The following is a 144,179-nucleotide window of genomic DNA, read 5'->3' as shown; positions in this document are numbered from 1 at the left end:
CCTGCTGCGGCAGACTATTTTTTTTTTTTTAAACCAATGTTTGGATAACCTTTAAGAGAATATTGACTTCCTTTAATTTTTCGGCTAATCTGAAAATATGCTCTATTTTTTTTTCCAAAAGCCCTATCATAAACAAGAACCCCCGAGAGATGAAGGGCTTTGATAAAACAAACATGGCTATCAATTCCATGAATAGATTCAGGAAACTGCCTTAATATTATGTGATCTTCCCTTTGCAGTTAACAACAACTGCAAAAAATCGGTGCTAACTGCAAAAGGCGTCACATGAAAACTGGCTCCGATTCACCAAAGCAAGAGAGCGTGGCTCTCCTGGGTGGGAGGGAAAGAAACCGAGGCAAAAGGTTTCGATTTGTGAAATCGACAAATGCTTTTTCTCGTTGCGATTGTATCGGGAACGTGATACTGCACCTTTCTGATTTTTCCGCAGTCTGAACACATTGTTAAAAAGAGCTAATTCGATTCTTCCTCACTTTTGTCCATAATTTCTTAAATGTTTTTAGGTAGGGACACTACACAAATCCCTGGTGAAAGCAGACAACTTGGACTTAAGTGACCAGTGTCGTGAAGTGAGTGGCTTAACACCAGAGGGATTGGGCAAAGCTGAACCACTGGACCGGGTTCTTCAACAGGTGAGGTGCTGCTCTTGGGAGCAGGGGCTATTCAGGGTGAAGCCTGGGGACAAGATTCAAAAGATTTCATAAAAGAAATAGACTTTAATTTTGTCTTTCACTTTGAAATCACTAGCAAGTTTTTGTGCTTATTTTAAAGCTAACCCAAAAGAGACCTGAACCATTTGAAATGGGAACCCCATAATGTTGAAACAGTTACGTACAATACCAGAGTATTTGAGCCGATGCTCTAGTCCTTGGAAGATCTGGCCTCTGATTATTTTGATGGGTCTACTTTTATTCCAAATTTCTCTTACTCAAGCCTTGAAAGAGTAGGCTGATAAGAGCACTACTTAATTTAGCAGTGCTAATCAAACTTTCAAAATTCAGGTGGTATGTTTTAATCTACAGGTTCACTGCTATAATGTGTATTAAAAAACTTGACCTTTTCTCATTTGTTATTCTTAAAGTTAGTTGAAATCTTCAAAACTATACTTTCATAAAACATCAGCTGTTCTTGTTGTGTATCACTCTTTTCCAGGTGAGCTTAATTAGTTTAGTGGATTATAAAGTGGTTGGGTTTTTTCCCTATGATTTCTATATTTTGCTTTTTGGCTCAGTATCACACTAAGACAGTAAATCTGTAAATTTGTATGATCCTTGTAGTTCAAGAGGCGCTAAGTTATCTAAAAAATTTTAATGCAAGTAGTGTATACATATGCAGTTCCTGAAAGTTTGCTTGCTTTCACAGTCTTTTCTATATATGAAATGTGCTTGAATGGAAAAATACAATAGTGCATTTTTGTGTAACACATAAAACTGGCTTTCCACACCTTGTCTGAATCATTCGTAGGTGTGTTTCAGCAAGAAACTTGCTTAGGCAGTAGAACAGGTTCATGTTGCTGTAACTTCTGGTGACACAGATAACTTGGCAGACTAGATCCTAACCCTCTTTGATACTGAATGGTTAACACTTCTCTGGAGTGAGTATCCTTGAACATAGAAATGTGTAACTTTTATGTGTCCTAAAATCTGTCAATATTAGCTGCAGATGGCGTTTATTCTACTTGCACTAGTTTTGCTAGAGTCCAAGACCAAGAGGTGATTTTTTTTTTTTTTTTTTTTTTTTAAAGCTTCAAAATCACCCCTGAGAAAATGTGCAGCTGCAGGTTTGATCTTGTCCCAGATCTTGCACTAAAGACATCTGGAACAGCTTAGCCTAGTACACTCTGTTTACCTTTATAACAGACACACTTTAATTATGCTCAATACTTTATGAGAGATTGTATCTTATTGCCGTAAATTGCACTGTAGGTGGGTCTGCTTTAGCAAATAAAAGGAAATACTACCTTTGTGTGTAGGTGGGTAGAGACTCTTGAAAAACAACAATTTTTTTTTCCTTTTTGTTTGGCATATCTATGCAACTAAATAATGGTTTTGCTGTTAATTGTTGGATGCCAGTTGTGATGTGGCCAGTTCCGTCATAGGTATTCTGGAACACACTTTACCTAAGGTCGTCTCCCTTCCCCTCCATGTATCCTGACTCCATGGGAGTTAGTAGAGAATTAATTCATCCTCCCACTTGCAATGGTGGCAAAAAGCAAAATTCCATATTCTTTAATAGTAGATCCTTTTCTGCATTTTTGAAGATAAGTCCATTCAATATTTTAATTGCAGATTTTTTTTTCTCAGTTAAGTGTTTTGATTAGCAAAAGCACAGGTGGGTGAAGTGGTTATTTGAAAAGGAGGAGGAAAAGGAAGTAGACTTGTACCTTGATTTGAGATAATGTTATAGAGTATGTGAAATTAGCTTTCCACACCCTGCTTGGATTGTGGTAGAAAATTTGATGATACAGCTGAAAATCACTCACTTTAGCACACATCTCAATCACGTAAATGAAAGTTTCAGTGCCTGCTTCTGGCTTTTGCCTTGGGTTCCCAGTGTCTACACGTAGAGGGAAGTGAGAATCATTAAGCAGAAATCCATTGTAACTTTTATCCGTGTTTCAGAGGTGTTTCCCAACCTCAACCATTCTGTGATTCTGATTCTGTGATTTGTAACTGGTAAACAGTAGATCAGCTACTGCGGGTCTGGAGTTTTTCCACTGACCACAGAAAGCCTCCTTCTATTACTATTTAGTTCACTTTCCAGCAATGCTAGGGCCTACCAAAAGCCTGTAATATGTGGTTAAGTCTTTACTCTGCTTGTAACAAGGCACTTCAACAAATGATGCGTCATTTCAATTTTACTTCATATTCTTACAGTGTTACATTTCACACGACTTACTACTTGGGTTTGTCTTAAGAAATATTCTAAAATAGGGTTCCCCACTGATATATTTTTGCTGTGTAATTTTACAAAATGAGGTTCTGAAGCACAGTGCCCCCAAATAACCGAGCTGGTTGCTGCAGTGTATGTTCTATACGTTTTACTGCAAGCTTTTAAATACTGTCCTTGTCCAGGGTAGCAAGCGTTTGATTCCACAGATGCTAGTTCATTTGTGGGATCCAGCTGTATTTTCTGATAGATGATGTGCAATGTTTTGATAGCTATGCTTTGGGTGGGGAGGGGAGATCCTGGCAATGTACAAATATTAGGGAAATAGTTACCTGAAGTCATAAAATATGTGCCCTTTGGAAGCAGTCTGCTTGATGTATTTAGTTCAAAATGGCATTAATAACTTATCTTTGTTGTTCGACCAATAATGGTGAACTATAGCTGCTGACTGAGATGTGTTGTTGTAGTTACAGAGTGCTACTGAGTAGAAAAAGGTGAGGATTTTTTTTTAACAAAGTAGGAGATCTCTTGTTCAAGTGTGTATTTGGAACTGTCTTGAGCCTGTGATATAAGCCTCTAAACATGCATTACCTACACTACTTACTAAAGGGAATAGCGTCCTACGTTTCTTCCTGCATTACTGGGACATTCTTGCTAGGTTTCATTGTTCAGATCCTCAAATCACGGGACTGGCTTATTTAGCGTGTTATTTATATTTTTCTGAATAACTGCTGGAGCTTTATGGTTTCCCAGTTTCCAAGCTTTTAAGGGAGAAAGTTATTTTCAGGTTGCTCTCTGAAACCTTGCAGGAATGGAAGCTTACTTTTAAAGAGCAAAACCAAAATGAACTTTGCCTTTCTCTCAGCCCCATTACTCTGTCATCAAAAAGCTGACATCTGATTCTAGCCATGGGGGTTCTAAGTTAAAGATCGAATACTAAGTTGAAAGTGTTGTGGATTTCTTAATCCTTCCCATACAGAAAACCTGGCTGAATCAGCATGACTTGCCTTAAGACATGTTACTTTCCTTTTGCAAGGCAATATTTGCATGTCTCCCTGACAAAGTATAAGTCTAAGAAGAGCTAATAATTTTGGAGAGCTGTCTGCAGTATTTAGCTGTAATTACCATCTTACTTTGAATGATATACATAAAAAGGGAGAGGTTCTCATGAGAGTTGGGTCTGCTTTTGGACCTATTGAAAGCATCCAAATTTCATCCGTGGATTGACATTTAAGTATTAAAAAATTATTTGAAAGACTGTCCTAGTCTTGCTGATCTTTCATCTCATTGTACATTGAACCCAATACATCGATGATAGATTCGATTCATATTCTTAAACATAGTAAGACAAAGCTGGGCCTTTTTTCCCCCACTCTCCTAAGCTATGCACAAATTGAAAATATTGAGGGGGTGCCACTTCATCAGGTGATAGCAAATTACCAGTTCTCTAAAGCATGTTTGGATGCCTATTGATCACCCAGCTGAGCTACAGGTGCAATTTATTTTCTCACATATCAACAAATTCAGCAAGAAACAAGCTGGTTAGATGAGCGTTTGGAAACAAATGGGATGGGGGGAAAGGCGGAAGAACCAGTGAATTCCTCTAACCTGATAAACCGGTTACAATTTTTTTTTTTTTTTTTAAGAGAAACTTGTTCTGCAGCCTCTTCTTCACAAAGTGCTAGCAGAAAGCTTTCTTGACTTGCTTGCCAGCTGTCACACCTTCATTTTGGATAAATGATTTTTTGAATATTTTTTTAATACACCTCTGAACCTTCAGACTGCAGAAAAAAGCCTGAAAATGCAGGAAGGTGGTGGGGTTTTGGGGGTTTGTTTTTTTTTTTGAGTCTTGCAGTTGGTCTTCCAACTTCAGATTATTTGGTGATTGCATCACCTCAATAAAACTCCTAACAGAGTCTGTATTTTGGAATATTTGCTGGGTCTGAGTTCTGAAGTTTTGGAGCAGGTGTTTGGCAAACCTTTGGCAAGTGTTACTGAGCAGGCTGTTCTCTCCACAACAAATGCTTAGGATGTAGTTTCACAAGATTTGGCTTCAGCAGCGAAGCCAGCTTCTTTCTTGCCCCTGCACCATACTTTACCATCTTTTTGTTGTGTCAGTAAAACTCTTTGTGAAGCTGTGCTGTAAACAGGATCACTGAAATGAGCAGGTAGGGTGGGAACTTCTAAGCTGCTTTGCTGTCCAAGCTCACGTCCCATGAAACTACACCCTCTGGTTGCATTTTCATGATCCAACATGTTTGATGGCGATACCAGCTTAAGGTATTTCTGCCCCCGCATCATGTTCTCAAGCTGCAGTTGTATGAAAACTTTTTAGTGGCACCTTTCACTTAGGTAGGTGCTGCTACATGGACCTCCCTCACCTGCATTCTGCCAATACAAAAGTTTTTGGGACTGCATATTAAACTGGAGCAGGGCGCTGTTCTGAGTTAAAAACAGTTCTGGTTTGGAGCAGTTCTGTCTGATGTACAGTGTGGCAGAGTAGGTAGTTTTTCTGAGGGCATCTATAGCACCAAGGTGTGGACAAGCGGTGTGGGTGAAAGGAGAGAAACATTTTAAAACAGGTTGGCCACCAAGCAGTTTGTATTGTGAAACTGTGCCCTTGGTTTGGTATCAGCAGTGAGTGATGAGGATTTCCTCACAGACACAAGGTGGCCTTCAGGTTGTCAGGGCAGGTAAGTGATAAACTCCTGCTCTTACAGGAGGGCTGAGTGTAGTGTATGCATGTAGCCTTATGCAGGGTTCTTGCTATATATTAGCATCTAATAGCTCCCTATTTCCATTGATAAACTTAGATGAGCATTGGTTAAATGATGTTTGATACCTAATATTGGAATATCATCAGTCTTTATTGTGGGGAAGTAAGGATGTACTAATGCTTCCTGTAGCTGCAGGCTGTTACAGCATGGAATTTTTTTTCTTTAGCAATGAAAATGGATGGCTAACTCTTGTTTCAGAACCCTAGTTGTAATTCTGTTGTTGATGGTATAGGTTTTTTCCCTTTACAAATCCTCTGTGCTACCCAGCTGCCACTACGTTATTATTGAAACACTCAAATCCATTCTCTCAAAACCAGAGAAGAGTTAATAGCAGAAACAGTTCCTCTGTTACGTATAGAATATATATATATACATGAATATACATATATAGATCATGTGAATGCATTTGTTATTGGCAGCATTTATGTTCTGTTAGGTTTTTTGGAAAAGCAATAACCTTAGCTTCTCTGAAGGCTGCAACACTTTCATCTGAATTCCAAACCTTGCTTTGTTCCTATATTTAGGTGCATTTCACTTCAGAATGAGCAGAGAGTTAGATGAAGGAATTTGTCTAAAGCTGCATATTCTTTTCTTTGCAAGCATAAAAATGCGGTAGTCTTGGCTAGCTGGGCTATCTTCTTCTCCTAAAATTAGAAGTGCCAGTATTCATTGGAAGTGAATAATTTGGCCCAGTGGTTTGAGGATGAGCCTGAGTAGACTTTTTATGATAGCAGATGCTGCTGCTTGTTCTGGTGAAGTTAAACAGTAGCATTAAATCTCTTACCAAGTCTGGGTGGATTAGCATATATAGAAAAATGAACTTTACTATGACCGATCCAGAATAGCTGGAAACGCCTGTCTTCACACAGTGTGATGTTGTGCAGTGTTTGAAAACTGTGTCACTAGCACATTTGGATGTTCTCGCAGCTATAATATTATATCTGAATACTTGAATTTCTCTTGAAATTGTACTTGCAGCTTTTTTTTAAAGTCATTGGAAGACAGTAAAACACAGGGTAGAAGCCTTTTAATACAAAGATTGCTGGATTACACGGTCCTCAAAAACTTTGAACTTCTTTCCTCTAAGTTGCTGTAAGTAGCTACTGAAAAAGTCACTGGAAATGTGTTAATGAACTATTATCAGGATTTTCAAAATTGGCTGAGGAATAATAAATGAGGAATAAAGGATTTGTATTCTACCATGTTGACAATAAGTATACATGCAGTGCTTCTACCAGTTCTTACATGTTAACATGGAAGCAGCTTAGAAAACTTTGTGTGGATACTCTGGATTGTCTGCAAACCTCCACTGTTTCCCTCTTCCTCTGGTAGCATTTTATCTGGTTCTTGTCACAGCTTTTGAAAGGGTTGCGCAGTTCTTGCATCTGTGTGTTGGTTTACTTGGATTTTTTTTTCTTTAAAAAAAAAACCAAAACAAAAACACCCTTAAGTTATATGCAGAAGGTCTTGGATAGCTAAGTGCTGCCAAACGAGGGCAACATCTCTGTCAACGTGTTGCAGCACTTCTTTGCTGAACAGTTAGGTTTAAGAGTGACGCATAGATGCTGGAATTGATATTGCTAGCAAAGCAGTGTTGTGGCCAAAACTAAAAATGCTGATTGGAGGTTAATTTTTTTTTTTTAAAAACATAATGTCAGCTCTGTTTTATTTTATAATTTCTATGGTTAAAATTGGAAATTTTACATCTCTTAATTAGAAACATAAACAGTAATGCTCCCTCTTCCTCACATTCGTGTCTTTGCCATCTCCTGTCTGCTCTGGAAAAGCTTTTTTTTCTTCATAATAGTTGCTGCTTTGCATAAAAACTGCAGAGATACCATGTTGTTTTCCTTCATGATCAATTTCTGTTAGCTACAACCTTATTTCAAGAAAGGAGGAAAATATTGATACTCAGGCAACTTCATGTGTGTCCTAAGAAGGTACTGAATCAGAAGTCATGTTTGCTCTACAAACCATTTTTTAGTGCTTTGCTCTAATAAATCTTTGTTGATGTTCTTTAAACTGTTCACAACTTACTCCAGTATACTTCTATACAATAGCCTCTGTTCTTGCTTTGTTTATAAACAGCTGCTTTACTAATCTGTTCCTCATTCATTAAATCCACATGCTGTGAAGGTAGATGTGAGTTACAAGATAAATATTATGCAAAAGGTGTTGGGAATTGAAATTTAAATGCTCACCACTTGTGATGAGTGACAAAACAAAAAAACCAATCATGCCACTTCTCCCAAACTTCCATTTAAAAATATTTTAGTTTTTCTTTCCCCCTGCTATCTTTCTTTGTAGAGCTGCAGTGGGCTGAAAGGGGGAAAAAGTGTTGAGAAATGGATATTGTGTTAGCACTAAAATATTGGAAAGAAACTTAATTTTAAGATTAAGAAACAGTTATATTCTCTTTCACAAAAACTTGGCTCCTGTGATGATTTTGGACACCTGTTAGCTTAAAAGAAAAGGTTCTATTACTAGAGCTCTAGGGCAGTCTCTGAATTGTGTTATCATTCTTACTGAATTGAAATCAAAACTTAATTAGTGGTGTTTCCATTCTCTGGCTCTAGTTCTAGAGAAATTTAAGCATGTATTTTAACATTATAATGAATTGTGTAGACGTTGGCAGTGTGTGGAATTAAATGTCTTTACAGAAATTATGGCAGAATTACTTTCCTGATAAGTGATTCTGTTGCAGTGAATTGTACTAAGAGTAAAGTGGAGCTGTAGTATGCAACTTGGAAAATAAAAGTGCAAAAACCACTGTGGAGGTTTGGCTTTGTAAGTGGATCTTATTGTAGCTGTGTACCTGAAAGCCTGAAAGTTAATTTTGGAGTCCTTTGCAGCTGAAGAGAGACACAAAACAGTGTATAACACATCAAACTTCTTGAATCAAATAACTATTGGATTGGAGGGGGGTGCATGAGATTGAGAACTGGAAAATACATAGCAGCCACAAGATTATGATTATGACAGAGTTTTGGGGTTTGCTTGATTGATGACACTCGAGTGTATTAGCCAATATTTCTTACAGCAGAATTAAACTGTTACAGGATGAACTCTTGCTTATTGTAAAGCATGTGAAATGGCACCACGTAAATATGAAGTGCAGCAGAAGAAAACTGCTGCTCTTGTGATATGCTTAAAGAAACAAAAGAAAATATATATCAACCCCCTCTTTCTATAAACCTCAGACACTGAGGATTGATCACAAGAAGCTGTGTGACTCGCTTCATATTCCAGACAACTCATATCAAGTCTTTTCAGTCATAACAAACTCACTTTGGAAACAAGAAGGTACCTGAAAGAGAGGATCTAGTTCTGTAAGAGGAAGCAACATCTAAATAATGTCACCATTAATGTCCTTGTTCTGTATTGGGCAAGTCTGAATCCCTTGGAAGGCCAAGTGTGAATTCTGATCTTACTCAGTTATGAACTGCTAAAATCTTAGAGATAATAATTTCTTACTCTCATTTTTCCTTTTATCAAACATAATCAATTCCTGATGCATGGGGTTGCTGCCCTAATCTGTGACTTTAAAATTTCAGACATTAAAGGCAAGCAGACTTAGAGATCTACTTCCACTTCTCCTTTATGTTTTTGTGAAAGCATGTTGAACAAGAAAGGGAAAACTCCCTGTTTCTGAAGCAGAGTAGAGCCAGTTTATAAAAGTTTGATTTCCCCCCCCCCCCCCCGATATTTGTAAGGGTTTGAGCAAGAATCACTTGGACTCTTATATAAGCAAAGATACTTCATGGATCTCAAGGCTGTTATTCAGGAAAGCGCATGCCTATGATATTCTTACAGTATAAGTTTAAAGGAGAGGCAGGAGTATGAGTGAATCTTGAAGGAAACTCAATTGTAGATAATAGGTATGTCTTCTTTTTCTGTCTCCTTTTTGCTTTCCCTGGATATTACTACAAAAACAACCTGAAAAACAACCCAATAGAAAAAAATGCTCTAATTTTGCAGGTATTGGCTATTCTCCTACAACTGGTTAAGCTTGCACTACAAACAATGAGGTAGTGTTGAGTAAATAGAGCAGTACCATGCATTACAGTCAATAGAGCCAGTGCTAAAGATCACATTGCTAATGAAAGTTTGTCCTTGAAACAGAGGTAAGTGGGAGTGGGGGAGGTATAGAACACTGTGAGAGAGAGCTTGTGCTTAAATCAAGACTTGCGGAAATATAACAGTCACGGCAGTAATTAAAACCTAGAGTTTGGAAAGTATGTTCAACCTTGTCTTTCAGGCTGTAATGACTTGCTCTGTGAGTTGAGCTGATAGCAAGCAGCCTGTGAGGAGTGTGAGGCACCATTGTAATCCTGCTTGAAATGTAGGTAAAAGGTTGACAGAGTATGGATTTTTTGCATTACTAATATTCAGAGTTTCTTTTTGCTTAAAGACAGACTCATGAATAATCTATGCTAACAAATGCTAAGGTGTTCTGCAAGATATGCATCTTTTTTGCATTATTTTGTTGTTTTTGATAGCTAGTGGCTAACCTCTTTCATAAAGGTTAATTTAAAGGTGAAAACTTATTTTATCTCAATAAGCGTTTCCTTATTTAGCAGTTTCCTGACACATAAAATAGTAGTAAAGTAAGTCCAGAAACTGTGAAATTCTTATGTTGCTGGACTGGGGTGCTTTATCTTACACAAGGCTAACTTCAGGTAGGTTATTTGTGGAGTACTCTCCATATTTCAACACTCTCTTATTAAAACAGATTGTGCTTTTGAAGATAAAAGCGGTGACCTGATTGCTGTGACATTTAGATGGCCTGAACCATGGTCTTGCCTTTTATGCTTAATGCATTACCTGAATTAGATGCTGTAGATACCATAGCTGGAAAGCATGCAAATAATCTGGTGTTGCAAGCTAAGAAATAATTAATGAAAAAATGGTCATAAAATGCTCAAGTGGCATGGCTTGGACAGATCTTTGTCTTGGCAGAAGGTTAGATTTTTGCATTCTTTCCTAGGAAGAATTAAAACTTCTAGTTAGCTATTGTTTCCTTTGTCGCACAAAGACCCAGGCCCAATTAAAATGAGCCAAAGAAAGAAAGAATGTGGAAGTTTCACCCTGAAGACAGTTTATCACAGTCCTGAGTCACAATGGTCTGTTTTCTATGCTCTACAAACTGTCACTGGACAGACAAAGCATGACAATTGTTGCTCCATTTCTGTATTTCATATTCTCCCCGTTGCTGAACCATGCTAAACAAACCTATTTTTATGCAGAAAATTGGCTGTAGGCTACCCTCACCTAAGCTTAAAATTTCCTGTCCCTCTGTGTAATTCTGAAGGAGTATGATGAATTTTAAAGTACTTCTCTATGTTTTGTTGAATGGAAGGATGTGATAAACTTGAAGAGTACCTTCCATTTTTCTCCCTTGAACTCTTGGAGTCATTATAAGGTGTATATGTAGGCTATGTGCCTTCCTGACTTGAGAACTCTGTGGTGACCTGTGTGATGATAATGAGGAGGAGGACAGGGTGGTATTACTTCCTGGAACTTCAGCTTCCCAACAAAGTAAAAGATAAAGGTGGATATCTTAAATAGCTTTAAAAATATAATTCTGGGGGTTTTTTAACTACTTCTTCTTTTGAAGATTTGTGATATTTGGAATTTTATGACAGAACCCCAAGCATAGAATAGTTGAGACCTTAACCCTGTTACCTTTGTTATCTCATGCCATGAGTGGAAAAGAATTAGTTTCTTTCTATGAGAAAGGCAACAATATGAGTTTACGTCTATATAGACACCCAGTGTAGATGAAACTGTTTTGGAACAGCAGCAGAATGTGTGGTACCTGGTTTGCTGTCGTTGGACCTCTATTCAGAAAAGAATGCAAAATGACAGCAAGATTAGTAGGTAGTAAGAAGCAACATAATATACTTGAGGAGAAGACAGTCTACAGTGCTTGAAGCTCAGTGCCACATCCTGCATCTCCTTGAGACTGAGGAGAGCAAACCTGCTCTTACACTTGCAAATTCCAAAGTTGGATGGAAACTCTGACTGGTTTTGGGTAATGTGTACGTATCTCTCTCTCTTGACTACATTTATGGTGGCCATTGTGACTGATTACTCATTCAGTTATTTAATACAGTTTATAGTACCTCAGGAGACATAAGGTGATGTGTAACTTGACTGCTCATATTGAGCAGTTATATTGTCTGTGGCATGCTGGAAATGGAAACCATGCTTTTGTCCAGGCTAGTCTTCAGTCACTAAATAATCTCGGGCATTAGTGTTCAGTAGAGCAAAAAATTGCTTTCCTCTTAATAGGAGAAATCAAACTGGCAATATTGGTTTTGAACATTTCTAGTGAGTGGACCTGGGCTGCCTCTGTCATCTTCTGCAAGTTTCCCCTGCAAAGAAATAAAACTAAGGGGCAATTTCTTTTTCATGTTTGTGTTTGAATGGTATCTAAATACAGTAATTTTTCCTATTTTGCTAGAAGGGGAAAAAAAGTTTGCTGCAGCTTGTGGCTGCACTGTGGCTTACACTTTTTTTTTTTCCTTTTTTCCATACAGCGATTTCAGTACAAGGTCACCATGTATCCATTATCAGCCATGTGGAATAGCAGTTAACAGATGAACAAAGGCAAGGGCTTACTATAGGATTCTCTGTTTAAAAAGTTACCTAGCACAATAAAGGGTTATCATACTTGTAAATACTGCTGAAATGCAGTCTGTGCACCTCCCAGTAGTATTGACATGCTTTAAATTCCTCCATTGCATGGATAAGGCTGACATTATCACCAAGATTTGCAGAGTGAAGGAGCAGAAAACTGCCCATGGAGAGTATTGTAAATAAATGTGAAACCCTCATGCGTGTAGGGTCTGAGGCACAAAGTCCAAGTGAAATATTTCCCAAGTTGACGTGTCATGGTACCTTGTGTGTGTTCAAGCTTTGTATACCAAACCCATGGCTTGTTACTCTTGAGATTTCTCATGCCCTATTAGACCCTTTAAGTCTTCAGGGTTGCTAGATGTTTGTTTTTCAGTGGTGCTCCGATCTTGCTTATGTTTTGGTGGCAGAAAAGTTCTGTTAATCAAATTTGGCTGCATCTCACCTCTTGATTTCCTCCCCTTCCCCCTCACCCCAGACGACGCGTCTTTCCCCAAACACACGCACCCCCTGACATGTATACGCTATGGTGGCATTGATGTAATGCTCTTTAGTGTAGCTGCAGAGTAGGCAAAACAGAGAGAGTCCAAAGAGACCAGAGAATCTCGCAATAGCTGAGGTTGGAAGGGACCTGTAGATGTCGTCTGGTCCAACCCCTGAAAGCAGGGTCAGCTAGAGCAGGCTGCCAAGGACCATGTCCAGTTGGGTCTTGAATATCTCCAAGGACTGGAGACTCTGCAGCTTCTCTGGGCAGCCTGTTTCAGTGTTCAACTACTGGAGATCTCCTTTCAGGAACCGCACTTGCAACTATATAATTGGTTTTGGGTGTTCTCTGGCAATAAATTGTAGAGAACTTTGGGTAAAATCAGGCTTTGAGGCAAAAACTGCAATATCTTTGCCTGTTGAAGCAGAACTTGGAGTAGAGACTCTTCAGAGGCACCTTTTTGGAGATTGTAATTTGTTTTCCATGCTTCTCTTACCTGAAAGAAGGCAGATCATTGTTATATGCGCTATGCTACAAGCAAAGAATGGCCCACACCAAAGGCCTAAAAGACAGTCTAAAGCTCTAATGTAGTGAATTACAGTAATGTCTAATAAGTAATGTTTGTTTGTTGTTTTTTTTTTAACACAAGTAAGACTGGATATCATACGTGGTTATAAACAGTATGGCTTTAGTCAAAGCACATGTGATGTTTGTTGCAAAGTGGTAGTATAGATGATGTTAATATGTGAAGTATGTGGTCTCATTGCTAGGAAAGCTGCAATTAGACAAGTTTAAAATTCACATATGGTGAAGTGTGAGAGTATGCATGAGAGTGAACTCTGATATTTCTGGATTGAAAAAGAAGTGCTTTATGTGCTTGCTACTTAAGTTGTTTCTACAACATAAAACACTGCTATATATGCGTGAGTCTGTATCGACCTTATAGTATTATTGATTTGTTTTGGTAAATTCTATTTGATAATCTGTCTGACAGGCTACGAGCTGTAGTTCTCAAACTTCATTATGCTAATAAAATGTAACAAATTTCAGGACTTAAAATGTTGAGAAATATAGTGAATTGAAATTTAGAAGTAATTTTATAAATTTAGAAAGTCTGAATTGTTAGATGTGCAAACATGAAAGTTCAGCTGATCTGATGAGATTTTTAATATTATAATTTGTGTCACATATGCAATGACAATATGTAAACTTATGCATGTGTACACAGAGATACATATATCTGTATGTTAGAGCTGCCTGCGTGTAATGGTTTCTATGCTGCCCTCCACCTTTTGTAATAATTCCATTACTGGAGGAAGTCTCTTATGTAGGTAAAATAATTTGCAAACGACATCCAAAATGGATCTCTAGCTTCTGCTTTGCATGGAGATATGTGCTGGTCAGAGTGGAAACTTATTCTTGATTTCTTAAAATGAACATGGAAAGAAAAGGACACATGTAGCTAATTTTCCTTTTGAGCAAAAGAGATGTCAGCAGTTCACGTTTATGTGCCTCAGATAAAACTTTTTTCGTCTCAAACTATATTTTACAGATCTGTGGAGTATATTTTCACTTTCTCTAGGATAGTTACATATTAGTACTATGAGTTCTTTAGGCTCAAGGGAATATATTGGAATATATGTGCCTAGGTTAGCCGAAATAACTTTTTTTCGAAGTTAGTCCTGAAAGTTTTCCTTTTAATAATGACCAAAAGATGTCACTCCTGAATAAGTTGGGGGTTTTTTTTGCAAAAGACTGATCTAGAATGCTAAGCCTGTTCAAATTCTTTTGACAGGCTTTATCCCAAATCAAGTATCATCTGTCTGTCTTGCGTCTTAATTTTTGGCTGGACCAGGTATGATTTGTCCTCCCACCTAAGTCTGAAGGTGGCATAGAAGTCAAAATGAGCACTTTTTGATATGCTAATTTGGCAGAAACTCGATCATGTATTCATGTGTAATCACCAAATTGTTATCTCTGGGCAATTTAGTAACATGCTTGTCGATACCACTGATTTGAAACCAGGTCCCCACACTATGAGGACCGTCCTTTGTGCAAAGAATATTGATAAATCTAATAATTCGTCTTTCTACTTGGGAATAGATGCATGTCTAACTTAAGCACGGACTACAAGCTAAGCTTCTTTCTGGATTTTTATGTTATGCTTTAGCATAACATTCCAGACCTGGTTAAATTGCAAGGATGCCTTTAATTCTGAAGTTTTGCGAATAATTTTGTCTTGTCTGGTGCTGTTAGCTGTGATGGGTCAGTAGGGCTAAAAGAAGCAAAACAGAGGAACTTTTTGCACTGCCAAAGGAAAGGATCCCATTTTGAAGACGCACTAGGAGCTGCTGGAGGTCTGATGAGTAAGAAGCAGCCTAATTTTCTGTTATTTCTCAGAGGTGAATTAAAGAGAGAATCCCTCAGAGTATCTTGGTGTTTTAGAAATGGTTCAGTTGACAGCATGGATGCATTCTGCAACTGAATTATCTCAGTATTTCATTACCAGGCCAGGCACAGATACAGTGCAGATGCAGTGGCCTTTCTCAAGGATGAGAACTATTTTTAGTTAGGGAAATGGGAATATCCAAATAGCCAGAGGTTTATTTTAGTGCTTTGTGCATCATAACTATAGCAAGAGCTTAATGAGGAATCTTCTTGTTTCTCTAAGATCCACAGCTTTGTTCAGTTATAGTTAAGGCAACACGAAGGGGCCTGTGTCGTTTCAGCCACTTGGGATTCATTTGCAGAAAACACAGCAGTTTGTGCTGGCTTTCATCCAGCTTTGCTGCTGGCAAACATGTCTCTTCGCTCTCTTTGTACTCTCAGCTACATGACCAAAATCCTGTTTAGCCAGTTTTTCAAACTGGTGCTCAAACTCTGTCCTTCCTTCTCACCACCTTTTCTTTAAGAACTGTTTTAGGTTTCGTGGAGGTAAATGTACAGAGCAGCTTGTTTGATTCTTCCTCTTCTCTCTGTTCGGTTTTTAATCTCAGTATTGAATTATTTAACATATTCCTTTAAATATGGAATGATTCATCAGAGCTCTACTAGAGAGACTGATCTGGTGGAATAAGCAATAAAGGGTGGAGGGTGATGCCAATACACTGTGGTTCTTGCAGTCAAAATGAGGGCTGGTTGCAAGATGCAAACAGTGGTAATTAACACTCTGTATAACTCTGTTGCTATGAAATGAGTAGATTAACAGGGGAGACACAGGGTGTGTGAGCTTGGTGGAGGAAGTCTTAAGGTGGGGCAGCTTTGCATGCTGAAGTGGAGGAGTGCCATGGAGGGCAGCATGAAGATGAATGACAGGAGGTAAATAGCTGAGATGGTTTTTATTAGTGGAGTGAAGGAGATGCGGATGGAATTTACGAAATGACAGAGTTGTGGACAGGTTGTTCAACATGTGAGACAGAAAAATGTAATGTAAATCTGGCACTGGTCTTAACTTGTCCTTAGCTTGCTGCATTTGAGTGTATGCCGGTTCAAGGTTGTTTTTTTGAGATGCTGCCTGAAATTCGTAGAGCAAAAAAGGAGGCTGAAGATGGCTATTCCGCAGGAACACTGAATTGCTTAACTTATACTTCAATATGGCTTTATAAACACATCTGCACTGGTTGCTTTAACTCCTTTTGATATATGTGATAGGCTGTATCTATTGCCTGAAAGATTTAAGGGTCCAATGTAATCTATAGTAATGAGAGCTGGTTCACAGCTATGCTTTTCATACTTAACCTTTCCAGAATTTGGAGACATCTCATGTAGATGAAGGAAGCCAGTTCAGGCTAATATTAAATATCTGTCGTTCCTCTGTGGCAGTGTTATGCTTGCTATTTTGCCCCATGCTGTTCTTCTAGGTGAATCTTTCCATTCACACTCTGCTACCCCATTCCTCTCCTCAGTTAACCCATGCAATAGCTAAGCTGTTTTGGATAGGAAGGATTGCTTATGTCTCCTGACTATTGTTCCCACACTCCTTTTGCCCTCTTCTGGAGCAGTACACCCCAAAGTTTGAAAAAGGCTGGTTTTAAAATAGAAGTTTCTAAATAAGCACTCAGCAAGGCCTGCCAACCTTGTAGCATTTTATGTAAGGCACTTTAAGCTGCTAGCCTCTAGTAAGAAAAGTAGAGAATTGTTTTGACATGTTGATTGTCCCATTGGAAAGGAGTTTGCAGTGTTGAATGTTATCACTGACATCTAATAAATATGCAGTGCAAATACTGAGGCTCAGATAAAAATAAAAACAAATGCTGCCTCTCATGCCTTCTTTAAACCTTAGTACACTTGGAGTATTGGGCTTATCGGTGTCCTTATGCAATATTTCACTGTTCTTGATGTCTTCTCACCAGAGGCTTCTGAAAATAGTGGTGTTGTGTATCTGTCTTTTCAGCTGTACGTTGTGTGGGAAACACCATCTGAAAAAAATGTGAATATTTCAGTGCAACAGTCTTGATTTTTACCAACTTGACTTACGCCATTTGGCCTGAGCATTTCCTCCCTTGTCGAAACGTTTTTCTCCTTTTGTTTTCTAACTTGGTGAAGACTTTCTGAACTACAGTTCTTATGTTTTATTTGTAAAGCAGGAAGCTGCATACATTTGCTGCTTCCCTCAAATTGTGTGTGTTGGATTTCTTGTATCTGATCAAAATAGCTCCCTAATTGCACTCTTTATATGGGCTCTTATGCATCTTCAGAAGCACAGGGTACAAAGTTGAAGGTTTGGGGAGTGTTTTATTACTGTTCATCAGTAAGACTCTGCTTCCTTTTGGCAAGAATCCCTGTACACCTTCTGGAGGCTAATTCCTATCACCATTTCCAATCCCTTTTTACAAATATTTGCTCTTTACTGTGCCCAGAAGTTAAAACAGAAAGTAATAAGGTGCTGCATTTAGTAAGAAGGCAATTCTGCTCATGTCTGTTATTGTGGTGAGAATATTTGTTGTTGGTCTGTGACTGTGGCAGTCCCCAGAACTGCATTTCTGAAGTGGTTCCTTTTGAGTCTTCTGGAATTTTCTTCTTTTTCTGGTGTTTACACATCAGCTGAGGTATTTTGAGCACTCTCAGATCTCAATTTTCTGACTTTAAATCATCCTTAAACAATGGCTTGCTTTATAGCCTCAGGTTCTTCAAGACTTCAACTTGTGGTAGGAACACAACCTGAACCAGCAATCAGGAGGAAACTGGCTTTCTGAATCTCCAAGAGTTTGAGTTGGTTGTTTGATTTTTTTTTTTTTTTTTTTTTTCTTTTGAGGGGGGGTCATGGTGTTGTTTTTGTGTGTGTTGGTAGTGTGCAAAGAATTGCATTGTAAAGGGTTTGGGGGAGAGGATATTTCACCCTTCTTAAAGTTTCAAATATCTTCTGTTTGATATTAAATAACTTCATTTTGTAGATATATTTATATCTATATCTGCAGATTAAGCAATTTACACAAGATGCTGATGTAAATGCCTCTCCTTACCCAGCTCTGCCCCTCAGTTCTCTGTCTTGATATGTAGTAGCCACTACTACAGCATTTCTGAACTCAAAATGGTAGTGGAACGCTAGTTAGCTGTCCAAGACTAGAAAAAGGCCTGAATTGGATTTGAGCAGTTATTTTGAAATAAAGCCTGGGTAATCATGTCTATGCTCCTACTAAATCATGTTCAATACATGATTTCTCCCTTGTGGAGCCTTACCTTTGGGTTGCAGATGCTGCAACATTTGTTCACACAGGGAATACTGTGTAGCTGTGGGATTAGATCATTAGGACATCATCTTTCCTGAGCAGAGACTGTAACTATGTAAAGTGTCACATGTGTTGATGGTAAAACAAACCCCTCTCTTCCCCCCCCCCCCCATACACAGGTTAAAAGACAGCATAAAGATATTGTCTGAGTTTCAAGTCAACTTGTAATTTGCTTTTGGGGGGGGGTGTTTTGGAGTTGTAAGCTATTGCTGAGAGCAATGGGTGGCTACTGCATCATGATGTTAATTATTGCTTTGTTTGTGAGGTGATCCTTTCCTGGGAGCGAGTAACATCAAGAGGGAAGCTTAGCATAATTATATTTGTCCCCTTGAAAGTTAGCTACCAAGCTGCTATTTACTGATTTGATACATGTAGGTACTATAATACATTAGTTGACTATTATGAGCAAGGAATTTAACACTGGTATGGAGTAATAAAAGGCTAGAAACTGTTGTATAAGGATGGAAAATAACATTGAACAAGACAGATGGAGCCCTTTCCTCTTGAGAGTTAACCTGGTGGGGATTATCCATCCTACAGATAGGGAATAATTTTGCTTTATCTAGTGTTTGTCACACTGTATCTCTACCAAGAACTTTCATTGGCTTGGATCTGACTTGATTATAATTTCATTTTTGAAGGTATTAGACCACAATTTGTTTGGCTTTTCTTAGCATATAACTTTTGAAACATTAGTAAATCCTGATGGGTAGCTTTTTTTCTTTTTGAAGTTCAAACTAAAAGAAGTAAAAAAAAAAAAAAAAATTAAGGACATAACTGAAGTCAAAGGTGCCATAGGTAAAGAAAGGCTATTGCAAAATCAGTATTGTGATTGATCTTGAAAGGTTTTTTTTCTTTCAAATATTTCATAGCTTTTATTATAGTTAGTTCAGATTTTGAACATTACCATTATAATACCATGACCTTTCATATGAACTCATAATTCTGCCATATTGTCCTAATTGTTCTTTTTACCATACTGCTGGTGTTCTTATTTTCTATTCTGCAAATGCATATAGTTTATTTGCCTACCTTTATCAGGTAGGTAGTCTGTTCTCCATCATGTCTTTTCAAAAACTATGACAAAGTGCTGAATTATTTTATCTTCTTTAAAAAAAAAAAAGTTGTAATAATGGTGAGTGCTTGTTTTATGGAATTATCTGTATCAGTCAGTCCAATGAAATTTATCACTTTATATTTCAGTTTAGTCAGCTGGTATCCAGTGATTTGAAAGTACTTGGAAGGAGCTCTTACACACTCTGCAGTGATGGCCAGTTACTCATTCGACAAGTTCTCCACCCAGAAACATCTAAGAAGGTATGAGATCAGAACTGATGCAGAAGGGCAGTACTGTGTTTTTAAGGACATCAAAGAAAATAGCTTATGTGAGTTTGAGATGAGCAACACAATTCAACCCTGGGAACTATAGTGTTCCAAGAATATTTAAGGTGATCCCCTCCCTGTCTCAACCCTGAGTAGCAGAGAAGTAGTTCTTGGCACTTGCTCTTGGAAGTCAGCTACAGTACTTGAGGACTCCCAGATGAGCGTAATGAAGAGGAAAATTAGGAAAGACAGGATAGAGACAGGAACAATGTAAGTACTTTGAATTCTGTGTCTCAAGAAATGGAAGCAAAGGTACAGGTCTACCCTCAGCAGAGGTGATGGAGAACTATTGCTTTGTTTAGGCTTGAGTTAAACCACAGGTTCTGTGTGGAGCCATGGGTTTCTACCAAGATCTGAAATTGGTAGGAGCCATGTGTCAATGTCCTGTAGAGAGTAAATACACAGGCAGTGACTTGCCCCGGAGAATGGCAGTGGTTCCCCACCTGCATTTATTCAGCGGGAAGTAGTGCTACAGCTTATTTGCTACTCCCACACGAAGCAGTAGTTTCCACTCCAAGTTCCTGCAAGGGTTTACAGCAGGCTGTCTTGCAGAGGGAGAAGAATCTTGCCTTTGTGCAGGGTGGTGGCTCTTGAGTTAGCCTGCCTGGCAGGGCCTGCAGGAACCCCACAGGAATGGGAGCTGCTGACAAGGAAGGAGTTGACTGATCAGTTGTATTTTTTTCTCTATATAAGGGTATTGGCTCATGCCGAGTTTCTACAAATATTCGTTTGGCATTTGTGTTATATTAAAACATAACACTGCGACTTTTTATGAAAAGCACATGTTTATGCAGGGATGAAGCAAGGAAAGAAACAGGAATGATATTTAACATTCAAACATGATAGTACTTTTTTTTTGTGGGGGTAATTCTTTGTACTTCCCTCTTGAAACAAATGGATAAAACAAAACAAGCACTGTAAAGTTGTGAAAGAAATAATTGTCCATACAGATCAAGGAATGGATCTGATCAAGTGTTGAATCTCTTAATACTGCATTTCTTTCTCTTTTTTCTTTTTTTTCTCCTTCAATACTTTTTCATTTGGGAAAGTTTATTTCTCCCTGCACATTAAATGTTAGTAAGCCTCAGACCTTAGCTCTTGCTATTCCTACCATTCTAAGAAACATTACCTTGTGATTTTTCTTAATTCTTTATTTACAACGGTGGGTGCTGTTTGGCTAGACCGAAGTCAAACTTCTATATAGTAAAACAGTTGGAGAGTGTGAGAGAGAAAGTAATCAATTAGACCAGAATTATTTGTTTTATTCCTTGAAAAAATAAGCTAATATCTGAGTGAAGGGCTGCTTAAATGTTTAATAACGTTATATAATTAAAGTGCTTATCCAATATACAACAGTAATGAATAAATGTCTTTAAGTTGCTGGAAGATATTTTGCACACTGTAACAGTATTTATTTAAACTTTGTTGTCATGTTTTGGTACAATATTGCTTTTCAGTGTAGCCACAAAAGAGAAAATACAGTGTCCTAAATGAGAGTATTTATAAAACAGCAAAACCTAGATTTTTTTGTTGTTGTTGTTATTGTTTCCTTCCCCAGCCGTCTTCTCTAGCTGTTTTGCACAGGTCTGCCTCGCAGAAGCTATTTGGGTTTGCTCATCTAGAGATCTAATTCTGTTAGGCTATGGAATTTGAACTGTGTTACAAAGGAACTAAACTGGTCTATCATAGACAAGCTGATGACATGCAACTATGTGATTTTTGAGACTGCCTCGTTCGGTCCAAAAATATTAATCGGAATTTAAAGGAATGGTGTGTACAAAACAAACTTTTTGCCTTCCTTGTAGAACTTCCTGCTGTCAGACTGCTTCTATTCCTTTTATGATCTGCGCAAAGAATTTCATACTTGCTACCCTAGTTCAGCCGCCGTGAAAGATCAGACTATCAAGACCATGGCAGAATGTATCCTTTTGCTGCAGCTTTTACACCAGAATCAGTTATGCTTCCTTAGGTTTTATCTCTGTGATCGTTACAGGTTTTATTCTTCTAAACTAGGATGTGGGTTTTAAAAACTCACAGGTAAAATGGAAGGAATGTTTGCTTAAGTGTGTGTTGGGGTGAGCGGCTCTGCTTGTAATTTTTTTTTTCCAATTTGAGTCTTAACACTGAGTTCTAAACCATATTTAGTAAATCCACTAAAGAAAAACATCACTTGCATTGATACTTGATCTTAAAGGCAAGACTTAGCTATCAGTGGGCCTTTTCAGCACCAGTTGGCCTGCAAGCTTCTACTGTTTGTAGATAGTAATAGTTCTCTTGCGTGATCCTGACTGAACTGAGTTTAAAGCAACAACAACAACAAAAACCAACAAAAAAACCCCCCAACACCCTGCATCTAAATTTTTGGAGGATTGTTGTGGCCCAGCTGAAAGTGGTTAAAGTTCAGTTATGTTTGAAGTGATAACAACTTATTCAGCTTTCTTTTTTTACTGTTAACACTGAAATGATGTAAGCTATCAATAGTTTTCAAACTGTTGACTGTTAAAGTGAATATTAACCAGTTTATGAGCAGAATAACAAATGTCTAATGGTCATGTGTCCCCGCTAAGACCAGCAAATTTGATTACCAGTTCTGTGTTAATATCAGGAAAGCCTTATGACTTGTTTACAAATGATTGTGCAAGTCTGTTATTTTCTATAATCACCTGTTTAGATCTAGGCTTAGGGACAGATGAAACAGAGGAGGACTTTGGCGTGTGGCAAGTGAAAACCATGGTGGCTATCATTTTCAGCATGCTCTCTGAAAGTTGTAGTAAGTGAACTATTTATAAAGAATGCTGAAATCGTTCTTTTCTGTAAGAATTGGCAGTGGAACTGTCATTCTTAAGTAATCTCTGACCCTGGTTATATTTAAACTTCCTGTTTTGTTGCAGATCACGTATTTACTGAGCCTGAAACTGTGAAATACAAGTACGAAACAGGTCCTTGGTAAGTGCCCTTGTCACGGTTGTTTTCAACCAAAGATGAGTCTTGTCTACAGCAAGAAAAGCTTGTGGATATTTCCCCACGGTCACTGTGAAAGTAGATTGGTTACTGAGAACAGTAATATTGTATTCAGTAGTCTAGTGTAGACAGACTGTAGCTGGTATGTTGAATGCTGTACTTTAGTCCGTCTCTTTAAAGTCACTGCAAGTTAAATGCTCTTTGTTCTCTAGCTTCTGTTTTGCATGGCAGCGAGGCCAACTTATCTTACCCAGTGGTGAAGAAATATTTGTGAACTTTCCCTAAGTCAACAGGGGTAATGGCTAGTGCACCCTATATGCAGCTGAACTACATGGTGCTTCTGAAGAGTGGTCTAATATGCTGTATTGTGTATTGGGTTTAGGGAGAGAAGAAACAGAACAGTTCTTTTTTTTCAAATACATTGCAGTAACTGGAGAATGAAACATCTTAAGCATGAGTGATATGTAATAAGTAATATTTAGGACTGCCTTGTAATCATCTATGTTGGATTGTTACATCTTTCAAATAAAATTAATCCAGTTCCTTATTACTTCACTTTGAGACAGTCTTCCTATTTTTTTTTTTTTTAAGGAACTGCAATGTGGTGACAACATAGTGCATCTTAGGCATTTGTATATGTAAAAGGGTTATCCCAGTTATCTTTCCTTTCTTTATTGAAATGAGTAATGGAACTAGAAGAGTCTCAACAGCAAATATGCTCCTGATTTACAAGTTAAATTAGTTGCAGACTGAAATTTGGTAAGATAATGGAAAACCTAGATTAAAGCTGCTTTTTTTTTTTTTTTTTCTTCTGTGCAGTAGTAAATCTGAAACAGTGGACAGTGAGACAGTAATACGTGCCAGAGGTTTGCCATGGCAGTCTTCAGACCAAGATATTGCTCGGTTTTTCAAAGGACTCAACATTGCCAAGTAAGATAATAAGAATTTGTCTTGCTTTATCACTTTGACTTTAATAGCCAGTTCTTTTAATATTTTATATTATGTTTAACACACATCCCCCACACCCCCCACTAGAGTCCTGGCTTCTACTGTCTTTCCCCATCCAGGCCCCTTCCCACCCCATGGTCATGATAACTGAACAGGTTTACCAGCCTTAGGCGTGCAAGAAGGAGTTTTGAAGTGTGTGAAGAAGAAAAGAGACTTATCAATTGAAACCCAGCATATGTTCGTTTATTACTAGTACCTGAAGGGAGAAACTCCTACTGCATTAATCAAGGCAGAGTCCAAGATATAACAGAAGCTTTAATTTTGTGCCAGTGCTTCAGTATTCTGCTATATGTCCTAAACAGGCCAGATTCAGGAACCTCCAAGTGCTGTTTGGAAGAAATTTTCATATGACTAATGTGTGTACACCTCTGTATGTATATGTGTGTCTATAGAGAGAGAGTTTAATTTAGCATACCTGTCACTTAATATATATTCGAGATTCTCAACGCTGAGAAAATATGGGGTTTTTTATTTAGAGGTGTGAGAAAATTCAAATCTGCGTCTCTGAGATGATAGGAAGGGCTTGCAAATTTACATCTGCATGGAAGTTGAGAAAGTGGTGAACAGCATGAGATCCAAGATCTCACTGAAGTGGATTCTGCAGTATAATTGTGTTACCTTAAAAATGAAATGAAATTGTGGATAGTAGCAATTTCTTTTTCAATCTGTAAACTCCATGTTAGTCTGATTTCTCTACTATTCTTACACAATTATTTATTAAATGTATTAAAGATTCAAACTAAGTTCATTTTTGTTGGCTTTACCTTCCAGAGGTGGTGTGGCTCTTTGTCTGAACGCTCAAGGAAGAAGAAATGGGGAGGCATTAGTTCGGTTTGTCAATTCTGAACAGAGAGATCTTGCACTGGAAAGACATAAACATCACATGGGTAGCAGATACATTGAGGTAAAAAGCAGTGGCTTGAAACAAATCTTTGGAGACCAACCTGAATATTTTAGACTACAGTTTTAAATGAGAATAAACTGCACTTCTGTTTTGCTCAAAGTACCAAAATACAATTCTCTCACATGTGGAAGGGTGTGTGTGTTTTAGAGTTGAATGTTGTAATTTTCATGTGTGGGTTTTTTTTCTTCTTTTTAAGGTTTACAAAGCAACTGGGGAAGAATTCTTAAAAATTGCAGGAGGTAAGTGATGCTGGAGTTCAGTGTGATTACTTAAGTAACACTCATAGGAGTGTTGTTCCAGTTCTGATTTTTTTTTTTCTTGACTGAGGACACAAATGGGTAATGAAGTAGCTTTTCCTGTTTTGCCTTCCAAGAATACTTGACCCTGTCAAGTTCTGGTTTCATGTGGCTGAATTTGAGCTGTGAGCATTTGGGCTGTGATGTTCACAGACAGGTCTTGCTGTTTCGGAGGAACATGAGCCTTTGCAGTGGAAGCATCTGTGTACCTTGTATAAGTTCACACTAATCTCGTCTTTGTTCCAATTTCATTAAAATATGAAACACTTTCAGGGTAAGGGATTTGCACTTCAAAATAGATTACTGGGGTTAGTAGTGTCTCAGGTCTTCTGTGGGTTTGTTGCTAGTTACTTACCTCCTATATTGCTCCTTAATGCTTTGCCGCTCCAGTGTCCTATGGAATTGACTGACCAGCATGACCATGTGTTGTTGGCTGACCATATGCTGTTATCTTTCTACTAGGCACCTCTAATGAAGTGGCCCAGTTCTTATCTAAGGAGAATCAAGTTATCATCCGGATGAGAGGCCTTCCATTCACGGCTACTCAGGAGGATGTCTTGGGGTTCCTGGGGCCAGAGTGCCCAGTCACAGGAGGGAAAGAGGGACTTCTCTTTGTCAAGTACCCAGATGGCAGGCCCACAGGAGATGCATTTGTGTTATTTTCCTGTGAAGAATATGCACAGAATGCACTTAAAAAGCACAAAGAAATACTTGGAAAACGTTACATTGAACTCTTCAGGAGCACAGCAGCAGAAGTCCAACAGGTTGTAACTATTGGCTGTGAGACTCGAAACTTAACAGTCAAAACATTTCTTCTAACACTTACACGCAAATATGTTGTAGACAACCACGAAAGTCTATTATATTAAAGATGTCAAGTTCTAGAAAGGGCAATATGTGGTTCCTGATTGGCACGGAAAATTGTATAGCATTGTTTTTTGGTTTTTTAGTGCCGCTGTTTGGTTTTTTTTAACATCCCTCAGATTGTAAAGTAAAAATCATTGGATGATTCTCTTCTACTTCTTAAAGGTTGACTGAAATCACAAAAATAATTCTAAAAATATACTAGATTGATAGTATTGTAGTAATGCTTCTTGAAAATCTGCAGTATAGTCTTTAAATTCTGGTCTCCATGTACAGAATTTCTAACATGAAATCCAAATCTGGATGCATTAAATCAGCTGTAGGAAAACAACTGCTTTGTTGGAAACTAAGAATTACCAGGATGTATCTGATTTTTGATGAAAGGAAGTGAAATATTTGTTTTCCTAAGATAATGTTTCACTTTTTCCCCATCCTTCACCAGTTCCTATAATCACCTTCTTAAACTGGTAAAACCATTTTATTTCGGCATTAACAACTCGAGCCTGTGAAAAACATCACGTATTGCATTTTTCTGCCTGACACAGAGTATTCCTAGACTGATAATGCCAAAGGTAATCATTATGAGATTTGATCTGGTCTTTGCGTAACCACTGGCTATAAAAACTTAATACAGTTACTGTTTCAACCTATGTGACATGAGAAGTCTTTTTAATAGAAGGGATGGGGCAAGGGAAAGAATATCCACACTTGTAGACCTGCCATTTACCCTTAGTACTGTGATATGGAGATTAGAACAGCCAAGAATCTGATGTGTGTTGTAAAGACTAAGTGAAATGGCATGGAGAAATTTTATTCACACACCACACACCCCCCCCCCCCCCCCCCCCCGAGAGAGTGATGCTAATTCCTCTAAGGAACAAAAACACTCTGTCACAGTGACCAAGTCTTTGCTCTCACTTTTGTTAGGGAGACCTGGATAAAACTTATATTCTACCAATATGTCATTACTTCTTCCTCTATGACAACTGTCTAGGGTGACACCCTAATTTTTTTTGCTGCTTGAGCAAGAGGTGATTTTTTTTTTTTTTTTAGGGAATTACAGGCTGCTTGTTTGAGTAATTACAAGAGGTAAAACCAGCTCTCATCTACTTAGATGTTAATACAAAGTAATTGCAATATTCTATACGCAACTGAGGGAGAAGATTTCTGGCCTGAAATGTGCTACAAGTAGATTCTTGAAAAAAGTCTTCTGTTGAGACAAACTCCCTAGGCTGAATCATTATCGAGAAAAATAAATATAATCTATAAATAATAAAAAAGCAAGCACCCTCACTTAACCGATCAAGTTTTATGAACGAATTACAGCTAGTGTTTTTACTTATTAGTTATTTCAGGTCTCAGTTCTTTTAAAATGACTTTTTAATTTACTCTGAGTAAGAACTGTATGTGACAATACTGGTTTATTAGCACAAATGTGGTTTTCAGATGTTCCTTTTTGGGATATTCTAAAATGAACTGTAATCTGGTTTTAACTTTTTTATAATGAGATTAGAAAGGTCTGTTATTGGGGTCTAGCAAATTAAATTTGTTAGACTTCCTCTCTCCCCTTCTGAGTTTGAAAGTTTCAAATGCCCAAGAGGAAACTATCCGCAATAATTTGGTTTAAGAAGGTTGTGGTTTTTTTTTTTTTCTCTGATGTTGGAAGTGGATTTATTTAAATGTGTGAAACACATTATTGTGAGAATTGATTTGTGCTCAGCCAGATGATGTGTAAATTTCTATCAATATGCTTTTTTGCCAACAGGTACTTAATCGATATCTGTCAACACCTCTTATTCCCACTCTCCCAACTCCCATCATTCCTGTCATACCCCCACCATATACCATTGCCACGGGTAGCATACGTGACTGTGTCCGGCTCAGAGGCCTTCCTTACACTGCTGGCATTGATGACATCCTGGAATTTATGGGAGATGCCACAGCTGATATCAAGCCCCATGGAGTTCACATGGTCCTTAATCAACAGGTAACAGCATTTTGCATGGGAGGGCTAACTTTCCAGTCATTGAACAGGGTTAGAAGTCAGGGTGGCTTACCTGTTCTTGGCTGTGCTTTAGGTCTTCTGTAACCTTGAGAAAATACGATGTTCTGTTTGTCTGTCTCTTCCTCATTTCTCTTCCCCTTTTACATACAAACTTGCTTTTCTTTCTCTATATGTATGCATAAGACTGGGGAGGATGAAGCTTGTTCTTTTAATGATAGCTTTGTCCTGGAGGCTGTCTTAAATAGTCCCTTGTGTTTCAGTCAAGTGCTGGAAATACACAAGACAGAAATGTCTCATGTTGGATGGCATAGCTGCTCTGTCAGCTTCAGGGTTTCTGCTCAAGGGTAGCTGTGTTGTTTGAGTGGTATTTGTGGAAAAATGAGGTTTTCCTAACGTGGCTAGAGACTTTTCAGGCTTTAAAGGAAGTTGAAATTAAAAATTGTGTTTTGGATATATTTTAATTACATCATAGGGATATTTTTCCCGGTTGTCTTATGTTAAAAATAAACTCTATTAGCCACAGAAATATTGAGGTATTAAAAGAAAACAAATGAGAGAGATCTACTATATTTGTTTCACTTTTTTGTTAAGGAAGTTTTTAGTCTTTTATACATATAGCAATGTCTGTCAGGTTGCAGAAAATCAGACCTGGAAATCAATTTCCAATGTAGCTATGGACTTTACTAAAGCATGTCTGGAGCTTTATACTGTTGTACTACTACCTAAAAAGTAGTCACAGGGAAGGCAAAGCCAGACTCTTCCTAGAGCTTCAACAGCAAAAGAATAAGAGACAGTGTTAATAAACTACATTAAGGAAAATTCCAATTGGGTAGAAAGGAAAAAAAAAAAAATCACAATGAGAAATTAGTTACATACCCGAACAGGTTCCCAGAGATGCTGTGGAATCTCCACCCCTGGAGGTGCTCAGATTTCAAGTGGAGAAGGCCATGAGTGGCCTGATGTAACTTGAAAGTTAGCCCTGCTTTGAACAGTGTTCGGATTAGAGGCCTCCAAACTTTGTTTCCATGCTAAATTATTCTCGATTTCTTTCTGCAGAAGACGGAAGTAGTGTTGTGTTAACTGGGTGCTGGTTACATGAGTCTTGCCTTTCTGCTCCTAAAAATAATTGTTATTAGTCATTGGGGCCAGATGAGGAAGAACAATACAGACCTTCAGTAGACATTTGATTTTAGTACTTTCTGCATTTCTTGTGCTCTGGGTGTTTTAATAACAGATTGACTTATGATTATTTCCTCCCCTCCCCTAGGGACGACCATCAGGTGATGCTTTTATTCAAATGAAATCTGCTGACAAAGCCTTTATGGTGGCTCAAAAATGTCACAAAAAAATGATGAAGGACCGTTATGTGGAAGTATTTCAGTGTTCAGGAGAGGAGATGAACTTTGTTTTAATGGGTGGCACTTTAAATCGTAGTGGCTTATCCCCACCGCCATGTAAGTTACCATGTAAGTCTCCAATTCTTCTGCTCTCTGCTGCTAAAGGCTGATATGTGGTAGGTGCTGAAGCTTTGTGGCCTTTCACCTTTTGACTTGGGTTTTGCCATGATCAATAATCATCCATCTGTATACGTGCTGAGATTGGAATTGTTCCCTTTGGGCAATAATGGGACTGATCAGACGCATTTTTATTGTATTTTCGGTGGTGAGTAGAGGGCAGCAAGGCCTTGCCAGTGAAATTGTTGCACACTTCGCTTTTTATGGGTGTACTGTTCTTCTGAGCTCTGCGGTAGACTTGCCTGTAGTGAAACCTACTTGGAATTAGAGGGATTTTTAAAAGGCGGAGAAATTCTATATTCTAGCTGCCGATGAGTGCTCTTGCTATCTTGCCTTAGAGCATTGAGAAGGTACTCTATGGGCTTATTTTTGAAGGAAAACACCCACTGGGATGATACGCTAACAGACCATAGAGTGGTGAAGTTGGATGGATTTTTATTTTTTTAATTTTATTTAAGATTACAGTGAACCTTATTGTGGAACTATAATGGAACTTTACTGTACCGTTCTAATTAGTCTCACTATCAAATCACAAAGCAGATACTGATGTGTATTTGCAAAATAGTAAAAAGCTGCCAAATATAGTATATAAAAACAATTTGACTGCACACCAAGCTAAGCTTAATGTTCCTATACAAATCAGGTACTTGTTCATCAAAATGCATCAGACTAGTGATCTAGTGGAGTATTCTTTTTTCCATTTGCTACATCCTAAAAATACTTTTTGAAGTTGCAGGAGACTTATGCATGAAGACTCATGGTCAGCAGTTGTGGATGCCCATGTGTAGCTAATATTATGGTACTTTTGTCCCACAGAGTACAACTTCTGTTAGAAAGAACAGAGGGTGTGTTGGTGTGCACGCCTGCTTTCTCTATGCACATGGCTTTATGCTTTCTTTGAATAACTCTGAAGTTCCCTACTTTCCATTTACATATGAACAAGGCTGCTCAGCTCTAGGAGTTGTGAACTCTTAGGAATTGCTCATTTCGAATGCCCAAGTTGTCATTCATGGTGATGTAGCAGGGGTCTCCAGGGGAGAGGCTAGAGAGCAGTCTTTGCACGAGTGTTCATTAATCGTGCCCAGATGGTATTAGTCACTTTGGGATGAATAATTCCTTTCCTATAGCAGAGATCTCCATTCTGATTGTTTTTTGTTGGTGTGTCCTGGTTTGTTTTTAGGTCTTTCTCCACCAGCTTATGCTGCTTTCCAAACAGCAGCTGTGATCCCAGCAGAGGCAGCGCTTTACCAGCCACAAGCCCTCTTGCCAACTACCAGGACTCCCCAGGCCTCCGCGGCTGCTCCTCCAACTGTTACCTACTACCCAGCTCAGGCTGCTCAGCTCTATATGAATTACACAGCTTACTATCCCAGGTAACCCCTAGACTTAGCTGCTTCTCTTGATATTTCATCTCAGTGGAGCAGGCAACTATGTGGTCACCTGTGAACAGCTCTTAAATTTGTACTTCTGGTGTAGATAATCCTGGGAACTTGATGTTCATCAGCAGAGGTGGCAGCCATTTTAACTGATTCTCTGTGGCCTTGTAATGAAGTTCAGCTTTTCTGTAGGTTCTGTTTGAATCTCATGATAATGTTAGTCTAATATTTAACAGTGTTTTTGGCACCGGGGCAATGTCATCAAGGCGGTTCTATTTCTTGGCCCAATGAGACGCTGTGTCAATATATGCCTCTACCCTCATCCCTTAGTTTGTTCTTGTACTTACAGTACTGTTTCCATACTGAAAGACTCATCATAGGTGTGTACTAGGTTTGATTTCTTATATCAGTGAGACCAAAGAACACTTTACATGTGTAAGCAGAGCAGAAGATCTCCACCTTTTCCCTTCCCACAGATGGTATCAACATGGCTCACTGAAGTCTGGTCCTTGGGTCCACGGGGAAATAGCTTGTTCATGAATAGTTCCTAGGCTTGTGGCACTTACCAGCCTGAGTATCTGGTAATTTGCCAGATGCGCCCTGACCAGATATGCTGCTTTACTCACTGTTTTGTGGCTCAGAAGTACCAGATTTGGGCCCTTGCCTGCTTTTCATATTATGATTCCCCCACACCCCTTTTTTTCTTTATGGTTTTATTAACAATCTTAGAACAAGTCATCTGCAGCTACTATTTTTCTCCTCCCCTGTGAAATAACAAATGCCACTCTGTATGTCTTCAACTACAAATGTTAGCTGTTTTCCTTTCCCTCACTTCTCTAAATATAAATTATCAGATGCTGAAGAGAAATTAAGAAAGTTCACAAAGCAGTCCACATCAGGGCCGCTTGTTTTTCTGTGGTTTTTGGGCTTACTCTCAAATTTAAATTTTCAGTTTCATCTTTGCCTATTCCGAGTGCTAAAGCCAGTTATTGGTTTTCGTAACAATTTTGCCCCTCTTTCTCTTTCAGTCCTCCAGTATCCCCTACCACGGTGGGGTATATTGCAGCTCCTCCAGGAGCTGTAGCTGCTGCTGCAACTGCCACCCACACTCCGATTCTGCCCCAGCCTGGAGCGTTAGTCCGTATGCAGGGCTTGCCATATAATACAGGAATGAAGGAGATACTCAGTTTCTTCCAGGGATACCAGGTTAGTAGGCAGTCCCTCTCCTTGATATTGTATTTGGACCTCCGAGTAATGATCAGTGGGGATCAAACTGAGCAAGTGAGTGTTTTTGAAAATTGCTGAACAAGTGTGCAAGCTCAATGTTGTATATTTAACTGGCAGACCAAAGTGTAATATACAATTTGCCTTATTTCTTAGATAATAAACATATCCTAATTTGAAAGCAGTGATTTAGTGTCTAGGGTTAGGGTTTGAGTTTGGAGAGGGAGAAGGCACAGAGCCCCAGTGTGAGTGGGGCTGTGAAGGGGCTGACAGAGGAAGGTGAAGGCAGCCAAAAGCTTTCAGTCCTGGCCACTTTTTGCTGGGAGCCCTAGGTAGGGTCAGTGTTTGACCTTCCAGACTTAAGTGTTAAGGTCTGCTGAGAGCAGATTTCTAGTACAAAAGGCTGTGACCTAGGTGTGGTGACTTGCTTCCAAAAGGAGAGAAACAGATGCCTCTGTCAGACACTCTTTCAAGAACTAATTATTTTGGTTACAGGCAGGAACATTTTCCATTAAAACTGCATTACATTACAACTTAAAGGAAAACTGTATTTTCCAAACCATTTTATACTGATAGCAAATATTCTACGTCCTATAGGTAACTTCAGTCAGTATGTACTGATTCGGTGCTCTATCAGTGAGCAAACACATAGAAACATATCTTCTTGAGGAACATTTTAAAAAAAAAAAAAAAAAAAAAGCACCATGTACAAACATTTTTTTTCCAGCAGCACTTATTTGAATTCATGGAATGGGTCTTTCCATGTCTTCTGCCTTTCATCTCGGAGGATATTGTATCTATATCCATGTTTTGTCATCACATGTTTGCTAAAAGGAAAGATAATTGAGTATGGTATATTCTGGTGAGTATTTAACTTCCGTGGATAACAGCACTTACACAAATACCAAATCTACCTTTTTGGTACTACTCAGAAGCCCTGATTTAAAATCCTCTTGGTGGGTCTCAAACCACTGTTCAAGTGATATGTGTGAAAAGAAGACAATTTTTGCATGTTTGTCCTTCAAAATTCTGTAAGTTTGGGTAACAGTGGTATTACTAAAGGGTAAGCTGCAGATGGATTCTTTTTAATGCAAGACAGCAGTTAATACGAAACATTCAGGCATCGTATGTTTTGTTTTGGTTTTTTTCTTTAAGATTCTTAAAGGACAATGGGCTTTAATTTGTAGAGTCAGATGTCTGCTATGTAAATGAATGTAGACTGAGAACAGATGCTTAAATGTATATGTTCCAAGTTTTGAGTATTTGGAAGATACAGTGTGCTCTACCTGTTGTAACTTCTTTTCAAATGTTACATTTATGTTTGAAAGTAGTTTTGCGTACTTGGTTTTTCAGTGGAAAAATTTGAAGGTTAGCTTATAAAAAGTGTGATGAATTTTGACAAACATTAAAAAGAAACTAAATGTTGTTGTATTTTAGGGTTTTTTCTTCAACAGATATTTCTAGAGTTCAAACTAAATTCAGTTACTTGTGGCTTTCATGATTTCCAGACAAACAATAGTAATCATTCATCTGTTGCTTAGCCATTGATTTCCACCCCCACCCCACCCCCCCAAACCCCAGTCAGTTGGGGGTGGTGGGTATATTAAAACCTTAAGTGAGGAAGCCTATTTTCTAAATTGAAATTCAGCAAGAAGTGTGAGTGCACCATTGAAAAATGTGACCTGAACGTGTCTGTGCATGGAAAAGGTCAGTGAGAAGGTCTAGTAGCTCTGTCTTCCACTAAATCTTCAGTTTAGTGAATCTGGACTTTGGGTCTGGTGCTGAATTTGCCCTTTTCCTTGTTTCTGCATTTGGAGAGCAGTTCATAGTGTTTGTATTGCACAATTAAATGTTTCAAATGAATAGAAATTTTGCCACAAGGTGAAAACTATATTGTCCTGCTGCAACCTCCTGTGACGACCAGTTACTGTTATTAAATTGGTCACCTCTTTGATTTCTTTAGAAGATGTTGTCCAAGTGAGATCGGGTTCAATATCTTATAAAGGAGCCAAGGAATTATTTTGAATTGTTCTTGGAATCCCACATGTGGTAATGCTAGTTTTATACTCCCTCATTCCTTTAGGGGAAAAAAGAGGTGGTGACTTATTGTATTGGGACAATATTATGTCTCTGGAGCAATAACTAATCTTTTTTTCTTTTTTCCTCCCCTTTCCTCTCTCCTCATGTTATTTTTTTTCATTTTCTGCTGCTGCCCAAGGAATTATTGCACGATACTTCTACTCGTTTATAAAGTGAGCCCCTAATAATCATCAGTGGTTTGGGCATGGTTTTAATCTCTGTATAACTAATTGATGTTGGTATTCAATGGGCTTCAATGTTGGTATTCTGGGAACCAGATCGGAGATGCTGAGATTGAAGGGTGATTTTTGTCATTCATTGTATGTCCTTGTCTGAAAGGAACAGGTTTTAAGTTTTAGTTCTTGCTTTATTCTCTTCTGTTTTCCTTCTTCAGTCTTCATGGGCTCTGTATATTGCATGTATGGACATGTTTTACTTAAGTGAAAGCACCTTTCATACCAGACCTGCCTCTTAAGAGATAGACTTTGCTTATCATGGGCTTCAACAAGCTGGTCTCAACATCAGTACATGCTTCTAATAATAAATAATGTAAAAATCTGCAGATCAGCATTTTAATTTTCATTTAATTTTATCAGGACTAGCCTCTTGTTCAGTGGTTCAGCAGCTTGATTTCTTCTTGTAGTTCTGCTTTCTTGTTTTTATTGTTGAATATTCCTGCCAGCTTGCTTGTGTTTAATGTGTCGTGCATTAAACAATCTTGAAAAACTTGTGAAGAATTTTAATAGTAGATCTTGGAGATGGTAATTTTCCCCATCACCTTTCTGTATAATATCGTAGTGTATTGTAATCTTCAAAAGAGCTAATATTAGTACGCTCTGATTCAGTAAGTAATTCATGTTAAACTGCTTTTTAGTTGTACTGTAGTGCAACAGGGCCATTGTTTTGACTCCAATCATATACGGGATACATAGCTAAAGGATACTTAAAAAACCCACCACCAACAAAAACCAAAACAACCAAAACCACCACAACAACAAACCCCACTATACAATTCAGATAGGACAATGGGATGACAGTAGTTGGTCTGACAGGTGCTAAAACACCAGCTGCTCAGCAGATGCTGGTCTTTGGGCATTATGTTGAAGTAAGGGATCTATGGATGTTTACAGGAAACTTCCCTTACAACTTGAGAAATATGTGATTGTGAAGAGACCTTTCTAGAATTAAGAAAAATAATTCATATTTCAGATCCTATGGGGAAAAGTTTGAGGAAGAAGTGGTGCAAAAATAGTAATTACATGCAACAGACTTCTCAGTGTTACTTTAGGCCATCACTCTCTACAGTTGTAAAGCAGTGAGAGAAATCAAGTAGATAAGGAAGGAACAGGTGTAGTGGTTGAGTAATGGATTTACGTGAAGTTGTTTGTGCATGTCAGAACAAAATTTTTCACTAAAAAGTATTTTTCTTTATTTACTGGCTAAATCCTCTATGGATTTTACTCTTTAGCCACTAAATGAATCAATGAGAAATATTTCTAGTCTCCAAATAATGACCTAATTTTTTTTTTCTTCTTATGAGAATGCAGGTTTATTGCTAACATTGACAGAGTTGGTATTCTGACAAGAACTGTTAGGTTTATGCACAAGTAGATGCAATTTAACTGTGCCCATGGTCTTAGCTAACCAAAAGCTAGTTCACAGCTGTCATCTTAGCTAGGATTCAGCATGCATTTAGTAGCAGTTGCCCAGTTTATTGGAGGTTGGCATGAATGTAAAGTGAACTCATGTCTGCCTGAAAAAGACCGTGTGGATTAGTTCTTAGAAAGCAGACTTGCTATTTAGGTAAGTTGTGTATAACTATAGTAGCATGTTTCATTTAGAACTAGTGAAAAAATAAACTAGGAGAAGACAGATTTAGGGGCTGTGGTCACCATCTGAGCTTTATTTAAAGCCTCCTGAATTTGCTGAAAAAGGCTAGGAGGGAAATGTAGGGACTTCTTTGTGTACATGTTTTTATGTAAGAGAAGCTTAAAATAAATACTGTTCTTTAAACCTGTACTGGGCTTAGGTGCCTTTTATCTGCAGCTAAAAAGAGCTTTTGCAGTATATTAATCCTCCAAGTCTTCAGAGACCCAGAATTCAAGGCTCATTGTTGCGGGGGGGGAGGGTGGCTTGTGCTTAAAACAGTAATAAGGAAGTGAAGGGAAGTGGATGGATGGCTAAATTCCAAGGGCATTAACAACATTTCTCTCTGGTATCAGGACAGCGGGCTTCATTGTTACTGACTTTTTAGGGATTAGTTTTTTTTTTTCTCTGAAATGCATGCTTAAACAAAGAAGTATTCTCTATTTCCTATGGGTTCCTTTTGAAATCTGACTCTTCGTAGTCTGAGAGGGATACCCCATTGTCCGTGTGCCAATTCTAGGCATAGCACCTTCTGACTAGGGAAAGGAAAGAGGATGTGGTAGAGGAAGAATTCCCACTTACTGGTATTTGAAGTCATCTGGCAATATAGACATTATTATATGCTCACCCCTATGCTCTCGGAATAGAGTATGCTGTTTGTTTTGCTTTATTCCTAAATTTATCTTCCACCTGGAAATGTTGCCTGTGTGGAGAAACCATCTGTGAGACTGGGACTAGTAAATTAGTGGTTACTGTTTCTGTCTGTTGCCTCCCATGCTTGAAACATGAGACTAAAGTTGCACCATCTTCAAGCTGTATTTTTGGGAACAGGCATTACATATTTCACTATCTGTTCCACAAAACATTCAGATGGTATCTGTTCCACAGAGCATTCAGGTGGTTGCTGGTGCTTGTAGTGGCACTCTTACGGTCCAATTGATATACTTCAGTGGCAAAGCCAGTTTAGGGTATTTCTCCTGACTCTTGTGCCGAAGGTTGCAGTTACCTAGTCATCAAATCTGATTCGATGTTCCAGGCTTACTATATCTAGACTTTTTTTCCAGAGTCTGAGAGCTGGATTTCTTCCCTTTGGGAACTGTTCTGTGATAGAGTTTATCGGTAGTTTATTGCAGCTACAATCCTGAAGTGGCCATTTTGCCTATGATGTTTTCCTCTTCTTTCATTTCCCCTTGTTTTTTTGCCAGTTGGGACATATCCAAGTATACTTTCCAATTTTAATTTTGTTTTTAGCAATGGATTTTTTTTTCCCCCTAGATTGCTTTACATATGCTGTGATCTGATCTTTGAATGTCCACTGTAGAAACTGCAAAAGTGAAATGGAAATCAATGTCTCGTTGGTTAGTGACCTGATTAAATCTATGCACAGTCTGTGAGGGGACAAGAACAGTCCCATATTCCCCTCAACGTAACAGGTATTTCTGAAAGAAATAAAATAGCTTGAAGGAAAAAAAAATACATGTACAAGGAGAGAGTGTAGTATACTACCTCTTTATTAACCGCTCTGTCTCTGATTCCTATCATCTTAAAAAGCTTTGCACTGCAGTAAGCATAGCAGATAGTCTGTCTGGAAGATGCTACCATACTGGAGGTAATTGTTGGTCAGAAATGGTCATCTCCTTTAGGAGAGAGGAGTTAGTGTTATTTAATATACATCTGTCATTTATTATTATTATATAGTCTATTGTAATATGTTATTTAATATTATAATAAGTGTTATTTAATATACATGAGTTGAAATGTCTTTGCCATTTCAAGTGTTAATACCTAGAAAGGTATTTACCTTACGCTTGTAAGGTAAACTGCTGATTCTGTAAAGAAGCAACATGTCCTTCAGGAAACATCATTTTGCTGTTATTAACAGCATGTCTTAAGCTATAAAAGTTCCCACTGTCACAGGGGAGAAAACAACAAGAAGAATGTAGGGAACAGGAAACAGCATTCTTTGTTGATTTTGTGATTTTTTTGATTGTTTTTTTTGAGATTACACTATTCAATGTAATCTCTGTTCCAATCAGCTGCGGGTTTTTTCCCAGTGTATATGCGTATTCTTCCTGCCATCTTGCAGCCTGCCGTAGGGCTAATTGTTGACCCCAGAATCTTATTTAGTAACCACTTGCAAAGGTTCTGTTTTGCTTCCTTCTCCTAGGTTGGGTTCTCAATGCAAACCTTATCCCATACCTAGTTTCCATATTTAGTTTACATCTTTCTTGATCCTAGCTCCCATCGCTGATCACTGGAAGAAGTCAGTATAGCACCAGAGCGTATGCTGAGAACCATATCTTGATGTCCTTAACATCTGAGGCTGACTTTTCTAGTGGAGCTCGTCATTTAACAATGGTATTCTGTGCGATCTTCCTTACTAGACTAAGCTAGACTTCTTGGTGGCTGCTTCAAGGGGAAAAGAGAAATTGCTTTATTGTCTGAATTTATTCCTGCATTCGCCTTCAGTCATTCTGGGAAATAGGTCTCCCTGTTCATCATCTGTGAGCATGTGAGAGTATCCAATTTAATAGGATGAGAGGAAGGAAAACTTTGATAGAGGTTGTATTCCATAGATTAATGGCTTAAAAAGCAAGATTTGCTACTGTGTCGTTCCAGTAGACCACTATATTTTAATGCTACTGTTGACATACTGAGAGTAAGTGGAAGCCCCTGGGTGAGAAAGAATCACAGAATGTTTTAGGTTGGAAGGGAAGTCCAACCCCCCAAGAGCTGTGAGCTCAAAGGGAGGGGGAAACAAGGCAGCAGCTCTGAGGAAGGAGGCTGTGTTTCCGTTCAGAGAAGCAAGGAAGGTGGGAATCAGATAAGTGGGATAAGAGGAGGGTAGTGGAGGCACTAACAGTGAGGTTTGCTTTTAATTTTATTTTACTTAAATTTAAGGGGAACTATTACAGTATTTGGTAACTTTTTACCTGTTACTTGTGTGTTAAGGGGAGGTATTTGAAAATAGAACGTGAAGTTTCATGTTATCTCAGTATTGTCATACTGTCTCAGGTCTCAATAACATTTATACAGGAAACAAGCTGCTAGAATCTAGCTCAGTGAACTTGCAACTGGTTATACTAAGGGGTTAAATCACTAGGTGGTATTTTTCAGATCTACATGGAAGCAGAATTTGGCCTGCTGCATTGCAGGTGAAGCTAGCAAAACTATTTCCGTTTTGAGCAATGGGTTTATAGGTTTACCCTTGGCTTTACACTGTTTGTCCTGCGTGGTTGGGTGTTTTTGTTTTGTTCTTATGGGTTTCTGAAATGCAGACAGAATCAGAAGGGTTCATGATAATGTACTTCCTCAGGCAAGTTAGGGTAGTTTCCATTTCATTCACAGGGAATAAGAATTCCTAGCTTGGTTTGCAGTACTACTTTTTGAAATCTGTAAGTTTGAAGAATTTACTGTTCCACAACTTCTGTTCTAATTAACTGCAGTCTCTTACCTATCTTTCTTGTGATTAGAAGTTGCTTCTATTGCTAGGTATTTTGATTTTTTTCCTTTCTTTCTCTCTTTCTTTAGGCATAGGCCTAAGCTCTGACAACTTTGGCATTTCTGTGCAGGGTAGTTTTCCCGCTTTCATGTTTTCCACATTGTTTATGCGTTTAAAGTGTAACCTTTTAAACACTGTCCCTCACAAGAGACTATAGATCTTTACCTACTGTACATCTACTGATAATCTAAAGTATGTACTATCTTGAGACATTCCTTCCAAAGAGTAAACTTACATTTTGTAGATTTGTTTCAAGGGCAGGTCTGGGAACTGATAAATCTAATATTTGCACGGTCTGGTTGCCCTGGCAGAGACTATCTAGAAAATACTTCTTGTATTTGCCTTTTACTTAATGGCATGGGTCTAGATGTGAAGGTGGCTAGAATTCAGTAGTAAAAATTCTGGGAGGTTCTTTTCTTTTATGTTCTCTGGGCTCTTGGTTATTGTTCTCTGTGGAAGGTGTATACTATGATGGTTGGTTTTTTTCTTTTCGACTTCACTTTGGATGGATACAATGTGTCCTGTATGCCCAAATATAATACTTTTTTTCTCCCTAAGCTGGCAGGAGACTTTTTGTATTATAGAAATATCAAAGGAAGGCAGCATAGTATGTCTACATTGTGTGCATTTGGCAATCCTCTAAAATGTTACTGCAAAACAGCCATTTTGGGGGAGATAGGAAACTCTTCTTGCCCCTGAAAGGATGTTCTATAACTTGGGTTATGCTAAACATTTTGTCTTCTGGATTACAGGAGACACTCCAGTAGTCTTTCTAGCATGTGCAAGAATGCTCAGTTCCAGGATATGTAATTTGGAAAGATTATGAGATAGATACAAAACAATGTTTCATATTCCCCAAGATCTATTTTCTGACTATAGACTTCATATTTGTACCAGGCCCTCCAATAGTATGCATGATTACTGTTCAGATTCAGGAACTCAAATATTTCTTTGATCTGATCCACATGTGGGTTTTTTGTTTTAATTTATTGGTGTGACTGTACTGTACAGTCACTATTTTTATTTTAATATTTTTCTACAAATCTATCATGATGCAGTTACACTGTATAGTTTATTTCTTTTTCCTATATGAAAATATACTGTACTAGTGTAAATGCTATTTTATCTTTTAAGTGCATTCATGCTGGGACATTGATTTTCTTTAACTACGCTGGTGTAGTCTATGTAATGTAAGTGTTCTATGCAGCTGAAGTGTTTATCACTCTACCCTAGAGAAGCTGCAGTTTATTTCCATGACTGCATAAAAGATCTGAATGAGATCCGTACACTTCTTCTAATCCCCCACTTCAGTATGCACGCTGGAGGATGCTCATCTGTCCCAGTGAGAGTCATTACTGGAAGCATGATTATGCAAACTTAAGAGTTTTGTTACCTGATGCTGCTGTCTCATGAGTAGAAGGGAAAAGGGAGCACTTCATGGTCTGAACTATTTCCCTTCCTTGATAAGGAACAGTTCAAATGCACAGTTTAGAATATTCCCCACATGCATTTCCTTTAAATCTATTTCTACAACCAGTAATTCAGTTCATGTACTTTTTAATCTTGCATAACAATAGTATCCGTCAAATTCACTGTCTCCTGCCAGTTATTATAGCTGATGCTCTTAATTATGGTTGCAAATGATCGTCTGTGTGGCTTGCTGTACCAGAACTGTTCCTTCTCTTGCTCATTATCATATATCACACTTGTACTGTAGTATGCACCTGATGACTACAATGGCCTTATTCAGCTGAGCGATCAAGCAAGGAGTGTGTTACAAGCACCGAAAGAGTGGGTCTGTTTGTAACTCTTTGTAACTTCTGAAGAAGGTAAGATCTGACTGGCAGAAACTGGGTCTCCAGTGGTGAATGGGAAGGGAAAGAAGGGCTTGGTGATACAGAGTTTTTTGCTTATGGCTTTTTCCCCTTCTTAGCTTGCTTTGGGATCCTTGCTTTAATCTTTCTGCTTTTGTCCTATTAAAAAAATCAACTAACCTAAGGAAATAGGCCAATTGTGATCTGTAGTTGATGGGATAGCAGTGGTGGAGGTAGTCTGATTGCCTGGTTCTGCTCAGATGGTGTGTTAAACTTCCAGAAGGGTTTATTAGTGCTTGTTTCTCATGTGAAGCTTTCAGTCCAATATTTCATTTTTAGCATAGCCGTAGAAGATGATTTTTTTTTTTCTTATATGGCTACAAAGCGCACACAAATCTGTGGGCAAAAAACCCCAAACCTCTGGCTTTCTCTTTCCTGTATCATATAGCTGTCTAGAGATTAATTTCTCTGTTTCTTGATCTCCCTAATGCAATGTGAACTATTGTGGTGGTTTTTTTGTTTTTTTTTTTCTTTTTTTTGTAGGAGAGGTTTCTTTGGTATAGTGGCTTTCTAATGCAACTAACTAAATTTGCTAATGGTAAACTTCCCTGCATTTTTGGCACTAACACATAATTCTTAAAGAAATTTTGTTGTGACCTATGTGGAGTTCGTGACATCCCAATACTATTGTGTTCCATTCAGACTGCTACTGATAGTTACTACGTTTTTTTTCTCCTTAAAAAAAAACACACAAAACTTTCAGTACAAAAATTGGCAATCAAATACTGTGCCTTGATAGAATTATCTTCATAGATAAAGCTACCTTCACATAATTACCATCAACTCAGTTGTTTTCACATTAGTTGGTTTCTCATCATACTGTTAGATCTGCTAGGGAGAAGATAGACTAGAGGCTGCATGGTCTGGTGGTGTACAGAAGAACACCCACTATTACTCTGAGCATTTCCATATTTATGTGACCTTGGACAATCTGTTTGGCTCTCTTGTTTTACCCAGATTAACTGGAAAACCAGATCAGTAACAGGGTTCTACTATGTATGAGATGGAAACAGTCTTTGACTAGAAAATAATTCATGGAGTAGCTCATCCTGAATTCTAAGCAGTCCAAGGTAGTATCATACAGATACCACTCTTTTTACAACAAAACATCCAGAAAAAAAATTTGTACGGATTTGAATCTCTGTTTTAAAAAAAATGTACATAAAGAAAATCTATTTCTATCTATAAATCTATATAAATAAGAACCTAAAACTAGTGTGTCTTAAAATGAAACTGAAGGGTTTTATTTATCTCTTTTAATTACGTTGCTTGCAGAACGTGTAGACTTCTGCTAACTTTCTGTGCAACTCTTATAACATGAATTTGCAGATCCTTACGTTGGTATTACACCAATGCTGCTATTTAAACTATTTTTTAAAGCTCTCCTGTGTGCTCACAGGTCTAACTGTGCTCCATGTGTGTTTTCAGCTGACTCTGAACTGCAATATTAAACTTACATTCAGGACTGATGGTAAATGACTTGATCCTATATGGATTAACAGCAAAGAGCTGGTTTAGAGCAGACCACCTTTAAGCTCAGATTTGCGGCTCAACCCAAACTGTGTACAACTTTCTCTCTGAGCACAGTGTTATTCTGAAATAAACCAAGATTAAGATTACTTTCAAACCTGAACTGGGCTTCAGACATGATGTTTTCTGTTTGTCTTTGAATTTCTTTCTGCATGCTATTTCTTGACTAACTTTACTTCTGCGAAAAGAAATGATATGAAGTCTGTACTGTCTTATACATGCTTTTAGTTTCTGAAGTGTACTGTTGCTTATATCTTAAGAACACTTTTACTGCCTGCTAAGTGTTTGAGTGAAGCTCTGGCATGTACTTGCTTTATTTTCATATGCTTGAACTTAAAGCTGATCAGAAACTGCTACTGGTAATAACTGAGCAGTCTGATATTTCTTGCTGCATACCAGGTACACATAAATTCTACAAAAAGTGAAACCTTTCAATATTTTAACCTTTTATAAACTCATGAGGACATACGTCACATGAACTTAACTTGAATTGGGTTAATACTCATAAAACTGGTTGGTTTTCCAGCATAGACCGTATGTTTTGTCTGGCACTGATTTCTCCAACAGATTAACCTTGTATGCTGAGCTTTTTTGATCGTTCAATTTTTGGTTTTGAAACTTCACTGAGATCTATTTCTATCCAACAAATAGGGCTTTCAAACTTAACTTGGAAGGACTTCCAGCATGTTTTGAGAAATGGCGGGGGTACCACAGGGCAGACAGAGATGTCTGCTTTAAACTCAGCATTTTGGAACTGCCTTTTAAGAATTCAGGAGGGCAAATGCACTCCAAAGTAAATCAACTCCAATGACTAAATAATCTCATTTGCTATCCTGCTTTTTTCTTAGCCTTGTTAAAATTACCATAAAGATTTCTTTAATTCAGTTGGACTGCACCAAATTTTACTTTGTTCTACCAAACAATCTTTCTTGCACTGTATACCTGTGTTAAGTTCAACTCATCCTCCCAACACAGAACTCTCATACAGCTCTATCTTTTTTTTTTTTTAACTTTGCATGTGACTATTCACATGCCTTAGCCTTTGTCACTTGGCCAGTAGTCCACATAGTACAAGAATTATTCACTGAATGCCTGGACTTTCTTGCTCCATTTACCTTTTATTAACATCTAAGTCTTTCTTTTCTTATCAACCTTTAATCTCAATTACTTCTCTTGCAAAATCTTTGCATGGAATTATGTCTACATCATTGTGTTCAGCACACCAGCAGAATAAGAGCTGCTGCTGTTCGCTGAGCTAAAAGCTGAATTCTTTTAATCTTCGGTCCCTTTTCCTCCTTTCCATTCTCATATCTAGAATCTTTTCGCCACAGACACAGGAGTGGAGTGAACCAGATACACAGCATTAAAAACTGCATTTCCAGGTGTGGTCTCTGGTCTTAATAGGTTTTTTCTTTTGTTTTGTCTTCTTGTACCATTGCAGCTCCACGCCGATTCCATCCTCGTGCTTTACAACTTTAGTGGCCAGCCCAGTGGAGAGGCATTGGTGACTTTTCCAAGCCTGGATCTAGCTAAGAAAGCAGTGGCTGAGAAAAACGGACAGCTGCTGGGAAGCCGCTATGTAGAACTGTACCTGGTCTAACGAAACACTCTTTGGGGGATGGGGAAAGAATGCTGCACTCAACACCGTGCCTTTTGCAAAATAAGAAGTCTTCCCTTGCCACCCAGGCAGCAGCAAATGTGCCTTTTCAGCATAATATGTTGGAATGTAGAGTGGTACATGTCCTGTATTTAATTTGAAAAATGGCGTATCCTATGCCAAAGATAAAGTGAAACCAAAAATTATGCAGTTAATTTACTTAATTTCTAATGTACTTCATGAAAAATAAGCAAACCTGCTCCTGGCATCTAGTTAATTCTGAAGACAATCTAATAGCACTTCAGCTATCGCAGCCATGGGAGAAACCTGTTCAGTAGCATTTGAAGTGGAAAGCGAAGCTTGAGTCATTCAGATTCTTCTGTGTTTAGTTTTTAATAGTTTACACTTGACAAAGTGTCTGGTTTTTGTAGAGTTTAAATGTCTTTAGAAAGGTCTTTTGGAATGCATAGCTTTCCCAGTTCAAAGTGTAGATCATATTGATTTTTTTTTTTTGTTCTGTTTTGTTCTTGACTGGAAAATACCAGGATGCTGGACCCCACATGCAATTGTGCTTTCTTGTGTTTTCATTATACATTGTTTTGCAAAAGCCATATTTGTCTTTCTTACCAATGTACTGCTGCCAACGTGTAAAGCAAAAAAATAAAACCAACAGCAAACCCAGAAAAATCCTCCTTGCCCACCCATAACTCCCTGCTCCCAGCCCCAAACTTTTAATCTCTACAGGACAAAAATGGCACATAAACCTGAGTACTAATAAGTTATATTTTTTTATTTAAGCATAATAGCTTTCAGATACTGTATTAAAGATTTTGCTCTAGTTTATGTGCATGCAATTTGTTTACATCTTTAAACTACTTTATTTGTATATTATGGAACAACAAGATACGTTGAAATCTAAATCCTCTAGTGCATGCTTTTTTCTTTTTCCCTGTGTGTGTATATACATAAGCTAGAAGAAGTACTTTTATGTCATGTAGCATGTGTTTAAAAACAGACATCTGCTGTAGAAGCACTAAATGACTTTGTTTTTACTGTGCCTTACTTCAAAACCATTCCAAGTGCAATACCAGCAGAGCAAAATGTAATGAATACTGTTGTGACATGTTCATGGATGTCTGAATTGATCTTTTTTGTTAGTGTACAATTTGAGTTGTACTTAAAAGAACTGAATGATGTATGCTTCTTTATATTACAACAAATAAAAGAGATGCTTATGATGTGTATTGGCTTTTGAAAGTAACTTATGCTTTAATATTTTCATGGGGCATCATTCTCTGATGAATAACCTTTTACTCATTTTTCTCTTTCTCCTAGATTTAGGAGCATGTGTACCTTGCGAGAGTGGCATGATTTTTCTTTTTTTTTTTTTTCTTTTTGCATGTGCTGGTAGGCCAGAAATATGCATGATACATATTTCTGTTGTAGTGGAACACTTTTTAGGCAATGTGATGTAACTGTTTACACGCTTAGTTCTGGTGCCAGAGGAAATGAAGTATTGAACTTGAAATTGTGTTCGTGTTAGGATTTAATTGACCTAATGGGTCACTTGCTTTTCTGTGCAATGCAAAATGCTACGTTTATATCACGATGGAGCCAGAAAACCTTTCTGTAGTAAAAATGGAAGAGAGGGGGGAAATCATATTAAGGTGATAATGTTTGTTTCTCTGTAGTCAGAAGCATCCCATGCCAGATGCCATTTCATCATTAAAACCTCCCAACTGAAGTTTTATCACAATCGGGTGGGACTGGAGGGAAAGCTTTTTCATTATTTTAAAGTGGGACTGTTTGCATTAATCTGTTTCCGAGATTTGTCTTGGTGAAGTCTACCAAAAATCTTACTTTTAAAGTAATTTGAATACTAGAGAGGACTGTACATTATAATTAACATTCTCATTGTGCCTGGGCGGAGAATGCTTCTCCCTTTTGAAAATTTTGGGAGTCTTTCCTGAGCAATACAGTACCTATGCCATGTAGCTACCAGTCCATTTATTACACTGTTACATTCTGCCATGGTCCAGCTGGTCACCTCTTGGTTATGGCTTTGCAATCAGTTGAAACATCTTATTTTTCTCTTAATAGCCTGTATGGAACTTGTGGTTTTCTGTTACCTAAAATGATGCTTAATCTACTAAAATCATCTAGTCTTTTTACAGCTCCTTCTGTTGTTATTTATACATGCTCTGCTCCTTCCTTGGCAGGTTGGGCAAGCTGAGCCAGGGCTGAAACGGAGCACCTCAAGTAACACATCAGCCGTGTTTTACATGTACATATTCCCCTTACTCTTTTAACACCTTTATGGCTTAGTCAACAATGATCGCAGTTTAACTTTTAAGTGCAATTCTATGCTAATATGAACTGACATTACTAACAGACTCTGCCACGTGCAAAGTCTGTATCTAGCTATCTATTAAAGAGGCTTAGCCGTCACCAACTGCTGTTTTAATCTCTGTTCAGCATGCGATGGTGGAAACTAGTTCTAGAAATTGAACTTGGATGTTTCAGGCTGTGTGTTTGTAAAACCCAACATGTGGGACTTGTGAGTAGCATACATTTTTTAGAAGTTATCTGTGCAAACCGACTGCAAGGGTGGTGATAGCATTTTGGTTAGACCAGAGACCCCCAGGTGAGGGTCTGACAACAGGCCAGGCCTGGAGACGCTCCTACTTTGAACTTTATTGCTTGTATTGAAAACTCTGTGGTCTTGCCTAAAAGAAGCGTGAAAGAAAATAATAGTAAAAGAATAAACAGTGGAGTAGCTCACTTAAATGCATATTGCTCCAGTATTAATAAAAAACAGTAAGAATAAAAAAAGGGTGCCTCCCCCACGGCCCATCTCCGAGCAGCGCTGCCCTGCTGCTGGCCTTGTTTTGGGGCACGGGGGTGAGCGGGGCAGGCAGGCAGGCAGGCCGGCCCTTCTCCTGCCCCTGCCGGGGGCTCCCGCCTGGTCTGCGGGTGCCGCCCTTCCCCCCGCTCCCGTCTCCCCCTCCTCGCGGGGTCGGGCCGGCGGCTCGCGCTGCCCAGACCCGCGCGCGCGGCCGTTGCTCCCCTCAGCCGCGCCGGGCCCGCGGTGACCGGCCCCTGCCGGCGGCCGCCGCCTGCCCAGGCACCCAGCGCCAACGCGGGATTAAAAGGGGAGGAGGCCTGCGTCTGCCGCCTGCTGTTTTGCCCTTTTCCGCGGTAAAAATGAGATGGGCCCGTGCCAGAGTGGCTTCCCTGGGGGGTCGGCTCCAGGGCTGGGGGGGCAGAGGAGCCCGAGGGAAGCTCCGCAGGTGGCTGTGGCCCTGGAAGGCCGTCTCCCCACTATGTCAGAGGGCATGTCGGCCGCCCTCCGCCCTGTCCCGAGACCTGACATCTGACTGCAAACAGTTTTTCCCAGCCATTTGCACAACCAGACTGTGTTTGCAGTTGGCGTTTGAAGTTTTCTTGCAACAGGCTAAGGAACAAATCCCACGTAATTAAGCCCTCCCTTCCTGGCCTGATGGATGTGACCCAGCAGGCGGGCTGCCCCCGAGGGTTTATGTGGCTCAGCTGTGAGAGGGGGGAGCCTGCTCTGAGGCCAGGAGGAGGGGTTGTGTTGAAGCAGACATATTTTGAATGTTGGAGACCACAGGTACGGCAGGTAACTTCTGGAAGTTAAGGTGTGCTTACATTTATGCCTTAGCTGCACTTCTGGAAGCAGCGTGTACCAGGAGTAATGTCAGTTTGGAGCTGCTTACCTGCAGTTTGGCAGTAGAGGCTTTATAGCTGATGAGCTGGCTTTCAAATCCAAGAGTTCACCTTTACAAATGGAACATAAACACTTGCATCATACGTCTTTGAATAATGGCTTACATCACGGGAGAAGGCTGGGAACCTGAGGTAAGGCCTAAATACTTTTTCTTCTCTTTGATGTATGCATTTATTCCTTGCAATTGAGTTTTTAGACCATGCTATGTTGCGGAAGCCTTATCAAAGGGAGTGCTGTCTTTACATGCATGTGGTTTAGTGGAATAAGAAAAATAAATACAGAAAGTGTTAGGCTTTAACTGTTTCATCAAAGAAGAAGTGAAGTTTGGGAAAGAGCTGTGATTTGACTGCCACTGTTATTAAAAAAAGGGTCCTCGCACTCTGTCATCAGCCACAAAACTTGTTTCTCAAAAAGAAGTTTATTCTGTGCTCACAATCAGCAAAATGCCTTACCTGTGCTGGTATTGCCATGTTATATAATTGAAGAACAGAATTAACGTTGTTTGTATTTTGTCTCTTAGTTTCATGCTTTTGATAGTGCTAGTTTGGAGATTATACCTTCACTCATGTATTTCTGCTCCCATTCTCTTGATACTGATAGTTTTACCTAGAAATTATTTATATGTTGGTCTATCCCATGGGGTGTTCCTCCCCAGTTTAGAGAGAAGATCGTTTATTCGTATTACTTTTGTTTGAGATGAGGTGAGACTGAAGGGTTCGAAATGGCCATTCTCTATTCTAACAGTTGCAGCTGTGCTTCCAGATCAGGTGTTTCATGTTGGAATTTCTTCATCTGCAGAGCAGACTCCCACTAGACAGGCTTATAAGTTTTGCTTGTTTATGTGAACTAAGATATTTTCAACAAACTTTTATTAGTGAAACTCAATTCCTGATTTTTTAAAAAGAAAAAAAGCCTTTCAACATCTTCATTTTTGAAATAGTCTTTGTTTCATTTCAGTCAGTTAAAATGAATCACAAGGCTTGCTGTTTAACCAGTTGCATCCTGTTTTGTATAGATCTGTATTTGACAAAGTCTGTGGTAATGAATTTTGAGTCTACCACTTACAGTATCTTCTAAAAGCTGATTGCATCTAAAGATAACCTGAAATATTCTAAAGCAGAGAACTCTCCTGATATGTGCCAACGTTTGCCTGTAGTCAGTTTAAAATTTTGCCTTTTTAGATCTACTTGTTATACGGATTTTTAAAAAGCAAACCCAAAATAAACCAGAGGCCTGGTTTGGTTTGGGGTTTTTTTTCCATTTTTTCTTTTTATATAATCGGGTGAGGGCCACTATATTATTTAGCTGGGTATGCAGTTGGAAATGTAAATATTCAAATAAAGATGATGGCATGTTAATTTAGACTTGCTAATTGCTGTTTCTTATGTTGGTGTGTTATTATATTCTTTTTTCATTTTACTTTATATACTTGATGATTTTTTTTTTAAATATCTAGCTATTTGATGTTGTTTTCTGTGTGTTTGCTGATAATAAAAACTAGAGTTTAAATAAAATGCCTTCCCTTCTGTAAACATTACTAAAGTACTGTTATAATTTTGCCTAATGTTAGCTGTGTCTTTGAGAGAATATCTTTTGCTGTGATTTTTTTTTTTTTTGCGGTTTTTTTTAGTAATCTTTATTTAGTGGCAGGCGTAGGAGTTTTTAGATTTGTCAGGAGCATCAGTGGATTTTTAGTTTGGTATTGCAATTTTGTTAAACTGTTGGTTTGGGGTTTACTGCTTACACTAATCTTTGCTACCAGTAGATGTCCCCTTTCCATCAGGGTTTGCAAGTAGTGTACTTGAAATACAAATTATTCGGGGCCTGTGAGTTTCGTTGTTAGCAACTGCAGTAGAAGCTTCTGCACACAAATGTCAGTAAATAATCTGGTGTCTGTTAATCTTAAAATCGGAGGTCATTTTGTTTCCCATAAAACAGTTAATTTAATTTTTTAAAATTTTTGTTCTTGTTTTTCTATTTTAAATGTTTTCCATGTAGAGTGGTGCGTTCATTGATATTTGATAGGGTTGCTTTGCAATGTACAAATTTATTTCAAATTGTGAAAATTACAGTAGTATCTGACTCTAGTTGGAAAAATAAACTTTTAAAAACTGCTGTACAAAAAGAAATCATTAAAATATCTAACAGAAATCCAGTGGAAATGGTCAGACAAAAGGAGTGCTTTAAGTGTGACCCAAATGTGAACACGCTACATTAGAACATAAGAAACTAAGGGACCAAGAAATGAAAGCAAAATGTTTCTTTAGTCTTCTGGCTTTAAGAAAGAAAAAATTTATACCAATAGCATAAAGTTAAGGATTTACAACTGATTAAATTTGGTAGCAAAAAACATGAATGCAGGCGAAGTTGGACATATGTTTGATTGCGATGGCTCTCTGCTCCCAACTGGTAGATCTGAGTGTGGTGTTTCTGCTTTGCTGATTGATGTACTTGCTCTTGGCCTTGTGGTTGGTTCTTGGTTTCCTTGTGCGGTATAATGGCCTCAATATTGGCAGGGTTTCTCTTTGAGAGGTGGTGACTTTCTCAAGCTGCTTGTTCAGCTCCTCGTTGCTGGGGGTTGTAAACTACTGTTGGCAGAGAGCAAATTTGCTGTTCTTGTTATTTTGAATCCTGTTTCCAGCCTACTCCAGATCCATAGCTGCTGGATATTCTGGCACAGTGGCCAGATATGCAGGGATGCCGGTACTTGCCCTCCTCCTGATGCTGCCTTTGCAGAGCAGGCTGTGCATACGGCTCAGAGGGAGCCGGAGCTCAGCATGAGAAGAAACAGACTTGACATTTACTTTGCCCCTCCATCTAAGGCCCATGTCTGATGTTCTGAATCACCCTGTATGTGTGAATTTCCCCCTGTAAAGAAAAAAACAAATCGATGATGTAGGCTTGTTTTCATTTTCAGCTTTTCCCCCATCTCTCAGGTTGTTTCCTTTGGTCGTGTTGAGCACCACGAACTGACAGTCTTCAGAAATTCTCTTTGTAGAGGATCTCATGCATGTTAATCACTCAGACTATAGTATGTACATAGTATAGAAAGAACTATCATAAAAATGGGGAGGGTTTTTTAATGTTTAGTATTAGATCTTCTTGTGTTGCTCTAGCACTTGCCACATTTTGGAATGGCTTCATTTGTTCAAGAGAGAATTCTGTGAAATTAGGAATGATTGGGGGGGTGGGGAGTTGTATATCAATAGCTCCGCTCTTTAAAAAATTAAACAAACAAACACTCTCTCCCACAACCCTTAACCTTCAAACACGTGAGTTGTCTTTGTAGCTTTTTGTTGCTTTGAAGCATTCTCTGTATTGAGTGTCATGATGTTTCCCACACAGTTCAAGAATAAGTGAGGTATTTTTAACTCATTTAAAATGTGAACGTAGCAATAGAACTATAAGGAAAAATCATTAGCTCTCAAAGTGAGGCGTTTATAAAATAAACTTGTGTTTAATTAAAAAAAAATACAATAAGTTCATTTGCAAGGTATGGTTTTAAGTGAAAGCATGTAAACCCCTAATTTTTGACATTAGAAATTCTAGTTTTAAAATCCTGGGTTTTTTTTCTGTTTCTTTTTTTCTTCTTCTTCCTGTAAGTGTAGTAAGTATTTTACTCAGACTTCTGACCCTGCACTAAGAGTGTTGAGATAGCAGAAAGTACAAAGGAATGGTTAGAAACAAGGGAGAGTTTAGAGAAAAGTTAGCAAGGTTAAGCCAATACCAATAGAATAAAAAATTTAGACTTATGAGAATGCAACCCACCTTGTCTCAAAAGCCTGGGAACATTCAACAGGGCCTTTTACTGCTTGTAGACCTTCAAGGACATTCTTCCCTTGTTGAGCAATAAGTAAAAATGTGAACAACAACATGTTGTGTTGCTTTTATTTTGGGAGAGCAGCTCTTACAATAGACCTGATGAATGTGCAATTGTTCTGGTTTATATCAATCTCTTGTATTGGTCCCTGTCTTCTGGCTTGGCTGTTACAGCATTGCAACTTTTGAAAGTGTTTTTTGTTGTTGCTGGCTGTTTGTTTTTAATCATCACCTATTATCAGCACTTAATTTTCTACTTGCTGGGGGTGGGGGAAAAGCTGATGTGCTACTGCCATGGGTCACTTGTATGTGTATAGTCCCTTTTAAAATAACTTAGGATGCTTGAAATTCATGCAAATGTAGCTTTTAAAATATGTATTTATGTGCAAAATCTTCAACATCTTTACTCTGGGTGCTTTTAAAAGAGTAATATTAAAAAGTATGCAAGAGCAAAATGAAGGAAACATTGTTAGATTTCTTCTTACCACCATCCACAAGAACAGGACTAGAGGTGAAAGGAAACAACATCAGTATAACTGAGGAAAGGAAGAGAGAAATGTATGATGGTATTTTGGGGAGGGGGAAACTTACAGGAATTTTCTCCCAGAAGCTCTGAAAAACTGTTGGTCAGTTTGTTGGAAAAAGCTCTCTGTGTGCAATGGAGTAGCAGTAGAATTTAGCTTTCTTTACTGCATTGAAAGCTAGCACTTGTGGGCTTGTCAGGAAGAGTAAGATCTTTTCCTGATGTTTTCTGTAGTATTTTGCTGTTAGGGATCTGTCATCCTGGGTCCAGGTGTGGACTGCTTTCGTTGTGGATGGCAGATACACAAAGACCTGCTGTGGGAGAAAAGTAAAGGTGTGGTGTAACTGAACAGCAGAAAGGCAGGCAAGGAATGGGTGCTTCCTCCTCTCTAGTCAGGGCATGAGAGGTTAAGTGAGGAAAGGACAGTTTGAGTCTCATCTTGAGTGTAACGTTTGTTGCTACAACTTAATCCAATGAATCCTTATTTAAACGTGCTCTGCAAATGTGGGTCTCGTTCCCATTGGATTAGGTGTGTCTTTCTTTTGTTTGATGCAATGCAGTCCTTGTGCAATCATGAATTTTACTGTGAAAATCCACACAAACTACATTCAATATTAATTGTAGTAATAACATTAATTTAAAATGTCCTTGAAAAGGTCAGGACTACCTTTTTCGAAAAGCAATGCAGAAACTTAGAAATACAATCAATTTTGCTTAATTTTTACTGACACTGAAGTAATCTATGCCTGATGAATATAAGTTGTAAGATCGCTTACAATGCTGTATGTTTTGAGTGTGGTATTTACCTCTTAAATCCTTCTAAAATGACTTATCCGAAGTCAAATACATTGTATTCCTGATGGGATCTGGAGTACAGGTTAGATGATGATCTGCAGGCCGTAAGTAGGTATATCCTCAACAAGCAGTAAAAAGTTGGAATTATACCTGTTAGTGCTCATGTGAATAATAGACCATTTCTCTTGCTTGTGAGGAGGAAAAGGCTTATAAAGATGGCAGCTTCCATGTTTTCAATGAAATGTGACTTCTGCTTTTCTCTAGATTTAATCTTTTTGCTCAGCTAAAAGATATTGGTGACTGAGAGATAACAGCATGTCAGTGTTTTTATTAGAGTAACCTGATCTTACTTTGTAAGAAGTAAGCCCCCAGAAAATAAAGAATTCTGAATTTTCAGGTTGTGGGGACAGTTTTGGAGCTGATTTGGAAAAGAAAGTAGATGATAATGCCATGGGTCTAGACACCGATGATGGCATCGCAGAGAGTCAGTGTGCTAACAGGGGAAATTGTGAATGCACTGAAGGCAATCTTGAGTGTGTGTGGGGTTTTTTGTTTGTTTGGTTTGGGTTTGGTTTTTTTTCTTCCTGTTCTGTTCACTGGCACCAGGAGATCATCCATTTGTTCCTTTTTAAATATAGCCACTCCAATGAAATGGCATGGTGGTGTTGTAGTGTAGTTACTCGCAACTGAAGTGGGCCTGAAGACCTTCCAACTACAGGACAAGTTCAATTTTGGATATTGTGGCTTTCAGAGGGTTTGTAATGACTAGACTATTTTGGCTAGTGGTATAGAGATTAATATTGCTCTTCCAAGGATTTAGAAGGTGGTATGATTTTCTGACCTGTTTTGAACAGGAAAAGCAGGTTGGAAATATGCTGAAGAGGCAGCCTGCAGTATTAGCCAATAACGTGGATAGGATGGGATGAGCTGGAGGCAATAGGCATTAGTGCTGGCAGACTATTCTTGGGGTAATTCTGGATAGGCCAGAAATGGAGCAGTGAAGGTGAGGAGAAAAATCAGTCAGAGCACTTTGTAGATTTAACTAAACTAGCTTTGAGCTGGGCAGCTCTGGAACTGCCAGCAATGCAGCCTCAGTAGCACCGAGTGTAGTTGCGTCAAAAAGCTGGCCAAGTAGGGATGCAGTTAACAGCACAGAGGTCATTCTGCTCATGTTGCTAGTCTCATGAGCTGCAGTCACAACTGATTATAAAATTATGGACTCTAGATTTTTTTGGAGACAATTAAGATAAACCAAAGTGGGGGAAAGGTTGCGGGATACAATTGCAGTTTGTTCATTGCACGTCTGTCATTGAGTGTAAATGAAGGTTTAGCCTCTAGATATAGAATAGGAAATTGGATTTGAAATCAGAAGGAATAGCCAAGGAACAGCTCTTCTTATGCCGGCACCTCAGTTTTCATCCCTGTAAAACAAGGTTTATTTAGCAAGAGAGAACATGTAATACTTGTATTGATGTCACTGTAAAAAGCACATAACTTTGAGGTATAATTATGGAGCTGGTAATGAAGCAGACACCCTTGGATCTTAGAACCCTTGAATTTGTAGCCCTGGCATTTGAGTCAGAAATTCTTCAGAAAAGCTATTACTGAATTAATGAATAACTTTTGAATTCTATTTAGCAAGCACAACACGTCTCTTCAGAAATTCTTCTCATTCCTATGTATTGTTACCAATTTCAGAAATATTGTTTCATATTAGCTATAGATACAAAATTTGTGAAGCATACAGGAAAAATACGGTTGCTGTTTAACAGACTATGCCACTAAAAATTGAACTCTCCAAACTGTTCGTGTAAGAGGACTTGCATTTTTTCCCGAATGCTCAAAACCACTGCCCTCCCTGCCCCCACTTGAGTGTTTTTCTCTATTGTTCAGTGTACCCAGGAAAAATAAGATTCTGTGGTTTATAATTCATTTTTATTTTTTACCCACATAAGCCATAGGGTGTTTTTTGAATTTTCTTACTAAAAACACTCCATCCTTAGTCCCTCAAATCAACAGTGGACCACTGATACCTAAGAGATTAGTTTTTCCGTACCTTTCTTGGTGTAGGTAACACACAGTGCTTTGCAGATCCATGTTGTTTAGATAGTATTGTGAGTGAGTAGCCGTGCTGTGCAGAATGGTAACCAGTACAACAATCTGCTCTACTGGAAGATACGATGTTGGAGAGAATACCAGTTATCCTCTCTTCTCTCTTAAATGGGTTCTGCTGATGTGCTTTAGGAATTATATAGTAAAGTTTCATGCTTGCTGCCCTTCAATCACTCCAAATTTGATAGATTTACAACAAGATGGTTTTCATGAATGACAAATAAAATCTAAGATCTGAAACTCAGCCTCACTTCTTCTTCACCAATGGCAAGGCTTGCAAATAGATAACCATGAATAATATGGAAAATAATCCAAACTACTCTCTATCACTGGGGTGGCTTGCAGTGCTAAAAGGAGTAAAGCATGGTAGGTGTGTTTGGTTTTTTTTAATATGAAAATGGAAGTGGCAATTTATACCGAGGGTGATATAATAAAACTAGTGCGAAAGGAAAGCTTTTGTCCTACCTTTTGATGCTCATGAGTAGCTCCTCAAATTGTGCTTCCAGAACACCTTTGGGGCACAGCCTGGACTGTGTTTCAGATCTAAGGGTCTTGCATTTCTCTGGCCTGTTCTTTGTATTTTCCCTCTTCAGAATATAGCCCTCTTCTGTATGGTGGACACTTTGTAACCTCTGCATAGCAAGCCTTTTATATCGAGTTATCTGCTGTGTGATTTTTCTTGAATCTTTCTCTGAATGGATTGCACAAGTAGTCTAGGCCGGCAATCTGCCCAAAGCAACAGCCATTACTGCCCAGGTTTCCTCTGATACTCCCTAAATCTAGATTTCATTTATGAAAGGACCTTATCTAGTTTTGGCTATGTTTGGGTACATTTGAAGCATGATGTTAACATTTAGTTTAGAATTATCATTGTTTTCCACATAGTATCTCAACAGTGAAAAAGATGGGTAACTTGTGATTTTTTTTTTTTTTTTATTCCCCCCCCCAATTGTTCAGACTTTTATTTAGAAGCACAAAGAAAGAACTTTTTAAAAAAAAAATGTTATTTTCTGGGTGAATACAGTAAATGCAGTCCATTTCAGACCAATAGTCAAACCGCACATATGGCCTTTTGACTCAAATGTATTAAAGTATTGAAGATAATGTTCTCTTGATAATGCTTCATGATGGGAAAGCATTCCTTCCCTTCAAAAAGTGCCTTTGCATTTATCTTACTGCAGTGTTCCCTAAAAGATTGCTAATGTGGAGCTTTATAAATAATCCCTTCTGCACTGCTGTAAGAGTAATTTAATGGACACTTCTGGGCGGACGTGCTGATGGGAAGATATTTATAGGAAGTATCAAGGGGTGCCTGACAAACTGAGGTGCATGGTTGGGTTTTTAAGTCAGAGCTCAGAGCAGAGAGGAGGGTGTTGATGTTGGTGAATAGACAGTTTGCTGCTGTGCAGTGTGAGCACACTTTGTGCCTACTGTTCCCAGCCCACCCACCATGTTCTGAGAAGAGCTCAGCTCTTCAACTGTTGTAAACATTGCTCCAGCTGTGTGAAGCCGGTGGAGTGGCTACAGTAGTTGCTGGAAGGCCAACCAAGGCCAGCCTTAATTATGCAGGCGTTTTAGAGAAAATAATTTAAATGTTCCCAACATTGAGCAAACAAAGATTTCCTCTTAACCCTACTATAGCAGGAAGCCCTTTTTCTGAAGGACAAGTTTTTTCCTTTCAGAATGGCTTCTCTTCCTGAAAGCCCTCACTGAATCATCAGTCCTACCTGGCCGTGCCTCTGAATCCAGTCCCTTTTGCCAAGTATCTTCTTTCTTACAAAGGGAGATTTCTCCATGCAAAATTCTGCATTACTTTTTAGACAAATAAGGCTGTAGAGGTGGGGTGGTGTTTTTCTTTTTTTCTCTCCTCACTTGATTTTTTTTGAGATATGCACTGTGGTAAATTTTGGGATATCAGGAATCTGTTCTGTAAGATTTAATGCTTCCTTTCATAAACACACCTTCATGTGTCCTTTTCTTTAGTGGCACATTTGTTTTGTGGAAACAACCAGTTGTGTAGTACTATCTTTCAGGTAGTACCTATTGTGGTGGGGGAGACTGAAGACTTTCTGAGCAGTTGTTTAGCACGGCTGGTGTTTGAGGCAATTGTTTAATGTGATTTGGATGTTTCTGTACTGTTGTAGGAACAAGAGAGTGACATTGAATTAATTGTTTATATATAAATTATTGATTACTTTTAAATTAATGAAACTGAGAAGAGAAGCACGTGTTAAAAATTTCTAGGGTTCATCAACCACCATCTGTTACTTAAGCGAAGTTGATGTTGGGGCATAAATAAGGCATTAGGTGAACCAGAGTATCTTTCAGTAACAGCAGAAATTTGGAGCTGAAAAGGAGGACTGTAAATATGAAATACTAGCAACAGAATGGAGTGAGATAACACTCTCAAACCAAACAGCTGACAGGAGGCATTACTGCCATTGCAGATAATATAAGCACCTGAATAGCACTATCCTGCCCCCCTCCCCACACATTTGCTGCTTAGCAGCTTGCTTCCTTCATGAGTACAGTGAGAGCTGGGGACCTGTTGTGAGTGCATCATCTGAACCTGTCTAATCCTGGCTTTTGAATTAGGGTTCCTAACTGGGAGGATCTGTATCACTGGTCCTTCTCTTCTCCTCCCAAGTGGATTCTGATATGGATTCTCTAAGCGGCATGGAGGGGGGAAAGAAGCAGTTATCCTTCCGTTAGCACCTTAAATTTCCTCTGGTTTGGGGCTGACTTTAAATGGTGAATCTATCTGGGGGTAGGGAGGGAAATCATTGATAAAGCTGTGAATGGTTGAAACTTTGAGTTACAGGAAAGATAGGTGATGGAACAACTCGTGATCAATATGTGGTATGTTGACAAATACTGAAACTAAAAGGTGCACATCATAACCAATAAGACTCTAAAATGCTTTATATATGTGACCTGAAATGTCAACCAAAACATATACTGAGTTCTGGGAACTGGGGATCACAGTACTTAACAGAGATTTTATGTTATCTCTGTGGGACATAGTGGAAAATAACTTAATGGAATTTGAATGATGATTGCTTAAGAAAACATTTACCTTAGTGGCCGCCACAAACTCAGATAATTATGTAATACCTACTTGAAACTGATCTGTATTTCAGCTAGCTATGATATTTCCTAATTTCTTGACTTCCTGTGATTAATATTAAACACTTGGTGCTTTCCAGCTGAGTGGCGGTTGTCTCCTTGGTGACTAACATGGATTTTTTGCATTTATTTGAAATATCTCATAATGGAAAGTAGGTTAAAACCAAAATTATAGCACAAATTGTCTATGATACAGTGATACTGAAAAATTAGTACAACCTAAGACAGCGTCATCCGTTTTACCAAAGCTTATTCAATGCTGTGATGTTCTCCCCCCCTGTGAGCCTTGGGGTTCAAGTATGTACCCAATAACTGATGGCCCAGCAAAGAGCCTCCAGTGTGGGCAACAGTTGCCAGAAGTTATTTTTGCCTCTCTGGCACATGTGCTGTCAGCTCTGCCCCGAGCCGTGCCTTTTGAATTGGGAACCCATTCTGTTACTATTTCAATTGAGTGGATGAAGTATTGGGTAGCTGGGTCGCTTGCTAAAGCATCCTGAAGTCTCAGTTTATAGATTCACCACGTGTTAGGGTAAGGAATACCTTGCTGTTACCCAGATTATTTTAACTAACATGAGTTAAGTGTGATTTAGATTGTGAATACTGTGTTTAATCATAATGCTCAGAGCAAGCAGGTTTGTTGTTGTTTGTTTTTGTGGGTTTTTTTTTTTAAATAAAAGACATAGGAGTAGAAATAAATAAACAACCAACCTCATGTTTAGTCTAGTTGTATTTATACTATGTGAGAAAGCTCTCTTTTTGTGCAGTAAACAGCTTTGCTCTTTCCCCTTCTGATAAGAGCTACTTAAGGGTTTAGCCTTTCTGCCTTCCACCTTTTTGGTGGGGCGTCTTTAGCTTTTACAGCCATTATTCCCTTTCAAGTCTTCTAGAGGATTTATACCAGTTTAATCTCTCCTGCTGCCCCCTTTCTTCCAGATCCTATTCTTTTCTTGAGTAGGAGACAGTTGGGCCACCCTCTTAGTTAGAATAAAGGCTGTTTCCCTTTCATATATATGTAAATGTTTCCACATATTAAGCATCAGTTCTTTTACTAAACTGCTTAGTTTTTGTCTCAATGAGGTGATAAATTCTCTCCTCTCCCTTTGGATACTGCTCCTTGCTGCAGAACACAGTTTCACTGAGGCCCTGTATTCTGTATCAGTCTGTACACTGAAAGCAGCATGCTGTAGTTTTATTCAGCTTATTACTGGCTCTTGATAGAGACCAGATGCTACCCACCACTCAGGGGTAGCAGATTTCCAACCTTTTCCTCTTTGTAGACTTCCTAGCATTTTCTCATTCTAAAAGCAAGTCTCCACTGAACTCTTCTGCTTTGTTCTCCTCAGCCCTGTGATTAAGTATATGTGGCTGCCATATTAGCAGTGGTACCAGAAATCCGGACTTTGCTTTCAGTTGGAGACATTGTATCTTAGTTGGCTGTCATTCCATTAGTGTCTTCTGGGAAAGGCTATTTTCTATCACTGTTTATGGTCAGAAAAAGGTATAAGATAGTCCAGTCTGTAGTTAATTAGAAGTAGAATCAGCAGTGGCCTCACTGGAGCTTGGTACAGGGGGAGACTATACAAGTTGTGACCCTCCTGATTAGCTCTGTTTGGTTTAGTGCAGGCGGGCCAAAGCTGTTTTCCTCAGTGACCTTTCTGCATGTGAGATTTCATCTTCTATTCTTGCTTGCTTATTTTTATTTTGTGGGAGTCATACTGAGAATAAAGTGACTCAAAATATACAAATAGGGAGAAATAATTCAAACTGCATGTGATCCTAAACCTCCGTCTCAGTTGCAGATAGAAAGCTAAAGCTGGTGTGCTATTAACTTCTCACTTTATGCCCAATGTCTGTGCCTTTGGGAAGCTCACAAAGTACAAGCTGGATTCAGGTATGTGTTTTGTGAGCACTCGCACCTCATTTGCTAGACAAAAGAGACTCCAGAGAAGTGTCCTGAAAACTCGGTGAAAAGATGAGTTGTGTCTCATTGTTTGTGAACTTTTTTCTTACCCCTGACTTTTCTTGGGTGGAATTAGAACAGCAGGCATTAGGATGGGATCTCTACGTTGATTAAATGTTGTAGCAACCCTGTCCCCACTCCCCAAGCTGCAGTTTGCCTTCCAAAAAAAAAAAAAAAAAAAAAAAGGTAATCCTAAAAAAGTCAGTATGCTGTTGAGAGTAGAAAACTTGATTGTATCTATCTGACTCAGTAGTGCCAGCAATACCAAATGAAGATTTGAAAGTACTTGCTTGTTTTAAACAAATTTGAGAGCTTGAGGAACGCTTCCAGAACAGCTGAACAAGTGAGCTCCACATATCTCAATAATGTGATTTCTTTTTTTTATGTCACCACTGAGCATTTTTTATGTTGCCTGATATCCAGTTCTGATTCTGCTTGCCTGGGCCCATCCGCAGCAGATCTCTACTGTCTGCAAAGTGGCCTTCAGTGATGCATAAGCTACCTGAGTGTATTTTGGATGAAAGAAACACAATGTAGCTTAAAAACTATCTCACAAGCTGAGTGGAAAGATAGAATTTAATTGCCTTTTTCATTTTCGCTACTTTGTTTATGAAAGATTTAGTCACTGTTTAGCTATTTAATGTCACTCAGTATTGTACTGTATTTAGGCTGTCCTTCCAACCAAATGGGTTTTTTTTGTTACAATTGATAGAATTCCATTTTACTCAGCTAGTATGAATGTTGTTTGAACTGCTAAGAGTTCATGTACTGTTGGAAAAAATCTTGAGCATAGTGTAATATATGTGCAAGTGATATAAAGCAATAAAGGCACAGTCCCTGTAGGGGGGATCCAAGAGGGAGGGCAAAAACAGCACAGAAAAATTGAACAATAAACACTAGAACATGCCCTGTTTGGCCAGTGATATGTTTAACTCTTGCTTATCTAAAGGGTGTTTTATGCAGCTTAACTGCTATCTAAACAGTATCGCTAAGAACTTTGCGAGAGATTTTTCTGCTTTCTGCTATGAAGCAGGAGTTGCAGTTAACCTTTTGTAGTAGTGGAAGACTGCAATTGGAGACAGAGCTGCTCAGTAACCAAAATATTTTTTTCTTTTTTTCTTTTTTTTCTTTTGTATGTTTTGTATTCCTCTTTCTAGCTAAGGAAACCTTATTGGTCTCCAGTGTCATTTTAGCAGCTGGATTAGTTCCAAAGGGTTTAGGCTCAGACAATCAGCATTTTAGACTCTCAGTGAAACTCTGCTGACAGCCACAAAATGTATGTCTCTCTCTGTGTCTCCAAACCACGATGTCATTCAGCCCAGTATTTGGCCAATGTTGGGTTGCTTGTTTCCTTCATTGTTTGTGCAACTTTTCCATTATAACTTCTGTCAGTGGTGAGGTCAGATGGCAATGATGACATTCTTGGCATAGCTTCTTTTTTTTATATCCTTAGAAAAAATAATCCCATAGTAGCACTTAATTCAGTTTCAGTATTGCCTTATTTGTCCTATTGGCTTGATGACTTGTACTCCTCGTCCAGCTACTGTGACTACAGCCAGGGAAATATCACAGGGTGGTATTTGCTGTTACTTGAATAAAGTTATCCTTGACCTCTTGTGTTTGCTTTCTGTTGAAGATTTTATAAGCAAATTTTTATTCCTGGTAAGGGAAGAAGTGGTGGGAACATGGAATTGCGCAAATGCATGTATCAGCAAAACAGTAAGTGTGCCAATTAGTGCAGCTAGAGACAGAAACAATTACTACAAGAACTTAGGACGATCGCACAGCACAGACCTGAACAGGAACTGTTGTAAGTAACAGGCAGTTGGAAGGATTAATGTCTTATGAGCAACCGGTACGCACGGAGACACTGCATAAAAAGCACAGTCTACATACTGAATTAATGGCAGTTAAACTGGAAATCTGCACATCTGCTGTGAACTGAAACTGTTTCCGATTTGTAAATGGTTGCACCTTTATTATGATGCATTTCTTACGATGCCAGACCTTAAAACTAAAACATGATTCATTAAATCATAGAAAACCAGTGCTTTGGAGCAGGCTGTGCAGCAGCTTTGAAGGCACTTGTTCAAATGACAGAAGACTGGAAAAATCTGTTCTTACATCATACTCACAGAATTTCCTACTTGAAAACAGTGACATACTGACTTCTAAAAGTTTGTCTTGTCCTTTTCAAACACATTGTAAGAAAGACTTGGCTGGTGGATACACCAGGGAGTTCATGGAATATTTGCAAACAGATCCTTTTATTGCAGTGAGGAAAAATTTATGATGCATGTAAGAGAACGGGGAGAATGCTCAGCTATTCTGTGTTGTGTATGTTTCTTGCAGTGTTGTTGCCACCTTGGCAGAGAGAATCCATCGCGCCTTTTGTGCCAAGCTACATTAAATTTAGGAAGGCAACCCTGACCTTTCATGCCTTGTCCTAAAAAATGCTCAATACCAGACTAAATCCTGGAAGCTGATGTTACTGTTAAAGCCAGTGCTATGCTAGCTTTACTCTTGCTACTTGCAGAAGATCTAGTGTGTTAAGAAGCTTGGCTTAGGAACTTGTATGTTTGGTACTAGATGCTACAGCTGTTAAGGTGTAGAGGTGCTTATTGTTTTTTAAAACTACCTGTTTTCTAGAAACATTCACCTTCCCAACTGTCAGGATTTTCAACAGTCTGCTTCCTTGTCTTCTCTGCTTTTTATTAAAAGAAGGACCTTTCCAAGTCATCAGTCATTTCTCATTCCACTGACACAAGAACTTCTAGAGTAGTTGCTCCCTTTTCCCTCCAATTTATTTCATGTGATACCACTGATTATCCAACACTGCATTCCCAAGCAATATTTTCATGAAAGTCTGAGTCCTCTTTAGGTATATCACTTTTCTTTGAAGATTATGAAACAATCAAAAATTACAGAAAAGAACAGGCTGACAGTAGCTTTTCTCATACACTAGAGGTCAGGTGGATAGGAAAGAGTATGAGCCTATGGGAGGATGGAACTGCATTAATACTGGAAACAAAAGAGGAGTCAGATTATTAAGACTGGTGGGGAAAAAAAACCAAAAAACCCAAACAAAAAGTAAACACCCAACAAACAGCATCTGGGGTTCAAATACTCACGGTCAATTATTTGCAATATGAACCATCAGAAAGTTACCTGTTGGCATTGAACTTCCTGATGCAAGGGGCAGGACCCCTCTGATCAGAACTGCTTTATTATTTTCAGACTGTCTTGCCTATATCGTTTTCAGGCCCTTTAGCCCATGCTCCCCACCCTCTTACCTAGAGAATCAGTCTGTCCAACCTTCAGGAATTTTCTGTGCTGTACATCTTTTTGATTTCTTCCAGACCCAACTTTTTATACTTTCATTGGTTCCCCTTTATCTTTGTGGATAACACAGCTCCTACATGCACAAAGTGTTTATCATTAATATATTTGTCTTTTTGATTTGCTTTGTCACGGTGAATCTTTCTGTAAGAAAAGTTGAATGGCAACATTGTCTTTTGAAATAAATCTGCAAGGGCTGAGGCCCTTGGGCATCAAATCACTGATTTGAGAAAGATACGTATGTGTGTTTTCTAGATGTCACAAAACCTACTTTTAACAAGATTGGGTTGGTTAATTAATGATCTTGCACCAAAACATGGCCTTGCTGAAAAAACAAACAGTGGTGCTCTGAGAGTTTTTTGTTCTCTGCTTATTTGCCCACCCAGCTTTATTATTCTCCTCTTAAATGCTTGCATTTCATTATCACCATGTATTTGTGATTGGGTTTCTGAGAGATGTTCCAAGTGTTTCTTTATGGAAGGTTTAACTCTTTCTGCAGTGTATTAAGAGGCCAGGACTAGATTATTAAATGTGCACAGAAGTTCACATAGCTTGCTAACAGGCTACACTATGCACAGGCAGCTTGATGTGACTTCTGTTTGGCTTATTTAGGCATGAGCTATGGAAGTTTTCTTGTATCTACGACTGTATGCGTTTCTCTGTGGTGTACATCAATTGCACCAACACTTAACTAGGTATTTTTATGAATAAAGGTGTCAAATGAGAAATGTCATAGAATGACTTTTTTTTTTTTTTTTTTTTTTGGAGGGAGAGCCCTTGTAATGGGAGCAAGCGCAGACTACACTCTTGCAGCTCGTACCAGCAGATGTCACAACAATGACAGTAGGGAAGAGAGAAGTTTGTTTGCTTGTTTGTTTTCAGTTTCCAGACAATATTTAAAGATAATAATTAATAATAATAAACCAACAAAAACTTCACTCTAAATTTGCAGACACAGCTCAGAGAACTTGTATAGCTTGACTTCTCTAGCAGCTCAATCTTTTCTAAAACAAAATTCATGGTACATACAAGCCTTTGCAAAGCAAGTATTCTATTTTTATTGCTTCATCTTAAAGTCCGGTTAATTTTTTTCCTTCCGTTCTCTTTTACATGTAGCAGATGTTACTGGTAACAAAGGTAACAGTAGGTTATTGTAAAATAATCCATTTCTTAGAGAATGTCAGCAAATGACAATGCTTTCTGTGTGTTAAGAACGACTGATAAATGTTATGCTTTTCAGCAGGCAGAATAAAGTTCAGTGTTAACTTCCATTACCAGAGAACTCTGTATGCCAAAACTATGCATGAATTTAAATATAATAGAAAGCCTTTTTCTTTTCCGTGTTGGACTCAGTACGCTTTTAATGGCCTTTCACATACCTTAATACTTTAATCAGGAACAGCAGTGGCTAGTTCCTGAATATTATTCTTGTAAATTAATTAAAGCCCGGGGAAAAAAAAGGTGGGGGGACCATTTAGGAAAGATCTCAATCCTCACCTGACTCACCACAGTGGAGTAAGCGTTGGATTCAAAGCATACAGTGGTATTTTGAGTTAGTCTAGGAGAGATGGCAGGGAGAGGAATAGAAGTCTAGAAACAAGCAGAGGGAAGCAGCAAGCACAAGTAATGCTGTGGAATATTATAAGGAAATACTAGCTACAATAACAGAATTAAAAGGCCTTGATTTCTGCCAGCACTTCCTTTAGGTTTGGGTCCTAAATGAACAGAAACTTCTGATTACTTTTCTAAAGGAACTGACTTTAACAAGACATTCCTTCTCTCTGATTACCTGAAATTACAAAACAGTGTTTTGCAAGGTAGAAGTGATGTTTTCACAATGCCTGGAATAAAGTCTCCTCTCTGCAATACAACAGATATGGCTGTAAGTGTGAGCGCTCAGGGTTAGCCATGCTCAGCTTTAAATGCCCTGGCGTCACTGCATACCCTATCATCTCTCCTATCAATCTCAGTGAATCAGTCTTCAGCCTATTTGCATCTGAAAGAAGACTTGAATTGACAGTAAAGTATGCGCAGTCAATCCATGGATTATTACTAGTGTTGGTATATGCTAATTATATACTGGGTAATCATACTAGAAAACATGTGGAACAGCTTTCAAACTGCTTGTGCTATTTTTAGTCAAACTCAGATATAATTACTTTGCATTCAGTTACTGGCACTGCAGCTACCCCTTTCTGCTATATTTATAGATAAAAAACATTGGTGAAGGTAATCGGTCAGGACATGCACTCTAAGTAAGAGGCTAATCCTAAACTGGCCCATGTTCTCCCTGTGCAATGTGAGTAGGAGATCACTGTGTGATCGCTGCTCCTTTTCTCTCTCGGGCAGGTGTGCATTGCTAACCAAAGGCCAGAGCTTTTGCTTCAACGTTGAGTTTGGAACACTTGCATACCTTAATACGCCTAGGGATTCCACAGATAAGTAAAAGACCCTGTAACAAAACTGCAAGGGAGATAAAAATCATCTCAGTAGCACTAATATCACTGAGGTGAGATACAGATTTTAAGGCCTGAATCTACTATACCGTTCCCAAAGGCATTTCCCTCAGCACTGCCTGATCAGCCAAGATTTGGCAAATAATTTAGACTTTGTAGGAATTTTAGATCTGAAACAGTTTAACTGCATCTTGCCTATGATAATATCCTTTCAGGAATGGAAATTACTGTTTATGATGTGCTCCCTGAATAATAATTTCTGGAATAATTTCTCAAAATAATCTTGTGATCGTCTAATTGAAACAATGATACTTGCAAATAGGAAATCACTAGTTACTGTGCAAACTGATACTGTCAGCACTGCTGATCATTCATTACGTATGTATAGGCTCACTGTTGCCGGCTCTAAGTTGAGCTGCAAACTCTTATCATATTGCTTCAAAATCGCCGCTCTTCTAGGGGGAATATTAAATGTCCCTCATTTCATATGTCACAACTCAGCATAGCTGTTTATCACTGCATTGCAAAGAGGGAGTTTCTTCCCACTCTGCATCTGGGTCTGCATTTTAAATAAATGACAATGCATTTGCATTCTTTTTATTTATTTGAACACTATGATTTAAGAACCTAAATGCAAGTTTTTTCCCTTTATTTCTGCAAGTAGCACTGCAATCATAACTTACAAAAATGTTTAAAATACAAAATGTACATGAAATTACAATACAAGGCTCTGTAAACATCTAGAACTTAATCTTTATTGTCCCACATTTTTAAATATAAAACTTCAATTTGAACGATTTCCAAACCTCAAGGAATGACATCCATTATGAGTATCAAAAATAGAGTTTCAAAGCTTTGTTTGTATCAGAACAAAACTGTCCCATTGTTTTCATTCTTTGGTTTAAAAAGGATGGCAGTTCCCCTGGTAACATGAAAGTTTTACTATAGAAATTCAGATTGCTAGTTTATGGCAATTTCAGAAATCACCCCCCCTCCCCCCGGATTAATATACTACTCCTTAATTTTTTGTTTTTAACATTGATCTTTGACCCTCCTTATAGAAAAGCTACCTCATCATTAAGGCTTTCCTTCAGGATAATCTAAATTATTAAAAAGTTTTGGAAAAGTACTCGGGGAGAAGAAAGAACTTAGGGGCAAGGAAGTGGATGCCAACAAAATATCAACAGTTGCCGGGTTCTGTTGTTTAATTAAATTTGCATAGTCCAATAGAGATTGTGTGCTTTTTATATCACTAAAATTATACAAGATTAACAGTCTTTACCTATGTTATCACACAAGCTAAAATAAAATTAAGACCCTTGTATTGAAGCTTTTACAAGGCAAATACAAAACTGCTTTAGTATCCAAAGCTATATTTTTTTATTTCATTTTTAAATAGGAAAGCGTCTCTATGTCTACAGGCATCAAGGTATTTAAAGGCATCAGAAAATTTAGTGCATAGCAAGTCCGGATTGTTTGGGCTCCTATATTTTAGGTACAGTGTGAATTCCAGCTACTTGGAGAACTTGCAAGGAGAGTCTGTACCAGTAGGATAAAGGAGCATAAATCCCATACAGTATGAAAAGCTTTTAAGTTAGAATTCTTCTACAAACAATGGTTAATGCAAAAGACCCAATACATGAATGAAAACTGGAACATGCCTTGCCAACAGCACGCAGTCTGAAGACAATTACATAGTTTACAGTGTTGTGTGGTGTGGTTTGGGTTTTTTTAAGGTGTTAAAAACGTAATTAGATGTATTTGAGCATGTGAATCCTTTTCTAGGATCTTTAACATAAATGAGTAGAGGACAGAGTAAAGCACCATCGCTGAGGAACAATTACAATATCACACTTCTCAGATTACAGCCCTGCCAATTTTTTTCTGCAAACTTAAAGATTTGCACCATTGAACAATACATTCACAAAAAGGATGCTTAAGATTCCCAGCACGCACGCAGTGGCCTTGCATTAAGTTGTTTGAAATAACTATGAAACATCAAGATAGTAGCCTTAGGCTGCACTCTTAAAAGGAAGTACATGATAGAGAGTTGTAATTTCACCCGCTTAATGTATGGTCTTTTAAAAAGTTCATGATTCAGCTATTACAAAGATGCAATTATAGCTATGTTAATGGTATTGCTTGGGAGCTGACTTAAATTTAGGTGTAACGTTTTGCCTGCAAAAGGCTCAATGGAAAGTTTTCCCCGTGACTGTCTGCCAAAATGCAACATCAGTAGCATCTGTGTTTACTCTTACAGGTATTACAATTCAGTAATGGTATCCACTTTAAGACCATTTTACTGTAATTTTAAGAGTCTACAGTAATTTTCTACAGAAAGAGGCATGTGCTCCACATGTGTTAAACCACTAAAACGTCCACAATAGCCTGAACTAGTTTCAATGCAAATACACTTTCTGTATTTCAAAATTTTTGAGTGTATTCGCTCTTAATTTTTGTAAGAGCATCATGGCTCACCCAAATGAGGAACTAAAACTAACCTCTTAAATGTTTTGAGGTTCAGTGTGTTTCTGATCTTACTTTGCTGTGATTGTTGTACCCTGTATGTTCCATGTCAGAAAGCTTTGTAAATGACAGCGTCTTCTGGGGGAGGGAAATGTTTGTGGCCTAAGCAGGCGGTTTCAGATCCTCTCCTAGGTTTCTAATCATAGAGGCCTGAGATTTTTAATAACTATGTAAACAGCTTGTTTCAAATGTATCAGGTTATGTGGGTAAGGGAAATGCATCCTTTGAGCACAGCACAAAGTTTACTGCTGCTATGAATCTTGTGTATTTCTTTGGTAGCTTCTGCTTCACACGTTTACAGTTAAACATGGGCAAATTATACTACCTAATCACTAATTCACAGTAAATTACTTTTTAGCAAACTGACCGTTATATACAGCTTAAACTTAAGGAACTGTAATTGTCATCTCCTTAGGACTTCCAAGTGGCATGGTCAGGCATGCGGCATATAAAAGATACAGATGTGATCAAATGATTTATTGCATGGAAAACTTGAATGCCACTGAACTGGTGATTTCAAAACCATATTCTGCAGGGATAACAGGAACATTTAGATCCTCAGCAAACACTAAGATTTCTCCTGTATCTAACATGGCTTTGATGTTGGTGTTCTTTAATCTAAAATCCTACTGCTCAAATTTGATTACAAATGTAACTTTCTAAGAAAAAGCTATTTCAGGAAGGAGCCTGTGCTAATAAAGAACAGGAAGATTATCCACAAAGTTATAAAAGTTAAATTTTGGAATGTCATTTCTATCCCAACACTTTCATGATGGAATGGTCTTTTTGCAGCCTATCAAGTAACATTTTCAGTTTATAAACAAGTGCAGATCTACATTTGGCTTTGCTTCCTATGAATCTAAGAAAGAAAACGCTACAGTATTTGTATACACAATGGCTTCCATGGCATTGGCTTCAGATGACAGGTATGATTTGCCACTGGAAGATCATATTAAAAAAAATTAAACAATAGAAGCTTTAAAGGCTTTCCAAAATGACCAAAAGGTGTTACAAATCATCAGTTACAAACTATACTATCTCTAAGGGAAAGCAGCACACTGAAGATGTGTATTAAATCTTTTTCCACATTCAGTACTGTGAATATTATAAGAGCAAACTAACATCTCCACACATCTGAAGCACTTACAATATAAAAGTATTCTATTTAAATGCAAAAAGCAAAGCTTGTTTGTAACTTTAAAACAGTTAAAATATCTGGTGTAGATTCTGTGTGTCCATTTAAAGAAGTCTCTTTACAGCATCTGAGGAACTATAATTAAAATGCTCTGTCTCTACGTCAAAAATGTAACCCGCTAAAAGGGCTTTGCAAGGATCCACTGTTCCAGTTCATAAAGGCCACAGAGTTGGAAGCACAGTAAGTCTAAAGAGGAAGAGGACGAAGAAATATTCAGAGAAACTGTTAAGTTTTCATGGATGTTTAGTTGTAAGCTTATCCGTTACTGGATTCCATCAGATATTCTTGTCTCCAGAGATCCAGGACATGTACGTGCAGGCTGGCTGGCCACTGTTGTTCCATGTGACACTGAGATCTGTGACATATCTCTTCCTATGATCTCATTCACTACAAGAAAAAAAAAAAAATTAAAAAGTGACTGTGTTTATGCTTTCCAAAAGGCAGAACTCATCAGTGTATCCCTTTTTAAAAAGAAATATTTCAGTGCTAAGCCTTGATGCAGTTAAATAACGGAGGATGCATGAGGAACCTAACTTCAGTAACAGTTGAGCAAGGGGGGGGGGGGGGGGGGGGGGGGGGGGGGGGGGGGGGGGGGGGGGGGGGGGGAAGTCCTAGTTTCTCTTAGTATTACACTTTGTACTTACCACAATCCGTGTTGGAGAATCCCTAAAACACTTGAAGAAAATAAGGACATACATATTCATGACAACCAGGTAACTGAAAGGCACAGCATAGGTCAGTTTAGTACAGATTTCCCCACAGAACTCTTTCTGTTTAAGTGTTACAGGCACAACAAATAACTCTAATAATTCTTGGCTCTTTCAAGCTACTTACAGAACTTCCTCAGAACTTGGATTTGGGTTAATAGAATATTCTTTTTAATACTATATACCTATTTAATCGGCCAGTTTTCTGAATACTTGCATTTCTGAAACTGCAGTAACAAAAGCTTTCTTAGTTATCAGTCAACTTTTCTACAGTGAAGAATTAAGATTGACTAATATGCAGGTCACATCAGTTTGCGTGTCTGTGTGCGTGTCAAATTCAGCAAAGATTAGTCAACTATTACTATTTACAAGTGAGGGACACCACGGTGAATATGACAAAGTAGCACTTAAAGTTATCAACAAATGACAATTTTGGAGTGTTACTCTAAAGCCTAGATAATTGACTGCAGTACAATTGAGTTTGGAAGATGACAAATAATTATTTTAATGGGTAAGCGTAAATGCAGTGATATACATGTCTGTTTTACAAAATGGGCAATGGTACGTTTAACTAAGAAAACTGAATAATAGTCTAAGTGGAGATGTAAAATATCACATTAAATAGTAACGACAAATTTTAGATAAATAATAATTTATATTTTGGTTATCATCTAGTATTTAGAGGCAGTCAATCATGTTGTTTTCCATGATTGAGAGGCAGTAGGTATACAGTATCTCTTACTCAGCAAGACTTTGAATATGCTGAATTATAGTAAAAAGAAAAGCCTCTGACCTGAGTTTGTTTATGCCTTCTATAAACAGGCATTTAATGGGATCCTTTTGTTGAGTAAGGACCATTCCTAGTAAAAAGAAGACCTTTTTGTTTTGCTAGTAAGCTGCTTCTATTGAAAATCTTAACAGATTTGGAACCTAGGCTTTTGTTCTTTTGTTCTCCATTGGGTAACTTCACAGAACAATACTGATATACTTCACCACCCTTTTTAACGCTTCCTTAATCTTCCATAGCAGGATTTAGCTTCCTACTAACCATTCCTGTCTGGTAGAAGCATAACAGAATCAATCTACAGGTAGTGTAAATTGCTCTTTATGTTTATAGTGTGTTCAACAGTCTGCAGCAGTAGCATAAGCGGGTCTGAAAGAAAATGTAGTAATATTGTGAATGTTCTGAAGGATGTATAATGTATATAAAATCCAACTCTGAAAACAAGTTTTCTCTACATTCTTTTAGTTACTTAGGAAAGCTTTAAAATCACCTTATGTCATATACCTGTACATAACCATGGAGGAGGTATTTGTTATCTAAAAGTCAATCAATGGCAATGGTATTCTCTTGCACGAATGCAAGGACCGCTTGTTAAAAATACAAATTATTGCAGCCTGAAGGTTAAAACAGTTCAGATGAGCTATGTAATAACCAATTCCCTTGAGCATTACAAGACTTGCAACTTATTGGGCTTCAAAAAAATCTTTCCTTCAATGAACTTAACTGGCACTGTGACACTGAAAATTGTATGACTGCAGGTAGGATACTTTTTCAAGTATTTTAATTATGCCAATACAATGCATAAGTAAACAGCTGTTAAAAAACAAGACTCTTTTTTTTAAACAAAATTTAGATGTTCACTTCTAAGAACTATGTTCCATCAGTTTCTGTCAGGGCGCTCATTAGCTTGCTCTAACTACAGGACCTCTAACAGCTATTATCTATTGTATGCTACTGAACAGTTGCTTTGTGCAAATCAAATATTGCAGCTGTTCAGTACTACTAAAACTTTGATGAGCGGTACAATAAAAAGCAACATGGCTAAATACCTTTTATATTTTGAAATTATTAGATGGTTACTTCCTTGAAGTTTTGATAGGTGATACGTATCTGTACTGGCAACATCAGAACAAACTGGTCTGTACTGTTGCAACGTTCTGTAGTTCCCACAGGCAAAGGTGTTTAACTGAACAGCATGTAGCCATGTGGCATTAAATTTTCCTTAAATCACATTACACTGTGAATACAATAGCTGGTCATGTGGTGTTTTATTTGCCAAAGTTCTGCATAATTCATTATGTAGAGTATTAAAGTTACAGGTTAGTTTGTGTTGTTTGGTGTTTTGTTTTTTTTTTTTTTAAATAATCATTAATTTGTTTACAAGAAGCTGTTTTATAGCTCAGTGCAATAGCTCTGTCAATACCCTTCATTTTGCTGTTGCAGAACTTTTTTTGGCAACATTTTTAGCATGTGACCAATACAGATTTATCTGGATTTACATTAGAAACATCTACCATTTCTGAGGGAAATGCAGTACCTTGTACTCTTCCCAACAGAAAATTCTAGTGGAGTAGTTTTACTTGCCACAGTGATTTTGTTAGGACTGCTAATTTTTAAACCCAACCAGTATTCAAGTGCGTGCTTTTTTTTTTTTTTTTAAAAGTAAGTATCTAAATCGGTGTTTTATCAGAGCGCCACGCAGGCTTAAATAAAAGGCCATTGTAAAGAAGCCATATTGAATATTTACCAAAATTAGGCAGCCTGGAAGTCTTCTGGAACAGCTCACTGAAGAGATGTACAACTCAGCTTTAAGGCAGGAAATAATGAGATGCCTGCATCTATCTGAACTGGGAAGCATTTGGCTTTATATGAAGGACATCCTGTGTTTACCAGCATTATCATAATTAACCTTTCTGACAGTGGAGTGGTATAAACTAAAGAAGTTTAAAATGTAAATCATGTAGTCAGAAGAGTTAAAATCCTGCATAGAAATGTACAAGACTGAAGGTGAAATCATACGGCGTTTTCCTTTTTGTATTAATTTGTGATGGAGAAAATTGTATTAGTTTAATGACTAAAATAGAAATCCAAAGGTTAGTATTTGAATGCATGACCTTCTTCCACACAGGGTCAATCACAGAGCATTTAGTGGTCTGTGATTAAAACTGAAAGCTTAATTCATGAGCATCGACACAGGTTTTCTATAATGTTGTCTAGCAAAATCCAAGTTCTTAAGTGACAAATTGGGAGAGGAAGTCAATTTCAACAGTCCTGAGAAAGGACAGAGCTCAGGCTATACTGATGATCCTTTACAAACAGAAGAAAACTTCTTTTGTAGACTTCCAGAAGAATGCTATCCCACCTGCCCTATTTTCGACTATGGGGTGCATGGGCTACGCTGTCCTAGAAATACAGATAGAAAGACTTCATATGCCCTTCTGCTTAACCTTAAAAGCCATCCAGTCAGCAACTAGATACTGGGAAACCAAGATGCATGGCTTTTTTAATACACACACTTATTTTTTATGAAATTTTCTTTCTTTCTTCAGCACAAGTTTCTAGGGGAAGGCTGCAGAGCTTGTTCAGGATTCAGTAATACAGATCCTCGAGTATGTTGTTAAGGTTCTCTATGGTCTGTCTCCCAGGTTCATTTGTGTTGTATAGTTTATACTTCTGTTGCCTCTTTGAAGAGAGCCAATCTCATGAGACTTAAGATGGAGGTGAACAGTTATGTGAGTAGGACCTTGAGTCTTTCAGTCTACTACCTTCTTTCCTGACCCTCCCCCCCCAAATCACTGCCTGTTTGGTGCCTGGTGTTCTGACTGCTAATCCCAGACCCTGGACCTCTGCTGTCAAGAGATGAGGAACCAGAAATATTTTACATACTAAAGAATTACAGAGGTCTAGCTAATATTTAGTACTCATGTAGTACCTACTGATCACCTAAAATTGTTTTGGATGATCAGTGTCAATTGAGTGGATAACATCAAAAGTGTTATCAAATGTTTTATGTGCTAACAATCCAGGTTGCTAATCTTGAAATAATGACTGGATCAGATCAAAAGAGAGAGGGGTGGTACGCACTACACTGTATAGAAATGTGGCAGAGTCCTCCACTACAAAAGTGATAACTGAATTTTGAAAACCTGATTGTCAGATATGGCATGGATCAAAATGCAATACAGCTTTTTTTTTTTTTTCTTCTTAAATCGGGCTGTGAAATGGAAATGATTTTACAACTTTCCTATGTCTATTTAATTGACCTCTGGCAGTTATCCCAGATTTCAGAATTTCAGCTGTTACTTTATTTGCAATAGTTTCACCTTTTTCTTCCCTAGTATTTATACGTAGTGTAAGCTGGCTGGTAAATTTATACTAATAGTTAAAAATAGATTGTGCAGAACAGAATTTAACATGGTGGGGAGAAAACCTTCTGCTACAGACAGATTAGATTGGACCTGTCAATACTGGTGATACTGTAGTATTGTATTGCAAAGTTTTTTATGTTTTTTTTTTTAATTTATTTTTGTTCTTCCCCCTCTGTGCTGCATCAAAAAAGCATGAACGTGCTGCATTGAAAAAGCACTGAAAGTCATCTGCAGGCTCAAGCCCCTATAACCTTTCAAAAAAATTAAGCAGCATACTAATATCAACACCAGCAGAACAGAGTAGAAGATAATTAGCTCTGACTTCTGGATCTGCTGTCAAGCTTGTAAAACAAGAGCAACTACGTATTCTGTTTTACTGGGTTGTTCCCACTGTTTTGATGTCACATAGTGTTCTGTTTGCTTTTTTAAGTCCCTACTGACTGCGCACATGAAAGACAGCCGAGCCACTGCAACTGACAGAAAACGGGGCCACAGCTCCTTGGAGGCCTCTTCCCCCCACCCCTGCCCTTATCTTTTAGGCTGAGGGCTTTGCCTCTTGGTCACTGAAGACTTGCACTGGGACAGCTGATAAAGTTATTGCTCCAGCTGTTTGCTGCATGAACAGCCAGACTGTTCATGAAGATCTCTTAAAACTGTTGCAATTTGCAATCCAGAGTTTTAAGATAAACTAAAATTAGGTTGAACAGCTCAGCCATTTGTGCAGTGAGTGACGCAGCCAGGGGTAGTAATCTTATCAGCTGTTCCAATAGAGATGCATCCTGTGAGCAGTACTGACCATCCTCTAAGGAGGAATTCTCACCTACAAAAAGTTATTCATGTTAGCTGATTTGAACAGAACAAAGCTCTGTGTTATAAAGCATGACAACATCATGAAAGCTGGTGCTTTTAATAATAAGTTGCTGAGTGTTTTGGATAAATTAAAAAGAATTTATGAATTTAGAGTAACAAGTTCTTAAAAGAGAAACTGGTGCTTTGATACATTTGTAAGATCTATGCTTTTTTCCCACTGGTTTGTTTAATCAATTCTACAATGACACCTTAATTTATACTCTCGGTGTGAGACCGATCCATAATTTGTCAGTCAACTTGTATACCTGTACCACCTTACTGAATATTTTATATTAGAATAAAAACACATTTAGGTGTAGCATGATCTCCAAGATAGGCGTTTGAAGTTCTAACATCAGAAGTAAAGGCATTATCTTTTTACATCAAATGCCAACCAAATACTAGCATGCTTCTAAATTGCTCTGTTCTTAATTCCCCCTATCTCTGTGAATGCTAAGAGACAAATATTTTGTACCGGAGCACAAAGAAAAATATAAGCAATTCCTGAACCTAAAGGCCTTTCTGGGAAAAGTGCAAGTGACCTCTTTTCTCTTGCAGGAAGCTGGTAATCTATAATCAGAATCTATACTTTCTGCAGGACAAGAGAATCTCTCTAATAGGTAGCTACCAAGCATTTTAGGTTTTTGTAGGTCAAAAATACTGCCTGAAAACCTCCATGGAGAACTACAAGCAAACCAGTTCAGATTACAAACCATTAGGTATGTAATGAGCAATAGTAGAGACCTAGGGAAAACACATCATGCTGCTTTCCCAGGATGTTCCAACAGCCTCCAAAACGTGTTTGTCCTAGGGAATTCCTGAGCCAGAGACAGTATCTTTTGTGCTCAATGGTCCCATTTGGATTTTTCTCCAGGTCTTTAAGGTCTGTGCAAAATTCTGTCATCCGCAACATTCTAAGACAGTAAGTTCCAAAGCTTAATTACGTATAGCTGTAGCAATGCTTTTTGTATGTGTTGAACTTGCTGCATGATTACTTGGCGGACACTTACTATTTTCTCTCCCAAGAAGTATTTTCCATTACCTTTTCTGTGCCACCCATTCATTTTATTATACTTAGCATATTCACCTCATTCATTTTTCTGGCTGGAGAGTCCTAGCTAATTCAACGTAACTTCTGTTCCAAATCTTTGGTCATGCTAGTTATCCTTAACCAAAACACCCCACAAAACAACATGTATGCATCTAATTCTCTTATGACATCAGGGACAAGATGTGGGCACATAACAGATCTATATAGTAGCATTTGTTCATTCTCTGCTGGTTTCCTAAATATTCCTAGCATTTACTCACCCTTTTAAGACTACTTTTAACGCTACCGAGCAAGTGTTTGTAGAATTGTCCATTTTAAATTCAAGACAGCTTTAAATGAGAATAGTTCAGAGAGCTTGTCACTGTATGAATGGAATCAGGGCAGGTTTTTTTTCCTTCCCTTACCCTAATTTCCACTCCTTTGACTAACTGATTTTCTTTAATCACAGGGTCTTCCTGTAGAGGTTTCTAGACAGTTTTTGGTTTTCACTACTCTGAATAGCTGAGCAGCAGCAGTGTCACATTTACCAACTTCCAGTCCCCTGGCTCCAAATCAGATTTAAGCAAGAGGTTATACATTACAGTTAATAATTCAACTGTTGCTTCCTCTTTCAGAGCTGTTGTCTGGCATGTCATCTAGTTGAGGTGAATTGTCACTGTTTATCTGTTTGTTCTGAAGCCTTTTAACTGACACTTCAACTTGAGACAGGTCCTGCAACATGTCCCTTTTTCAAAGGGCTTTGGCATGAGAATCTCTAGTTCCTCAACTGTGAGCATCAATACAAAAAACTTTCTAAGTTCATTTACCTAATTTTAACTGAATTCCTGATTTGTCATCTGTTGGACAGGTTTCACATTTAACCTAATAATTTTCATGTTCTTTTCTGTTTTCTGCATGTAGAAAATCTTTCTGCATCTTTCACTGCAGAGCACTCTTACACTTAATCTGAACCTTCATAAATAGTTCGGAGACTGCCTGCAACTATTTTACCCTTTTGACCACCTATTTTTTCTTAAGTAAGTTTTATTGTTTTGCTGTAGTTCCCCTTTTGAAGTTTGTCACAGCCTGTAATGCTGAAACTGCTACAAAACAAAGATTTTTTAAAATTTTTTTTTTTGAAGCAGTTCCTGTACGCTCCTTTGGACCAAATAAAGAGATGTTTCCCCTTGTGTGTTCTTCTCATGACTTAGTGCTCCATGAAGCAGTCATCATGCTTACCCGTTCTATAAAGGATGACTCAAGTATTCCATTAGCGTATTTCCTGCCTTTGCAGATTGTCTGATCTCCTGCAGCACACTATAGTTATGGTTGCTCTCCTGTTCAGCAGTACAATTTAGAAGCTATACTCTTCCTAATTTAAGCCTGAAAGTTAAATCTGTAAGCATTCTGTACTGCTAGTTGATACAGTTAGGTTGCCTGATTTGACGCTAAGCATTCTTCAAGGTACAGAACCATTCTACTAACTTGCCTGTGTAAACATACCTCTTGCATTACTACCACGCTGACTATCTTACACCAAATACCTGAAATACCCATTATTTTAATTTAAAAAAATGTCATGTTCTCAATTGTATTTCTCAGATGCTAGCATTTGTGTGTAAGCATATTTCTCTCTAGGTCTGGTTTTCTGTTTGTGTGCCCTTTTTTAAAAGGGACGTGTCGGCATACGTTTCATAATTCCAAGTTTGGGGTTTCCCAACCTGTGTGTCACTCTTTAGTTGATGATACTGGTATTTGGGGGTTATTTTATTATTAAATTGAGTTTTCATTTTTCAAGAACTCTTGCTCTTCAACACTCATTCTGTACCTACCAGATTCCGAGTTGCACAGGGATATAGTCTAGAACACAGAAATAATCTAAGCCATAACTGGTATTTTACTAATCAATTTGCTGTTTCAAGATATAGAAACGTCAACTTAGTGTACAGAGTCCTTTCCCTAGTTTTGCCAGTCTGAGTAGTAGCTACTTACCTTACTAATAACATTTTGCTATGTAAGGAAAGCAGAACTAAGTTTTTTGAAAGATGGTAAAAGACCAACATCGTGATTTATTTTAGTTTCATGGGCAAACTTAAGATCAGTCTACACACTGATTGTGTGTGAGTTTTATTAAGGCTACACACAGCTTGGTTACTTTACTGTTAACAATCCCAAATCTATTGTACACTTACAGGTATTCCCCTTTAAAAATCTATGGGGAAAGTAAAATGTGCTATATGTGTTTATATATGTGTGTGTGTATATATATTGAAAAAGAAGGACAGTATAGTTGTTTTGGCATTTTAGGCATGTTTGTAATAAAGTGAAAAACACTTAAGAAGAATGAGTGTAAACACAAACACGACCAATATACCATGTGTCAATTTCTAATATCGTTACTATTTAAGAGTCATAGTGCATAATTATCTTGTTTATAGGTGAAATAAAGAAGCTGAAAGCTTCTTAAAATAAATCCCAGATGATCTTTCCCAATTATAGTGCACATTCAACTAGAAATCTATTTATGAATCTGTATTCCTAATACTTAGGTTGGTAGTACACACCACTGTATTCCATCTATTTAAATTGACATTGCTTCATCTTTTTTAAAAAGGAGAAACATTCTAAATTTCTCATAGTTAACTGATCTGGCCACTCTACAACCTTGCCCATATTTGGCTCAAGATTTTCATATCCTCTTCTGTTTGTTTTACTAGATCCTACAGCACTCAGGAAGTTCTGTGGCAGCTATATATACTTTAAGTGGAGGTTTTTACTGAATGAGTGTACACCTGGTTCACAACTTCTGAATTTCCAACTATTTCGGAATACACAGGTGTCCAATTATAGCCATACTGAAGTATTACATAGCGCTTTTCACTTGTAGATGTTAAGACTATGAAAACACTTTCCCCTTTCCTTCGTGCTCCAATTTCAAACATTGAAGCATTTCAGTAAGCAGACTCACCCTCTAGATTTTCCACATAGGAGTTGGACATGAGTGCTGAATGTTGAGTCCATTTCTCTGTTGAACCTGATGGCTGGTATTCCAGGTCAGAGATAAAACTGTCTGTGTCAGAGAAGAAGACAGACATAACTACTGACTGGACTAAACCAAGAAGTTACAGTTCACTCAACCAGGAAGTGACTTTCAGTTTTCTTTTAATAGCACTAACTTTAAATACCCAGTTTCATTCACAACTACTACATATGTTGACATAAGTAACTATTTATAAATTATCAGAGTGCCTATTAAAAACAATATCACTTATCTTGTATATTTAGTTACTTTTCAGTTAGCAGCCAGAGCCATAAAGGTAATGGTTAATATTTCTGGATGTCTGCCTAGTTGTATCATCATGGATTTTATACTACATAAATCTCATTTTGGTATTTCTGTTAGTTTAGAACGTTCCTCCTGCGATTTTCTCCATCTGCTTTACTTACTGTGGTCAAATTAAAAGTGCTTATGCCCCTTGACAGCACCTCCACTGAACAAGGCAGGCAAAAGAGTACTGGTAAATAAAACCTCTATTCTTATTTTTCCTAGCCTTTAAACAAAGGAAACTGTTGCTGTAAAGAGCTGTCAGCTTCCCCTTTGTCAGACTCTGTACGTTTTGCTCAAGGTACTGATCTGCAGTCAGGCCACACACAGTTTGAAGTGTCAGAAAAGTAAGTATTGTCATGGTATAGGTGGCTCTATCAGACCAAGGCAATGTGAGAAACCAAGGAGGAAGTGGAGAACTGTATTCCACTGAACTGTTTTTCCTGGAGGAAAAAATGAATGTAGAATAGTGTACTTATTACTTTAACCAACAAGTGCGTGTTTATTCAGTTGTGATTAGTGACTATGCAGAGCTTACAACAGGATACTGGGTTGGGTTTTGGTTTTTTTTTTTCCTGCCCAAGACAGAGCTGCAAGTTTAGTAAATTAGGCTTTAATACAATTAACAAAATTACTCTGGAAACTGGCTAATTTGTGCCTGCTGGATAGAGCCACACATTTGCTTTGCCAGCATGATTTCTAAGCCCTGCTTAGGGATGACTCCTGGGAGAATGCAAGAGTCTTTTCTTACTTCCTCCTGAAATTCAAGCAGTTCAAATTACTTCTTTGGATGACTTCTTATGCTTAATTGTTTAAAGCGTAAAGTTACATGTATTTAAACAGGAAGTGGAAAGCATTATCTGGGTTTCAATGAAAATGTCTACTGCCATTTTGGAGGAAAGCAGTAGGTGAAGGGCAAATTCTTGTCAAATAATAGGAGATTAAGAAAAGAACTTTTTTCCCCACCAGCTACGGTAGAAGCAGCAAGAAAGTGACATTTAAATAAAGATCTAATGAATCCAGGGAGACGGGCAGAAAACTACCTTGGGATGAAACAAATTAACTTTTACGGGCAATCCTCTTTAAAGCTCAGGCTTTCAAAGGAGCAGACAACAAACACACTGACAAAAAGCCTCCAGAGAGAACAGTGGAGTTAATTAGCTCTTTTAAGCAACAGTCTCTGCACCATAAAGACTGCATAGCTTATACAGTAAGGATTTTCTGTCACTTTAGCAGAGAACTATGATTCTGAGCAATTTTCCGATTAATTTCATACATAGAGGGGTTCTGAGGTTCTTGCATGTCCTAACAAAGCTGCTGACGGCATTGAGTTTTTGCTTTTAACCCTGACAAAACATGTCACCGTTAGCACATGTAACATGTCTCCAGCCAGCACCTTCTGGAATGAAGCATGCACTTGCCTTGGGCACACAGTATTTGTTGTTTGTGAAACATGGTAAATAAAGCAACAGCCTTTTAAAGTGTATAATATAGCATAAAGATTTTGTTCAACGCACACTGAAATTAGATAGAACTTGAGGTACCAGATAAATATACATTAAAAATACCTTTCTACCTCATAATTTCATAAACATTTGAGAAAGGTTTTTACTTCCTTAAGCAATACTAAAATGTGTTTTGTACCCAAAGAATATAACACTAAAACTATTAAATTGAAATAGAAATCAAGAAAAATGACATCCTGTAGATCTAACTGGTCAAAAAGTCATACTTTTATGAACGACCTCTTTGTCTTGGCTCGTCTCAAGTAAAGAAAGGTTACGAAAAAACTTTAAACCCTCAATTATCTGCACCAGATTTGGGTCAAAGCAGTAAGTCAACTTTAAATTAGAGTTCTATTACAGATACAGGCAGGCAAAAAAGCTACTGGAGTTATACCTTTTGGTTTTCAGGATCTCTTCCTACACAAGTCAAGCAACTTCACTTTTTGTAGCACTATCAGATTAAAAGTTTAGCCTGTGTATCCTTTACTACTACTGAACTGAAGTAGGACGGTGGGCAACAGGACTTAACCTAGATGATGTACTGGTTTTAGAAAAGTAGATCCCCAAAAATATTCCAGAATGCATGATTGTTTGCAGTGTCGCTAGAGTAAGTAGCACAGAGTGGGGTTTTTTAATATGCTTTGCAAAACAAAGTTTGATATAATTGTATGGCAGATCATATCAACTGTCTAGGTTTGGTAGTATTGCTGCATCCACCTAGGAATTCATGTGTTTTAGAGGACAGATGAGTGAATTGCTGTATTTACAGAGGTAATGAGGATCAGTAAACTTCAAAGAACATTATGGCTAGACTGCAACGCACGCTTCCTCAGATATAGGCCGCCTTTTGTCAACTCCAGATAGAGCTCTATCAGCTGCATTTATGTGAAGAATCCCTGCAGCTACGTCACACTGGTTAGTGCAGTATATTTAGCCTGGTTTTGACTCCACATGACCAGCAGTACAGTGTCAACTTTCCCTAAAAAAAAAAGCTGCCAGGCTATAATTAACCCTCGGTCTTCTCTGCTGCAGAGCAGCCAGCTGATTCTGTTTGTTTGTGATCAAAACCAGTCATATGGCAGGCCATGTTTGCAATGGCAAACTATCAAGCACATGGTGGGCTGCCTTGCAAGTTACCATTTCAAGCCATAAGACGGGCTTACTTTTAGTAATTTCAGGTTCAATGCCAACTTTACTAAGTAGTACATTGTTTTTTTTTATTAACTGATAAAATAAGGCTGTATGAAATGTTAGGAGTAGTATAGTTTTCCTGTGCACGTTATGTTTATAGCTATATAGACAGACTGAATGTGCCTGCAGAGTCACAGCACAAGCTCATTTCATGGTTATGTTGTCAGACTCCGCATTTATGTATCATAGCGAAACCAACTCACTGAAGTCATACGTTTACCCCTTTCTCTCATGCAAGAAGACAGATGAGTCTAACATAGTAAGTATTAAGCGTGAACCTTGGAGCTAGAGGACACATGCTGTGCAGTGGGAAGCAGTGTGAAAATGTCTAAGCATATTTTTGCCAGCGTCACAAGGGCATGCCTAATTCCTTCCAGTTCTGCTACTATTGCGAGCATCTGCACCAAGACGTAGGCATGTCACTTGCATTCATAGAATAAGTTTCTAACCTCTTCTGATTCTTAAATGGGAATCTTTTTGTGGCGGTGCAACTAGTTGAGCTTACTTTGAATTAGTTACAAGGCGTTCTGTGGTGCTCACAGGCAAAGAGGAAGTTTCATACATTAGCTGGTCATAGATACCTGAGGATTTATCTGAAGTTCTTTACACATCAGCAGTCTGTAACTGGTCTTCTCAATAGATGCTTTGCTGGCACAGATTTTATGAACACAATGAATGAACCCACTAGAAATACGGTCATAGCATCCTTTAACTGCTGACAACCCCAGATGGATAACATTCTCTTCACCTTTCCTCACTGTTCTAACCTTTTCCTTTTAATCTGCTGCTCAGTCTGGATCTTTCCCTATTTCATTCATGACACCCATTTCTAAAAGTAGATTCCCATTCTCTTCCAGTACATTTCAGGTTCTGCCTTATCACCTTACTCAACCTCAACATCTCGCTGCAGGAGCCCATAAGCTTATGAGAAGAATTAGAATTGTAAACTTCTTTTTACTGCTATCTCCATACTGCTTGACAACATATACTTAATATACAGAATACTAAGGAGGAGTTTGAACACAACCTTACTAAACAATTTATACTAGTATAATTTTCGGAATGCCTTTTATCAACAGGAATATTCTGAGAGTTCCGTGTACAATGTAGGCTAGAGTTCTTGACACACAAATCCATGTCGGGCATGCTGCAAGATGCAACATTTTGTTCCATGCTTAGGAGAAAGTAAAAAAAGCCTAGAGTTTGAGATGTACATCTCAAGAACATCTCAAGTTTGAATTGCACGGGCAAGGAGACAGGTGTTTGAGCTGCTCTCCTCCATACTAAGCTAGACTCTAGCATGCAGTATTTTTTGTGTTTCTGTAGACCTTCAATGCTCTGTTTGGCAGGACACTGCCTTAATTAAGAATGACCTGTTAATGCATAAGTTTTAAATATATAGAGAAATATGAAGTACAGTCATTCTCCAATACTTTCTTATTAGTGATTACTTTCTTACTGTGATTCTCCAGAAGTTAAGCTGAAGCTACAGTAAAAAGCTACCTGTAAAGACGTACAAATTTGCTAGCAAAGATCAGAATAATCTCTGAGCTTCCCAGCAAGAGAATTTATCAACTAGAGAGTTATCACAGAACTATTAAAATGAATGAATGCAAATGGCTTAGAATTCTACATGGAATGTGTCTGACAAAGCAGACTTATTGCTTTATGTACACAAAACGGTTATGATTTATAGTAAATCCACATACTGGATTTTCTAATCTCCGGCTTTATGTAATGGAGATGCAATGAGTAACAAAGTGTAAGAGGATCAGTAGAAGGTCATCCTGATTTGCTGAATACAGCCTAACATAATACCTTAAAAATGGTTAAATACAGTTGTACATGTTGGAAATCTCATCACTGTGGAAAGCCATGAAATCCAAGGTAAACTCACTCCTAAACTGCAAACCACAAGAGATGAAATTTTAGATCAACAGTATTAGAATAGATTTAAATCTAAAACTTGACAGTGGGATAGGTAAACAACCACACTAGGAGCACTTTTTAAAAACAAAGCAGGGAAGAAAAATTAACAAGGCCTCATCGTATAACTAGACTGAGCCTAACTTTGACTAGCTGCTTTTTCAAGTGAGGAGGAAATGGGACCTTTATTAGCTGAGTATACAAGAGAGCACAGTATGGATGATGGATATGGGAAAGGACAGAAATGACCAACTGCCTGTTTCTTGTCATTTCAGCTGCCTTGTTTACACCTATTTGCAGCCCTAAATATTCCGCTGTCTATATAGGGAAATGTTAGCCTGGGGAGTTGGGCAGACTTGCTGAAAGATGTTAAGGGAAAAAGAAGGTCCAACATACCGGGGGTGGGGAGGAGAAGCGGAGGGGAGAAATAAAGAGCAAGAAGCTGCTTTTACGTAGTTCCAGTCCAAAAGTTTACCAGCTTGTGCAGATTGACTATTGCAAAGACCTAAGCAGAAAAAAGTACTGTTTTTCAGAAAACCTTTTGAGTAGTAGCATCAGTACAAATTACTTTGCAATTGTGTTATGTTTCAAATGTTTTCTGTAATATCATTTGAATTTCATATCTGGGTGTCATCATGCATTTTGATCCCTTGTTTCTTCAAGTGAATTAGAAAGTGTTTCCTGTAGGAAGCAAGGATGGGAAGAGGGGAAGCCAAACAAAAGAGCAAACTCAAGCTGGAGATTAGAAAAGCCTAAAGACATCAATCAGATCCTGTTGAAAAACAAGAAAACAAAGAGCCACACAAACTTGGGGGGGGGAAGGAAAAAAGTGCACTTTATGCAAACGCCCAGGTAGAGGATCTGCCTTTAAATTATGTAGTCCTTTTTCATCATAGTCTGAACAGAGCCCAGCTTGCTCTAAGTGGTAAAGGGCAAAGGAATACAACAATTTTAAAAGATATGCCATTCTGGTCATTGGCAAGCATATGTGACTTTGCAGAGAAGCTACAAATGGTAAATCCAGATGTGTTACACCTTCCAGGAGATGCTGGATCAAGACTAAACCAGATGCTCTTGGCTTGAGCACCGATGGATGAAGCAGCTTTGTAGTTCTGTATTAAGTAGTGGATTTGGGGTTTTTTGATGTGTTTTGAAGAAAAAGCCAGAATGTTGGCCGAAGAGGCAGTAAGATTCACTTTTAGGAATCTTGCTTAAAGGAATTTATGTAACTACTATCCAGGCTGCCACTTCTGTAGGTGGGGTGTGGGTTTTTTGTTGCTTTTTTGTTGGTTTTGGGTTTTTTTTTTTCCCCTAAGAATTTTAAATCATACTCTGTCAAGCTAAACAGCTTAGTAATTCCAGGACTAATTTTGTCATGAGGTAGTACTTCCATACTACACTCAAATTTTGTTAAAATTTCTTAAAATATTTTATTTTCTTGACAAAGCAAATCTCTACTACATTAATTTTGAAATAGTGCATGTTACTCAAAAGAAAGAAGATTATTTATGCTGTCAGAGGTTTTTTTGAGTTTTCTGTTTACTTTTTCCAAGACTACTGACTTAAATATTTAAGGTCAGTAATCTAGACATGATTTATAAAATTTTCAGTTGGCTTTGCCTTAGTGTTTTGAGAGGTTTATTCACCTTAATTGGTAAACCTTAAAAACCTATTTTCCAACTAAATACAGCTTTCAGGTTTGATATATTAGCTGGGAGAACATACTGTATCAACACTCATTTATGCATGCAATGATGTTTGGATTTTTTTCCTTAATTGTTATAACTTTAATGTAGAATAACTGATTTGCTATTTGTGTCTAGCTCTATTTGTATGGAAACTAAAATTCAATTACACACAAAAGAAAAATTTTGAAATTATTTTTTAAACCGCAGTAATATGTTAGATACATTATAAAAAAAGTGTTCCTGTCTAAACATGATTTTTTATTTAAAGCTGATTAAGCAGAGGAAGTATTTACTCATGTGGAGAGAATTGAGCAGCTTGTTTCTCGTCACTATGCCCTTCAAGATTTTTGGAACAGCAGGTTTCAGGCTAGACATCTGATTTGTACTTGCAGATTGGAAATGAAAAAACAAACCCAACCCCCCAAGCAATCATCGAATGGCAGTAATATGAAACCGAAATGAAGGTAATCTCTTTGTTTGCAAATGTATTGTTGCTTCCACGTGCTAGTTAAGCATTTATTGCTAAACCATGTTCAATTTTCCATATAGGAAGTGTATAGTTTAATCAGCAATTATCGGACCTTCTTTAAACCTCTATAGCAAGCATTAGTTAAAAAAAGAAATTAATGAAGCTATGGCCATTTAACTCATATGTATATTGATTATACTCCTCTAACCTATTAGCAAGTGGCCACGCTTTAAGTGTGGTGCTTGCAGCTTTTCCCATGATTCAATGTCTTTGTCAGCACAGAAACAACTCAGTAATTTCACTGTGTTAAGCAATGGAAATAGTTTCTAAAAGCAACTAATAATCGTGATATGGGGGGGGAAATTGGCTTTTTTTACTGTGCATTCATTTTAATTTCTGAACAAGTATAAACAAACTGCCAAGATGCTCATCAATGCTAAACACTTAAACTTTTCACAATATAAGCAGAACTACGGTATTCAGTTGTATGTTAGTTATTTCTACATCCTTTTTGTGGGTGTGGAAGGAAGGAGGATGAGAAAAAGCTAGGTTGTAACATGACACTTCTCGAAACATCAGATTTCTCTCTCGCTCCTCTAGTACAGAAGTAGAAAATGCTGGGGTTTTTGTTGCCTTCTGCTTCGTAAAGCCTTGCTCTTCTCCCCTCAGCAAGTCCTTGATAGAATCAGTCTCTTCCTTTCTAAATAAAGTTAAGTTGATTGATAAACAGTGTTTCTAAAAAGAGAGCTTTGTTTAATTAGGGTGGCCATTTAACTGAAAGCCCAACTATATTATCAGTTTCTCTCATTTTCTTCCTAGTATGCTGTGTCTTTAAAGGTATTTCTTACTGAATTTTCTTACTACTGGCTGGAGGTAACACTAGCAAAGTTCCATTTATGCAAGGAACTGCGACTGACATGGATATTTAACAGATGGCCTACAGTTAAGTCTTTACTTCTGATGCAATTAAGTCATTACTAGGGATGATTAAAAAAAAAAAACAAAAAACCAAAACAAAACCAACAACAGTTAAGGCTTTCAGAGAAAAGAGATATTAGTAAGATTCCCATCATCAATATCAAACACCTTTTACGCACCTTTTAAGGCCAGGCCTTCTGTTCTTCCAGTCTTACTAACGTGACATGTTCTTTAAATTGCTTTGCATCTATGCCTCAAATAGTCTAGTCTGAGGTTTAGGATCTGATCTCTCTTTCTTTTCACTTGGCTGGACAACTTTTGTAAATTAACACTGTCCAAGTATTTAAAGTAGAGCACTTTATAGCCTGGCCTTTAGCACTAGAATGTCCTTGTTCTGTTTATGTTAAACAAGTGAATTTCTCAAAAAGGTAGCCAGAGTGCTAAGGAGAAAGGAAACAGCTACTGTGAGCAGAGGTGCTGAATGATAACAGCGTATCTACAGAATGTCTGTGAAGAGACTAAGACAGTGCCAAAATGCATGTGATGTATTTTCAAAAAACTAGCCTGCCCTTCAAAACTGGGACAACTCCAAGAAACAAGACTCCAAACTACATTTATGCAACTTAGGTTATTATGACTTTCCCTGAAACATACCAACAAGAAAAGCAGAAAAGGCTTCAAATTAATTCCTTGTATAGAAGGTGTCAATGTGTAGGAGTTAGTTAATCCTCAAGCCCTGTTTTATGACACAAACAAAGTCTATGGGCAAATTAGACTAAAGTACTTGAACTATGTAACTACAAATTTACAGCTGATATCATTAGTTTTAAATAAGCCATTGCTTTGGACACAAAAATATGACTCCATTTTGATGATACAGATTTACTTCTGTGAAGAGGAGTGCGTTCTAAACAAAACAAAACAACCCTCCCACCCCCACTTTGTAGTTTAACATAGATTATATCCCAGTACGAAAATATTCTATCCACTTACCATCATCTAGTGTGATGTCTTGTAGTCCTATTGTTTGAAAATTCAATTCTCGATCTTCAGGTTCTGGTTTAATGTTAATAGCTGCCCCATCTGGTGAAAATGGAGATGAATCGCATACGGTATGGTGTACTAGGGATGGCGCTGCATTAAGACCTCCCAATGCTGGACTGGGTGCTTGAGGGGAGTGCTGCCCCGAGTGACTTACAGTGGTTGGCGGGGGAGATGAGGCAGGTCCTGAGCTAGGAGATTGATAAGGCATAGGTTGTAGCTGGGGTGAAGAAGGTCCAGACAGCGGTGAATGGACCAAGGGGTGGGACGCTGTTGGGGATGGGGATGAAGCGGACGCTGGATTTGCAGAATGGTATGGGACTTGCTGCAGCTGGGGAGAAGACTGCCCAAGGGACCGACTCATTGCAGAAGGGATGGAGCCCTGCCCAGCGCTCGGGCAGTGGTATCCCATCGATGGCAGATGAGAAGATGACTGTCCTGAATGAGCTGGGTGTGCTAGCGGGTGCCCTGCTGTACTCGATGTTGACACAGAACCTGGATTTGAAGAATGAAACTGCATTGGTGGTAGAGCTTGGCAGCTAAGATTTATCAAATGAGGTACAGCTGTGTCTTGCTGAAATGAAATAGTATCAAATCCTTGGCCGGAGGCAGAGTTCATAGGAAGACCAGACTGTCCATTGTATACATCGTTAGGCTGCATAGACGGGTAAGAAGGCCTCGCAGGAGGTGCTGATGTTACCTGAAAAGACTGAACCACAGCAGGAGGCAAAACATGACACTCTTCACTTGGACTAAGGTTTCTACCTTGCATATGTGGGAGGTGGGATACTGCTGAGGTCACCATTGCTGTGTATGGTGGTTGCACTGGACACACAAGGCTCCTGGGTGATGTAGACAGTAAGCTGTCATGTGGATGCCCTTGCTCTGGCGAAGGCAATTGAGTTCGGATAGAATGCAGGCCCTGGACATTGCTTGTGTGAGGCAGGGCCAAAGATGGAACAGCAGACAACTCCACCTCATCTCTGTGCTCTTGCTTCATTATAACTAGAAAAAGTAAAACACTGTATTACAATTCCAACCCATTTGTATCCTGTGATAAATACACACTAATTGCTGTTTAACAGCCACAACAGTATTGTTAATGTCCTTGCTCTAGTTTCCCTTCTTTTGCTCTACTGCTTTTTTTTTTTTTACTTTATGCCTGCCATATTAACCCTTAAAAGCCAGAAGAACTCTCCTAGCATTTATCCAAAAGCATTATCTTCCCTTCTAAAATACCCTCCTATGCCAGGTATGTTTATAAAGACATTTGCAACCCAGCCAGAGGAAGTGCAGTATCCATCTAAAGGATACAGCTCATGGGGGGTGGGGGGTGCGCGCTGCTGGGCTCCACTGAAAATAGGCAGACAAGAGTTCAGTATCGGGCACTAGGAAAAGGGGAATGAATTTTGTAGCTGGCTTCAAACCTCTGATCAAGATGACAGCTGAACTTTGGCAACACAGTTAAACCAGTGTGAGTAGTGCTTATTGTTTTAATTACAGCAGCTCTTTCAGCATATTCCCCAGTTTCAATGATGGCAACAATTGTTCTTATGATAGTTACAAAATGACACACTTTCAGTTACAGGATTTTTTTTTTTTTTAAGCTACTGGTAGGCTCATGAGAAGATACTGATTTTAAGTACAAATAGTAGAAAAATGCTAACACTTTTAACTGCTTTATACAATACACTGTTAAAGAAACTGTTATATATTTATAGATAAAATGGATTTTAAGACATTTGTGCAATAACAGCTGCAGTTAGAATTAAACTTCCTTCTTATTTAAGCAGTAAGTGTCATTACTTCATTCCACCATTTAAATAATTTAAATATGGATTTCTCAAAGAAAAATAGTTGAAGACGTGTCTTGTAACTATCTTAGGCGCTGATATTCTTAAGAATGGTTGAAAAATACCACATAAATCTGATAACACAATTAACATATACTTAGTGTACAAAATATGTAGGTAACATTGCTTAAATTGCGCATGAAGGTATGAAGGAGGTAATTTTAGAGCACAAGTGAGCAAAACTTATTTTGAGTAGTGTAAACTGATGGTAGTTGGCTTTGTCAGCATACACGTTAGCTTTAAGAAGTTTATACTAATATCCATATCTGACTTTAAAGACTCCTTCAGATACCTACTTCAAGTCCTCCAAACAGTACTAAAGAGTCTAGCACCAACACTGGTACCTTGTCAATTCTGACTACTCTAAATGGGTATGAATTTCTTAAAAGAAAAGAAAGTGGCAGGCAAAGCAGTAGGCATTGGATTTCTAGTAGTAACCACTTCCTCATACCAAATGGAAGGGATTAAGATGTTGTAACTACATGTACAGTTAACATGTACAGTTTTTGCTTCTGGCTAAATTACAAACTATTTTCTCTCAACATGCTGCAATGTGTCCAGAGGGGGGGAAAAATATTTTATCTTCCTTGTACCTAAACCTAGGGTTGTTTTTGACATTTGAGGGGAGGGGGAAAATGTGTAAAACCTGTTGTTCTATGATCTCACTATCCTCCATGTCATCACTAGGGTTATTTAGAAGAGCAGCATCGGAGATTCGCCATCATTCTCAAAGAAGAGTAGAATACAAATTATTCTGTAAAAAGTGTAATCAAGAAATACCTGGCTGTAATAATAGCACTGAGCTTATTACTCTAAATTTCAGCTTTTTAGTTAGACAAGCTTAAGTAAGTTGTTTTACAAACAATTCAAAGCTAGTCTTATCTACCTGTCAAAGGCGCAAGGCTGTCTGAATTACTTTCAAATGTCTACTTTAAAAAACAAAACAACATGCAACTTTTTTATTTAGTACCTGGTGTATAAGTAAAACGTTGAGACTGGCTTTTTTTCCTCTTGCCATTGCAGAGATAAAACTGCACCTGAACTGCAGCTGTAATGGTTTTGTTATGGTATGGGGGAACTTCAAGTATGATGTTTGCCTATATGAAAGTTGAAACAAAGAAGTTTTACATATCGAATGCAAATGAAACCGCTCTTAATTACAGAAAAACTAAAAAACTTATTGCAAAACTAAAGCAAACTGATATTTGGAAATGTAATATGCATAAACTTCAAGTTTATGCATATTACATAGTAAAACAGTACTATAAGCAAACTTTTATTTGGAGACTTTTCTTCTTTCAAACACAAGTGTTCTGAAGGTAATGCTTTTAATTGAATAGACACATCATCTAGAGGATGCTTTGTTTATCTGCCAGATCATAAAAAAAATCTAGCAGTCAAAGAATTGCATTTTGGATCATTAAGCTTTTAAGAAAATTTTTAATGCACTGGAACTTATTTGTCATCTTAGCAAAATTATCTTCAGTTTTCTTTTTTCAATTTTCAATTTCTTTTTTTATGGCTTTCACAACAAGCATACTATTTCCAGTTCCTTCAAAGCATCATCTTAATGGCTACTTTACAGTATTAAGCCAATTTAGAAGTCTCCAGTTGTCTGTCTGAATCAGCCACTGATCTACTTACTTTACTAAATGAAGTCTATATTTCAGAACAACAATGAAGATGTCTAGTTTCTCATTTTAAAACATAAAGCTTTCTAAAGAAAGAAAAATTGTTTCTCACCCCTTGACACTTTTCCCTAATTATTTTCCCTTCTACCTCCCACTGAGGTCGTCCATCTGTTGAGAGAAATTTACAAATAATTCAAGCAAAAAGCATTTTCTAAAACAAATACTTAAAAATACTTAAATACTTAATACAAAACTGCATTTATTTTCAGTCATAAAGAGGCCATTCAACTGAGATGTATTGTAAACAAAGCATAGAGATGTCCGTAAGTTGACTGTTGTGCAAGATTCTGCATTTTAACAGAACCTGCTGATTACACACAGTTAGATTTAATTCCAAAGGAGGCAGTGTGTCCTGTAAGCATACAGAGGGATTTTTTTTTTGCCATTTTTCTAAAAACATTTTTAAGAGGTAGTTAAATTACTACTAACACTTGTGATTAGTCAAACATGCTGATGACTTAACCTATAAGTCACCATGCAAGAGATAACGTATGCCATATCTTCATGCACATACCTACAAATTATACATTTAAAACAAACAGCCTCCCCTGAACCGAGAGACCCCATAGTTCAAATACTGGGCAAGTTGTCTGTGTTGTGAGGGAAGTCACTCACCTTGGTGAGCCTCTCTCTGCTCTGACCTAGCATAACCCATTATCCTTAACCTCACACTCGGCTCTCTCGGTTATTGGGTTTTGTACAAGTTATCAGGGAACCTATTGTCTAGCAGCAGTACTTCTTTGAAAGGCATCCAAGTTATGTAATAATGTATTTTGACACACAAAACCCCCACTTATGTTGTATTTGCTAATAAAAAAAAACCCAAGTGTTTTACTGAAATATTTAAGAAAATAATATGATGTAGAAGAATTGGACTTGGTTGCAAACTTTTATTTTTTAATGATTTACTTTTGCTACTGTTCTCCCAAAAGTTCAAATCAGGTATTCAAGTCGCAGCAATGATAATTTAAGTAAGTTGCTCAAATTTTATGCTCTCTATATTAAAGGGACAATCAGGGAAGAAAAGGAACCCTACGTACTAAGACAGCTAGTCCTAAATTTTCAACTATGTTTCATGCATTTTAGTCTAAGTAAGAAACATTAAGAACAAGGTGTACATCCAGAAGAGCTACAGAACCAGGAAGGAATGCTGAGTAACTGAACATCTTTGAGTATTATGTATGTATGTACCTGAGAGTGTGTGTATGTGCACCTGTGTACAATACAAAACAAAAACAGAACTTGCAAAACATTCATTATATCTGGTTGTAGTAAACTAAAAATGAAAAGTATTTGATAGGGTTTTTTTGATGTTAAATTCTCTAGTTTATGGAGTTGCATCATTATGAAAGTGATAAAAGAAAGGAAGAACGTGGGTTTGGGGGGGGAAAAAAGCTTTCAAACCTGTACTTACATTTAAAGAAAGATGTTTTAGAAATATCCATCCAAAATCTGCAAGTTTCTTGCTTACTTTGAGATTCTATTTCCTATATATTAGACTGAAAAATTTAATCTACTACCCTCCCAAAGAATAATTTGTTTCATTTCATGAGATCCATAGGAAGCAGTTAAATTTTTCTACAGATTTCACTGCATGAAGGAAACACTATCTTTAGCATACCTTAACTGAAATGCATGCCTGCAATATAATTTTTAACTCTACTTTGCTAATATACAAGTGTAAGCCTGCTGCAGTTCTCACCCATGAGTAAGTGTTGCCTAGAAGAATGAACTTGGATTCTAGAGAATGAGAATCATGTAATACAACTGACTATGTTTCTGATTTCTTGGCAATTAAATACTTGACTAGCCTGTCAAGCACACAAATGTTTAATACACGTACAAAAGGTCACTGTTGTTCGTACCACAGCTTATTGCCAGTATTTTACCTACACGCACACTTGCCTGTTTACAGATGCAAATTAGGCACAGACACAACTGAAGCATACACTGCACACCAAATCTGAGTCAGAGCTTGAGACTTTTAAAAAAAATGCATCCCTTAAGAGTAACTTCTGTAGAAAATCTTATGCCAATATATGGGAAAAAAAATCAGTAGTGTTTTCTAACAAATATTTATTTCATTAGCTTAGGAGTAAGCCAGTTCCTATGCAATGATTAAATCAGATGTAACAGGACATCAATGCCAAACAGTACATTTCCATTAATTCCCATTTTCATTTTTCACTTTTTTTTTAATAAGAAGGAGAAAATACATGGTATGATCTGTCAACAGCATCTTTCAAATACACACAATTCAAAGTTAGTTAGCTTGTAATTGTCTTCCTGAATCAGAAGTGCTATTTCATTAGTAATTGCCAACCAGCATACAGATCAGTGCCCAAACTGAAGTTTCAGATTACTACTTGTGACTTAACTTTTTTTTTTTTTCTTTTTAAAACATCCTTACTTCCTAAAATCAAGCTCAGGTAGTGTTTTTGGTTTGGTTTTCAAGAAAAAAAAGTAAGATAGTATTTACCTTGTCCTTTTTCAAAAAATATAATTTTGGATTCTGGAAGAAAATTAGATCCTGTCACCACCATTTCATGGCCTCCATTTACTGAGCAACTATTGATGCTGTACTTCTCAATCTGAGGAAGTTCTTGAGCAGATCGCTGAGCTTTAAAAAAAAAAAAAATTAAGGGAAAAATGATTATTCACAATCTTAATCACAGTGACATTTCTTTTATGATCCTAACTTGAAGAATCAGGGGTGAATCTAAAATGACCATCTATTTACATATATAAATCATATTTGTGTATTATTTATCTCTTTGTTTTTAAAATTATGTAATCATAGAAAAGAAACACCAAGAAGCCATGAATCCCAACAGTCTCTACTATTACAGCAAATGAAATTTTTAGTTTAGGAATATTGGTTTAAAAAATACTTTGGTATTTTATAGACAGAACGAATTCTAGGAGAAATTCAGATTGTCTAAGGTCATGTTTTGATTCCTTAGTGCCAGCATTTAACAAATGAACTCTCTAGAAGTTCAGCTGTTCATTGGATAATACTGTATAAAGACAAGTAATGGTATAGACTCTCGTAAATGAAATGGTATTAGTTCTTCCTGAAATGAATATTTATTTTCACTGAGATATATCGGCTGCCTCTGCTCTTATAGAGGAACTACTGAAGCTGCTAGCTGTGTGACTGCACTATGCGGTTTAAAGCCTCAAACATTGCTTTTCCTCCAAACCTTCAGGCTGCCACTTGGCAAGTACCATCTTTCAATAAAGATATATTAATTTTTGGTAATTCAGCTCTTTACACACAATGCTTTTTACACACGCTTGTTATATATAATTCTGACAATAAATATTGTCAGAATGACAATACTACTGACACATGCAGAAAACATGAGTATAAATTATGTATAGTTAAAGCAATCTTACAGCATTCAACAGGTATGGAAGCAGTCTGCAGAGATAAGACTTTTCCACTAGGTTGTGGGATGTGAACACGAAACACAAGTCGCACTCTGGTATTCTTTCTTCCAATATCTGTCTCTCCTTTACGGAGCTCTATATCTGAATTGCGAAGTTTCAAAATACCAGCACAATCGATACTGGAGATAGGTGAGGACGGATGGATCAGAAGAGAAATGGAAGAAAATGAATCAAACTGTTGCCCAAGTACACTCTGTAAGCCTTTCTTTTGTTAAAGAATGAAGAGCGTTCTATTTTTTCCCCATGTTACGCTATTTTAAATGTTATTTTAAATGTCTGAGATTAAAAGATCTGTTAGTGTCAAAAATGGCAGCAAGTACTCTGTTGAAACATTTTGTCTTGTAAATGTCTAGCTGCTGCTTTTTTGAACCGTTAAAAGATTATGTGTTATTGCACATTGTTTAACCTTCAAAGTAAGTTATTTGACATAGTAAACATCATTTACAAGGAGCAAGAGACCTACATTTAGTTCTGCCTTAGGAAGGACTAGAGAATGACAGAAGTGTAGCCATGAAATCCCAGCCACCATTCCACATAGTTATCGATTATTCATGAGACGCACATACTTTAATCAAGTAACACGTATACATAAGCTTGTGAGAACTGTTATCTTGCACATCATTGTGGGTTCACAGCATTCAATGGAACTAGCATGAAGTCTGCAACTAGGAAAATTTAAGCTGACTTCAGAAGTCTACATAAGAAATATATGTGCTACGTGAACAAATAATTGCGCTTTACTCTGTTCACTGACCCTCCAGGTAGAAGGGAGCAGTTTAATTGTTGCTACAACTAACCATTAAACTATTATTTAGCACGTTCTATCTAGCAAGACCTGAAAAGTCAGAATAATGCAACTGCTAAAAATAAAAATAAAAAAATCAAAACAAGGAAGAGGCCTACCACGATACCAGAAGTTAAATCACCACAATCAAGAAACAAACCACTAAACTGTACAACTGTATTTTCATAGAAAAAAGTCTTATGTCTTTGTAAAAATCAAACAAAAAGTCTACCGGCCAGTAACCCACATGCAATTCTACAAATGTGCAGTCATAAATATGTATAGATTGTATGGGGAAGTATAATCCCAGAAGCACTCATCTATCTCCCCGTCAATCTTATGAGCTTCCCTGTCTCTCTACTCCTTTACTTCTTCTAAACATTGGCACGTTTAAAGAGATGTGTCTATCTTAATCATGAGCCATACTTGTGGAAAATATGCTATTCTACAAGATTTTTCTTTCACCTTTGCACAAATTTAAAAAAACCAACAACAAAAAAGAGACACATAGCAACTAAAGAGCTAATTTATGCTGTAATGTACCTGGCTGACATATTGTTTTCAGGAAGAAGTGGTATTTCCAAAACTTTTGTGCTGGCAATTATTATCTCTTGACTAGCTGTTGCAACTGTTTTTCCAGTGATTCGGTGCACCTGATAGAATGCATGAGGTCTCAAGTAGCGATCATCTGCTGTTCCGATGAACATTTGTAGGTTTACTGGCTTTTCGCTGTAGCCCAGGAGCTGATGAAAAAGTAGATGTAATATTAAAATATTAGTTGACTTTTACTGCATTTGTGTGCGCATAATATAAATACACAACTAGTAGGAAGACTTAAGAGTCAAAGAGTAGTACTTAATTACAAACTTCTTCAATCTCTTCAGAAATCAGAAAACTGAGTACAGATAGCTGTCCCCCAATACAAGTATCAGCAACAACAATTACCAGAACAAACGGATATCAAAGTATCTTGATTACTTTTGAATCTCTCAGAGAGAAAAGAATGGTTTTAGCTACAGAATTTCTACATCAAAGCTATGCTACGTTATAGGTGCGTTTCTGACATATTTTACTAAGATACACCCAGTTTCTAGAAATACTAAAAATATTTTAAAGTTTAGTTTTTCTACTATGGAATGCAATAGTGAGTTTTATTAAACTTAAGAGGTTTTGTGAATGCAAATGTATTACGTTAGGACAAAGAAAATTTAATTCATCGCTAGAAAATCAATTATGGTTTATTTTTGGCGAAGAAAATGTTTTAAACCCCAAATTTGATAAATGTTAAGTTAATTCATGCATCTCTCCTTTTCTTAAATATAAGACTAACCACCAATGCACTCGGTTGTCACAAAACCACCTGTTGCTTGAGCTAACAGTAGTAATTCTAGGCACCAAACACATTGAAACATCAGAAAAAAACCCAACCAAACTCTAAAAGAAAAAACTAGTTTTATGATAGGACATTGGTAACATATTATCCAGAACATTTAAGGAAACAAATTTAACCAACAGTAACACGCAAGTTTCCTTTAGCCACTGCAATTTTAAATCCGAAGCCTACAACATGTCTTATAAATCCATGAAGTTTACTTCACCTTCCTGCAATTGGCAGATTGACATACACTGCAAGTTATATAATTTCTAAAAAGCAATGCAGCAAATTTACATTTCACCAACTTCGACATCAACTTGTGTTCAAACTGGAGGGAGGGCCAGACAGTCATTCTTTAAATGCGGTTTTGTCATGTCAATATTTTTGTCTCTAGGGAGAGTTATTTGGTCACACAACAATATTATCCAAGCTCTTTACAGAACTAACACTTAAAAAACAAAAAAAACCCATGTCAATTTAACCTACTTACAAGAGTAATTTAACACTAGCAGTACAAAAAACCAAAGCACACCCACACCCAGAAATCAGAAGCACGACTGTAGATCCCTTGTATCTTGATGCACTGCTATTGGCAGTAGGTTTTACGTACACCAAATGAATGCCTGTTTTCTATATTCAAGTTACAGCTATGACAGCACCTACCAGTCCTGTCACTTTTATTAGAGCTATCAAGAACAGAAATCTGGTTTCCGACAGAAATCTGGAACTTTAAAGAGCCATTCTCAAAGCTTTCAGCCTTACATGAATCCTTTTGTCCAAGATGTAATACTCTTCAATTAATCCATTAATTAGTTTTTCGTTTTGGTTTGGTTTTTTTGTTTTGTTTTTAAGTGAATGGAGAGAAAAGAAGGGGGACAGTTCAGAATTACTGCTTCTATTGCTTTACTGAGCTGGGAGATCTCTAGACGATTACTGTAGTAACGAGACTGCTGCTTTTCATGGTTGTAGACAAAGAATTCTGAATTCTGTTGTCCTCAAATCTCCTTGGTACCTTTCTTGGGAGATGTACCACATCTCCCAGCCGTTGTGCCTGTAAGAGGCCAGTCCAGTTCAACTTTTACCATAACACGTAGACTACATTTGTACTACGTTGTACGTAGACTACAAATGAGGTTGTGCTAAAGCAGACTGGTTTCTGTCCCTCAACTCAGTGAATTCTCATCTGTCTCCTCAGCGGATTCCAGCTACCATCGAGAATTCATGCACGCACAGGCAAGGAGAACAAGCTGACTTAATAACGTTAAATCAAGAAGTCACAGCTCCTCATGGGTTTAACAGTCCTTAACCCTTCAGACCCTCATTATAGTGAAGGAAAAATGTCTGCCACAAGAAGCCAAGCAATCTTTAAAAGTCATGGCAACTTTTATCAAATACAATGTCCTGTCCTATAATTGACATATTCCCAACTAATTTCTTACATGATCTCATTTATTTGCATTTTATATGTATGTCTATTATTTGCAGGCTTTTGTTCTGTCAAAAATGTAAAATCTTTTTGTTCTCACTGGAGTTCTCACTACAAACAGACCTAAATCCAGAAAAAACCCCCCCAACAAACCTTGATGCAGGACTCCAACATCTTTCCAAAAGATGTTTTTTTCTTCAATACCAAATGAATATTTTCGTAATTTCTATGAGTCTGAATTATCTTAGGAGTTTAAAGAAAATTTAAGGACATGTATTAGTTTAGCATTTACAGCAGTCATCTTGTCCCAAGTTCTCAACACTGTGACTCCACCATCCATTTTCCTCAGAGTTAAAATTAAATCTTAACACAATGGAATACAGCCTAAATGTGACGTTTGTTAAATATGTTCACTCTAATACTGGGAATTATGTAAGTTACAAGCCAGACCTATTCAAAAATTTGAATAACTTCCAAATGGGGTCACTGTGACAAAGCTAATTTCCAATTAAAGCTATCTTCCCCTTCCTTAACAATGGACATGTACACAACAGTTCTAGAGATACGAGTGATATGAGAGAGAGAAGGGGGAGTGGGGGGGGTGGTACTCGTAAAAAACTAAGCTAGTCTGTGTACAGTCAGTGGAGCAACTGTCCTCTACAGAAGCCTACACAGAACAGGAGCTTAATTTAGTGAAGAAAAATATACCCCATGCCAGCAGTTGCAATGGTATTGCCTATGAGACTCTATGGCCATATACTACCTTTGAATTGCTCAAAGCCGTGTCGAACACTAGTTTTGCTTCCATTATTCTTGAGCAAAGGTTCACCCTCTATGCTCGCCCAGATACGCTATGGAAGACATATAAGGGCTAGTTTCCACAAAGCATGTTGTGGGAGGGAAAAAAAGCGGTGGGAAAGTCTGACAAAAAACCGCCCACCCCACCAACAGATTAGTTATATATCAATAGGTTATCAAGTGCATTTTCTGTACGATGCTCTTGTGATACAAGCTTGTCTACTTGTTGACTGTCTCACATCACTGCAGTACATTAGCTATACCAAAGTAGAAATTTGAAACTCTGTTACTACAGCTTCAGAAGAAATAATAAAAACCCCACAACAAGACCCCACACAGTAGTACCACCTTTAGTCACTTTCCTTCTGGTTTATATATTACATTAAATGAAAACAAACAAGAAATCCAATGCCCCAGGGAAAATACAAGGAAAATTATGCAACAGAAGACACTTCTATAGTAATTTAGAAGAAACCTATGCATGTTATAATACAGAAACATATAAATAAGCTATCTCATAATTAAAAATGGTCTGTAATAACATCAGGACAAAACCCTGAAAATTTCATACATACTTAAAAGCCATACTAGTGTAAACCAGTCTCCAAACAAACAAGCCAACAAGCCCCGCCCCCTCCCCCCGAACTATGTCAATTGGATATTTCCACTATAGCGTTGTCTCAAATGAATTGCTGTAAAGGATCTGCAATGAAGTCCTGTTAAAGGTAATGGAATATATATATATAGTCAGGCAGAGTAGTAACATATTGACAAGGAAGCAGAGACTTCATAAATTTATACTTTGCATTACAGATGATTTACTGCATTTATTCAAAGTTTAAAATAAAAAGAGAACAGCATAAAAGAAAAACAATGTAAAGCCATAAATATAACCAATGAGTGCAAGTAAGTGTGGCAATTAAGTAAGCTGGGGGGCGGGGAAGAAAAGAATAACCCCGCCTCCCACATTATAGAGTGTAATTCAGGGCCTGATCACAGTAACGGGCGCACAGAAAAAGGAAACACATCACAGTCTTAAGCAAGCAATGAGCAGGTTGCACAGCGTCCTCGTGTTTCCAACAGCCATATTTACAGCAAAAAAGACAGTAAGCTTAATAGGCTATGGATGCTAATGAGACAGCCTTTTATGTGCTAGCTCAAACTTTCAGGCAGCTGGAGAGATTGTCAAAAACATGTTGATAAAAAAAATCCGACACCCCCACCCTTTATTACACAAATTTGTGCTTTAAAATTAACGTTTTCCCCTTAAATCTTGTCTAATAAGCGAGCTGACAACTCCAGGCATGACATGGATTCTGCAAGAGTAAAATCGAAAACTTACAGAGCGTCTGTGGGGGCCAGTGAGCCAAGGGGTAGGTAGAAAATGATCTGAAAGCTTGTGGAGAGCATGCCTGCACATCCCATGTAATTTCTATTACATAATCATTCAAAGCCTTCAGTGAAACCAACACGCTATGCCTAGCACCATGTAATTAAAGACAGCCCGTGTCATACTATTCCTGAGAACAGAGGACAGTGCTGGATTACTCTGTTAATTCACCTGAAAGTACTCCTACCTTGTTTAACTGCAGGTGCATTCAGCAGTTTGCTGAAGAGTATGAAAGTATTCTGAAGTCCATTATGTGAATAATCCTGGTGACAGTAAGCCTTGGATGTCTCTCCCTACACAAAACCTTTACATAGTAAGCAAAGCAGAACTTTCTGCCCACCACACTTGGTCCCCACTGGAGACTGAATTGTCACAGAATCTGAACTACCTTCCGTCTCCTAGGAACGGTGTCATCTCTCCCCCAAAAGAAAGATGATATTTGGAGCCTGAATTGCCATTATTGATGAAATACCGGTCTTGTGAATAATGAAGGAGACTGACTACTCCAAATCAACTTCAAATCAGGGAAAATGACATATTTTGGAATTTAAAATGCATTCCTTCTAAATACAGTTTTGTTCTCATTCAAAAAAGTTTTGATTGCTCTTAGTTTCACTGACAGCGCAGTGACACTTTCTTATTACCTTATCTGCTTTACACACAATTCTGTATGTTGAACAGGCCAAACATTTAAGTCCGTATAAAAAAAATTGCTAATTGTTCTTCAGTGAAAACACCTACATAATTAACTTGAAAGAACAGCTACTACATTCTGTTCAAATACCTAATGAGGCGATGGTATCTGTACCTTTAGTTCACCTTAGTAAAGAATATCCAATATGTACAAATAAGAACATAGTGTCTCTATACAGACCATAGGTATTTAAATTAACAAAACATTTTTCAACCTACTGGTAAGTGCTGCAGAATCACTATGATGAAGATGCACTACAATAAATTGCTACAATATCAGCCTGCCCAAGATTCAGTCACAGATCACTTACTTACAGAAAGACAGTAACTCAACTACTGGTTGAGCACTAGGTATATTTTCAAGTATACCTTCCAGCATTTACTCTATTAATGTGCAATCCTAGAGCTGCACACTACAAAAAAGAGTTACTAATTTTACTTTAAAAAAAAAAAAAGACACACCACTTTCCCAGGAGTAGCAAACAGTGTGCTGTACACAACTAGTACGTTACTGCACACTGTCACTACTGACCTCTAGAAACCCTCCTCTGTAATAGAATACTGATACACCACCCACTGCTTTGCCGAGGAAACTCAGCCAAGTTGTTTTTGTGTTTCTATATCGTTTCCATAGCAAAGGTCAGTGCATGCGTAAGTTAAACTAAAGCTGGAAGGCTAAAGACTGAAGGTCACTACAGGATAAGCCAGAAGGGCTTCACGCCAAAGCAGTTCCAGCTGTATTACTATACTGCATACAGTAAACTCATGTGTGCATGTCAATACTAAGTTTACAATTTTTATCAAGTAACTACAAAGACAGTAAGTTAACTTAATGAGAGAATTTTTGGATCATCAAGAAGTTGTATTTTATATTACAAAAACATTCATACATTCTTAATGCACATATGGAAAATCCTTAAAAAAAGTGCAACACTAGAGACTATATAGATTAATTTGATCACTGAAGACAGCAGCATTTAAACTTGGAATTTTGTGGCAGTGGTGAGAACCTATTCCCTGCTGAGGAAAGCAAACAGGTCACATTAAATAAGAGGCATCAACCTGGAAAAAAGAAGTTAGCATTTTTCCAGATTACATACAGATTATATTGGGGCCGTATCTGGCTCACATGTCATCAATTCCATGCTCTGATCTAAAGGAAAGCTTGCAACACTCAACAAGCTTGGAGAAGACTTTTTTTAGTCTCTAATATTTAGAAGTTTTACCTCCCCTCCCCGCCTTTTTTTAAATTAAAAAGGTTCTGTCTCTGTTTTCCATTTATTGATGCAGCCCAAGTATCACTAATCTCTATTCAAATGTAAATGTTAAGAAATCACATCTTGTGGATAACTAAGACCTGTAACAAGACTTGAGAAAAATATCCAACAGAAAATATACACTTCACAGTAAACAGGTACTTATCAGACAATACTAGTATACTTTGAAACAGTCTGTGTTTGTGAACCAAACCCCGCTTTGTTTATTTACAAAAAACCCAATACCTGATAGTGTCACTGAATCCAGAAGTGATGTCAGGGTTTCACAAGCCTACTCTTTCACACTAAAAACTAAGGGAACAAAATGGAACTAAAACTTGGGAGGGGGGTGTGTGTGTGGTGGTGTTAGAAAAATAATGTCATTAGCTAAGTTTTATGCTCAGCAATCAAGCAATACTACGATACTAATGACATTCAGACAGTGCCAAAACCCATTTGACTGTATTTTTAAAGCAATTTTCCTGCAAAACTTTCCAGCATTTCTTAGGAAATTGCCATGTTTAACCAAACTTTCACTGGGGTTTAATACGCATTTTTTATCTTTTACATGCCTTTTCTTTGCTTGCCAACTGAAGATGAAGATTCTACCAACACTTTAGTGCTCCTTCGCCTTTGCACAATTAATTCACTGCTTATGGCATTACTGGATTGGTAAAGTAGGCTGATTAGAAAGAAAGCTTTTACATACAAATAGGCCTCCCTAAAAATAGGGCATAGTCTGGAAATACAAGACATGTCAGGGGACAAGTTTGGGATAACTTCAGTGAACAAAGACTTAACAACTCTATCTTCACCAAACGCACCAGTATCCATATAAAAATCCTCAGTTCAAACATGAAGAACAGGGAAGGAAACACACATCTGTGTAAAGAACTATAAGCACTTACTAAGCATTTACTTCAGATGGAGATTTCCTAGGCTTTTCAACACCTTGATACAAAAAGCAGGTTGTAACTAGTCATTTCCTCCTTGATAGTCTCATGGCAGCTGGATGCATTTCAGTGACTTCTGTCTTCCTTAGAACCCCCCCAGAGTTACAAGGTAAGGAGGGCAAAAGAGGAGAATGAAGGCCCCATTAAATGGAGGTGAAAAGGAAAGATAAAGCTGTTCTCTTGAATTAGGTATTTTTACTTTTACTTTGGAAGACTGTATGAGTAAAGATATGGTATAATTCACCATGAAACCAAAACAATCCTAAAGGAAGAGAACTTTCACTGCTTAAATTTTAGTCCACTTCTAAAGTAAAATAATCTTTTTTTTTTTTTTTTTAATTTCATTTAAAGGGAAAAAAAGCAAACTACGCCTTTGAAATGTTTTGCCCTCTGAGACAACGGAGATGCGACCCACAAGCTTGGAATCTTTCGGACAGCAATATCAAAGAGGCACCGGTGCATAGCTTTGAAGAACCAAACTTTCTTCTTCAGAGATTTCTCCACAAGAATTTCACTTTCGAGTGGTGCGCAGCGACTTTCCTAAAGAACTGTGAAGCCTGCTGGTTTAAAAGCTGAAGGGCTGAAGGGCTGCTCTGCCAGGCTGCACAGCACACCTATTAACAATGACCTGGGAACAAAAGGAAGGGATGACAAAGATCCAAGGCATGAAGATGAACATAATTTGAAACAAAAGACACACAATGACTAACACCAGTGGTACAATTTATCATGAATTTATCAAGTTGCATTTTGAAAAGCTTGAAACAAACCATATATGTATATATAAACCCAAGAAATTAAGAGTTCAGGGAAGTTATTGAAAGTCAGACTGACCACGGTCATCCCTTGTGGCCTTGCAGAGGTGCAATGAGTGCTGACCTACAATCTTCAAAGGACTGTTTAAAAGAAACTGGAGAAATTCATGGAAGAAAACTCCATTCAGATCTATCAGGCAATACCCCAACCACTGGCTCAGAAAGTCTTAACAGCATGTGGGAATTTTTTTTATTATTTCATTCTGATTCTCCAAAGGTTATAATGTTACAAAAAGTTACATGTCTGATTTTAAAATTAAATATGTTAAAACAAAACAACATCTACTTCCCCTTCCTGAAGTGCAGTACTATTTTCTGTCACTTGATTATCCAATGTACCTTTCCATCAACTAAGAAGGAAAAGCATGCACATCAAAAAAGCATCCTCCTTCCTCTTTTGCTAAATAAACTTATCGAGTAGACTGACTTAAAGACTTTAAAGTAGTACAGACCTTTGCAATTCTGAAAAAAATAGCGAGACATAAAAGGAACAAACTTTAATAAACTATCAGGTAGTGGCACAAGTCCAATTTTAAAAACATTTTAAAGATCATCACAGACAAACAGGTCCTGCAAAGGACTAAAGCAAACGAGTAACTGCAAATATCGGTGCATTATTGGTCATGATACCGTATGTTTACACAATGTACAGAACATCCTTCAGGGTTTAAAAACTTGGATTTCTATTTCTGAAATCTCACACTTCCACACACTCACTCACTGCTGGCAGACAGGATTGAAAGTGTTTTAAATACCAATCTCAGGCATATTTTGTAGAGTGTTTTAGCTCAGAGTCCTGTCCCATTCTACGCTACCCAAAAAAGGAGATCAATTCATAGCTGAAATAGTGTTAGAGTAATAGTACAACTTCACACAGTGCAGAATTGCCAGTCACATCTAACCAGCCATCACAATACACTATCCATCTGCAGTTTGCTCTACACTCCTGAAAAAAAATGTGTTATTCCTGAAATACCAACTCCCGGTGCTAAATTATGCTATGGACAGTTTTTGAATAAACATTTCCGGGGTAGAAATCGGTTATTCCCACATAACCTACAGAAAAAAACCCCATAAATCGGTTTTACTTTGGAAAAAAAGTTACTACTTTTCCACATTTTAGTAAACATACAATACAAAAAGCAGACGACCGTGTCATCCAGTGTGCCATTTTTAACGTTTTTCATATTAATTACTGCATTGTCTAGATTGAGTATTCAAACATATAGTAGATGCATCAATATGGCTTTTACTATCTATTTTGGGGATTCTGGAGCAGAAGATGCCTAAATAGTCAAACTGTTCTTGAAAGATATGTATTTTTAGAATCTCATCCAAAGGTCAATGTTTTTCCCAATACAGCCCACTACATGGTTCACACAGGCTGAGACTTACCTTCTGCCTTCTAGATTTATTTGCGGCTTGTTGTCAAACAACAGTAGGCAATTAGAGCTGAGATACAGCCTGCCTTCTGGTGATGTACAAAATAGGGAAGAATTCAAGACAAAAATAAAAATTGAAAAGTGAAAGGCAGGAAGAATGGGAAGGCTCATGAAACACAGGAAAAGCTGCTGTTTACTGGGCTTAGAGAACAGGGAGAACTCTGGTATTATACCTGTTATTCAAGTAGTCATATGAACTGGCCACACAGAACACCTGGGAAAAGGTGACAGCCACAGAATTACAGGCCAGGAAACATACACTCATTTAGACAATCCTTCCTTAATTTATTTTTATCAGATCATCTCTGACATTGCTTGGTTAGAGCCTCTCTTGTAGGTTATAGTTTCTTCCACCAGAACTCAGGCAGAGTTTGACAGGCTTTTTGAGAACACATTCCTGTTTCAGAATTTTCAAAGTACTTCAAAATTAGTTTACTTGAGCTCAATTAGTTTACTTTTTCTGCCATTGCAGCTCTTTCATCATGACTTCAAGCTCTGCAATCACTTTAAACAGAGCTGACATTCAGTCCCTCTTTCACAGGTCTCCATTAAACCTCACACAGGAGGTTACTGTTTGCCTGTCAGTGACTAGAAGTGTATAATCATTTAAATAAACTAGTTCTTATTTAACATTTCTTTAAATTTTTGATCTTACACCTTTCTTCAGCTGTAATACTGCTGAGTTGTCCATATGGATTACATGATGCTTCCCCTCCTCTGTTACTGCAGAAGCAACTACAGTAAGAATTTTGCTTACGGCAGAGGAATTGATGAATGATTCTATCCTTAAACACTTCATAGTATGACAAAAAGACACTTCTGGTACAAGCACACTCTTAATAGCTACCACCCCCCCAAATTTGTCTTGCATGCATGGGGCACAAGTGGATTCTATACAGTGTCTGTTGCAGATACAGCATCAATCTGAGAATAAATTGCCCACATCATAGTTCACACCTAGAACCGATTCCCACTGTGGTAAATGGCCACAGGACAGATACTCCTTCTTGCATACAGAATGGTGCTAACAAGCAGCTGTTAGCTCAGCACGCCCTCAGTACATCACAGTGTACAGTTATCAAGAAGAATATCATATAGATCACCTTCTTCACTAGTAACAGGACAAAAGATAAAAAGGAAATACTTCTTGTTGTGCACAACACAGCTTATGGAATTTACTACCAAAAGATATCATTAAATTTAAAATACTTCAGAAAACTCAGAAAATTGCAGCAGTTGACATGAATAGGAGGAACACAGTATACAAAACAAGTTTGTTCGTTTTAAAAAGAAAAAAGTCATTTTAGATCAGAAAGCGAAAATAGAAAAGTAAAAAAAAAACCACCCACACCAAAAAGCCAAACAACTATCCCTGAGAGATCCTTATCATGTGCCCACCTGCTCTAAAACGCTTATATGTTTCTGATCATAAGCATTATCCAAGTGAAGTCTCATGAAGAACCCAAACCATTTTAGATAACAGAAAAAACTCATTCTAGCAAATTGTAAGTGTAAACATTATTTTATTATGTATAATTTGACCTAGGGGAAGGGTGGGAAATTCAAGCAATGACGATCATTCATTTAGAGTCAGATGAAACATGGCAGCTATTTGTTTAAAAGGCTTTATAGATGGGTAAATAAGTACTCTAACCTACTGAATTAGAATGGTAGACAGTGCTCAGAGGCTTTCTACATCTCCTGACAATACAATACAAAACTTCCACATAATTTGGATGACAAAAATTCAACATACCACCTTTCTCCTTGCTAACCATTCTGCCAAGTTAGTTATTCCTTCCCTGTGAAAATTATCAGCATTATCTTACAGATTCTCTACCAAGGTAAAGGCAATTGTTCCAGATGACATGGATTAGCTGGAACATACTCCCAAGAAAGCAGAGATTAAAATGACAGGTATCTGCTATTTAGAACATTTTGCATTAAAAAAGCTGAAAACAGGAGAATTTAATTACAGAATTTGCTTCCTTAAAGTCAATTGACTTACAAAGCAAAGCATGATGCTCCACTCATTTAATTTCCTCACATTTGGAAATAAGCTGATTAAATGTACTCACAACAGACGATGCCAAATTTGTCAGAAGCTTAGTCTCCTAGCAACAGGTATGGTACAGTATTAGTAATAGATTAATGACATGCACTAACAGATTAATGGCTTGAAGCTATGTACTATCTTAAAATCTTTATTTTAAATATGCAGAACTACAGAGGTTTCACAGTTTGGAAATTAAATACTCTAGCTTTCTATAAAATAATGTTTAAGAGAAAACAAATTGTGTAGGAAACGAAAGCACACAGGCCTTCAGGCACCCAAAGACGTGGCAGTTGGACTTGATGATCATTGTAGGTCCCTTCCAACTGAAATATTCTGTTCTATTCACCCACATCCTCTCTCATCTCTGACACTGATTAACATACAGTTATTTCACACAAGAAAATGCTGAGTACTTTATTGCAATGATCACACACATGGAAGTGACTGGTATAAAGCTAAGAGCACCAAAAAGAAAAGTCAAGTCAGAAACAAATAGTAATGCATATCGTGAACTAGATTTGCGCAATAAGCTTCCAGAAGTGCTGGAAAAGATTTCACTTCTGTATTTAAATAAAGTAATTTTCATCTGCTCACAGCTATTTGGTATTTACCTGTCACCAAACTTGGCCCTTAGCATACTGTTTTTCCCAGCAGTGAGTAAAAAGTTAATACAAATCGATGTTTTGTTTCGTAACAACTTCCTCTCTCCCATCAAGCACAACAATTAATTTCTAATCCAGCTGGAAGAGACCAAATTGCAAAATAGAATATTGATTTGCGTTTGTATTCATTTTAATTTAGAGAGGCATAGTACGATCCATGTGTTTAAGCATGAGACTGTCAGACACAAATACTATCCCCATTTTTAAAACAGCATTCTTGTCATAGCAAGGTACTTCACAATTCTAATGCAAATAAATAGCTTTTAAAATCATTGGTGTAAGTCACATAGATTACAGATCTGTTTTTTCTAACTTGCATCTAGTACTACGGCTTAGAAGCTTCTAGTTCGGTAAGAAAAAGAAAGCCTACGTGTATTTGTCAAATCTCATAAACATCAGCAAAACAAGTTCCCTTAACACAAATATTAGTGCAAGACACAAGCACTTGGGGGGGGAGGGAGGAGGGAAATTGAATGCGGTTCACAAAAGCTCAGCAGAGACTTATTTTGTCAGCTCAAATCTCTCAAGTTTCTGTCCTCCTTAATGATGTGTTAAATTCCAGTGCCAGCACCTTGGCATGTGAAAATTTGTCTACTTGTTCTCCACCGACTAAAGCAACACAATGCTCCACATGAAGAAATGTGTTTCAGATTCCAGCCTAGTCCAGGCATCCTCAGTTTTCTCTAGTTTGCAGCATAGAGTGCCCATCGCCTCTACTGTGCTAAGAAATCTAGTAGGTCTGGCAATAGGAGAAAGTTGGAGCTGGTTAGGGCCTGGTATGGCGATAAGGAAAACATTGAGCAACTTTGTAGGGAACATAAAAGTTGGATGAAGAGCTCAGATTAAGAATGGAAATGGAAGGATAAGGAAAGACATTCAAGAAGGAAGATGGGATGCATATAACCATCCCTTTTTTGGAGGGAGAGAAAGGAAAGATATAAAGTCTTAAGAGGAAAAAAGGAGGGATGAAAAAGATCAATGTAAGCTATCAGAGAAGAAACAGAGTTTGCTAAATAGCCCAAAGAATATGATTAGGCATCAGGTTGAGAGAAGAAATTCATCAGATGAAGAGCTTGGAGGGAGGAGATTGCTTAGGCAAGGAAAAAGGAACAGATAGTCCAAGACATTTAAATTCTGCTGGTACATCTTTATTTATATAGGTATAACATTAGAGCTGTTCCAAAACTGATGTAATTACGAAGCGTGACAGAATTCACCTGCCAGAGAGAAGGAATAAACTATAAGGAGAAAAAGCGGTAACATGTTTATACTACAGCATGAGTAGGAGAAAGAGAATGCGGACTGATCACGCCAGTCCTATTAGCACTTTGCATCTGGTCTCAAATAGTAATGAGTTACTTCCAACTACTGGAATAGGATAAATATATCAAATACATTTTTAATGTATAGACTGCTATAGTGAAAGATTAAGGACTGAAACCCTGACTGTCATTTTGCTAGAGAAGAACAAGAAATATCCTGGATTTGGGGAAAAATGCAAACCCTGCTGTAACCTTAATGTAATCAGATTAATTTTTTTTCCTATTTGTCTTATAAAGATTTTATAACTGTTGTCTGATTTGACTTACAAATTGTCCTGGTTTCAGCTGGGACAGAGTTAACTCTCTTCTTAGTAGCTCATACAGTGCTGGGTTTTGGATTTAGTGTGAGAATAATGTTGATAACACGCTGATGTTTTAGTTGTTGCTAAGTAGCGCTTATCTTAAGCCAAGGACTTTTCAGTTTCCCATGCTCTGCCAGCAAGCAGGTGTGCAAAAAGCTGGGAGGGAGCACAGCCAGGGCAGCAGACCCAAACTAGCCAAAGGGATATTCCATACCATGGAACGTCATGCCCAGTATGTAAACAGGGGGGAGTGGGCCGGGAGGCGCGGATTGCAGCTCAGGCATCAGTCAGCGCGTGGTGAGCAACTGCATTGTGCATCACTTGTCTTTTCTTGGGTGTTATTTCCTTTTTTTTGTTATATTCCTTTTCATTACAATTATTATTATTATTAGTTAGTAGTGTATTTAAGTTTTTACTTTCGTTATTAAACTGTTCTTATCTCAACCCACGAGTTTTACTTTTTTTCCTTTCCTCCTCCCCACCCCACTGGGAGGGGAGAGGGGGAAGCAGCTGTGCGGTGCTTAGTTGCTGGCTGGGGTTAAACCACAACACAAATCAACAGTTAAATTTTATCTTAACCTGGCTTGGGATTAAGATAAAGACCATTAAGCAAGATTGAGGTGAATAAGTAAAGAGGCATTGCTTTCACCCAAGGATGTAGCAAACTGATAAATCAAGGCATCTTAAGAAGTCCCACAGTTCCTCAGCACAATCTTCCCCATGTCCAGTGAATGAGAGGGTAGGTTCCCTTTCAAGCTGCATGAGCCAGCTAGCACCATAGATATTAGAGACATCAGTGACTACCCTTACTAATCCAGAAGTCTTCCCAGCATAGAGTAATAGATTTGTGTACACACCTGAACTCTGAAAGTCAGAGAGGAGCACATCACAGCTTGTGCACACAGTTATACCCACAATACCAAACTCGCACATCTTTCCCTTCAAAGAGAATACGATGGCAAAGCTTTCTTGTGAAAGCCAAGCCTAATTTACCAGGACCTTACATCTAATTCTGAGCTCAACGATAATTGGATGGTATTTGCAAAGTATTTAAATAACACGCTTTAGATGCCATTAGCACTTGGAATATTTAGCATTAGCTAAAGAACCCAGCCAAAGCAACTGTTAATGGCAGGTACCAGTCATCAAAAAGTCAGTATATCACCACGTTCTGTTAGCCAGATGAGGACTGTTGCCTGCACTACTGCATTTTCTTGAAACTGATTGAAACTGTTCTAAGAGACACTAAAGCTTGCATGATTCTGTTACGACAATGGAAATGTTGTCAAAAAAAGAAAGCAAGAAGCAAGTCTTACTTGCCCTTACAGATAACCAGTCCAAATCTAATGAAACTAGGTGATGCCTTACTCTTTAAGGAGATAGCTATCGTTAAACTGAGTAATAACCTTTGGTTCATGCTGAAGAAAGAGAAGAGTCAAGTTTAATTTACTCCAAACATTTAAGTGAAAGTTAACAGAATTTATGGGTACCATTTCACAGAAATAACCAATAAAAAACACGAACAAGAGGCATTTATAGTGTTCAGAAGCTGTCTCAACACCAAAAGATGATTTCTGATTCAAATGAAGCTATTTCATATTTCAGTATAGCTCCAACTAATCTATTATCGTGACTTTTCCTACCTGCCCCCATGCACACTCCTTCCTCCTTAAAGTTCATGTTGAATACTATAAGTAATACACTATTGCACTGTGAATCCATTCACAAGCATAAAACTGCATACGGCATAAAATTGACATGCACTGTAACTGTAGCAAACTGTAAATTTTTAAAAATCTAAAACTAACTTTTGTATTGAACAAGTTACATGTAAGGGAGAAAAATCTTACCCAAGGAGGACTGTAAGCTTCACATAAGGTAACAAATCACAGCATTGTAAATACCAATAATTGTAGTTAAAAAATTATCTTCTATTCAAGAAAGCCAGACTTCCTACCTTCACTACAGGGTGTCCTCCAGTAGATGCTTTTACTGCTCCTCTGCTTCCTTCTGTTTCATAGTGAGCTCTGTGATGAGTTTTAGGCTGGACTTCTATTTTCAGTTCGCACTGCCCGTAATGACTTGGTAAAGGCCAGTCAAGAGGCGGCAATGAAGATGTGCTGCAATCAAGACGAGCACGCTATGGTTAAATGAACTATGCCATTTGGCCACAGTACAAACAAAGTAACTTCACTGTAAAATTCAGACAATGATGTCACTTTCCTAACAAATGATGACCAAGTAAGAATAGCTATTAGCCTAAAACTGTTACTTGAAAATTCCAAAATTTTGCTGGTGCATTAAAATCTTCAATTAAGTATTTCTTTTGGGTTCTTAGAGTGGAATTTCTTCCTCCCAATACCTAATCAAGAGAAAGGTACTGTATGACCCCCCCCGCCCCATATTACCAGTGCTATTCTATAATGCCTTTATATTAATTTTTTATCCTCAAGTAGATCAGCAAGCAAGTTCAAATGTTGTTTGGAGGGAACAGTCTAAACTCAATCTGTAAGTCATTAAGTTTTAACTCTCTGCATTATTATCTTCCAGCTCGTTGGTTTTGTTTTTCTAAGATTGGTAAGCACTGCACTTTGTTAACTATCATTAAAATGAACACTATATGATGATCCAAAATTTTAAAGCTAGTAGTCCTATCTAAGCATAAAGACTTACTGCAACAGACAACAAAGACACCTAAAGTACCTGCTTAGCTTATCCACAGATAAGCTTACGCGCAGTAGCAAAGTCACTCCAGGGAAGAAGGAGAACAAAATGCAGTAACAGAAGTAATATGGAAGAACCTCAAAGGGAAATAAGCCACATGATATCACCAATGTTTTCATACCTACCCTTTTACCTGCATAGATTTATAGACTTATGATTCTAATAAGATGAACAGTCAGATTCACGTCAGTAATTACCTGGTAGAGCAAATTAATTTATGAATATTTAAAACTAAACGTTTATAGCATTGTGTACCAAACAAGAACATTTACAATAAAAATAAGCTTCTATTAAAATAGTTTTGTACTACCTTACTCTGACCAACAGGGAAAGCAAATTAGGTTTTAAAGAGATGGACAAATATTGGTTTGTATCATCATCTGAGAAAGCTCAATTCCATTTCTTTCTGCTTTACAGGAAGTCAGGAAAACCACCACCACCAATCCAAAGCCATGCAAATTTCCACAAACATGAATAGCCACAGGTCCAAGAAAGATAAATTATACCTTCTGGAGAATTTAGCTAAGACCTATAAAACATATCCACAGTTGAGAAAGAAGATAATGTTCGGACTGAAAAAAAAAAGGAAAGAAAGCTCTGTCTTTAGCAAGTATCTGGACGGACTTGGGCTCAGCCTGCAGCACCATACATCTACCTTTTACTACAAAAATCACTGTCACTAAGCATGGAAAAGAGGGAGAAGAAACAGCACCACTTGCTGGCCTCCTCCTACAGGAGAACAACCTACAAGCCTGTTGACCTGCTGCTTCATGGAGTACCTCTACAGTGCACTTCAGGAGAGAGCTAACGTTATAATATAAGCCTTATCTCCTGAAGCACCTTTCTGAGAGCAATGGGAGGAACATGAGTATTTCCCTTTCTTCTTACTGAAAGGAAGAAACGTGAGCAATAAATCATCTCCACAAGCATTCAGTGTACAGCAAAGACTCTTCTTCCCCCAGTAAGGAGGTCTGATGACTGCTCCTTCCACAGCAATAGTATTTACTGGGTAGGAGAGGACTGGTGATGTCAGCAATAAAAGAGGAAACTGACAGGAATGCAGTATAAGCCCAATCCTTCCAGATACTTACCACAGGCCAAGATGTACTGCCTAAACGCTACTATTGGCTATCAACTAGACCTTGCCATTCACTTTTATAGCTACTGAAGGAGAAGAGGACTCAAGTCTTCAGTCTGAAAAAGGAAAGAAAACGTCAGGATTAGAAGACACTAAAAAGAGTTTAAAAAGAAATGTAGCATGCGAGAAATTTTTCTTTAGTATTTCTGGAAACTTTTTTCTCCCCATATAACCAAACATTCTATGTCAAAATAGTTGGTATACACAGTGAACAGATATGGTCCCTAAGAGAACTTGGTATAACACGCACACCACAGACTATATACCAATTACTGGGAGGTATTACTGAAAGTTTAATAATAAACTCAGTCAAGAAAAAAGTATTTGTTGCTTGTGACCACTCTCCATACAGCCTCTCACAGAGGTTTACTCCTTCTGCAGTTAACCAATAAAAACGGCACAAGCTGTCTCAGACTCCCATTATCTCCTGAAAAAATATTTGGAATACTAGAATAAACACGGAGACAGGAAAATAACCAAGTCTCAAGATTTTGTCATTCTTTGAAAACAAATAGAAAATATCAGCATGAGAGAGCAAGCAAGCACACAATGCATGCGCAGATGCCTAAAACATCAAAAAATTGGAAAGCTTTCAAAACACAGTTCTCCAAATAAATTTTATAGCCTTTGAGGCTGTGCTGCTTCAAACTGATGTTTTCTAGATGTAGCAGGCTAGAGAGTTACAGCTGCTTCCCTCTGGAGTTTAATGTTGGATACCCAAACTGTTGTTTCTCTCTGAATATTTTTCTTGCTGTCTCCATCACCCTCAACTTCTCAGCAGCAGTGGACTCTTAAAAAGTTTTAGGGTACACTGTCATGCACCTTTCTGCCCTGTGAGGATATCAGTTTAATGTATTTCTGCTTCCACATCACCCTTTCACTTGTTTGGGTTTTTTTTTTTTTTTTTTTGAGACAAATGCTGTAGAGATACACATTGAACTGGATCAGTGATCTAACTTTATTTCATTTTGAAAGCTAAATTTTTGAATCCTATTAATTTAGCAGAGCCCCAGTTATCTATACAGCTTCTTCAAACAGAACTAGTGGGAGGGAGGCAGAGTGGGAACTTCTTAGCCAGCACTGTCAGCTTCCGAAAGTCACATGAATCCACAAACTTGGACACTACATAAATTAAAAAAATATCAGAATACACTCTACAAACTCTTAGGGTTTTTTTATACTATGTAGAAATCAATATCAAATGAGAAGAATCATGTCAGCATTTGGGGGGCAAGAGGTAACAAGTCTGCATGTATTTTGAACACTTTTCAATGTGAAGCAACGCTATTTTTGTACCAGATGCTGGATACGGGAAAGTAAGTGTGAAGCTGCTAGCTTTACTGCATTTAATCATAGAATTGTTTAGGCTGGAAAAGACCTTTAAGATCATCAAGTCCAACCATTAACCTAGCACTGCCAAGTTCAACACTAAACTATGTCCCTAAGCACCACATCTACACATCTTTTAAATACCTCCAGGGATGGCGACTCAACCACTTCCCTGGGCAGCCTGTTCCAATGCTTGACAACCCTTCTGGTGAAGAAATTTTTCCTAATATCCAATCTAAACCTCCCCTGGCACAACTTGAGGCCGTTTCCTCCTGTCCTATTGCTTGTTACTTGGGAGAAGAGACCAACACCCACCTCGCTACAACCTCCTTTCAGGTAGTTGTGGAGAGCGATAAGGTCTCCCCTCAGCCTCCTTTTCTCCACGCTAAACAACCCCAGTTTCTTCAGCCACTCCTCATAAGGCTTGTTCTCCAGACCCTTCACCAGCTTCGTTGCTCTTCTTTGGACACGCTCCAGCACCTCAGTGTCTTTCTTGTAGTGAAGGGCCCAAACCTGAACACCGTATTTGAGGTGTGCCCTCACCAGTGCCGAGTACAGGGGGACGATCACTCCCCTAGTCCTGCTGGCCACACTATTTCTGATACAAGCCAGGATGCTATTGGCCTTCTTGGCCACCTGGGCACACTGCTGTCTCATATTCAGCTGGCTGTCGACCAACACCCCCGGGTTCTTTTCTGCCAGGCAGCTTTCCAGCCACTGTTCCCCAAGCCTGTAGTGTTCCATGGGGTTGTTGTGATCCAAGTGCAGGACCCAGCACTTAGCCTTGTTGAACCTCATACAACTGGCCTCGGCCCATCAATCTGTTCTCAAGAAGATACTGTCCAGTCTACACTATTAGGTAAGGATCAGCAGTAAAACTGCTAGACTTTTAACTCATCACAGTTATTTTATCAGTTGTAAACTGTGCATTGAACTCCAATGATCTCTGATAGTTCGGAACTTACATAAGTTCAAACTTCAGTGCTGCATTACTCTTAAAATACCTGGAACATGTTTAAGAATAAGAAGTGCAGCTGCTTCAGAAATGAGCGAAAATTTGGCGTTACAAAAAGATTTCGGTCTCCCCCAGCTTACACACAGCATGACAGCATTTGCATTATCAATAAAGCCATCTAACTTTGCATTCAGAACCCAGAATCCAGATCAGCTGCTGACTGTGGGGTTTTTCCAAGTCATTTTAGATCAAAAAAATCAGAAAAAATAAGAACCTTTGTTATTTAAAACCTCTCACTTTTCAGACTTGATGGGGGAGGAACACATTTGTAGATACTTCCACATGTTTCATCCCAAAATTCTACCCAGTTCATCGCCAAATTACTGTTACAATAGCTTGTGACTTAGTCTGTTACAAAAGTTTCTCTAATTTTTTGTTTCCTTTAAATGAGTAAAAACCTTATTAACAATGCAGTAACCTACTAGTAAAAGCACCAAATCACACGTCAGGAAACAGAAATAATGAGTGACAGTCATTCTAAAACTTTCATTAACTCAAATCTTAGCATGTTGTTGAAACAGCACCAATCTGTAAACCTTCTTCCAGTAATACCACGAGAGTTTTATAATCTGATTAATGCAAGCCTCCAAAAGCTCATACTCCTATCACATCAAGATTAAAGGCTTCAGAAACAGCAGCTATTAAAGGAAACTCAGAAGTAAAGAAGGAACCCTTCAGTAGCATCCTCAGCAGAAGCCACTGTGTTTAAAATCATCACTTCAGTGATAATTTTATCAATATTAATTTAACAGATACCTTTTTCCTCTGCAACCATTATGTCTAAAACACAACTGATTCAGGCTGCACAAATGGATAAGGAAACATCTAATGTTCAGCATAAGGACAGCCAAATGTGTCCATATGGACCTCAGTATTCAGACCTGTAGAAGTCTGGGCCCAGCTCATGGGCTGCCTATGCCTCTCTTGCACAGGAAGAAACAAACCCGAGAAACAAGATTGCTTGTTTGCATTTGACTGTGGTCCCACAGCAGTACATATGGAACAGAAGGAAGAACAAAGCCTATGAGAGCCACTAAAAATAATCCAGTTGAAAACTTAAAACAGTTACCTTCCATTTGTAGCACTGTTCCTAGGTAATTCATTGGACAAATAGCTGGGGCGCTGTGCAGACAAACTGCTAACGCTGGTACCTCAGCTGAAGCACATGTGCGGTGAGCTCAGTTCTAGTCTAACGCTCTTCTGGACTCCTTGCTTAGAAAGTTTTTGAACACCGGTGGAACTGATGTAAGAACTCATTTTAGCCACTCTGTATGACCATGTTTCTGCCTCTTGGTAGTCACTAATTCTAGTAATAACCTTTTGAAGACACCCATTAAGATCTCAAGATGCCTGTGAAAGTTCCTATTTCCTTCGTTGGTTGAGATTCACAGATCTCCTAGAGTGATTCTTTCATTATTTCTTAGTTGAAGCAAAAATAACATTTTCCACTTGCAGCTCCTCCCAACACATCCAAATCTGTCACTGTGGGAAAAAGCTCACTGACCATACAATGGATATTCCACATCTTTTCCTCATCCCAAATTTTTGCAGAGATTAACCGACAGCGTATCCTGTGACACGTCAATGTTGCAACACAGCAAACCCCTGAGAATCTCAAATCGTTAACTATGATCCAATACTACGGTCCTTTTCCAGAATGCCTGCAGAGCCAAAATACTGCTGTGGTTCTCTTCACTACCTAGAACAAAGCAACATTTTCCCTGGTGGAGTAATTTTGGAGTTAAGAATTTTGGGGCCATTCCAGTTGCCACAGTGGCTTATCAACAGACTCTAAAAATACTGTTACATTCAAAATATCACTGTTCTACTACTAGCAGACCCACAGTAACTATGCTTTCAGAGTACTGATACAGTATACTGCCAAGTAAAATGTATACTCTATCATTTCAGAACAAAGGAGAGAGCTGAATCACATGCACAGCACAAAGGTCCCATATTAAAAACTACCTGAATTTCTCTGGATTCATTAATGGTGTGTAAACATTACAGCAATAGCCTAGCTTATTAAAAATCTAAGAGGTTCAAAGTTCTCTTGCTTGTCTCACTTAAGTGGGTCCTTATCTTCAAAGTCAGTGATTTGCAAATATTTTCACTTTAAAGTTTTGCTAACTTAGCATAGCTGGTGTTATTTCTATTTATCAACACAAGATGATAACTACTTAGCAGACTAAGTTTGCCTATAGTCCACTCACACTGAAAGATTTATTCTTCTTAAAATTAAGACCAAAGTCCCAATAGTTATGTTAAAAATAGAACATAATTCTGTTCCTCTCTACTCCCCAGACTTCCAAGAGAAGGATTCAGACAAGAGAAGCAACTTTTCCGAGTATTCGGCTATCTACCACTATATTTAAACTATTTTTTTCTGAGAGAGTAAGCAACACTGTCAGCAATCCTCATTTCCAGCGGTAACTGCCAGATAATTGCAGGTAAAATACTCTCAAGTTGCCATTAAGTATCCATCACTAAAGAGATTCCTGAGCTGTAAATACATCTATCGAAGCCTGTTTGTTCATCACCACTGGAACAAAGAAAATACTTGATATCTTGTCACTTCTCAGTGCTCTAGATGAAATTTGTGACACAGCAGTCTGAAGACAAACATCAGTTTATATAGTAGTTTTTAAATCAATGTTTAAGTCTCTAAGAATTCCATGAAGGAAGGCACAGTAAAAGAAACTAGGGGTTTTTTTTCAATATTTTTGACTATTAATTAATATTGCCTGGTTATCTACCAGACACAAAAGCACCATTTATTCCCCTCAAATACTTCAGGGGTTAAAGAAAGAAAGAAAAGATGAATGACTCATTAAGTTTACTACCCTGCAAAGTGCCTATTTGCTTAAGACACAAATTAGATTCTCAAGTTCTACTTTACAGAACCTAAAACTTACTGTTCCACTAGCCATTCATGTTAAAAGTCGTAAGTTTAAAGCCAAAGAAAACAAAACGACAAACCTAAAACCAAAAATAACAGAACCCCCATCATTTTCAATTGCATCATCATTGACCACTCTTCTAACAAAATGCCCCATGTTACCTACATCAGTGCTGGCCACGTCTGTGATGGTTGTTAACTCCAGAACACCGTAACCATGGTTGTTAACACCAAAAATGTTGCTGATCTCTTATGAATTGCATGTTTAGTGACAAGTCCTCACCAAAGGTATCATATTATATTGATTGCTCAGTAGAGGTTTCTGGGTCATCCCTATACTCTTTTTATTCCCCTTGATCAAGTTTAAAAAAAGTATTGTAAAACAGACTTTCTAATTACTTTTTTTGCACTTTCTGGAAATCTTACAACTGTGAACCTCTTTCAGGGGAGATGGATTGGACACAGAAGAGCTATATACATTGTAACTGAGAACATTAATTTCTGTAAAACAAGTATACATATCACTTCAAAATACTATTTGCCACTCATCTTCCTCATACAGCAGCTTTGTACTTGAGGAGGCTGACTGGAATCTAAACAAGAAAATTTCAATAAAAGGGATCAGTCTTGAAGTGCTTCCCAATATTACATGGTTTCATAAATATTTACTAAATACCTACAAAATAGAAATTTCACAAAGTTTCAAAGACTTAAGGATACACTTAAGATAATTCACATGAGCATACTAACCCCTTTCAGATGGTGCCTCAGTGTGAGCAAGTGGATCAAATTTAGGTATTTGAATGTGAATAGACTCTAGGAAGAAACACTTTCTCTGGTATTCTTCAAGACTATTTATAACCTATACTGACACAGGCTATCTAAATAAGAAAGTGAAGTTGAAGCATCTATGTTTTCCTTCCAACAGTCAATACAGAGTTTGGGAAAGGAGTGAAAGAGAAAGAGAATCCAATTAACAAAAGAATCTGAAATAGCTTTATGCAAAAGCCTAGAAATAGGCATTTTAAAGAGATTTAGTGAAAAATACTTGATTTTTCTTCTGTGAGTAAAACTCAAGCTCTAACAGTAGATGTGCAAGACGAAGTCATAAAATCGGCATCTTCATGAAATGCTGGGGTAATAAGCAAATGGGGAAGTCAGATCTACTATCACTACATTAAGATCACCAAAAGAAAGGGATTTTCCAAGTGGAGGGGAGGGAAACATGAGACACACAGATAAAGCCATTTCTTATCCATCATCCTGGGGGAAGGCTGGGGGGGTGGAAGAAAGAGGTATCTTAAGTAACAGTAACAAGAATAACAATGTAATAAATAAAATTATCAAATAACGTCATTGCTGAATATTCTGTAAAATGGCCAATTTAATCTGCCATTGAAAGAGTGCTCAGATCTGCCAAGGTACTTGGTTAACGAGATCATCAACAGATACCTTCACTATTCCTAGATACAGAAGACACTACCTAGTTCCTTTTTACCTATTTGAAAGAAATTGTTGCACTGGTTCTGTCCATTGTCAATTGTCTAGACTTATCTTTGACAAGGAAGCAGAAATATGACTCAGGGCACATAATACACATACATTTTTCATATGCCACACACTGGCAATTATGGGTTTCTGTGACCAAATAACAAGCTGTCATCTAACAAAATTGTTTGGATGGCATCTGAAATACGACTAAAATGCTCAAAAACATGTTACACATTTTTAAATTTTGTTAAGTATTGCACACTTACTGAACATAGAAGAAAGAAGGAAAACATGGTCAGGACTTGATAGATAAACTAGATTACCGATTTACAAAACTTTAGGTAGCATTCAGAGAAGAAGGTGCTATCTGCACATTTCACACCATGTCACATGTGAGGCAAGTTATCCCCACTTCTACCAGGGGTCAGTTTATTGCAGCTGAGTGTGCACACTGGTCAGAGTCACTTCATATGCTTGGAATCAATACTCCAGTTTACTTCATGCACTACTTTGTACTTGACAATACAATCAAGACATTTAAAAAGCATATTAATTGTAATTTATATTACAATTAATATTACTATATATAATATTAATAAAGACATAAATTGCAATTAATATCTAACTCTTTATGACAACTGAGGTGCTCACTTTTGGTCACTGTCATAAACTATTTAAGAAACAGTGGATCTTCTTGCATTTCATTTTTATTCATAAAACTTAAGAGTCAACTTAGCTCCCCTACTTTATAAGCATCAAAATTATAAAATATTATATGACAGAATGAAATGTTTTAACATACTGAAGATGCATACTCTCATAGCACCCGTGGAACAGGCTACAACTGCTAAGTAATTCAACGTTTCACTGAGGATACAGCTGCCAATGCAGCCACTTCCACTAGTTCAATAGTCAAGACTATATTTTGGCAGCAAATGTGTACAGCTTAATAGTTTTATTTAGTTTATTTGTGAATAGGTGTAGTCTTTACTGTCTTCTGCCTTTTTGCCCATTTTATATTTAGAGAAGTTCTTCAGTGCCAGCCTCTAAATAAATTCTGACATTTAAAAAAATATTTTTACTTCTTAATGAAAACAGTAAAATTGATTTTTATTCAGTTCTGCTCAGTTCTCCCCACTACAAGAGGAAGCAGGTTTAACTGAATATCTATTTTTGTAACCATTTTGGTCATCCCACAAAAGAACCATAGATCTACACCCCATCTTGCCACATGCCTATATTTTCACGTGTTTTTATCTTTCAGTAGCACTCAACTTGTATGAATTACGTTAGCCTGTGAGCTAACAGAAATGGCAAGTTAGGACTGTTGAGTATCCTACATAAATATAATAAATTCCAAAATACACAATTAAGGAAAAATAGTTATCGTTGTTTTAGTCAGAATGCAAAGATTCTAGTAACAGACTGAAGACCTTTTCTTGACAGATGAGCAGACTGCAACAGAATTAAAAAAAAAAAAAAGAAAAAAAAAACAACTTCAAGACAGTTAATGTATCTGTCGACACAGTAGTTTCATATCTGGTAAAACAGAATTTTCCAGCTAGCAGCTTTGCATCTGTACTGTTAAATTTCACATTCATAAACAGTTATGTGGAAGGACATTAAAGAAAAAAGAAAGAGAGAAAAAAAATCACTTCTACTGACTAAAATCAATAGATTTCTGAGGAGAAGAGAAATTAAAATCTGTGGTTATACAACTATGCAAAAATGACAAAATGGCTGAATAAGCATTGTTTAAATATATTTAGATATTAACAATCGAAGCTAGTTGACAACTTCTGAAGAATTTATATAAAACTTAGTTTTAAAATTAACAGAAGTTTTGTATTAATAAAAATGAGCCTTCTGTGTGACACTGATCTATCAACGCATAGGAATATGTTCAGCAGTAAAACTGAAATGTTAATTGCTAGAACTCAGATGAACACTGAAGTCTACTTGATAGTACCCATTAGAAGTTACCCTTCAGGAAGCTCTTAAAGCTATGATTCACTTATCTTCCATTTGTTTTGAGGATGTTTCACCATACCCTAAAAGTACGGGTTTATATTTCACCCATTTGTGTTCATAAGTTCCTTCTTAGGTACTCAATAGAAAGTCACAGCTGAATTTTCTCCATTAGTTCTCTGCCTAAAACGCGCGTGGAAAGGGTCACCTACAGCAATCTTTAAAAGATGACTGAGTGCTTCTATATTCCACAAGATGGACACGCCGAGAATATTCATGTACCCAGCAGAGAATGAGAACAGGTATTCTAAAACATTTTTTCAACAGGCTTCTTCATCTGACAAGTCATCAGGAAATAGTACATCAAGATGTGAAAATGATGCAAGAATGATATCTGAATTTGGGAAAAGCCACTAGAAAGGGGAATTATATAAAAACTAGCATTTGCCATGAAAGCCAGCATCCACTTTTCAACAAGTTGTGCTTTTGAGGGAGGTCCCCAAAAAGAATACCTCTTCAGCAAGCTTGGCTTACTGGGCAATAGTTAATTCTAGTTTTCTGCTAAGAATTTAAGACTATGAGAGCCAGAAAGAAAAAAACCATTTTTTTCTTTATTTTGCTTCACTTTGTGGGAGGAGGTGGCGGGGGGGAGGAAAATGTTAAAACCATGAGTATTTTCTAAGCCACTTTCTAAAATTAAAAACAGTGTGAAAACAAGTGCTTTGCAAAGATGACTTTGCAATGAGAAGAACACCGTATTTTGTCATTAACTTTTAGGATTTAAGCTTTGCCTTTTTCAAAATAAAGCATATATGTGGAGAATCCTACTCTACCTTCCCCCCCTCCCCCTAAGAAAGAGGAATTGCTTCATCCACTACATCCTTGAAGAGCAAATCTTAAGCATTGCCTGTGGACAGAATGATACTATTTTAATCAAAGTTATTTTAAAATCAATATAGACTAGCATGGAGGCACTGACATTTAAACCTCTAACATGGCTTTTATATGGATAATTGTGCTTTACATTAGATATTAATCTAATGTACCTTTCTTACAAAACGTCCACAGCTTCTTCCTCCCAGTACCTCCCTACCCCTTATTTTTAAAACCTAGTAGAGCAAGAAAGAGGTTCAGGAATCAAACGGATAACTTGAGCTGAGTAATCACAGTATCTGTCCATCCAGCAGCAATGCTGCTTAAGGAGTTCTCATTTCTACTCCACCCACTGCATCATAATGGCAAAGTGATTCCAGTTGGAAAGATCACAGAACTGCTCCATCTAAAAAGTAACAGAATGGGAAGGAGGGTGAATTTTTCCCCCAACCAAACTAGTTCCCTCTTCTGAGCCTCCACAAATCATCCTGCTAGCACATGACAGCACTACAAAAGGAAAAGAGCTAGTTAACTCAGCACCACGATGGTGGAAATACCCTTGGAACTACAGCCCAGAAATCAATTCTTTCTGGATGATTTTCAGTATGGCATGCAAATTTTTTTCTCTATTCTATCTCTAGAATTCTATCAGCCCAAAGAAGCAAGTAAAAACAAAAGCAAATAAACTCCCCACCTCTTTTGTGGTCTCTCAGTTTTACAAAATCATGCAAGTCAGGTTTCTTTAGCTATATTAAAATGTTAACTGCTCAGATTAGACAGAACTGCAAAGCGTGCATAAGATCTGCAGACATTTGATTCAGCTGGGCTCTGTGCATGTATGCAAACAAACTTTATTTAAATAAAACTATGTTACAATGCATCTACTGTATTTTTAAAAGAAGAAAAAGATCGGTATTTGGTGTCTCAACTTGTTTTTTCCCAATTATATCATCTACCTGCCTATAAGAAGTTTTCTTTAAGAAGTCTTAATGCATCACTGAAATATAAGCACATTTATATGTCTATTTAAGATGCACAGGAGGGGAAAAATGGAAGGGAAGGACTTTCTAATCACTTACCGAAATATAGGAGTATGACCAGGCTTTGGTTTGTTCCAAGTAAAGTGCGAAGGAACAGAAAGAAATTGGTCTCCGGGCAAATCTTTTTTCAAGGTGTGCTGAGATCCAGAGCAGTCATCTACTGGAGTTTCAAGGGATGATGATAAGTTACCCTGTTCTTCAGGACAGATATCTATTTTTCCAGATAAAGTGGCAGTCTGATCCTCTGAGGTCTTTCTTGTTTTTAGAGGAATATCAGTCTCTGTACAACACTGAAATGGTGAAAGGCCAGAATTAAGGCCTTGTACATTATGGATGGAAGTGTTTAGCCACGTGTCTTCTGTTATGCTTCCTCTGGGAGAATGGCCAGGTGATGGAGTTGGAGAATGGTGAGGAGAGAGAGAACCAGCATAGCAAATCTCAGCACTGGAGTGTCGTCGTTTCCCACAGGGGGATGTAGGTCTTGATGAGGGCCTTGATGTTGGTCTAGGGCTTAGCCAATTTTCATCTGTAATACTAGTTCTAGGAGAATGACAGGGAGACTGTCTAGGTGACAAGGCATGCCCAAATCCATAAGGCTGCTGCCAAGATTCATCACTGGGACCTCTCGGAGAACCACCAGGAGATGCCAAAGGAGAGCCAAGGGTAAATCGAGCAGCTGCTTCATTTAGCTCTGAGTCTACATCATCATAAACATGGGAAATGGATTCACAAGAGGAAGCATCTGAAAACCAACTTCTGGACGAAATGCTGCTGGCAGGGCTTGGACTAAGGGATGATTCCCTATATGATGGCTCGAGAGGAAGATAGAGATGGTCCCGTGAAGGCCTTTCCATATATTCATTTTCTGTGCCATTTGTGTGCAACTCATCTTCATTGGCTTCAATCCCTTGATGACAGTTAGGTGAAATAGATGTGATTTGAATACTAGGGCACTCAAAGGGTTTGGGTCCACCTAGTGGACTATATTTGGATTCTGGTACCTCACAAGTTCCTTCGTAGTTTTTATGACTCTGAAGTCTTGTAGGTGGTGACAGAGGAGAGGAGTGAGACTGCAATCCATGGCGAGGAATACAAATTGGCTGATTTACAGAGGATGATGGTTGGTCTACATTAAAGATGTATATGGACGCACAGTCATCTGACTCAAGATCTGAAAACAAAATTAAAAAAAGAGGAACAGAGTCAGAATGTGATACTTGAAAAATGCCATAAACAAAATCCTTTGTTTCCCAGGTATGGCCCGTTTTCAACATCCTAGACATCTCCCATTACACTAGCCACAAAAAATAAAGCTAATTCTTAATTTTAAATTTTCCCCAGCCATATTTACAGCTAAAGACGACTACAGCATAGTTTTCTGTCATAAATCTTGTTTTCAACCAGATTTCACAGTTTATACACATCTTCAGTGGTTGAAAATATAATACACACAGAAAATGGGTTTAAAATCTTGAAAGGATCTAAGCTGCAACACTCAATTCAAACTTTATCTTTCATAACTACTTTCCATTCATAATTAAACATTTCTGATCATAATCTATTAAAAATTAATCTTTTTGACATGAATAGGACTATGATACTTTCTGTAAGCCCACTAGTTAATACTTACAAGCACTGGAATATCACATACATAATATTTATCTCCTTTAACACTAGAAAGCATCTTATAGTGACTCAAATTTCAACGAAGATTATAAACAACTAAAAATATTCAATCAAAAGAGGCCTAACAAAGAATATTATTAAAGATATTATGAAGAATCTTATGCCAAAGATCTTTTTTGGTTGCTTAGAAAATTCTCAAGTGCCCATCCTACAGAATACCATTTTTCAAGTGCAGTCTCACAAACTTTGAGCACAAGTTGTTCGGGGGGGGGGGGGGGGGGGGGAAGTAAAACAAAATATTCTCAGATCTCAATAACTTATCCAAAACACAGGAAATATTCCAAAGAAAAACAAGCAATTGAAAGGGAATCCAAGTCCAGTTAACCAAATCAGCAGCTTTGTCTCTCAGAACTGAAGCAGATTTTCTTGCCTCGCTTCTCAATATTGAATTAACTGCCAGTACGAGACATTTGTCTGAAACAAGAGTAGGAAACACAGCTTTTTTCTTATTTTGTAACCACTGTGCTTCCACTCTTTTTTCTTTCCCCTTGTAAAGTAGGGCCTTCCCTCCATAATTATAGAAAGTAAGTATGCAGGAGACCTCAGGTAGTTCACTAGTCTATCATCTCCTAGCAGATGAAATTAAATGTACTTGGACCATCCCCACTAGACACTGAAGCTAGTCTCAAAATCTGTTAACAATATTGTCTCTACAACCTCAGTAATTTTTTTTTTTTAATGCTGAATCACTTTAAGAGCTTTTGACCCGTAATTAACATTTAACAGCATCATTACGTCATTAAAATTATACAGTTTCTAGTGCTTTGCGTGTGGGTTTTTATTTTTTAAAGTATTTTTTTCAGTAGTAGGGGAAAATTATGCAGAAGCATAAATGTTTCTTGCAAACTAAAATGCTCCTGTGTCAAATGTGACAATGAGACATATGTTCATACAATTATTTTTCATAAATCCAGACTGGATGACATTAATTGCATCTCTGGGTATTAGCTCTTTTTTTTTTCCTTTTAATGGTTTTTATCCTGAATATCAGTAGAATATTAATACTTGTTTTAAAATAAATCTAGTCTCTCTCACAATCAGATAAAATATCCAGACAGAAAGCGATGTATTTTAGGCCTTTCCATGTTGAAAAAAATTAGTATGTTAACAAAGTCATTCTGTTATCAGTTTCACTAACAGCAATCAGCTTAAAATTAACCAAAACAGAAACAAAACAAAACAGCATCTCCTCAGAGACAACAAGGAAGCATTTTCAAATGGAGAGAAAGCATACTGTTACCAAGGAATGGACTATGTTCCTGAGACTTTAAAAAAAAAAAAAAAAAAAAAAGGCGGCTGAAGGCTCATGGGCAGGGAACAGCTCTATTAGTAATCTATTAAAGGAGGCACAAAATTGCATTTAAGACTAGTACTAAGTAGTTTTATAAGCACTGTGTGATTTTATATATATTACATATAGTCATACATAACAATTATCCACATTATATAATTATATCATTAACTACTATTATACGTGTTAAGAGCACAAAAAAAATCGGTATAGGTTAATTTCTAAATATGCATACACTAAAAGGGTCAGGATACTCAGGAAGGACTATTTTGTATATCATACAAATAATTAACACAAGGTTCACTATGTTGAACACTATCAAAACTGCATTTGCCTATCCTTTCACTAGGATAACAAACATTTTTTAAAACTTTAATTGAGGGTCTTTCTTTTTGCTGTTTCCCATCACAAAACATGAAATGCAGACAGTAGATAGTTACAGGTTTTCCACATCTATCGGTATATTCATGTGCAAGATCACAGATGTCCTTGTTTCCTAACTCATTATTAGTATTAGAAGCGCAGGTCAAGGGAGGAAAAAGGCAATCCTAATAAAAGCAATTATCCAGCTACTCAAAACTTAGACATAAAACAGTTACAGGTACAGAAATTTTGAAATAATAATAAAAACGTTATAGGAAAACAACAGTTGGAAGTCTTCAAGTCCTGTGCGTAACCATTTACTATCATTAATGGCTTTAGGAACAGTAGCAGCACATTGTGCTAAAACTCTCACCATTGCAAAGAGCCTTATTTCTCTTGCAGCAATAATCAAGAAATCTTAAAATATTTAAGACAATTTGTCCACTTTCAATGTCACCGGGATTTACAAAAAGCAGATGTACATTCAAAATTTAAGTTTCGTTGAGCTGAGGTGGAGAGATCAGACTAGCACAGAATCATCAACACCAGCTGGGAAGAACTGGGGAAGAGATGGAGAAGGCAGGAGAGCACTCTTCCAACTCAGGCTTCTTTGGTCCCTCTCCACAACAAACAACTTCTAATGAGTTTGACACCATGCTCTCCCATTACCCCTCCCCAGCAGCATACATGCACACACTCAAAAAACAGGAAGCCAGAAACCTAGAGTAAGAATGCATCTAATGAACAGCAAATCCCAAAAGCATGCTTAAGACTGTGGAAACAATATATTTTGATGTCTAAATCACCCAAACCATTTTCAGACACGATCAATAAACAGCTAGATTTATTTTAGTTTGCACACACAAACCCTCCCCCTTATAGTCACGTGTTAAAATAACTCGTTAGTTGCTCATACAAAGGACAACACTAACTACTAAGACCTTTACAAATCATGTCATTAGTTCTACTAGACTATTTACCAATAATTATTTTTGTCCTATTAAAGACTGTAGAGAGAATCCAATCTGGAAGAGCCCTCTAGCCAATTTGAAGGAACTAGTAAACATACAAAGATGAATATAATTTGAGTGAAAGAAATGGGAAAAAAAAAGAAAGGAAAAAAACCAAAACAGCTGACAACCCTTAAGATGGAAAGGAGTGAGAACAGCTCAAAAAAATACAACACAAGGCTTCAAGAAAGCAGAGGGTAAACAAACTCAGGGAAGTCTGACAATAGGCAAGTGCAAGGCAAAAAAGAGTTATGGAGAAGCCCAAGGCAAAAATGGAGTTATGGAAATCTGGTTTCTTAATAGGAGAGCTATTGCATCCAAACAATCCTATTGGGGGAGCAAAGACAGTAAAGAAGTGAAGTTGGCCGAGTCATGAGGCCTTCACTGACCATAAAATACAAGAAAGAAGCATTCAAGAAACAGAAACTAGGTCAGATTACTAAGGCAGAGCATAAAAACTACCACAAGCACATGGGGGCAAGATGCTAGATAGGATAGACACAGCAAAATACAAAGACCAAGAGAAGCAGTGCCACTCGCATCAAAAGCCTGCCATGACCCTGAAAAGGCAGGTGTGTTAAATGTTTTTTCTTTAGTAAAGTCAACTGAGTAAATTGCTAACAAAGTTAATAGCAATGCAGAGTAAAGAAAACTGGACTAAATAAAAGGTTAAAAAGTACTGAAGAATTATTGGCCAATAAGTTTAACTTCCATTTTAGAAGTAGTATTAATAGTTTATTTGTTCCAGTAAGCATTTAAAAGGAGACAGGGAAACAAAACAAGAAGTCAATGTTTGCTAAGAACAAAACCGCGTCAAACAAATTTTGTTTTACGATCAAAGGAGGTCTTCTGGATAGCTAGCATAGAAAGAAACTCAGCTTTGTTTTAACTTATTAAGACTTTTAACACTACCATGTGTGGAGAAGCCACTGAGTCTAGAAATTTAGTGAAGCCTTCTTCCGCACCCTGCTGAGATCAGGTTTACTACTGAGGGATCACAAAAGTTAGCAGATGCTCTATATTCACATAGTGCATATAATCTATATAAAGCTGCAGACTTCCATTGCAATCTTACATCAGGTGTCTGTGTCATCCTTTATCAATGGGAACCAGAAGGTCTGTCGTTTTGAATGTACATTTGCTACTGTGTGGAAATAGACTACTTTACAGAAGCTCCTGTTCAGTATTAAAACAACGCTGGCTCATCCCTTACTAAGCTGCTAACTACACTTCAACATAAGCTGTCTAACTGGAGACTATAACTAAATAATATCCAGAACAACTGCTCCTGAAGTACATTTTGCTCACTATTTGCCATATCAGACTGCACATTCAGGACTAGTAATGCTTGCCCACCAGTTGTTCACTCCTCAACAATGTACTGGCACATGCATATGTGCAGCTGTGCAGTGAGCCAGATTTCTCCACAGAAGGAAGGTCAATTACTATCAAATGTCTGAACGCAAGCCCTGTGCCAAAATTATCCAAACCACTTTATTATTGTAGGTTTGTAAGCCCATAAACAAACAGGTTCAGACAACAGCAGTTGTTACAAGGTACTAAGAAAGTGCAACACGACCTAGGTCTTATAAAAATACTACTGCAAAAACAGGATCAGTAATCAAGTCCTTTAAATAGCATGAGGAAAGACTTGAGCATTGCCACAGACATCATGTGTGTTCTCAGGCAAGTCATATAATCTGTCTCTACTCCAAAACTTTAAAAAGAATGACAACTTCTCTTGTTTTTCAGTTCTGTCATTACAGTTACCATTATCTCTTTGTGAACACCATGGTATTATAAAGAATGCCACAGAAATATCTGTAAATAAGAACAAAAAGCACATGCAGCTCCATTTTTAAATTTCATTATCCTACTGATTTGCAGCAGTTCATATATTTCTTGGGATGAAAGAGGACTCTTAATCTTCACAAAGAACCCCAAATACCCAATAGTCATAGTTTTCCTTTTGTGCACTTAAAAAGACAATCGATCAGAGTTCTTGTTGGTACACTACCGCACTAAAGCTCTATAATTGGATATTTAACTCCATTTTTCCATTGCAAGCTCTAAGTTCTCCAAAGACACTTCCTATAAGCTTAAACATCAACTTAAAAAACACAACCCAAAAAAACCCAGCAATGCATTAGTTTATAAAGAGTATGACTGACTAGTAAGCCACCAAATACGGTACTAAAAAAGTATAAATTGTGAAAACAATTAAGGTAGCAAGGTGGAGCAGGGGGAAGACACACCTTTATAGACCAAGTTTAGCAACACACAAAACAGTAGTGCAAGTTTAAGCTTTCAGAAAAGGATGATTTACAGCAACTGTCATTTTATGAAGCAGTTCTCTCTCTCCAATGATTTTGTGCTCTGTTTCATGGTCGTATCAGATTACTCAAAAAGGATAAAAATAAATTTTACTTCTGTCAATCATGTACGCTAGAGGCAGCTCTGTCGTGCCCATCAGAATTTCACTCGTTTTCTTGTGTTAAGCAAGAATACTGGAAATGTACAAGAAAAATAATCTTCTCAACAGTGGGAGCTCGTTAATGTGTCTTTTCCAAATTCTAGTCTGGATGAGAATTCATTGTTCTCAGTAGAAATGCAGAAGAATAATGAAGCTGCACTAGTTTAAGCAAGAGAATAATACAGCATATCAAATGTTTACAGCTGACATTGAATAAAGTAAGAACATACTGGCTCTCAGGGTGCAACTACACCTTACGTTTTTTCAGCAGCAACTATCCTCCCACACACACTCACACATAAAGCGTGAGGGGAAATGAGAAGAGAGGTATTTTTAACCCAGATGATTTTGGCAATCAGATTTGCAGTGCACTAATGTAAACACCTGTATATATACACAACTGACAGGATGGCAAGCTTTAGGACATGGGGACAAACAAGCAACCAGGACAGGAACTGCAGGTGTTTTCACTATCAAATAAAAACGTAACATGCAACTAAACCCTTAGGCCTGGTATGCATTTAAACTAGAATGACTGTCTTAGTGTACATCCAGCTTCACCCTGAAGTAACAGAATTAAGTTCCAAATAGGGAAATAGCAGTCATGAACTTTTATTTGGCATGTAAGAAAAACAGACTAAATAAACATGAAAATCAAATGCATCTGCCTAAGTCATAAGCATGTTTCAGAAAATGATGTGCTTCTGTTGCAGCAAAGGGAGTTAATCTCAGTTGAGTTTTTTCCCTTTTTTAAAGAAAACATAAATTCTCATAGTCTTTCATAGCAGAGTGCTTTGAGATACATTGATAAAAAGTGATGTACAAAGCAGGTAAAGAATCCAGCTTGTAACTGTAAGGTTCAACAAGAATTAGTCACTCTAAGTTCAGTTACAAGAACAGAAAATAACAACCGGAAGACCTAGGCAGTGTTTATTCCTGTGCCTTCTCCAGCTCTCCTAGTATTTCTGGTTGATTATGAAGCATGTCTTTAAATGAAAGCTATATAGAGCTTGTGGTTCAGTATTTAAGGATTATTCATTAATACTCATAACAGGTTAAAAAAGAAAAATATTTACTTTTTGCTTTAAAAATCGGTAAATTCTACGGCTTCTCTTTGCTTCCTTTTTTTCTCTGTGGGTACGTCATTCAAGAGGGCACAGTATTTTACTGCCTAATACCCTTGTAGACAAAACAGAAGCTGTTGCCCTCCAGTTTGATGAAGCCTTATTTATCATTCAGTGTTCGACAGAAAGCCAGCTTAACATGACCCGGTAGTTCAGAAATATTAAGAAATACACTACGGCCTTTGGGGAGATTCTTAAAACAACACAATACATCCATGCAGCAGTTACTAACACATAGTATTAACAGCCTATTTGTCACTGCTGTTCTGAAGATTAAGTACATTATTCTATATGATCAGTTGTTAGAATTTGTGAAAGGACTGCAGCCCTGCAATCCCAGAGCATTTGGTATGTGTAGACATGGGAACTGAGGGAAGACTGAGCACTCCAAAACTGGTGTGTTGTGCCTGACCCACAGGAAGAAGACTGATTGTAAAGATAAGCGAGGACATTAGGCAAATACTGATTGAAGAGAATAAGGGAATTATGTGCTGTAGTTGCCAGCTGAAGGTTTGTTTAGATTCTTGGTATCACAGGCCAATTTATCCACAACCTAACTCTTCCTTTGTGGGGGCAAAACTAACATACTCCATAAAAGGCTCTCCAGTTATTCAACGTTCTGGTTTATTCTGTACCTATAAACTGAAATCCTCACCTAACTACCTACATGGATGCCTTTACCACTGATCAACTTCTAACACCAATGAGCTTGCCGATAGCAACCTGCTGCTCTATACAGAGACACCTCCAGGTTTATAGTCTGCTGCAGTCCTGAACCAAGCACTGAGCAGAACCCAAGTTTCCAAGATCAGAATGTGTAAGTAAGGCCATAGCAAACAAAACAAGACAGGGGCGTGCAAGAAAATGGGTATTTTAGTTTATAGGAGAGTATGGTGACATAGGCTAGGGTCTTTGTGAAAATCAGTAGAAAAGGAATGCAATTAGCCAGGGCAAGAAGTTTGAGTGGGGAGAGATTACACAGTAAGAGAAGGGGAGACTGAAACGGGGGCATGCCTCTTTCTGTGTGTCAAACACAGCATGACACAGAGCCTGAGAACTGGTATGGACAGTATCTGAACAAACTAGTTTGGGAACTCTTCACACCTCAGCAAAATTACACTGTACTTCTGCAGCTGTCCTACAACACAACAGAGGGCAAACCATTCCACAGCAGACAATCCTACCACACTGTTAACTCCGTATTTTAAATCATTAATGTTACAGCTTTTCACCAATATGTTTTATAATACAGCTTTAATGTAGACTTCAGGTGCACGAAACTCAAAGGCTCTGTACATCAAAGGACTGAAATAAGCCAGAATGATAATCTGAAACTTTCCTGTTTTCCCAGCTGCTCACATGAATGTAGAATCAGAAACACCTTGAATTCACTTTGCTAAGATTGACAGAGTAAGCATAACAGGCAAAACCAGGAGTCAAACAGCCAAATGAGAAAGGGGAGGCTGAAGCTGAGCACGAACGCCATTTTTTCAGCAACTTTCAGAATGATCCCCCAAAATACAAGGGAGACCATATTGGCAGGCCTCACAACTGTGCCACATGCAAGCACTGAAACTTTGCATCTCTTCAGAGAGTCCTAAATAGCTTGCATTTATTCCAGCAGGAATGGAGGTTTTACCACATACTGTACCTAATCAGCCTAACCTCCTGCCTCCAACCAAAAAAGCTAGGCAATTTGAAAGACAGCAGCATTTGCTCTCAAAAGCCTAAATTTGACAAATTACACTGATGAAATACAGAGACCCTGACCTAATGTAAAGAACCTATGCAAAATACAAAATGTTGACAGATTTTCTTAGTGGTTCTTTGGATTAAACCACACATTCTCTTGTGGCCTTGTCACTTGAGTACAGTTATCCCAAATGACACTGTTAAAGCCTTTTGTAATCATACAGTTACTCCATCTCCTCATCTCCTTTGTGTTCTTGATTTAGGGAACAACTACTAGAAAGCTTCTAAGATACACATGAGTAGCTATAAATCATTGTAGACATTATTACAGCCCATTATGCAGCCATCAAAAGCAGTGAATCATTGTCACTAACAGTTAATAAATGCACCGTGACTGTGTTATCAGCTCCTCACTGTGTTTTTAGCGTATGCTTTCATTTTGAGTATGAAGATACATAGGGTTACTCTGTAAAACAACTTCAGTTAGAAGGTAACAGTTTGTGCCTTGTCCCAACTACAGTCACAATTCCATTCCCTCTCCAGCATAGGAGCTGCTACAAACGCCGCTTATCACTGAACTTATGTTTAAATGGTCTTCCCATTTTTTCTATTTATCAAAACCATTACAAAAAAATTAAAATCTGGGATTCAAAAAAACCCAAACCATTTCTCCCAGCATTTGTTCCTAAAAAGCAAAGTCAGCAGCCACTAAAACATGAAGACTCTCATTAAGGAGTGAATTCAAAGTTATTTGCCTCCTGCAATCTTGAATAACCTCATACACAAGAAAATGGAAAGATCTTGGTTTGAAAGGACCTAAGAGTAAGTCCAAAGAGGAATATTTACAAGATTTCAAAAATAAGCCTCTCCACCAACCTGTTAAAAAACAAACAGAAAAATCCAACTCCATTCAGCAATTTTGCCATATTAAAAATTTCTCATTTTTAGAAGTGTTGACTAGTCTTCAAAATGCAGTCTGAGAAGCCATTTTTTAAACAAGCAATTGCTATTAATCTAAATATTAATATGAATAATACAATTCTACATTTCTGGGAGTAATAAATTAGCTCTAAGTACCTGCTCATGTTTCTACCTACAAATGTCTTTTATGCAGCCTCAAATGAAGTTTTTGTTTCTGTTAAAAAAAAAAGGGCAACACAACACAAACCCAAACCAAACCCAGAGTTCTTTTTTTCATGAATTTATTGCTGAAAGATCATGGGTTTATAGTCAGATCCCCAGAAAGCTGATTCTTCTCTCCTTCCCCCAGGTACATAAAAATGAGGACTGGGCCTCCCAAAGAAAACTGACAAAAGTATCTTCTATCACACCTATCGTCCTTTGTCTGAAAAGTAACCATGAGCAGTCAATGCCACTGAGACATTTAATCAGAAGAGCCACGTAAATGATTAAGTTCAGCTGTTCAGTTAACTCATGAGATGTGCAGGCCACAACACAGCCCAAAAGCCTGCTTATCAACCAGTTCCGAGTTCTTCAGATTTAAACTGATCTTCCCTGAATGACTTTGAACAGTTCTACAATTTTTTTAAATGTTTTATTTCACCGGTATTTCACAAGAATACTCACAGATGGGTGTACTAAAGGTAGAAGAGAATGTTGGCTTGTTAATAAGCTTGCTCCTGCCTTACAATTTTACTTAGCCTTACTGATCATTTCACTCATCTTAAATTCCACTGTCATTCGAACCCCACACGGCATGCCTGGACAAATGCAAGGACTTGGATGTTGTTTTACAGGCTGGGCTTACTGCCAAGTCTGCTCCATGTACTTCCCTGGCCCACTAGCGCAGCTTTAGGCAACAACTCCCGTATTTACGTTATTGCTGTGAATAGCAAAACTGCTGCTTACTATTGACCCAGGCCCAATCTACTCTCATTTCTCACTCATTCACAGCAACATTACTTATTTGGCTACTCTTCAGGTGGGATATGATAAACTGCTTGCAGTTGTACAACACAAACAAAAGGAAAAAGACTGTCATGTTTTAAGTAGAGGGCTGCTTTTTACTTTGAAGAAAGACCGAGCTTATTTCTAATCTTCAGAAATATGTAAGATAAAAGCATTAGCACAAATGCTTTTGTACCCTGCCCATCTCCCACATCCCAACTCTCCGGATTTGTTTTCATTTGCACTGTGCCCATAATTCAGATGGGAGGGAACAGGACAGAGGGTGACGCGCGACTATGAATTCACACACAAAGTAAGGGACATTTTGTCAAACTAGGGATCTGTTTCAAATCCCTGCACTACATAGTGACTCACTACATAGTGCTTCTCAATGCACTATGTAGTGATCTAAGAACCATACGCCAAACCATAAAAGTTATGAAATAGATCAGGTGCAACTACAACTGCTTTGCAACAGCACACAAGAGAGTTTGGTATTTTTGCAAATGGTCTCGTCCTGGTCAAGCTTTATCCAAATAGGCAAGACTTCATTTAGCCAGCATACTGTGAAAAAACACAACATATTCAAACATGTCAGCTTCCCGGGATTACCATCTTAATCTGTTACTCTCAATGGCCAGGCAACTCTGACTCCATTGATACCAGATTTGACTTTAATACGCATTTTCCTTTGGTTCTTCCTCAGCGTCTCTCTAAGTTATCTTGAAGTCACAAGGTTCGTGTCACAGACCCTCTATTTTTGGTCAGATGCAGCTGTTTGGTTTTCCCTCCTCCCCTCCATCAGCAGATTATATAACCACAGCCTATGACTGATTTGCATTGTGTCCCTGCCTGTCAATCTTTTACGTGCACAGATATCAGCATCCACCAGCTTGTAAAATAAAATGCTAGTAACTAAATTTCCCTCAAGGGGTGGTTCCTATCATAATACATTTGATGCTCAATATCTAATAAATAAACAAACATTTCTGTTAAAAAGTATCATTTCTGTGTAAGGGAGAAAAAAAAGAAACGGACTCAAGCAACTTGTCTATTCATTCCTTTCTTAAAGTTGCACCAGTTGATCCTAGTCTTAATCCACATGATCACTCTTTTGTATAGCAAATGTTTACAGACCAGCACAGACAGCTGTATTTATATGGATGGCTCAAATTATACATATTAACCACAGAGTTACCATCTTGTGCTTGTACTTTCTCCCCTACCCATTTATATAGGCAACCAAATCTACACAGAATAAAAAGACTTTAAAAAGGAATAAAACTTCAGGTGAACCATACAGGTGTGCAAGATGGTCTGTTAAAAAGACTTCAGAAGATCATGTCTCATGAGTTTCTCTTACTCAGCTAAGGAAAGCAAACTTTGTAGCAGTTCTGGATCAGAAGTATGTGATCACAAAAATGAATTTCACCGAGAGCAACCCTCAGTCAGCTAACACCTCAAGTTCACAATTATTGCCACCATCCAGCCCTTAGTTTTCCACTCAGTCTAATTATGAGACCGCTCTCTTTCCTACCACAACTTGACTTTCTTAGTATTGCTTACCTTAATCACCATCTTAGGGAAAAGAACAAAAAGTTCAAGCACACTGCAAACTTCTGTAAACAGCTTAGGCTGTTTTCTACTCTGTACCAACAATCCCTGACAGAAATACCTGTCATGAATACACATTTAAAAAGCGAAGAATACTTTACATATTAATGATCAATGCAAAGCTATAAAGACTAGTATTGTGGTGGTGTTTCAGTACAAATCTTTGGTTTAAAGACTTTTACTACATATCTAAATTAAATGACATATATAGTGCCAGTTTTTGCTACAGAGAACTCTGTATGCCTAGCTACTGAGGAAAAATTCAGCGCCCATCATGGCTTCAGAGCACTTAACACATGGGCAGGAGGTAACTGCTAAGCAGCCCAAGCAGCTCACCGATGCTCATAGAGAAAGAAGGTCAGACATGGACACCTTCAAAAGAAAAGATCAGGTATTACAGCCACAATGGCAAAATGTGTGTTTCCATCTTGACATTCACTAACAGCCTCAAACCAATAAGCTAATAGCTCTAAGCTAGGGGAAAAAAACTCAAAGGAGAACAAGAGTATAGACATTTTCAAATAAACTAAAGATGCAAATCCAGATATACTGTCCTTATCCAGAGCGAGGCTCCAGCTTGCAAAGATGTTTTGAATTGTCACTAAATTCATCACAGAACTGGGATATGTTTCATACTTTTCATACCATACTTTTCAGGAGAAAAGTAAGAGAGAGTGTGAGATTCATCTGTAACAAGATTACTAAATAGTATTACTTAACCAAATATTAAGTCACAGGAAATACAGAGAACCTCTTTTCAGCTTGTTTCATAGTTTCCAAGAAAATAAAACAATTATGAACCAGAAGTTCAAGGAGGGTACTTTTATCAGTACTTTTAAAGCACTCATATTTTGGGAAAACAAATAAACAAAATCAACCAAGGATGATTACTTAGAATTGAAAGATAATATGAATTTCTCCTCCTCCATAAACCAAGAACAAAAGGTGGGTGTTAGGGTGAAATTCCACGTATTACTCTGTTTTACTGAGTAACAAAACCTTAGCCCATCTTTAGCTCTTAGAAGACTTCATCAGAAATAACAGGAACATTTTAGACAAGATTCTATACAGCAGTATCAATAACTCATCTGTCAGAATTTCCTAAGTAATTAAATAATTCATTTTCTGGATATTGAACAGTTTTCAGCCTCTAATTTTAAGGCAGTCCCCATTTCACATACTAACAAGAAACAATTTTGGATGTTACAGAACCTTACAAGATCCTGAATTCCCAGCTTAGCACTACATACTCCAAGTTCTTTAAAGGCCCTTATCTTGTAAAAACTCATTCTTTAAAATAGAAGATGAACCCTTAAAGTAAAAATTCAGCTAAAGAAACAATCATAGCAACTTGTATTTGCTCCCCTTTTGCACAGTTTGGCATGTAAACAGTATACCACATCCTCAGCAGAGTTTTTAACAGTAGTGTGAAAACCTTAATGCAGTTTATTTGCTTAATGCTTAATAAATTCTAGGCAAACTTCCCAAAATTATACTGAATAGTATTGCAAAACCAGGAGGGTGAAGGGGATGGGGGCATCATTAGAAAAGTATTCAAGTTAAATTCAATTATTCAAGTGTCACATACTACATCTCAAAAATCTCTCCATTAAAAAGACCAAACATGGTGGCACCTCAAATACATTAATTGACAAAGTTAGTTACATGACAATCTATTTTAGTAGACTGTACAGGACCTGAACAATACTGTAATTCAAATGCCTACTTAGGCATTTCAAATACAACTGATACAAGGTGACAAGATGCAATCAGATGCTACTGCAACTAACCAAACAGCTTCGCAAGAAAGAGTATACCAAAGAGATTCGGTTCACTTCAGAGTGCTCTACAGCATTACCTTTGGGCACTGGAGGCCTGAATTATTTTGTCAGAAAAAGATGATACCTATTAGTACCTAGAACTGTACCACCCGTTTTGAGTGCTGAACGCTACAAAATCAAAGCGATAATTTCTTTCTTCTTTAGGACAAGGACACTAAACTATCAGAGAAGACGAGAGCAAGATTTTGCAGAAGGTGCTTAGTACCTAACTTCCACTTAAAAGCAGCTGAAGAGCTTTTGACAATCTCTTATCTAGCAACCACCTGAGCAAATTTTTACTTTAGTTCACAAGCTATATGAAATGGGCTAACCCTTTGATTTCAAGTGAAGTATGCTGCAAAGATTGCAGTATTAGACTACAGGCTTTCAAGCATCTTTAAACCATCTTTCACGCATTCGTCTCTGCAGCAGGAACTACAACTTTCAGATCAAGCACACAAGCGCTACTGCAGAACATTAGTCTCAATTCCTGCCACTTAGCACAAAACAAGGTATGTTAGTTCTACTGTCCTGCAACCCACTGAAATTGTTCTGTATAATAAACTCAGAATCCCAGTTGATTTAATTTCTCTTATTGTCCTTTTTATGTCATAAAAGGGGTAATTACTGCCTGGGACTAGCATTTTCTTAGTAGTTCAGAAATCAAAAGTATATTAAAGGAAATGAAAGAATAGCTCACTTTTTCTTGCTTTTGATTAAAAATACAGTTAAAGATAAAATATATAAACATATATACTTATATATGTACATATATAAAAGAATAAAATCCTCACAACACTACAGTAGTCTCAGCATAAAAGAAAGCATTAACATAGATTTCCAAGTTATTTACACAAGAACTTAGTACTAGACACTTCTTTCACAAGGATGCCAATCCCAAACTTCTAGAGATACAGCATGAAGCATGAAAACGTGTTTTCAAGTGTTCTCCATGATCATGGAAGACTTAGTAATTTTAATATTATTTATTTCAAATTAAGCAACTTTCCCTGCGACCTACATGTTTTATTACTAGCATATATTAGAAAAAAAAATACCCTTACGCTTACTTTGCTGCACAACAGACAACATCATTGAAGCAAGTGGTATGGGATTATGAAATATATGCTTTAGGGAGATCTAAGAACTTTTGTTCATCTCACGAATATAGTTGGAAGAGGGGGAAGGGAAAAATATAAGATTTCCAATATGGATCCTCTCTTATGTGAAATCTAGTTCTTCATATGTAAAATACATGGGCAGAATTAACAGCTAAACTCTGGCAATCCTTTTAATAGGATACTTGAAGGCAGAGACCTATTCTAACCCCTTCCCCTGAAGACCACACCTGTGCACAGCAGGCGAGATCATCTCCAGTATTCCACGAGACAGTGAAATTACTGAGTTACAGATGCAGGTTTTCTTACTGACAGCTACAGCAAACAAATCAGTTCATGGTCTGAATATCACATTTTCAAATTCACCTTAAAAATAGTTTTAACTTATCAAGCATGGAAAATTCTCTATATTCAGAGTAATATCTGAACTGCTTGTTAAGGAATGCTACCAAAATACAAATACTATAAAAGTGAACTGAGTACCACTACTATGTCCAGTTTTCTGAGCAACTTGTTTTCTCATTCTCATCTATCATTGACAGAGAAGCATAGTTTAGACTACTAGTTTTATGGGAAAAGAATAGAAATAGGGGTATCAATTATTTTTGTTGTAATTTGTTAACATTCTCCATTGTTTTCATATGGTACTGTAATGCATTTATTTGGCTAGCACAACTCAGGCCCCCTTCCCAAAAGCACCATCTGCTATTCCACTAAGTTGGAAAATAGGCAAAGAAAATCTCCCCTTATCTGAAGAAATCTGTAAATTAAAGCTTAGCATCAAGAAAGTTAGAGATTTTGTAAGAAATTAATCCTGAGTGTTCACACTGGATTATATACAGACTGTATCAAACAATTTTTTTTTCTAATCAACTTATGCAGCCGAGTCGGAGAACAAAACAACATGGCTGCATCATTTAGCCTGGATAGTCATGTTTCAGAGCTATCTTATGATCTAACCAGTTAGACTTAAGACAGTGCATTACCAATTAATACTTATTTCAAGTAGGTCAGGAAAAAAGCATGCAGCCATCCAACTCTGGTACAGCTACACGCTGCACGGCTGGCTCTCATTGATTCCCCACATCGTAATTTACAGGGAATACTTTACTTTCTGCGGTTTAAAGAAATAGGAGGTTTTTTAAACGAGATTTTCAGGCTCCAATACTACAAAACAGAATAAAATGGAAACACTCTGAAACGTGTGTATATATCCGTACATATGGACCCAAACAGCCATCACATCTCAACACGCAGTGTTTTGCCCATCCACACGTACACAAAGTTTGTAAGAATACACTGGAGTAACTACGATGCTTTACATACGGGAACAGTTAGGTTGAAACTTTTCATCGCACGAGCCCCAAGCAAGTCTCTAGTCCAGCCCCATTAATACTTTGTCGCTCACTGCCCTACGCCGAATTTAGCGGCACGCTGTACCTCACCGGGACCCCCCGCCGATCGCCCTCCCCCAAGCCCTGCGACGCGACCCAAGCTCGGCGCCGGCAGCGAAGGGGATGGCAGACGGGTCCCCCCCGCCGCTACCTGCGCCAGAGCTCCGGGGAGAGGGGGCAGGCCCACCAGACCCAAACCGCCCCCTGTCTCCGCGAGCGCCGGGGCCTCCCCCCACGCAAAGCCACCGCGCCCCGGGGGAGGCTCCTCCCGCACGACCCGAGTCCTTGGGTTTCTTTTCCCAAAGAAAGTTGTAACGGCGGCGAGAGGCCGAGAGAGCCCCGGCCCCGCTGGCCGCATCGCCCCCCTCAGCCCGCGGGGCGCCTCCGCAGCCCCCACGTCCCGCGAGCGAGGGGAGGGGAGAGGAGGGGAGCGGCGCCGTGAAGCGGCCACAGCTTGAGGGAGGGGGGACGGCGCCGCTTCCCCCCCCCCCCCCCGCCCCGGTCTCCCGCCTCCCGCGGCGGCGGGGCAAGCGGCAGCCCCCCCTCGCCTTACTCGGAGGAAAACAGGAAGCCGACCCCCCGGCCCGGCCCCGGCGCGGCGGGAGGGGAGCGGCCGCGACCCAGCTGCGGAGGAGCGCACCTGCAGGCCCCAGCGGCGGCCCGGGGCCGGGCTGCCCGTCCTCCCCGAAGATCAGCCTGAAGTCGAACTCGTCGGTGGCGCCGCAGTTTGCCGTAGTCATGGGTTTGGCCGGCGAGGCGAAGCGAGACCCCGTCGCCCTGCCGGGCCGCGCCGGGCTCCTGCCGGGCTGCGCTCCCCGCCGCCGCCCCTCAGGGCCGCCTCATAACACCGGATGGCGCCGCGGCAGGAGGGGAGGGGGCGGGCGGGGGAGGGGAGCGCGAGGGGAGCGCGCGGGGAGGCGGCGGCGCGAGCGGTAGCTCCGGCCCCAGCGCGAGCTCCCGTGCCCGGGCGCCTTCTGTCACTCATGGAGGGAGGGCGCCTACTACGGGCCGCGGCTGGC

At 38.0% G+C, this 144,179-nt stretch overlaps 2 protein-coding genes across 5 annotated transcripts in view; one reads left to right on the top strand and one right to left on the bottom strand.

The window, feature by feature from the left end:
* ESRP2 (epithelial splicing regulatory protein 2) overlaps positions 1-45,763 on the top strand; it is a 46,642-nt gene extending 879 nt beyond the window's left edge. The window contains exons 3-17 of one of the 3 annotated variants that reach the window (XM_050903919.1): positions 522-650; positions 19,740-19,853; positions 21,725-21,839; positions 22,591-22,689; positions 22,811-22,865; positions 23,700-23,810; positions 24,660-24,792; positions 24,989-25,031; positions 25,551-25,852; positions 27,718-27,939; positions 29,225-29,423; positions 30,652-30,844; positions 31,876-32,053; positions 41,236-41,347; positions 44,364-44,418. In XM_050903919.1, coding sequence (XP_050759876.1) covers positions 522-650; positions 19,740-19,853; positions 21,725-21,839; positions 22,591-22,689; positions 22,811-22,865; positions 23,700-23,810; positions 24,660-24,792; positions 24,989-25,031; positions 25,551-25,852; positions 27,718-27,939; positions 29,225-29,423; positions 30,652-30,844; positions 31,876-32,053; positions 41,236-41,325 — 1,983 coding nt within the window. In that variant the 3' untranslated portion in view covers positions 41,326-41,347; positions 44,364-44,418. Of the gene's footprint in view, positions 1-521; positions 651-19,739; positions 19,854-21,724; positions 21,840-22,590; positions 22,690-22,810; positions 22,866-23,699; positions 23,811-24,659; positions 24,793-24,988; positions 25,032-25,550; positions 25,853-27,717; positions 27,940-29,224; positions 29,424-30,651; positions 30,845-31,875; positions 32,054-41,235; positions 41,348-44,363 lie in introns of all 3 variants that reach the window. The other 2 variants (XM_050903918.1, XM_050903917.1) reach the window with 2 other exon arrangements.
* Positions 45,764-67,387: 21,624 nt separating this feature from the next.
* Positions 67,388-143,959, bottom strand: NFATC3 (nuclear factor of activated T cells 3). Of its 2 annotated transcripts, XM_050904356.1 has the most exons (11): positions 143,801-143,959; positions 125,707-126,838; positions 113,148-113,310; positions 97,244-97,443; positions 95,863-96,035; positions 94,943-95,083; positions 92,516-92,571; positions 91,743-91,869; positions 88,872-89,924; positions 79,825-79,926; positions 67,388-70,505 (listed from the first exon to the last, which is right to left on the bottom strand). In XM_050904356.1, the coding sequence occupies exons 1-11, from the start codon at positions 143,898-143,900 to the stop codon at positions 70,381-70,383; spliced, it is 3,372 nt and encodes a 1,123-aa protein (XP_050760313.1). In that variant the 5' UTR covers positions 143,901-143,959; the 3' UTR covers positions 67,388-70,380. The 2 variants fall into 2 exon arrangements, with proteins under 2 accessions (XP_050760313.1, XP_050760314.1); XM_050904357.1 differs by lacking the exon at positions 79,825-79,926.
* Between the last annotated feature and the right edge of the window lie 220 nt (positions 143,960-144,179).

The sequence above is a fragment of the Gymnogyps californianus genome, chromosome 12 (genome assembly GCF_018139145.2).
Source record: "Gymnogyps californianus isolate 813 chromosome 12, ASM1813914v2, whole genome shotgun sequence".
NCBI classification, from domain to species: Eukaryota; Metazoa; Chordata; class Aves; order Accipitriformes; family Cathartidae; genus Gymnogyps; species Gymnogyps californianus.
This window is presented reverse-complemented; position numbering and strand designations above follow the sequence as displayed.

Bases quoted from the DNA above. Each gene is read 5' to 3' on its own strand.
- NFATC3 (XM_050904356.1), bottom strand. From the start codon at position 143,900: ATGACTACGGCAAACTGCGGCGCCACCGACGAGTTCGACTTCAGGCTG. The intron at 113,311-125,706 runs GTAAGTGATTAG...TCTTGATTGCAG, and splicing joins GGTCATACTCCTATATTTCG to CACATCTTCATTGCCGCCTC. The intron at 92,572-94,942 runs GTAAATACTATC...TTCTCTCAACAG, and splicing joins ATTTTTTGAAAAAGGACAAG to ATGGACGACCTCAGTGGGAG.